At 61.2% G+C, this 121896-nt stretch overlaps 8 protein-coding genes and 4 non-coding genes across 13 annotated transcripts; 7 read left to right on the top strand and 5 right to left on the bottom strand.

Annotated features, from left to right (window-relative positions):
• Positions 1 to 9599: 9599 nt before the first annotated feature.
• On the bottom strand, positions 9600 to 13025 carry USH1G (USH1 protein network component sans). Its single transcript, XM_062175451.1, has 2 exons — positions 12862 to 13025; positions 9600 to 10821 (listed from the first exon to the last, which is right to left on the bottom strand). The coding sequence occupies exons 1-2, from the start codon at positions 13023 to 13025 to the stop codon at positions 9600 to 9602; spliced, it is 1386 nt and encodes a 461-aa protein (XP_062031435.1).
• A 1287-nt stretch (positions 13026 to 14312) lies between these two features.
• Positions 14313 to 21573, top strand: OTOP2 (otopetrin 2). Its single transcript, XM_062175348.1, has 7 exons — positions 14313 to 14625; positions 15114 to 15250; positions 16676 to 16734; positions 17024 to 17157; positions 17337 to 17356; positions 18530 to 19396; positions 21403 to 21573. Exons 1-7 carry the CDS (start codon positions 14313 to 14315, stop codon positions 21571 to 21573), a joined length of 1701 nt encoding a protein of 566 aa, XP_062031332.1.
• A 4456-nt stretch (positions 21574 to 26029) lies between these two features.
• OTOP3 (otopetrin 3) lies at positions 26030 to 32794 on the top strand. The gene is made up of 6 exons (XM_062216199.1): positions 26030 to 26402; positions 26503 to 26639; positions 27139 to 27197; positions 27460 to 27578; positions 30749 to 31563; positions 32595 to 32794. The coding sequence occupies exons 1-6, from the start codon at positions 26030 to 26032 to the stop codon at positions 32763 to 32765; spliced, it is 1674 nt and encodes a 557-aa protein (XP_062072183.1). The 3' UTR covers positions 32766 to 32794.
• A 1185-nt stretch (positions 32795 to 33979) lies between these two features.
• HID1 (HID1 domain containing) lies at positions 33980 to 50562 on the bottom strand. 2 transcript variants are annotated; one of them, XM_062174936.1, is made up of 19 exons: positions 50401 to 50562; positions 44482 to 44631; positions 43937 to 44107; positions 43456 to 43572; positions 42815 to 42921; positions 42515 to 42631; positions 41496 to 41718; positions 41305 to 41361; positions 40577 to 40717; positions 40195 to 40285; positions 39963 to 40114; positions 39799 to 39877; positions 38621 to 38785; positions 36622 to 36849; positions 36262 to 36368; positions 35793 to 35873; positions 35224 to 35315; positions 34956 to 35114; positions 33980 to 34740 (listed from the first exon to the last, which is right to left on the bottom strand). In XM_062174936.1, exons 1-19 carry the CDS (start codon positions 50464 to 50466, stop codon positions 34677 to 34679), a joined length of 2367 nt encoding a protein of 788 aa, XP_062030920.1. In that variant the 5' UTR covers positions 50467 to 50562; the 3' UTR covers positions 33980 to 34676. The 2 variants fall into 2 exon arrangements, with proteins under 2 accessions (XP_062030920.1, XP_062030921.1); XM_062174937.1 differs by having other exon boundaries at positions 43456 to 43569.
• A 9327-nt stretch (positions 50563 to 59889) lies between these two features.
• Positions 59890 to 59995, bottom strand: LOC133747372 (U6 spliceosomal RNA). Its single transcript, XR_009864328.1, has one exon. It is a non-coding gene; the product is annotated as a U6 spliceosomal RNA (small nuclear RNA).
• Positions 59996 to 64099: 4104 nt separating this feature from the next.
• On the top strand, positions 64100 to 73607 carry CDR2L (cerebellar degeneration related protein 2 like). The gene is given in 6 exon segments (XM_062174791.1): positions 64100 to 64216; positions 70275 to 70387; positions 70626 to 70774; positions 71615 to 71720; positions 71722 to 71780; positions 72635 to 73607. Coding segments are annotated over 6 exon segments (1383 nt in total). The 5' UTR covers positions 64100 to 64140; the 3' UTR covers positions 73515 to 73607.
• A 5576-nt stretch (positions 73608 to 79183) lies between these two features.
• On the top strand, positions 79184 to 85774 carry MRPL58 (mitochondrial ribosomal protein L58). Its single transcript, XM_062174955.1, has 6 exons — positions 79184 to 79390; positions 82709 to 82745; positions 84585 to 84644; positions 85046 to 85128; positions 85225 to 85394; positions 85602 to 85774. Exons 1-6 carry the CDS (start codon positions 79202 to 79204, stop codon positions 85684 to 85686), a joined length of 624 nt encoding a protein of 207 aa, XP_062030939.1. The 5' UTR covers positions 79184 to 79201; the 3' UTR covers positions 85687 to 85774.
• Positions 85775 to 88733: 2959 nt separating this feature from the next.
• TRNAR-CCU (transfer RNA arginine (anticodon CCU)) lies at positions 88734 to 88806 on the top strand. Its single transcript has one exon. It is a non-coding gene; the product is annotated as a tRNA-Arg (tRNA).
• A 283-nt stretch (positions 88807 to 89089) lies between these two features.
• On the bottom strand, positions 89090 to 89162 carry TRNAR-CCU (transfer RNA arginine (anticodon CCU)). Its single transcript has one exon. It is a non-coding gene; the product is annotated as a tRNA-Arg (tRNA).
• Positions 89163 to 89606: 444 nt separating this feature from the next.
• TRNAR-CCU (transfer RNA arginine (anticodon CCU)) lies at positions 89607 to 89679 on the top strand. The gene has a single exon. It is a non-coding gene; the product is annotated as a tRNA-Arg (tRNA).
• A 4840-nt stretch (positions 89680 to 94519) lies between these two features.
• Positions 94520 to 100528, bottom strand: ATP5PD (ATP synthase peripheral stalk subunit d). The gene is made up of 6 exons (XM_062174784.1): positions 100425 to 100528; positions 98198 to 98327; positions 97864 to 97960; positions 95518 to 95589; positions 94816 to 94878; positions 94520 to 94725 (listed from the first exon to the last, which is right to left on the bottom strand). Exons 2-6 carry the CDS (start codon positions 98317 to 98319, stop codon positions 94594 to 94596), a joined length of 486 nt encoding a protein of 161 aa, XP_062030768.1. The 5' UTR covers positions 98320 to 98327; positions 100425 to 100528; the 3' UTR covers positions 94520 to 94593.
• Positions 100529 to 100757: 229 nt separating this feature from the next.
• On the top strand, positions 100758 to 115697 carry KCTD2 (potassium channel tetramerization domain containing 2). Its single transcript, XM_062215991.1, has 6 exons — positions 100758 to 101096; positions 104549 to 104657; positions 106667 to 106758; positions 110565 to 110660; positions 112216 to 112341; positions 114781 to 115697. Exons 1-6 carry the CDS (start codon positions 100758 to 100760, stop codon positions 114808 to 114810), a joined length of 792 nt encoding a protein of 263 aa, XP_062071975.1. The 3' UTR covers positions 114811 to 115697.
• The last annotated feature ends 6199 nt before the right edge of the window (positions 115698 to 121896 follow it).

Raw genomic sequence — 121896 nt, 5'->3', positions numbered from 1 at the left:
CGCAGTGCGAGAACCGGCTGCCTGCAAGAGACACGCTGGGGTTTGCTGGAGAGACAGGTCTGGCCTGCTCACTGGACACCGCTGCTTCCCCGGGGTGCTCGGCACATAGTAGGTGCTCAGCAAACACTTATGGGCTACATGAAGAGGCCGCTGCACCGCAGGTTAGGAAAGCAGGCTCGAGAGACTGCACCCAGGAACTGAAGTTTTAAAAGCACAATCACGGCCGGCGCCGTGGCTTAACAGGCTAATCCTCCGCCTTGCGGCGCCGGCACACCGGGTTCTAGTCCCAGTCGGGGCACCGGATTCTGTCCCAGTTGCCCCTCTTCCAGGCCAGCTCTCTGCTGTGGCCAGGGAGTACAGTGGAGGATGGCCCAAGTGCTTGGGCCCTGCACCCCATGGGAGACCAGGAGAAGCACCTGGCTCCTGCCATTGGATCAGCGCGGTGCGCCGGCTGCAGCGCGCCTACTGTGGCGGCCATTGGAGGGTGAACCAATGGCAAAAGGAAGACCTTTGTCTCTGTCTCTCTCTCACTGTCCACTCTGCCTGTCAAAAAAAAAAAAAAAAAAAGAAGCACAATCGCAGGTGGAGAAGACATGAACCCAAACTGGAGACCGGCAAGGTCCCCCGTCGTCACCTGGGCCAGGGGGAGGGGCTTCCGGAACCACTCAGACACGATGGCCGATGGCCAGGTGGGGTGAGCTCGGGTCTCTGCTGGCCCTCCGGAGCTCCCCATCACGGGACAGAGATGACTCTGCCCTCCTGTGATTCGGATCTTCATTTGCTGGGGTTAATTACTGTTGTGGTTGGGGTGTGGTGAGAGGAAGTCCCGCCCTGGCCAAGGGGACCCCCAGCAGTGAGTGTGGAGACCCGGGGGCTGCTGCTGGGCTGGGAGGTGGCCCAGGGTGGGATCAGGTGGGCCTTTGTCCTGAAGGTTAATCACTCTGTGCGTTGAGATAGGAGGCTGGGTCTTTAACCCTTCCTTGCCCCCAGCCATCTGTGCCACCCCCAAAATCATCAGAGTCCCAGTGAGGCCTGGCTCTCTGAGCAACTGGCATTATTCACAGGGTGGGGCCAGACGAGCTGGGGGACAAGCGGCCTGGCCTGTGGCTCAGATCCAGTCCAGGGCAGAACTGGAACCCAAGCTCTCCCGGCTCCGGCCCAGCACCCACCTCACCCCGAGGACCCTGCCCCTGTCCTGCTGCAGCCACCCTCAGCCTCCAGCCGGGCTCCCCAGCCACCAGCTCTTCTGCAGGGACAAAGCCAGGTGCGTGATGGCCCAGAGAGCAGTCAGGGAGGGAGAGGAGTGAGGGGAGGGGCAGGCCTGGAGCTGGCAGGGACACTGCTGAAGGGCCAGGGGCTGTGGGCCTCTCTCCACCTCCCTTGTGAAAGGAAACCGAGACCCTGACACTGCCCCAAGTTATACAACAAGTTAGGTGCTTGAGAGCCCAGGCCGGGGCTGTGGGCAGTGCGGGTCCCCAGCTGTGGGCAGTGCAGGTCTCAGTGTGGGCAGTGCGGGTCCCCGGCTGTGGGCAGTGCAGGTCCCCACTGGTGGGCTGTGCAGGCGCCTGGCTGGTGCAGCTTCCAGGGGTCCCAGGCCCCTTCCCCTGCACCAGGGCAGCACGGAGTCCCTGTGTGAGTGGCTGAGGGCTGCAGACTGGCCTAGTGGGTCCCGTGCTGGAGCTGAGAGGGGACTAAGGGGGCGATGCCTGTGTAGCGTGCAGGCAACCATGAACTGCGGCTGGAACCAGGCCCTGGACCCAACGCGCTCCACTTCCGGTCCGTGCTGGGTGGCCTCGCTAAGCCATTGAACCCCTCGGAGGCTGGGTGTCAGACTGGAGCAGGGCGATGCTCCCATGGCCGGTCAGTGGCCGGAGCAGTGAGAGTTCTGTTCACTGCGGGGGCCGCCACGCGGCAGACCCCACTCTCCGTGCTGCCTAACTGCAGCCATAATCGGTACAAGCCGAACCCTACCTACAGCCTTCCAAGAGGCTCACGGGAAATGAGACTAAAAGATACGTTTGTTCGGGTACAAAGACAATGTCAAATGCACGTGTTCTTTTTTCATAATATTCATCTTCCATGAACTGTTCGGAGAAGGCTCGCGTGTTGGTGTTGGTAATGGAAGTAACAAATGGCTTCCATCTCCGGAAAGGAAAGGCCTTGGACATCTGCTCCCTGCTGCACTGCCCGCCTCGCCCACGCTGTGTGTGTGTGTGTGTGTGTGAGATGACGGAGCCTGGGGGCTCACAGCAGCGAGGCCCCTCCCAATGCTGCCCTATAATACTAAACAGGCTGGGGGGGGGGGGACAGGAGGGACAGGCCCGGCTCACCAGGCCCCTGCTACCCGCTCAGGAATGCCCATGGCCCCTGCCCCTCCCAGATCCTGCCCCCAGCTCCCTGGACGCTGGGGCTGAGCTAAGCATTTTACGTCCGTCCTCACTACTGGACTCTAACGGCGGTAGAGGGCATCGCTTCCCCACTTACGGATGGGCGCACGGAGGCTCGGGAAAGCCAGTCAGCCTCCCAGTGACTGGCAGAGCTGCGGGGCGGGCTTCGGCGCAACAGTCAAGACGCCGCTGGACAGCCACCTCGCACGTCAGCGTGCCTGGGGTCAAGTCTCGGCCCTGCTCCCGATTCCAGCTTCCTCTAACGCTCACCCTGGGAGGCCACGGGCTGTGATCAAGTAGTCGATTCCCTGATACCCCTGGGAGAGACCGGCCTGAGTCCCCGGCTCCTGGCTCTCGCAGGCATTTGGAAAATGAACCAGCGAATGAGATCTCTCTCTCTCTCTCTCTCTCTCTCTCTGCTTTTCAAATAAGTTCATACATTTTTTAAAAGATTTATTTATTTATTTGAAAGTCAGAGTTACACAGAGAGAGAGAGGGAGAGAGAGGTCTTCCATCCACTGGTTCACTCCCCAGTTGGCCACAATGGCCGCAGCTGCACGGATCCGAAGCCAGGAGCCAGCAGTGTCTTCCAGGTCTCCCACGCAGGTGCAGGGGCCCAAGGACTTGGGCCATCTTCCACTGCTTTCCTAGGTCATAGCAGAGAGCTGGATCAGAAGTGGAACAGCCAGCTCTCAAACCGGCACCCATATGGGATGCCAGCGCTTCTGGCCAGGGCTTTAACCCGCTGCGCCACGGCACTGGCCCCTAATTTTTAAAAAGATTTGTTTATGTCTTTGAAAGATAGAGTAACAGAGACAGAGAGAGGTGGGGAGAGAGACAGAGAGAGAACTCTTCCATCCACTAGTTCACTCCCCAAATGGCCACAAAAGCCAGGGCTGGACCAGGCTGAAGCTGGGAGCCAGGAGCTTTTTCCAGGTTCCCTACGTGGGTGCAGGGGCCCAAGCACTTGGGCCGTCTCTGCTGCTTTCCCAGGTGCACTAGCAGGGAGCAGGATCGGAAGTGGAGCGGCTGGGTCTCGAACCGGCACCCATATGGGATGCCGATGCTGCAGGCCATGACTGTGACCCACCGAACCGCAGTGCTGGCCTCCGCATGGGTTGTGAGAAGGCAGCTGGCAGAGCGTGGCAACAGTGGACCAGACTAGACAGGCAGCTGGTGCACACAGGGAAAGGATACTTGGTGGCTTTGGTTCTGTGGGGGGGAGAGAGCCCCCACAGGGCTGGGGCTGCAGAGGGGGGGACAGAGAGGGAGGGAGCCCACGCACCCCTCCCTTGCCCACCAGCTCGGCAGCGGAGCAACTGCCCCTGGAGTTTCCAGCGCCCAGCAGCCCCTGCGATGCTCGCTGGGAGCACGCACACCGGCGTGGGTGGGGGTGGCAGCAGGGCCCGTGGAGTCACAGCCCGGTGGGGTTTTCCAGCCTCACCACACTGGCACGCTCCTCGGCTCTTCCTCTAAAGACCGGCGTCAGCAGCTCTGAACGGAGCCTTGGCCTCCAAACCCCATCAGACCGCATCGTCATCGAGCAATAAAAACCCAGGGAGGGCAGCCCGCCCTCAGCCTTCGCAAGGGAACAGGCTGAGAGAGGCAGCCGGGGCCAGCTGCAGCTCTGGCGTCAGGCTCTGAGCGCCTAAGGCCGCCCAGCCCTGGCCATGACCTAGCGTCCCCAGGAGAGAGGCCCACAGCGTCCCCAGGCCTCAGTTTTCTCCTCCAACCAATGGGAATGCCAACCCGCTGTCATTCTCAAATGCAGCCGTCATGAGATGAACTGCAGTCACAGAGGTCAAGTGCTGGCAAACAGTCGGTGCTCAATGGATGCTCACTACCGTGACGGACCCAGCTGGGACCCAGCCTGTCCAGGATCGAGGTCTGGTTCCACCGCCTCCCGGCCGTGTGAGCTCAACACATTGTAGACACCTTTGTGCCGATTTCCTCATATGAAAAACAACAAGGCAAGGGCGCCTCCTGGGGACAGGCGCTGACACCACGGAAGCTTCCGGGCTGTAGGACAGTCGGAGGCCGGGATTGGCAGGGAGACTGTGCTGTGCCCCAGGCAAGCCGCGGGTGATGCCACTTAAGTCTCAATTCCCCTAGTGGGAAGATAGCTGGGCGCCCGTTCTGCAGAAGTCGGGTTTACGTGAATCAACCAAGGTCGTGGCTACGCAGTGGCAGCCCTGGGGTCCTCGCTGCCATCCCCAGGGGCTGCCGAGGCTCGAGGTGCAGAGTGAGAGCAGGAAGCCCTTGAAGGAGAGGCTGGGCCGCAGGGTTCAAGTTCAACCTGAAGCAGAGACAGAGATGGAGATGGGGAGGAAATTGGGGAGCCTGAGCCAGCGGGGGACGGAGGTGGAAAGAAAGCCGCCACGAGAGACTGGGGGCCTAGAGAGAGGAGGGGGCAGAGGTTAAACAGGGACCCCATATTGCAGGAAGACAGTGACAGGGACAGTGAGCGCGGAGAGACAGAAGCGGGGGCAGCACTCTCTCTGCCGGCGTCCTCTCCCATGCCCGGCGGCTTCTGCCCTCCCCAGTGCCTCACCCAGGGCCCCATGGCAGGTCCTGCCTCTCGGCCCAGCCCCTGGGGCAGGGGTGCCGGGGGCCAGGTGCTCCCTTCCCACCTCGTGCGGGGAGGCCTGCCCAGGACTCAAGATCAAAGATGTCCCCATCAGAGGCTCAGGGTCAGCACAGTGTCTCGTGGCCCCAGGGTGCTGCCGGGAAACCGGTTTAAGGCCTGGTAGCTCCGGAACCTCCCAGGGCGGTGACCTCACTGCTCACAGCCTGTCTTCCCACCTGCAAAATGGGCACAAGTGACAGCGTAGGGTTTGCTCTGCAGGCTGGTGGTTTTAGAGTGAGGGTTAAAGGCACAGAAGCACCTGACACCGTCTGAGCTCTTAACAAATGATGATAAAAACCCGAAACCTTGCCCTGAGCTCAGAGGTGAGCAGTCTGGGGAACACAGCATCACTCCCTCTCTACCCGTCTCTGTGAGGCCGGCATCACCTGCCTACCTCACAGGGGCAGCAGGAAGCCTCGACACACGCCGGACTTCAGAGAGTGGTGTAGTGGGGGCGACCCCCTCTGGGAAAGACGCCCAGCTCTCTGGGCACCCCAGAACAGCTTCCCCACCCCCAACACCTCCCTCTGCTTGTCTGATCATGTCTCAGGCCCTGGCAGGGCGAGCAACGCCCCCTGCTGGTCGGGTGAGGATGTGCCCAGTGCTGCTCCGCGGGGCTGTCTAGGACCCACCTGCTGGGCGGTTGGGCCATGGCAGACGCAAGGTAGCGTGGTCATTATTAACTGATCAGATGGGTGCTAAGTGCTCTATATGCCTTGTCTTTTCACCCTGCTAATAACCTAAAGGGCTAACACTGTTATTATAATACCTGTTCTGCATGTGAGGAAACAGAGAGGCCCAGTAGCTTACCCAAGGCCACACAGAAAGGGGCAAAGCCTGCAAAGCCTGTCCTGCTGCTTCGATCTGGCCATCCGAGTCCTGCCACCTCCCGGGCAAGAGGGATGTTTCTCAGAGAACGGGATGCAGCGTGAGCGGGGGGATGAGGGAGCCATGCCAGCTGGGACTGGTCCTACCTCCAGGATGGGAGGCAGCACACTGGGCAAGGCCTGGGCCACTTCTGGAGCGCAAGAGGGCTGGGCCACCTCCATCGATCCAGGCCTCTCATCGCCTTCGGACTCGCCTCTCAGCAGGCTGACCACAGCTCCCTACCCAGGGTCCTTGGGCCCGCTGGGGCTCAGTGGTCCATAGCTGCCCAGGTTAATGAGCCAAGTTGCTCGCGATTGTGTGTGTGTGTGCGTGTGCCCCACCTGCACTTTCTAGGGAAAATGTCCCCGTTGTTCCCAGATCCTAATCCCCAAAGACTGAAACCCATGGAATATTCTTCGCGTGTAGAACTCCCCGAACCCCCACCTAAATGCTTAGGGAAGTCGTCTCGTGTGAAATGCTTCCCTCTGCTTGTGTTTGAGGTGCCCTCAGCCTGCCGGGGGCTGCCCCTACTTCCACCGCCCAGGAACCCGCCTCCACCCCCCTCCCACCGCTGCCAATCAACTCTGCCCAGCCTCATCGCTTCCATGTCCTCCTTCGACCTGTCCTGGCGAGGGGCCCAGGGCTCTTCTGTGAGGTAGGTGCAGTGACCAGTGTGGCCAGCAGGGGTCGCACCTGTAGGGCATGGACCAGTAGAAGGAGTCTGCGCATGGCGGTGATCAGCGTGCCTGCGTTCTGGGTCTGGCCCTTCCCCTCTGCGGGCCTCAGTTTTCCCCCTCTGTAAAATGGCCTGGGCTGGTTACTGGCTACCTTCCCACACCGACATCTGGTGGATGCTGGGAGGAGGAAACTGTCTTCGACTCCCATGGTGCAGGATCCTGCGAGAATGGGACACGATGACCCTGGGGCCCTTCCTCCGATGTGACTGAGAAAGGAGGGCCACTGCCCCCTTGTTTAAGGAGGACCCGAAGCCACGGAGAAGGGGGGGCTCCAAGTCGGGTGCCCCAAGAGCTGCCTGGGGGCTGGGGAAAGAGGGGCCCCACTGGAGGCTTCCCTGGATGGGGGGGGCCCAGAGCCTGGGAATGGAGGGCCCAGTGAGCAGGCCAAGGCCTGGGGATGGGGCAGGGGAGCCTTACAGAGACCCGGGGGTGGGGCCCAAGGAGCCCCCGCCCCCGGAACAGCACCCAGTCCTCCCAGCCCCACCCTCTCTCCGCTCCCCGCCCCTCCCACCCCAGTGACTGAAGAAGGAGACACAGCCGTGACGATGGCATAGAACTTTCTACAAAAGTTATAATGAGCCTGAGGGAGGGGCGCGCACGGGGTGGGGGGGTGGCCCCGCCCCAGCACGGGCAGAACTGGCAGCACCTGGGGCCCTGAGAGAGAAGAGTCGGCACTTGGGGGTGGCCCCAGGCTTGGCCCTGGGGGAGGTGGCCGGGATGAGGCTCCACCTCCTCCCTCAGGGGCACCGGAGGCTCTGGGCTGTGCTCCCAGCTGGGGCCGCTTCCCAGGCTGTGGCCAAGGCCGGGGGTGGGCCGCAGGCAGGAGGGAGGGCATGTGCGCGCACACACGTGTGCGGGCTCCTGGGGGCACTCTCCGGGACATGCGGCTAGGGACATGCGCTCTGAGGACCCTCTGGGCTGGCCTCTCCCTGGTCTCATCACCAACACCACGCTGGGACCCAAGGTGAGCTCAGGCTGGCCCACAACCCAGGCAGAATCAGGCCACAGCCTGGGCCCTGCAACACCATGAGGGAAACCCCCAATGAGCGCCTCCCCCCAGGGTGCACTCACACTCACTGTCACACTCACTCTCACACAGCCCCGGGGGCCTGGGGACAAGTAGGCGAGCCCCACTTTTCCCTGTCCACACAGCAGGACCTGCCTGCAGGGCCCCGTGCCTGTCACGCCCAGCCTCTGCCTGTGGGGGGCCTGGGAGACCCTGGAGCAGTTGGCAGGTGCCCGCCAGGCCTGGGGGCCTTAATACTGCAGCCTGGTGTTCTGGACCTGTGTCCAGCACCCTGGCCCTCGGGTGCCCAAGGGAGGACAGGACAGAGAGGGCGGGGCCACCCTGACTCCACCCCAGGTCACCCGCACCCCACCCCAGCTCCCCAGCTCCCCAGCTCCTGGCCCTGGCCTTGTGCGGGGAGGGGTGGGGACCGAGAGTCGGGACGTTTGGCTGAAGAGTGCGCTGGGGACCCTCCCCTCTGGGCAAATGGGGAGGGGGAGGCGGCCCAGACTCTTCCTTTTACAAAATACAGGAAGCAAGCGAGGGGCTGGGGGGGAGGTGGGAGAGACAATGGTGCCTGGGACTCCCAGCCAGCTCTGACGTCAGCCAGCCCTGCCCGCCCTCCGGGGCTGGCCTTCCGCTCACGTGGTGGTGGTGGGGCAGCTCAGGGGTCTGGGGCGGCTGGGAGTGGGCAGGCCTCTCCTATGTGGTCCTTGCTCCAAGGGAAGGGGGCGCGGGGCTGGCGGCTGTGGGGGCCTCGTGCCCCACTGTGGCTTGTGGCAACTTGCGATTCATTTTGGTGCAGGGGGAGAGGGCTCCCAGGATCACCTGTGGAGGAAGAGAGAGAAACACAATCTTAGGGAGGCCTTCAGGGACCGCGTGTTCAACCAGGACCCCGCCGTGCTAACACAGCCCTCCCCTCTCCAGGCACGTGATGATGCTGGCCTGAGGGTGACCCCCCAGCCCCCAAACTCCAAACCAGACCATCTGCCCACACACGTCATCGGGTCAGCCACTCGGGGCGAAAGCCATGGGCACCCAAACGGGAGCAGTGGGTGTGTGGGGTGCCTGGGGGCAGGCACCAGCCAACATCCGCACGGGAATGGCAGCAGCCTTGGCCGAGGGCGACGGCTTTTCATTCTTTCTTCAAGAGGCAGAGGGGTAGAGCAAGAGAGGCAGCCAGACAAGGCGCTCATTCCCCCAACACCTGCAACGGGCCAGGGCCAGGGCTGGCGCCAGGAGCCGGAAACGCCATCCAGGTCTCCCACATGAATGACAGGAACTCAGCTACTTGGGCCTCCCAGGGTCGTAGCAGGAAGCTGGAGACGGGGACCACTCAGGAATCGGACCCGGGAGCTCCCGCGCGGGATGCAGGCATCTGGAACCCAGCAGCTCTGCCTCCAAGGCTGCTGTTGGCCCCACAGGGAGTATGTCCTGGTGTTCCCAGTTGCAGAATTTAGGGGCAACAAGAAAAGCAGGTGCCCCAAGAGGAGGCATGCTGGCTGCCACGCCCACATCCCACAGGAGTCACCCTGTCCCTAGGTGCTCCAGCCACACGGAGCAGGAATCAGGCCCGGCTCTGCGCTGAGCAGCGGTGGGCACTGGCGTGAGCTCTCCTAACCCTCCAAGCCCTCACTTGCTCATCCGTGGTGAAACGGGGGTGACGGAGGGCACCCCACGCTCGGGTGCAGGAAGATTACACCAGAGAGAGGACAGGGTCAAGGGCACAGCCCAGGCCCCGGCAGGTGGGAGGCCACACAAACACCCTCGCTGGCACCTGCAGAAGTGATATGCATTTCACCCTGGCTGTGATGACAGCCCTGAGTCACCATCCAGTGCAACTCATTTTGCTGAGTCGCTGGGGCCTCCTGGCATCGTGGGTGGCCTGGATTTTATAAAGAGTGCGGGGTTACGCCCGTTCCCACTCCTGAGAGCGCAGAGCCCCCCTCCCCACACCCCACGCCCAGGCTGCGCACTCACAGCTCCGTGTCCTCCAGGGCGGGCGGGCGCTCCAGCGCCTGCCTCCGCCTCCGCACGGCCCCCAGGATCTTCTTGCGGGGCCCCAGGGGCACGCTGATGCTGCGGAGGTCCAGGTCGGAGCACAGCATCAGCGCCTCCAAGTCGATCTTCTCCTGCCGCAAGAGGGCAGCAAAGTCCTGCAGGTGCAGCGCGGCCAGGAAGGTGTCCAGCGGGCTCGTCTCGGGCTCCAGGTCCTCGTCCAGCCCCAAGTCCAGCTCGTCCCAGGGCAGCTCCTCCCCGCAGCTGCGGTCCTGTAGGCTGTTGGCACTGCCCAGGCTGTCCTCGTCCAGGCTCGGGGAGCTCTGCAGCCGGCCCCGCAGGGTGCCGGCCCCGTCCAGCCCCGAGTCCTCGCGGCCCAGCCCGTGCAGCCCGCTGCTCAGGTAGTTCCTGCGGAAGACCATGGTGCCCAGACCGGGGCGGGTGAAGAGGGAGTCGTGGCCGGAGTCGGTGCTGACCTCCGAGTGGGCAGGCTCGGGCGCCAGCGTGGCACGGGAGACGCTGTCCTCGTCGGAGAGGAACATGTCCCGGAGCGGGGCGCGGCCCCACTCCTTGGGGTTGGCGTAGGTGCCCGGGCGCACGAACATCACGTCGCTGCCCAGCTGCAGGCCGGACAGCGAGCGCACGCTCTTGCGGCCGTCCTCGGAGACCTTGAAGGTGCCCTCGCCGCCCTTCTTGCGCCGCTCCAGCTTCTTCTGGATCTTGGTCTTGCCTCTGGCCGTGCCGTGCAGCGTGGCCTGCGAGTAGGGCAGGGGGCTGCCCAGCGCCAGGTGCTGCAGCCGGCGGCTCAGGGTGCTGGACGTGAGGCTGGAGAAGCTGAGTGCGTCCGAGCGCTCGGCCAGCTCGCGCCGGTAGCGCCGCTCCATGCGCTCGTGGTGTTTGCGCTGCAGCTTGGCGCACTCGCGGACGCGTCGCTCGGCCTCGCGGAAGGCCTTGTCCTTCAGCTTGCCCACCAGCTTGGGGCTGAGGCTGCTCTGCTTGGCCGCGATGGAGTCCAGGTAGCGCACGCACTCCATGTGGCCCTTCATGGCGGCCATGTCCAGCGGCGTGTGGTAGTCGTTGTCCAGGCACCAGATGTTGGCCCCGAAAGACACCAGGAAGGACAGGCAGTGCAGGTGCCCGTTGGAAGCTGCCAGGTGCAGGGGCGTGTTGCCCCAGATGTCACACTTGTCTGGGTCCCCCCTGCAGGGAGAGCAGGCCGTGGGGAGTCGGGGTGGGGGCAGGGCAGGGAGGGCGTGGGGGGGCAGGGCAGGGGGGCTCCCCGCCCGCACAGCCGCCCCATGGGCACACCAAGCCTGGAAGGGCCCCATGGGCCTGAGAGCTCCCCTTAGCACCAGGAACTCTGCAGGCCCAAATGCACCAGGAGGGAGAGCCCCGGAGCACGCCGGGGGCGGGGCAACAGGGAGGGCGGGGCGAGGGCGGGGCCTTCCCCAAGATAACTGAGGGCTGGGAATCTCAGGGGATAAATATTTGATGCTCAGAGAGAAAGGAGTGAATTATTCATGGGGCCGGGCGGGGAGCTGGCCCAGAGGGGTGGTGGGCCAGGGCGAGTCTGGGTCCCTAGGCAGGTGTGGTGGTGAGTTGTGACCACGGGTGGCGGCGTGACTGTGAGAGAGGGTGGCAGTGCGTGCTGGGCCGGAGCCCTGGGGGAGTGTGTTTGAGGGCAGGAGCTTGTGTGTCTCCGGCTTGGCCATGGCTGCAGGGAGCAGGGCCAGGCCTGGCAAGGCTGAGTGTGAGAGCAGGTGTCGGGGCTTGGCCTGGGCCAGGAGGGGACTGTGGGGGCAGCCAGGACACGAGCAGGGGAAGAGGGTGGCGGCTGGAGGCCTGGCTGCCCTCCCTTTCCCAGGCTGCAGGACCCTGGCTGACCAGGGGCCCCAACAGCCCCCTCCCCACCAGACCGTGCCCTCCCCCCATCCCCAGGGCAGTTCCCCCGGCTCCTCCAGAGCTCTGGCCTCCCTCAGGGCTGGCACAGCACCACTGCTCCATGCTAATGAGGCCATGAGGCCACCCCAGGCTGGGGGAAGAATCACTCCCTTGTCTCCTGGTCTCCGCGGCTCCGCACACACCCCCCGCTCAGCTTCCCCCGGTGGTCATCAGGCTGGGCAGGGGCTCTCGGCACCCAGCCCCCACCTCATCGAGCACAGCCTTGGCCCCTATAGGAGCTGAAGGCTTGGCTGCACCCAGGGGGCACCCTCTTCCCCTCCTGCCATGAGTCTCAGCAGGAGGGGGTAGGGAGACAGCACACCCCGTGCCCTCCCGGGTGGGGAGGGCCAGCCACTGTTGGCCTGGCGGACCAAGCTCAGCTGCCTGATCTTAGCAGTTGCTTCCCCAAGGAGCAGCCCAGAAGGAGGCCAAGGTGGCGGCGGGGGTGGGGGGTCTCCCCCACTTGCCACCTGGTGAGGCCACAGGCTGACGCCTGGCGCCAGGACCTGCCGAGTCCTCTGATTGCTCCTGGGCAGCCCTCCCAGCCACACTCCTGTCCAGGCCAAGCCTCTTTATGGGGATGGAGGCCCGGGGTAGGGGGTGGGGGAGCTGCAGACTGCCAGGAGCCCACTCAAACGGCCCTGGGATCTGCGTTGCCCAGCTGTTACCTCCAACCTCTTCCTGACCCCTGGACTCCATCCGTGCCCACCCCTACCCCCAGGACAGCTCCAGAGAGTGGGGAAGAAGCCCCTCTAGGCTGAGCCCAGCCAGCCGCCCCACTGCAGGGGGCAGGGTGCAGAGGGAGTTCGTGGGATGGCTGAACCAGTGACATTTGGCCCTGCGGCCAGTGCCCATAAATCCCAGGAATGAGTAGGGAGAGGGGACAGCTGTGTGAGACCCGGCCTGCAGGGGGGTATGGGAGCCGCTGGGACAGCTCTGTGGGTCTGTGGGCAGCCAAGACCCCTGCCCTCCTGGGCCCCCATCTGTGGGGTCTCTGAGAGGTCGCAGCCTTCTCTTCGGCTCTCCCTACACCCCTGACTCTCACTTCTAGGTGGCCCCCACCCGGGAGATGACCCTCCCTGCCCTTCACCCTGCGAAACCCCCCAACACGGGACCCCAAATCCCAGACCCGCCCCCCCCCAACGCCATGCCTGTTCACAAGCCTCAGGTGCCACACCTGTGTCTCCCTCCACATACTCCCCCCCCATGCCAGCCTCCAAGGTCCCACCGCAGGGTCTGCTCCTGGGGGAAGGGGGCAGCTCAGAGGGGGAGGGGCCGGTGTCCGGGCTCGGGACTCACCCGCGGCTCACGATGAGACGCAGCGACTCCAGGTTGCCGTGGTAGGCAGCCCAGAGGGTGGGGGTCATGCCGTCCTCGTCGGGGGCATTCAGCTCCTTCCGGGTGGCCTCCTTGAGGAGCTCCAGGTAGCCGTCCCGGGCCGCCCGGTGGTACTGGTCGTTCATGGCGCCCGACGTGGACGGGGCGGGCAGGGGGCCCGGGGCACGGGGAAATGCCCTCCGCAGGGGAGGGCGGCGGGGTTAGGGCTGCGGCATGGGGTTGGGGGAGGGGGCCGGGCCGGGGCCGGGGCGCCAGCCCCCGCTGCCGCAGGTGGAAGGTGCGGAGGGCCAGCGCCTCAGCTCCGGGGACATCTGAGCCGCTCACCCCGCGGGGGGAGGGGGCACCTCCCGCTGCCCAGGGAGCCGCCCCGGGCTTCCCCTGGGTCCTAAACACCCTGCTTCTCCGCACACAGACGTGGCCCACGAGAGGCCCTGGCCGCTCCCCAGAGTGCCCACCCCGGGGGACATCCCTCGAACAGACCCATCTTGGAGACAGTTCGGGTCCGCCCTCACGAAAGCCCCCACGCTGCGGCTCCCGGTTTCTCCGGCAAAGGAACGGGCCCGGGACTGGGGAGGGGTCTGAGGGCGGAGCGGAGGGGCAGTCTCCCGGGGGACGCCCGCAGGTGCGTGGAGACCGACGGCGAGACGGGCTGCGCGGCCGGCCAGCAGGGGGCGCAGGCGGGCCGGCGGCGGGCTCCGCGCGCCGCGTGGGAACTTGGTGCCCAGCTGGACTTGGCGGCTCCGCGTGGAGCCGGGCGTGGGGTGCGGGAGGGGCAGAGCGAGCCCGAACTTCGGGGGCCGGAGAAGCTGGGGTTCCGACCACCGGGCTGCACCGAGGAGCGCAGAGGAGCAGGCGCGCGGGGCTGGAGGGCGGCCGGGCGTCTCCAGCGCCGGCTCCCGGGGCTCTGGGCGCGGTGGGCGCCGGGGACAGGGTGTCCTCTGGGTGCCGCAGTGCAGGGCCGCGCCCAGGTGGCGGGGCGGGGTTGGGGGGTTAGCTCTTAGCGCCTTATCGGGCTCCCGCGCGCTCTTCCCTAAATTCAGCTCGGAGGAAAGATGGATCATGTGAGTGGAGCTGAGAGGTTTATGGAGCCGGGCTCCCGCGGCTGTAAATCACACTACCCGCCCGGGTATAAAGCGCCCGTGCAGCCCGGCGTGGGACAGAGGAGACGCTCGCCGCCCCCTGACCCCCAGCTCGGCGCCGGCTCTAGGCGCAGCCAGGTGGGTGCCCGGGCAGGGGGCGGGGGTCGTCGGACTCGGGCAGCGGGCACGGCGAAGGCTCCTCGCTCTCCTGCCCCGCGAGTCCTCCAGCACCCGCGGTCCCCCCATCTAGGGAGAGCCGTCGAGGCTGACCTGGGGTCCCGTTCTCTCCTCGCCCGCAGTGAGCCCTCCGAGCCTCCTCGGGTCGCCCCCGCCATGTCGGAGGAGCCGGCCTCGGGCCCCAAGGAGCGCCCGCCGGCGCTGCGCGCGGGCCCCCGCGAGGTGTGGAAGAAGGGCGGCCGCCTGCTGTCGGTGCTGCTGGCCGTCAACGTGCTGCTGCTGGCCTGCACGCTGGTCAGCGGCGGCGCCTTCAACAAGGTGGCCGTGTACGACACCGACGTGTTCGCGCTGCTCACCGCCATGATGCTGCTGGCCTCGCTCTGGATTCTCTTCTACCTCCTGCGCACCGCGCGCTGCCCCGACGCCGTCCCCTACCTGGACGCGCACGCCGGCCCCATCTGGCTCCGAGGTGCCCGCGGCGGTGCGGCAGACGCGGGGGCTGGGGCCCTGGGCGGGAGGGAGGGCAGAGGTGGTGAGCTCCCCAGTTCCCGTGGGGGGACGGTTGGAGACGAGCGAGGTAAAGGGGCCTGGAGGAGCGGTGGACCGCGCGGATTGGTGGTGATGATGGGGGGGCCTCTGTGCCCTGTCCAGATACTGGAGAAAGGGTCAGGCACGGAGAGTTGGAGGGAGATCAGGGAACCGATGAGAACGGTGCCAAAGTGCCCGTCCAGGGCCCTCCCCCTTCTCTATGGATCCCCAAGGAGAGGGGGCTCGGTGGGACCCACTCCTACGCTCAGCCACCCAGCCAGTCATCCCCTGGGCTTCCATCCACCTGCCCCCCCTCCACTCCATCCATCCCGCAGCCGGCCGGCCGGCCACCGTGCGATCCACCTGCATCCCCACCGGTCCTCAGCTCTACCCGCCCTCTCTCCTGTCTCTCTGACCCCTGATCCGCAGGCGGGCTGGTGCTGTTCGGGACCTGCACCCTCGTCATGGACGTCTTCAAGACCGGCTACTACTCCAGTTTCTTCGAGTGCCAGTCGGCCATCAAGATCCTGCACCCACTCATCCAGGCTGTGTTTGTCATCCTCCAGGTGGGTGGGAGGGCGACCCTGCGTGCAGGGTGACCGAGCCAGCACTGGCGAAGTGCCAGGAGACCTGAGCCCCACTCCCCCTTCCACCCTGAGCAGTTAACTAAGCCGGGGAGTGGGACTGTAGAAGTGGAAGCACTTCCTACTGAGGCGATATCCAAGTGTGAGCTTCTCCTCTGGGCCCCGCAACTTCCCTTCAACCTAAGCCCGCCAGTAGCTACCACCTGGGAGGTGTGAGTCGAAACAGCCGGCCTCTCTCCTGGAACCTGGCCTGCCCTCCTTGGATGCCCCCTGAGGGCACCTGTCTCAGCCCAGCGTCCTGCTGCGGGCATGCTGCCTTGGCTTCAGCCACGGCTCCCATGTTCTGCATGGCTTGTTTTTCTTCTTCTTATTTTTAAAATGTTACTGTTTATTAATGTGAAAGGGAGGCAGAGATCTTCCCTCCGCTGGTTCAGTCCCCAAATGCCTGCGACAGCCAGGGCTCAGCCAAGCTAAAGCCAGGAGCCCAGAACGCCATCTGGGTCTCCCACGCAGGTGGCAAGGGCACAACCACTAGAGCCATGACCTGCTCCCTCCCAGAATGTGCAGCAATAGGAAGGAGGAGCAGGACGCGACCCCAGGCGCTCCTGCAGGGCATGCAGGCCTCGGGGCATTCTGCCTGCTGCAGCCGTCCCTCGCCTCCCGTATTCTGTATCTTGACCGGAAGGAAGGGGTGCTGGCACTGTGGTCTTTCGCGTGGGTTCAGGCCCGTTTTCCTCGGCTGCCTCAATGGCACTTCGCAAGCTCTGCTGACTGAGCTGAGGTGGGACTGGTCTTGCCTGGGACCAGAAGGGACCCCAGCCTGGATCACGACCAGAGTGACCGCATGATGGGCGCCCCCCCCCCCCCCGCCCCGCTGCCTGGGGCTTCCACGGCTGCACACAGGTGCAGACTGGCTTCAGACTTTCACATTTTACGGGTTTGAAGCTACGAGCCTGCACACACCCCACAGCAGGGATTCTGGGCAGCCCCACGGGGGCCACGCCTGGCCGGGCAGCAAGGCAGCAGGACAGGCCCGGGATGCCGACTCTTTCTGCCCCGAACAAGCCCCAGCCTGAAGCTGGCCTTGCTCCCAGGAGCAAATAAGTAGGCAGCCAAGAAGTTTCTGGGCTTCATTCCCCTCACCCTCAAATCCCCCAAGACCGGGGAGATTCACAGGTGCAATTTTGCAAACCTTCAAAGAACAGAGAATCACTACTTTGTGCAACTGTGCTGGAGACTGGATGGAGAGGACACCTCTGGTCTCCTTTTGCAAAACTAAAATACACTTGGCGAGTGAGGGCACGCGCTCCTGGGGCAGAGAGAACGTGACCTGGGCACGGGTGCGGACGGGGACGCCGCAGCTCAGCCGACATGGAGTAATGACCCTCACTCTCTCTCCCGATGCAGACTTACTTCCTCTGGGTCTCCGCCAAGGACTGTGTCCATGTCCACCTGGACCTGACCCGGTGAGAGCCACAGCTCAGTGTCCACCTGCTGTGCCCCTGCCCGCCCCACTCGCTCTCCGGCTTGGGTGGGGTCCCAGCCACGACCCCCTCGCTTTGTCCCACTAGAGTGGGGCAGCCTGAGCCCTGGACACACTGTGGCCCTCTCCTGGGGGGGCATCCAAACTCAGCTTCCCTGTTCACACAGGGAGGGGCCCAGCTACTTTCTCCTTTCTCATCACCATCTCTCAGGAGAGCCAGGGGTCCCCACACAAGCCCAAGACTCACCAGCCCCGTGGGGCTCCCACCGCAGGTTCGGACTCATGTTCACGCTCACCACCAACCTGGCCATCTGGATGGCAGCCGTGGTGGATGAATCCGTGCACCAGGCCCACTCCTACGGCAGCTCTCACGGCAACACCAGCTACACCCGCCTCGCCCCTGACCGTGAGTTCTCCCCCACCGGGCCCTGGGCCGGGTGCTGTGTGGCTCCATAGAGTCGGCCTCCCACGCCAACCCAAGAACACGGGGGCAAAGGTGGAGCCTCATCCGGCTGTGCCTCTGAAGTCTGGGTGTAGGTGACAAGGGACAGGGAGGAGTCCCAGGGTCATCTTCTCATCCCTGAGGGCACAGCCATGGCCCCACTGTCCAGGTCTCCATCTCGCCTGCAGCGCCCTGGCCTCCAGGGATGACCCGGCTGGAGAAGGGGCAGGGAGGCAGAGTAGGTCTCAGGTGGAAGTGTGGGGTCAGGTGGGAGGGTCTGGGAGGGACAGCACAGCGACAGTCGCGACTCCCTGAGCTCTGTGTCGCTGCCAGGCCCCACAGCGCCCCCTGGGAGACGGGGACTGTTAGTGCATGCATTTTACACGCACAGAGAGCAGCTTGCCCCAGGTCACAGGGCCGGAGAGACGGAAGCGCCGTTGTTCAGTTTTGTCTTTGCTTTTAACCAACACGCTACTGTAGAGAAGAATGGGGTCTGTGGCTTTCAGGTCCTAGCTCTCTGGACTTTTCTGGAGCCTTCTACTAGCCAGGGCCAGACTGGATGACTGGGACACACACACACCCTAACCCTGAGCGTGGCAGCAGCCAGGGACAGAAAGCATGGGACAGCTCGACCCCAAATGACTGCTCCAGGGCCACCTTGCAAATAGAGGATGCCTGGGCCAGGAGTAACGGGGAGAGCATCAACTCCCAAGGGGAGCCCACCGGGGAGACACCCGCCTTGGGGTGGGGAGTCAGGTGGTTTGCTCCAGTTCTGCCATTGCGAGTCACTTCTCCCATCGCGCCCCCATTTCTACATCTGAAAAGCCAGCTAGGACAGGCCTGAGGGTCCAGAGAGATACTGGTCCAGCCCAAGAGGCCTCCAAAGCACACTGGAGCATCCAGTCAAGATCCCTTTCAGGGGGACGCAAACCCAAGTGACAGAGGTCTCGGGTCAGCCTAGCCGCAGCAGCTGGCTGTCCGGGCTGGGTCAGAAGTGGGGAGAGCTCTGAGGAGGCGCACACTGTAGGAGCTCCCAAGGGACCCCCTCCCTGCTCAGCGAGCCAGGTCTCGTCTGTCCCAGGGAGCTGCAGTTGCTATGGGCGGGGCGAGGGGGCATCTCAAGCTCAGAGGCTGTTTTAATTGAGCGGTGGTGTGTCCTGTGGTCTCTGGCACATAGTAGGTGCTCACTGAACATTTGTGGGAGGAACGCCTGTGCCAGGCATTTGGGATACAGTGCCGAGTGTGGCAGAGAGAGACTCTGCCTTCACAAAGGTCACGGCCAGGGGCGAGGCCGCTCCCGCAGCCGGCCCCGTGTCCCTCTCTCTCCACAGTGGAGCGGGTGGGAGACACAACCTGTTCCTGCAGCACGTCCGTCTGCCAGGTCTTTCAGCAGGGGTACTTTTACCTGTACCCCTTCAACATCGAGTACAGCCTCTTCGCCTCCACCATGCTCTACGTCATGTGGAAGAACGTCGGCAGGCTGCTGGCCGCCCCCCACGGCCACAGCCACGGCCACGGCCCCTCCCGCGTCAGTCTCTTCTGGGAAACCTTCTTCGCCGGCCCGATCCTGGGCCTGCTGCTCTTTGTGGTGGGGCTGGCCGTCTTCATCATCTATGAGGTCCAGGTGAGCGGGGAGGGGGGCCGCACCCAGCAGGCCCTGGTCACCTACTACAGCTTCAACATCGTCTGCCTGGGGCTCATGACCCTGGTCAGCCTGAGCGGCTCGGTCATCTACCGTTTCGACCGGCGCGCCATGGACCACCACAAGAACCCCACCCGCACGCTGGACGTAGCCCTGCTGATGGGGGCCGCCCTGGGCCAGTATGCTATCTCCTACTACTCGATTGTGGCCGTGGTGGTGGGCACCCCCCGGGACCTGTTGGCGGGGCTCAACCTGGCCCACGCCCTGCTCATGATCGCCCAGCACACCTTCCAGAACGTGTTCATCATCGAGAGCCTGCACCGGGGACCGCCCGGGGCCGAGCGCCCCCATACACCCCCCAAGGAGCCCTGCCAAGGCCTCACCTTTGCCAACCTGGACGCCCTGCACGCTTTGCCTGGCTGCCCACCCACCCCCAGCCTGGCCAACCCCAGCCCAGCGGGCCCTCCAGAAGCAGTGACCATGATCTTGGCCCCCAGGGGCCACTGGAGACGCCGATGCCTCAAAGACATTTCTCTGTTTCTCCTGCTATGCAATGTCATTGTGAGTAGCCCGTGGGGGGGGGGGTGGGCGTGGGGAAGAAGAGGAGGCTGGGGAAGCCTGCGTTTGCAGGTCCCTGCCTTGCTTAGCCATCTCTGTCTTACCCATTGGGCTCTCCAAGGAGCAGGTTCAGAGGGGGCCGGTGGGCTAGCAGCATCCCAGGGCACACAGAGGGAATGAAATCCCAGTCTTCCAGCTTCTACACAGCCGGTAGAGCTGGAGGGGTCCCAGGGCATGCTGGCATGGGGGCTGGGAGGAGGTGAGAGGGAGCTGAGAGCTGCTGGGGGGGCCCTCACCCCCAGGTGGGAGGTGTGACTGCTCCTGGGAACTTGTGACCTGCCTGCTCAGAATAATTGGAGCAGCGTCAGGAAGTAGCAGAGAGCGGCCTAAGTGTGAGGATCTGTTAGCAGAGAGCAGTGGTGGCCTGCTGGGGCGGGGGGTGGGGGGGCACAGAGGCTACAACAGCAGCCCCCTCCCCAGGGACTCCGCAGAGCCCACTGCTAGGAGCAAGGGAATTCGCCCAGTCACAATCGCACTCTGCCGGGAACACCCCTAAGGCAGAAAGCCCCCCCAGCAGAGAAACATTCCCAGTGTGGCTGCAACCCAACGTGGAGGCGCCCCAGTGTAGAAATGACCCCCAACAGGGAAACACGTGCCCAGGTGGGGAGGCAGGTTCTGCAGCCCAGGGTTCAATCAACCTGGGAAGGAAAAGATCCGGACAGAGATCTGTGCATCTCTACTGCACACAGACAGGCTCCGTGGCTCAGCAGTGTTCCCCGAACAGTCGGCACAGCTGTTGACATCGCGTGTCTGGCGTAGGCGGTGTCTGGAGGTGATTTATCGTCTCCTACGCCGTTGTGTATAAGGGACTCCAGCACCTGTGGATTCGGGCGCGTGCAGATACTGAGGGAAGGCTGGGCACCCCGAGGAGAAACACTGAGAACAGCCCTTTCGGACATCTCCAGAGAAGACAGGCTGAGGGTCCCCCAACACAGAGGAACAGCCCAGGGTACCCCCTCCCCTTCTCAATGCACCAATGGCCCCTGTGACCAACGGACAGGTCCTCCCATACAAGTGCTGTGACCCCGGGCAGGAGCCTCCCAGCAAAGTCCGTTTCTTTAATTAAAAAACAAAAGGTGGCTGGCGCCGTGGCTTAACAGGCTAATCCTCCGCCTTGCGGCGCCGGCACACCGGGTTCTAGTCCCGGTTGGGGCGCCAGATTCTGTCCCGGTTGCCCCTCTTCCAGGCCAGCTCTCTACTATGGCCCGGGAAGGCAGTGGAGGATGGTCCAAGTCCTTGGGCCCTGCACCCCATGGGAGACCAGGAGAGGCACCTGGCCTTACCAGAGATATTGAGGCTCAAAACCCCATGGTGGCTTGGGCCAGCTTTGGCGCCAGGCCCTACACAAGCCAGCTGGCCGGAGGCTGCTCCTATTCCAGGTACCTGAGCCCCATCACCTCCAACAGGGCAGAAGCAGGCTGCAGCCGGGGCTGTGTGCCCAGGGACACAGTGGCCTGGGGCCGGGGAAGGGGGAGTCCAGTCTAGAAGCCTTAACTCACCGCCTCCTAACCCCACAGCTGAATCTTGTGAGCGCACGGTTGGAGATAAAGCAGGATTTCAGCTTCAACCAGACGTGGGCAGGGGGCCTGCTGGTCCCACCGCCAGCACCCCTGGGCGCACAGCTCTTCAGCTGCCGGTCGGCCCTTCCCACCTCATTTTTCCACCATCTGTAGAAACTTCGATCCCACAAGTGGGTCAGCGAGAGGGCTGGTGGGAGAGGCGACCACAGGGGGGATCCCTAGCAAGCAGTGGGCAAGTTCAGCTGGGGAACACTGTGCCTCAGAGCGCAGGAACCTGTCCAAGACGCTGGAGGCCCCCACGTGGTGACTCCCAGCCCTGTCTGCCCACAGAACCGCGAGGCTGGGATTCCCACCTGCAAGGCCTGCGGAAGTGACCCCCGGGGCCATCCCCGGCCGGGTCTGACACCTTCCCCTTCCTTCTCCGCACAGCTGTGGATCATGCCGGCCTTTGGGGCGCGCCCTCACTTCAGCAACACGGTGGAAGTGGACTTCTACGGCTACTCGCTCTGGGCGGCCATCGTCAACATCTGCCTGCCTTTTGGCATCTTCTACCGCATGCACGCCGTCTCCAGCCTGCTGGAGGTCTACGTGCTGTCCTGAAGCCCTTGGCGGAGCTCGCCGGCTCCTGGGCCCACTCAGAGCCGCTCCAGGAGGGAACCCCAGGCTGGCAGTCCCGGAACCACAGCACCACCCAGCCCCTACTGGCCTCGCAGTGGAATTTGCACCAAAGTTATTTTTTTTTCCAGGATGAGTTTTTAAATCACAATCAAGCCTTGTCCAGATGCCCCAGCGTGGTGAGGTGACTCCTGCAGCTGTCCCGGGAGAGGCGAGGGCTGGGGGTGCCGGCTGGGGCTCTATCCCTCATCTGCGCTGTGACCTGGGCAGTACGCTGTGCCTGGAGCTGGGCACCAATAAACCTGCGATTCACCCCCTGACCCCCACGTCTCGTCTTCTGAGATGCCCACAGAAGAGGATCTTGGGGGTCAGAGCCAGGAGCACCCCCTGGAGATTTTCAGTGGTTGAGCCAAGTCCAAATTGTAGGCCAGAAAAAAAGTGGGTAACTCGGAGGCTGGGCGAGGCTGGGAGCTTCCAGACCGCCGCCTTCCCTTCCCCTTTATCTCCAGGTGACACACACGTGTACTCGTAATTTATTCCATGACACGAGAGAGGTGGGCGGGGCCGGCCTAGTCCATTGTCCACATTTCACAAAGAAGGAGGCAGGAACCCGGAGAGGCAGTGACCTGGGAAAGGTCACACAGCTACAGAGAGCCAGAGCCTTGCTTCCCGGGTGGCTACTTTCTTCCCCCTTCAAGTTACGGATTGCAGGAACCCAGGCCGAGGGCACGGACAGGCAGGGGGCAGCGCGAGCTGGACAGGACGTGGGGGACTCAGACCACCCACGCCTGGGCCTCCCCCAGGGCCCACAGGTGCAGAGAAGTGCTCACGAGGGCCGGCCCGGCGAAGGTTGCAGGGTGGGAAAGGAGGCAATCGGGATGAGGAGGAGCCGGTGGCAGCCGGAGTCCTGGCAGGGGAGGCGCTCGGCGGCCCCTGGGTTGGGAGCAGATGGCACTCTGGGGACAGCTGGTAGCAGTCGCACGGCGAGCAAAGGAAATCCTGCCTGGACCTTGTCCTCAAGATGGGCTGGGCGGGCCTCCAGGCCCCGGGGGCTGCCTCCTGCCTTGTCAGAGTGGGCGCTGGCCCTGTCTCTTCCTCCCCCAAGTCCATCTTTGCTGTAAGAGACAGCAAGGGGCCCTTTGAGGCTGTATCCCTGCGGGCTGCTAGGCAGGGGACAGGAAGAGGCGGCCCAGACCAGGCGCTCAGGCCGTCCATCCCCAGCCTGGCCTCCAGGGGACAGTGTGACCTGGGCCTAGCAGGCTCTGTACTGAGGGCCGAAGACATCGCACCCCGAGGGCCCGGGCGAAGCTGGGCGGGCTGGAGCACAGGGCCCGGCTGCCCCGCCTCCGGCCCCGCCCACCCGCCCGGCGACCTCGCCATTGGCCGCCCCGGCCCGAGCCCCCGACACAGTAATTAACGAGGGATTAATAAGATTCCCAAAGTCAACAGAAAAATCGATGGGCAGTGGAGCCCGAGCGGAGGCTGCGCAGTCGCACGGGGCCGTCGGTCGGTCCGGGCGCCCGAGCCTCCCCTGGACGCACGGTAGGCGCTGCGCCCGCAGCCTGGGGCAAGACGGTGGGGATGACTGTCCAGGCCTCAGGTAAGGTCCCTGGCGCCGAGGCTGGGGCGCCCGCGGGCTGCTGGCTCTGCCTTTCCGGGGAGCCCACCCCCGGTATTTAGACTCGGCCCCCAGCTCGGGACGGGAGCCGGAGTGACCCGGGCAGAGGGCCGGCTCCTTTCGACGCTGGGCGCGGGCCCTGTGCGCCCCTCACCCCAACCGGGCTCCTCACCCGCATCTCCCTTCCGCCCGCAGAGGTCAGCAGGGCGCGCCCCGTCCGGGCCGGCTCCACAAAGCCGAGAGGGAGCGCTGGGGCCAGGAAGGAGCCAAACCCCGACAGCTGCCTGAAGCTCCCCGCCCAGGCCCCCAGCCCCCCAGCTCCTCGGGGGCCTGGGCAGGAGATCCTGAGTCCGGGCTCAGCAGCCCACTGTGCCCCGACGGCTCCGCGGCAGCGCCCGCCTCTAGCCCGCAAACCAGTTTGGTGTCCGGGCCCTCCCTTGGCCCTGGCGTCTCGCTGAGGGGCGTGCTGGGGGCCGGCGGACTCCTCTGCGTCAGTTCCGGGGGACCCTCACCCTCATTCTCTTCCCGTGACCCCTACATGCACCCCCCCATCCTGTCCCGTGGGAACCGAATTTGACAGCTCTGCTGGGGGCTGCCGCAGGGTTGGAGCCCAGGGTGGGAGACGGGAATATTAAGGGTGAGAGGACTCTGGAGAGAGAGGACCAAGGACCGTGTACCTCTAGGCTGCACTCCCCAGGCCGGCAGGTGGAGCCAAAGGGGCCCCTGAAATCCCCCAGAAACCCCGACTCCACCAGTGTCTCCAGGCCCTCCAAAGAACTGGAAGAAAACACGTGATTAGCTAACAGTGCTTCCCGTGTGCTGGGCGTGTATTAAATCATTTAGTCTGACAAAGAGGCACTATGCATTCATTCCTTCTTCTATTCATTCAATAAATTAATAGTAGTGCCCGCTTATGCATCAGGAACTCCTGGTCCACAGCTCCAGATCCATTGTATGGATCAGAACACTGAGGCACCTAGAGTCTGAGTAGCTTGCCCGTGACCACAGAGGTAGAGAGCAGTGGGACCTGGGCACTCAGCCACTCACTAGGGCAGGGGCGGGTTCTGGGAAAAACAAGGTGGAGCCACCAGGGCTGGCAGAAGAGGAACAAGGAGGCGTCCCTGGGAGCCTTGGCCTTGTACAACCTGGGCGGGGGAGCCTGGGAGGAAAACAGAGGCGCTGGGGAAAGTCTTTTCAGCGGCACAGGGATGGAAAGGGTTAAACGGGAAGGGTCTCTGTCCACAGCCCTGGTGCTGAAACGGCCCCAGCACTGGCCAGAGTCGGCCGGCAGACCCTGGGTAAGTGTAAGTGCCACGTCCGTGGTAGCTTTGGTGGCCATCGGAGTTACGCAGGACTGGGTCTCTGCCCTGAAGGTGGTGCTGGCCTTGGCGAGCCAGCCACACCCACCACAAGCCACACAGCACACACCCACTCTGGGCGGAGGGGAGAGGCCAGGAAAGTGGCCACCAGCAGGCTGGGGCAGAGGGGGTAGAAAGGGTGGTGAAGACCCTGGCTGGGGGCGAGGCAGGAGGAACAGCCGGTTCCAGGAGGGCTGGCAGGACCCAGGAGCCCACAGGAGGAATGTGGAGCCTGCGGTTAGGCCTGGGGGATGGGAGGAGGAGACGGGTGCCTGGAGCTGAACAGGAAGGGGGTAGAACTTGGGCAAGGATGCCAGGGTGGGCTGGGAAAGGGGAGGACGCCATCCATTCTTGGAGAGAGACATGCGTTACGTTACTCCACCTGCCCCAGAGAACGTGCAAGGTAGAACCACTGTGCAGGTGCACATGGGCAAGTGGGGGGCCTGCAGAGGCGGGGTCTCAGGGTCCAGCGTGGCAGGGTCTTCTGGTGGCCACAGAGAGGGACAGTGCGAAGTCCCTGGAGCTGGGGGTCTAAAGGGAGAGACAGCAAAGCACGCTGGCAACTGGCTGGGGTGCAGGGAGAGGGCCCCTGGCTTGCTGCGGGGGCCTGGGGGAGAACACTTAGAGGAAGTGTGGTCTCTGTCGCATCCTGAAGAACAGCTGGAGTCGGCCAAGCGACGGGGCGGTGGGGCAGGCTTGGCGGAGCTAGAGCGGGATGGACACCCCATAGGGCGAGAGTGTGGCCTGAGCCACGTGGGGGAGGGACATTGCCAGTCAACCCCAGAACTTTTCCCCTAAACGTCAGTGTGGTTAAAAATTAAATATAATTACATAAGTAATATGTTATTTTTTTAACAAAAACTACATCATTGAAGGCAACACAAAGGGTACCGCTCCCAATGTCAGCACCTGCGGGGAGATCCCTCCTGGGAACCTGCTGGGGATCAGCTGGGCACTTTAGAAGCAGCTTTGTGTCCACGCGGATACACTGTAACAGATACACTGTAACAGAGTTGCTCCAGCTCTCAGCATCCTCACCCGGGAGCTCAGACTCAGCTTCCGGCTCCTTCTCCACACCTGTGTCCTCGCCCTGAAGTCAGCAGGGCGCGAGCCGCCCGGGGTGAGGACTGCCTGCTGCTAGGTACTCTGCCTGGCTCCCTTGAGACCTAATGTCCCAGCGTAGGATCAGGCACTGCGTCAGGAATTGGGGTGACCCCACTGAAGGGGGGGCCTCTAGCCAGAGGACATAATCTGTTATGTTTACGTGGAGAACAAAGGGTTTCAGTATCTCCCAGTCTGTGTGGGGCAGCTGCTGTCATTTCTAGCGTCCCAACCAGAGAGGTTGGGACACTTGCTCTGGACCACACAGCAGTTAGGAGCAGGAGTGGAATCGAACCCAGGTTAGCCTGGCAGCCAACCCAGCACCCTGTCTCCATCTCCAGTCCCTGCTGCGGAGGCTCTGCCCATGCCCCTTCCCGAAGCTCGGGAGCCTGGAGTGGACACGCGGGTTGAGCAGCCAGAGGCCCCAGACTCCACTCGGCGGAAGTCCTGGCTGGCGCTGTATCTGTCACTGCTACTGCGGCGGGACCGGCTGGCGCAGAAAGCCGGGCAGCTCTTCTCGGGGCTCCTGGCCCTCAACGTGGTGTTCCTGGGCGGGGCCTTCATCTGCAGCATGATCTTCAACAGCGTAGCCGTCACGCTGGGCGACGTGTGGATCCTGCTGGCGGCCCTCAAGGCCCTCTCCCTGCTCTGGCTGCTCTATTACGCGGTGGGCACCACCCGCCGGCCTCACGCCGTGCTCTACCGGGACCCTCACGCCGGCCCCATCTGGGTACGGGGTGAGTGTTGGGGGCTGGGGGCATGGAGAAGGGCTGGGGAGGAGGAGACGGGGCCGGGGAGGGCCGGGGAGGCACCAATGCCCCCGCCTGGCCCCGCCAGGCTCCCTGGTGCTGTTCGGCAGCTGTACCGTCTGCCTCAACGTCTTCCAAGTGGGCTACTACGTGAGCCACAGCCACTGCAAGTCCCAGCTGGAGGTCATCTTCCCCGTGATCGAGATCGTCTTCATGGGCGTGCAGGTGACCGCCTCCCCATGCCCCTGCCACCCACGCCTCGAGCAAGCCCCACCCCAGCCCCTGGGGACAGCAGCGGGAGGGAATCCACACTGCCCAGGGTATAGACGTGCCCCGGTGCCTATGCAAATATCCCGTTCCGCGTGCCCACACCCACATGGCCCCGGTGCCGGCAGCCACACTCCCATGTGTCTCTGCGGCGCAGACGTAAGAATAGCTACCATTACCGTGAGAGCCTTCAAAACGGTCATGAACAGTCATGAGGACACGATGCGTGGATTCTAAACAGCTCTTGCATCTACAAAGCAGCGGGCACTTAGACCCTGCCCAGAGCCCAGATACCTCGCTGCAGGCTGCACACGGCACAGCCGGGAGATGTGAGGGCCGAGGCCCCCACGCTGCCTTCCTCGCTGGCCTCCCATCGTAAATGCTCGCGGGCAGCCGGGCACGCATCCCACCCCCACCCAAGCCCCAACCCCAGGGCTCAAGGCACTGTCTCTTTCAGACCTGGGTGCTCTTGAAACATTGTAAGGACTGTGTTCAGGTCCAGACCAACTTCACCAGGTAAGACGCCCCCCCCCCCCCGAGCCCCCTCTGAGCCCTCCCAGGGCTCTCTGTCTCCCGTCTGTGGTCACGGAGGTCCTGGGGCTGTGAGTCAATCTGGGATGGGTCCCCCAGAGACCCCAGGGCTGCCTCTCCGGGAGTCCTAATGCCCAATCAGCCTTGGCCCTGGGAGTGAGTGGCCGCCCCCATGGCTGTCCACGGTGCCAACTGAGCAGCCGCAGAGCTGCGCCAGGTGTGTGAGCGGGTGTGGCCCTTCCCCCAGGTGTGGCCTGATGCTGACCCTGGCCACCAACCTGCTGCTGTGGATTCTGGCTGTGACCAACGACTCCATGCACCGCGAGATTGAGGCCGAGCTCAACACCCTCATGGAAGAGCACACAGGTACAGACGGGAGAGCAGACCTCCTCCCGAACACACACACTCAAACACACACTCATACACACACACATAGACACACACATACATACACACACAAGTATACACAGTCACACACATAGACACACTCACACACACTCATAGACACACATACGTATACACAGTCACACACATGTACACATACACACACATACACATACATACACACACAAGTATACACAGTCACACACATAGACACACTCACACACACTCATAGACACACATACGTATACACAGTCACACACATGTACACATACTCACACACACATACACATACATACACACAAAAGTATACACAGTCACACACATAGACACACTCACACACACACTCATACATACACATACACACACATATACACAGTCACACATGTACACACACTCACACACACATACATACACACTCATACACATATATGCACACATACATAGACACACACAAGTATACACAGTCACACACATAGACACACACTCATACACACACATAGACACACACATATGTATACACAGTCACACACATGTACACACACACTCACACACATACACACTCATACACACATACATATACACAGTCACACACATGTACACACACTCACACACACATACACACTCTCACACACACTCATACACACATATGTATACACAGTCACACACATGTACACACATACACACTCATACACATATATGCACACATACATAGACACACACATCCATGCACATACGTATACACACTCATATGTATACACGCTCACACACACACACATAGACACACCCACATACAGACTCACACCCACACACAAACGACACTCCCTCACACAGATGAGGCTCGGGGAGTTACAGAGTTGAGAGCAAACTCTGAGCCGGATTCTGGTTAAGCACTTGCAGTCGGTGGAGGCCCCCGTGCCGGGCCACCAGGTGCTGGCGCCCTGCACCAGTCCTGCCCAGCCAGCCCCGATGAGCCGGGCAGGGATGTACCTCGCCCGTGCTGTTTGTGATTCCCTTGCAAGAAGCTGAGAAACCTGCAGGGCTCACAGGAAAGTTTTCCCAGTGGGAGTTTCAGTGCCTAGACTGAGGGGGGCCAGGCTTCTGGTGAGAACAGGCTCCCCACATTGCCCATGCCCAGCCCCCCACACACACAGCCCACCCCTTGGAGGCCACAGCCCATAGGCGCAATGGGATTCCTGCTGCCCACACCCCTGCCCTGCCCTGACCCCGGGGGTGGCACCGACCTGACCTGCGTGTAGCCAGACCTTCCCGGCCCAGTCACGCACTCTCACACCCATGGCATAAATCATGGTGAGTGGCCGCTCTGGCGTTCTTCATGCTCTGCTGACATTTCTCAGAAAAGCTGTGCGGAGAGAATTTTTTTCGAGTGACATCATGGATTTTGTTTTAATTTGATAGGGAGAGAGGGAGAGGAAGAGAGAGAGGAGAGAGAGGAGAGAGAGAGAGAGGAGAGAGAGAGAGAGAGAGAGAGAGAGAGAGAGATCCTATTTATCCGCTGGTTCAAGCCAGGAGCTGGGAACGCAATCCCACGCGGGTAGCGGGAACCCAGCCACTTGAGCCCCACCCGCTGCCTCCCAGAGTTTGCACGAGCAGGAAGCTGCAGTCCGGAGCCAGAGCTGGGCATGGGCCCAGGCGTCTGATGTAGATGTGGGCTCCCTGCCCGTGTGTTAACCACTAGGCTGGACACCCGCCCCATCACGGAGAGGCTTAGAGAAACAGTCCAAGGACACAGCTGAAGAGCAGGTTATACCCGTGATCTAATTATGATAGTTGCTAACATTTGCCACATTTTCGTGGGTTTTTTTTCTGAAGACTTAAATTACAGAAATGAAGGCAATTCACATCAAAACACTTTGGTATGCATCTCTTTAAAAATAAGCCCATTGGGGCGGATATGGTGCTGCGGTGAGTTAAGCCGCCACTTGGAACTTCCACAACCCATAGCAGACAGAGCGGCTGGGTCAAGTCCACCAAGCTTCCGACCCAGGTTCCTGCCGATGCACCAGGGAGGCAATGCATGCCGGCTCAGCCTGGCCTACCCCTAGCTGCTCGGGAAGTGAACCAGCAGGTGGAAGATCTCTCTATTTCTCTCTCTCTCTCTCTCTCTCTCTCTCTCTGCCTGTGTCACTCTGCCTTTCAAATAAAAATAAATCATTTTCTTATGTTACCACGGTGTTACCATAATTGCTAATACAATCCCTTAACGTGACCCCGGCTTCTCTATCAGCCCGTGTCCCGCTCTGCCCAGCGTGCTGTAAAACAGCCATTCAGCCTGTTCAAACACACTATGCATTCGGTGGATCTCTTGTCTCTTCCTAATGACACTGCGACGTGTCAGTTGTCTCTCAGCAGTGGTTTCTGTCCCCCACACCCCCCTGTCCCCAGGAATTGGAAGTGCTGGATCCAGGTTAGATTTGTGGCACTGGCACTTCCCAGGTGACGCTGTGTGCTTTGAAGGCACCTGGTCGGAGGCGCTGCCATCTGATTGCTCCTACAGCTGCAGGTACAGCAGCCACGTCCCCCAGCGTCGTAACCCAGCTCTGCCCTGGTGCCAGCGGGCAGTTTGTGGAGGTGACATTTGGCACAAGGACGTCGTGTTTAAGGGCCTTATGTAAGCTGGGCACCCCAATTTTTTTAAAGACTTATTTATTTGAAAGGCAAACTTATTTTTTTAAAAACTTATTTATTTGAAAGGCAGAGTTGAGGGAGAGAGATTGATCTCCCATCCACTGGTTCACTGCCCAAATGGCCACAACAGCTAGGACTGGGCCAGGCCAAAGCCAGGAGCCAGGAGCTCCATCCGGGTCTCCCACATGGGTTGCAGGGGCCCAAGCACTTGGGCCATCCTCCACTGCTTTCCCAGGCCATTAGCAGGGAGCTGGATCAGAAGCGGAGCAGCTGGGATTGAATGGGCGCTCAGCATTGCAGGCGACAGCTTAATCCACTGAGCCACATCACCAGGCCCCCACGACTGAATGTTTGAGTCTCCGTATAGGGATGATTTTGTGTGATTCCCAGTCTCTATGGCTGGGCCTCAGTTTCTACAGCTGTAAAATGAGCAGCTGGCTGGGTGCTGCAGAGCAGGGCCCACCTGAGTGTCCGTCCCCTCCCCCACCCCGCCCTGCCCCTCCCAGGCAACGAGACGAGCGTCTGTCTCTGTGTGAATGCCACGGTGTGCGAGGTCTTCCGGAAGGGCTACCTGATGCTGTACCCCTTCGGCACCGAGTGCTGTCTGATCTGCTGTGCCGTGCTCTACGTCATATGGAAGAACGTAGGCCGCCGCCTGGCGCCCCACCCCGGCGCCCACCCCGGCTCCCCCTCCTTCCGCCTGCACGGGGCCATCTTCGGGCCGCTGCTGGGCCTGCTGGCCCTGGTGGCGGGAGTAAGCATCTTCGTGGTCTTCCAGATCGAGGCCAGCGGCCCTGCCATGGCCCGCCAGTACTTCACCCTCTATTACGCCTACTACGTGGCTGTGCTGCCCGCCATGAGCCTGGCGTGCCTGGCGGGCACAGCCATCCACGGGCTGGAGCAGCGGGAGCTGGACACGCTCAAGAACCCCACGCGCAGCCTGGACGTGGTGCTGCTGATGGGCGCCGCGCTGGGCCAGATGGGCATCTCCTACTTCTCCATCGTGGCCATCGTGGCCACGGACCCCCACCAGCTGCTCAACCGGCTCATCCTGGCCTACTCGCTGCTGCTCATCTTGCAGCACATCGCCCAGAACCTCTTCATCATCGAGGGCCTGCACCGGCGCCCCCTCTGGGAGGCGGCTCCCACGGGCCTGGCGGAGAAGCAGGGGGCAGAGCCTCCCCGGAGGGGCTCCCTGCTGTCGCTGAGCCAGGACCTGCACCGGGCCTCGCTGGCCTACATCCACTCCTACAGCCACCTCAACTGGAAGCGGCGGGCGCTCAAAGAGATCTCCCTCTTTCTCATCCTGTGCAATATCACGGTGAGTGACTGGGGGACGCGTGTGCGCTGGTGCTGGCCGGGGGCCTCCAGACCGCCTCGCGCAGGAAGGGCTGGATCAAGGTCACGTGCAGCTTTCTGGAGAGTGGGATGCTGCCTGAGGACAGGGAATGTCCCCCGCACCCCCACCCAGCTCCCTGCAGGCTGCCTGGCACGACTGTGCCAAGCACAGAGCCGAGGGGCCCCTTCCAGGCAAACCTAAGCCAGGGAACTGGTTAGAGAAGGACCACTGAGTTTATCCTCAATGGAATTCAGCCAAAGGAAGAGACAGCAGGAATCCCTAGTGGAAGATGCTGGCGATGACGGATGCTAAGACCTGGGACCACCTCTCCAGGCAGCATCGCCACCCCTGGAGCCATCAGAGGGACCCGGGGCAGTGGGCACTGTCACTGTCACTATTGGACAGCTGAGGCTTGGGCTGTGTGACCTGCACAATGTCCCCTAGCCTGTGAGTGGCATTGCCGGGACAACCGAGGGCTTATCGGACCCCAAATCCCCAGCCCGCTGCAAACGCGGCTGATGGATGTAAGTGCCCCGGTCTAGCCAGAAAACAAGTCGCGTTAGGAGCTCGGGGGAGGAAGCGTGGGCCCGAGGCGCCGAGGAAGGCTTCAGGGGCTTTGGTCTGGACCTCGAGGAAGGGGTAGACTTTGGAGAGGGGCTGGGAGCTGGGGCGGGGAGGTTGCAATGAGCAGAGAGGGGCAGCCCAGCTTGCCAGCCCACTGTGCACACGGGGACTTCCTGCAGGCACTGTGTGGGTGGCAGCCTGGGGTCTCAGGAGCCCATGCAGGTCAGGCTGGCTCCAGGCAAAGCCAGGAAGAGCCCTAGGTGTTCTGTGCTGTGGGGCCACATGGGGGTGGGGAGAGGAGCTTGCTCTGAAACCAGGTGGGTGGGTAATGATGGGTGGGGTCGGCGCCAGAGGAAGCACAGGTCCTGGCCACCTGAGCTGAGGGCCTGGCTCGGTGGGGGTTGGGGGTGGGCTCCTCCCCCACTCACTCTCCACCCCCCCCCCCACAGCTGTGGGTGATGCCGGCGTTTGGCGTCCACCCCGAGTTCGAGAACGGGCTGGAAAAAGATTTCTATGGCTACCGGACCTGGTTCACCATCGTCAACTTGGGCCTGCCCCTGGGGGTCTTCTACCGGATGCACTCTGTGGGGGGGCTGGTGGAGGTCTACCTGGGGGCCTGAGGCAGCAGAACCCCGAGGTGTCAAGGCCGGCAGGGGCTCGGTGTTGGGGGAAGGCAGCACAGGTGCTCCATTCCAACAGCTGCCGAGACCAGCCTGGGGCTCCCAGCGCCTCCTCCTGCTCCCCCGAGGGGCGGGCACTGCCTACAGCCCAGTCTGGGGACTGGACGCAGGATCTGACGCCCACGTGCCGGCCTGGCCCCTGCCTTAACCACCAGGGGAACACCCCAGGAGGCTAGCAGCGTCCCCGCCCCAGCTCCTCTCTTAGGGCACCAGAGCAAACGCCTGAGACTGGGGAGTTGGGAGAGGGGCGCCCCTCTCTGCCAGCAGGACTCAGGGGTGGGCCTCTGGCAGGCAGCTCCTCCCAGCTCAGTTCAGCAGGCAGCCCCGCCCCCCCACACCTGTCTCCTAACGACCTCATTAATTAGCTGCCAGGCAGGGTTCAACAGCTCTCCCCTGCTGCCATAAACCCTGTTTGTTTGATCAATTACATTCAGGCTTCCTGTTTGTTCCCAAGGACAGAACTGCCACTCTGGGCCTGGTGGGAAGGAGCAGTCCCCCTGGCAGGGCTGTGGGGCTGGGACAGCCTTGGTCCTCAGCCAGGAGGGGTCTGCCCCAGCCCTGTCCTTGCCCAATGCATGAGAGGAAGTGGGAGATCGGGGGCTTGGCTGTCCCCCACCCGACCCGTGCTGGCCCCCTCTCCCTAGGACAGAGCCCGGTGAGCATCTGCAGCTGGCTCCCCACGGGGCCTGGGGCCTCTGGCTGACCGGTCCCCAAGCTGGCCTGCTTCTCAGAGCCGCGGGGGGGAGCAGGAGGTGACACAAGGAGCCCATCCTTCTCCCTGAGCCCAGTGCAAACAGCCGGCTCTGGCCGCCCTGGCCCTACAGGTGAGGGCCTGCCCGCCCCCGGGCCCTCGCCCAGGAAGCGAGGCACTGGCAGGCACAGGGACACTCCCCAGGGTCCCCCACGCTGCTCGGTGGCTGCCCCAGGCAGCAGAGACGCTGGGGGCCATGCAGGGAGCTGAGGCCCCTCAGTCTCTCCTGAGTGGGCCTTTCTCGAAGTGCCCACAGCCCAGAGGCCCAAACCCTAGGTGAGGAGCCCCACCTGCCCTCCCACCCTAGAAAATACCCAATGCTGGCCCCGACCTCGCACTGGGGGCCCTGGGGGCCCTGGCTGTGGGGTGCTCTCCCCATGCAGCATGGAGACAGCGTGGAGAGGGAGGTTTTATTGTTAAAGGGACCGATTGTAAGGAGCAAAGATTGCACTGACACAGGGTGGAGGGGGCCCTAGAGGCCGGAGCCAGGGAGCACGGAGGGTGCCGGGCCCCCCAGCAAGGCAGGGAGCAGCCATGACCGACTGGACAGCTGCCCGCCGACCTGGTTCCCTGGATAAGAAGGAGCCAGGCTACACCCACGGACCCAGGAGAAAACAGGAGACCCTCCATGCCACCCTCCAAGCCCATCCATCACGCGGAGTCCCCCCCAGGTCCCTGGTGGGCAGTCCGGCCACACGGTTCTCCGCCTGCTGGGCACAGGCACACAGCAGGCCTGGCATGGGCAGCTTCAGACTGGGAAGTGCCCCTCACCTGCCCAGGCCCCGTCCTGCACAGCCCCACTAGGGCACAGTGGCTTCTGGGGTGGGTAGCACAGGGGCAGACAGAGGTCTTCAGAGGGGACCCCTGGGTGGGTCCTATAGCCCTGGAGATGGGAGCCTTGGGAGTCGATGTGGGGAAGGGGCCGGAGCTGGTCGCCACGGTCCCCAGCCCCCAGGGTGCCTCCGAGGCCAATTCAGCCCCTCTGCCCGCAGCCGCCCTGATGGTGGCCATCCAAACCCCAGAACGGCCCTCTCGGGGAGCATCGGGGACCAGGGCACCCACCCCGGCCACCCCCGGCCCAGCCCCTGCAGACTCTGTCCTCACACCCGCTGGATCTCAAACAGCTTCACGTCGGTGTCGTACCAGACGGGGGGGTCCACGTTCCTGCGGAGGGCGTGGGTGTCACCAGGTGCCGGGGCGTGGGGAGCAGCCAGCCAACCGCAAAGCCCACCCTCGACGGCCCAGACCCCGCTGATCGTCTCCACAGGAATCCCGGGGCCCCAGCCAGCGGGACGGGGCAAGCCCTCGAGTAGAGCCCAGCCCCCCCCCCCCCCACCGCTGCCACCGGGACGGCAGCCGGCCTGCACCACGGGGCCCACCTCAGGTAGATGACGCCCCACATGTAGGTGCGGAACCACATGGCGGTGCCCGAGTTGGCCTGGTACTTGCGGATGAGGATGGGGTGGGGCACGGGCAGCAGCCCCACCAGGGTGCCGTGTTGCAGGAACCGCAGGATCTCCGATTCGTCCGTCAGGCCCCTGCAGGTGAGAGGCACACTCCAGCATGCTCACCGGGGGAGCCCATGATCCCCTTCCGGGGCCACCCCCGGAAGGGGCCACCCCCGCCCGCGGCGGCCCTGCGGCTCACTTGTCTATGCAGATCTTCTCCACCTGGGGCACCAGCACCTGCAGCAGCCTCATGATGGTCTGCAGCGGCAGCTTGGACTTCCAGGACAGCACCTGCGGGCGCCAAGGCTGCTGGGGCCGCGGGAGTGGTCCCCCGGGAACTCAGGACAGGCCTCGGGCACCCCGAGGCCGCACGCTTGTCCAGGCCCTGGAGCTGGGGGCCGGGCGGCCAGCGGGCCCGTGCACAGTGACTGTTTGGAATGGGGAGGGCAGCTGCCCCGCCCAGGCTGCTGTCCCCGTCCAGCCTCCCTACAGCAGAGTCGGCCCAGGCAGTGCGCTGGGAGGGGGAGCCACTCAGCGGCTGATGGGTGCAGGAAGCCAGCACCGTGGGCCCCTGGGACTTAGTCCAGCCGGGGATCCCTGGCACACAGTGCGGAGGTCACGCGTGCAGCACCATGGATCGGGCCCAGGCCCTCTGATTTGGACACATTCCTATCCCCAGTTCTAGAGCCAGGGGGCCCTGACCCAGCCCCGCCTCCATGCCGTCTGCCCAGTCCCCGACCCCCGGCTCCTCCAGGGTGGGGTCCTCACCCACTCTGGCGTCGGGCTCCACTGATCACTGGCTGACGCGCTAGACGGTCGCCGCTGCTCCCTCCAGGCCTGGCCAGGCTCCTGGAACCCAGGGAGGGAGGAGAGGGGAAGGGGGTCAGGGTGGGGGTGGGTGGTGCGTGCTCTCCACTGACCTCCACTGCAGGGGTGAGGGGGCAAGAGCCCAGCCCAGCACACTTTGCCCCAGGCCCTGGGTCCAGCCCAGCCCAGCCCAGCCGGGTGACAGGTTTAGGGCCAGGGGCTGACAGGGCAGCCGGGTAAAGGCCGGCGCCAGATAAGGTTGATGACGGATGGAGAGGCTGAAGGCCAAGGTCTTGCCACGCTAATAAACAAGGGAGGTGCCCATGAGGGCCCCTCTGGGACAGCGGTCAGTGCGGCTGGGTGCCCTGGCCCAGCCCACGCTGCAGGGGCCAAGGAAGAAGGGGCTGCCCCGGGTGTCCCCGTCACCCACCCCCTCGCCGGGGCTGCCATCCATGGCGCTCGGCTGGGGCTCAGGCTCCAAGGACCGCAGCGTGCCGTCCTCCGACACTTGCGACTTCTCCGTCAGCTTGTCGATGCCTGGGGTGGGGGGAGGGGGCACAGGCTGAGTGAGGACCTCCGCCGCCTGCCCCTCTGACCTGGCTCCTTCCGCCATCGTCCCAGAAGCGTCCCCACCTCTCCCAAGCCCTTCCCAGTCAGTCCCTCCTTCCCACCCCTCCCCTCTTCCCAGCCAGGCTGTGCCCTTTGCCAGGGATGGGGGCTGCGCGGGCCCATGCCCGGCCCCCAGCTGTGCCACAGCCCACAGCCCCCTTCCCACCCGCCAGAGCCCAACCTGGGGTGGCCACCAGGCTGGCCTTGAGAGTGCCTGGCTCCGCGGGGGCCGCGGGCCGGGAGCCCTCCATGGAGGCGCCCTCCTGCGAGCCGGCACGGGACAAGGGCTCGGGCGGGCGCCGGCGCCGCTGCAGGGCCTTGTGGATGGCGGGCAGGTCGGTGGGCAGGTTGGCCAGCTGGTGGAAGACGCTGCGCTTGCGGATGATGGCGTAGACCAGGTTGGAGTTGCCTGCGGCGGGGAGCACGCCTGGCCTCAGAGGGCCTGCACCCTCACACGTGTGCACACACCTGCACACACGTGCACACACACACATGCATGTGCACTCACACACAATCTGGGCAGGCTTCCTGGAGGTCAGGAGTAGCAGCTGGGACAGGGAACCCAAGAGCGTGGGCCAGGGCAGGCTGGTGGCGGCTGTGTGTGCCAGCTGTGGCTATGGGACACCCTCCGGCTGGAGTTCCCCACACACCTCTCCCAGTTGCTAGGAGACCCTCACAACCCAGCTCCCCCAAGAGAACACCTGGCAAAGTGGGGCTGACCCAACATCACTGTCCACACACAGCCAAGGAGGAGGCCAGAGGACCACACAGCTTGTGTCTGTCCCCTGTCCTCCCCACCAGGCTCCACAGCTCCAGAGGAAGAGACAAAGCACTTCCGGGGCCTCCCATGCCCCCAGCACCTCTCTGGTCCTGCCTCAGACCACACTGTTCTGCTTTCAGAGGCCCCTACCCCAGGGCCTTTGCACATGCCGTCCCTCCCCTTTATAATGCTTCTTCATCCTACTCCATCCCTCAGATCAGGGCAAATTTTTATTTTTACTTTGGAACTTGCTAAGCATTAAGATACCAGGTACTGTGCTAAATGTTTCCGGGATATCTGGGTTCGGCCTATTAACTCCCTCTGAGGTTGAGACTCTCAGTCACACGGTCATGGCCGCCCTAGAGATGAGGAAGCTGGGGTGCAGAGAGGTTGAGCGCTGCGCCCACGGCACAGAGGACATGAGCAGCAAGGCCTGGCTCTGTACCCAGCACTTGGGCGTCTGTGACACCGCGCACCACCGCTGCTGTGACACCCAGCAGGCTCTGTCCGCCCCGGAGTCCCTGCTCATCGGGTTCAGGGTGACCGGCTTGAACGCCTCCCCCTCCCTGAGGTCCATGGTGCAGGAACCATGTTTGTCCCCTGCTGTATTCCCCGCATCCAAGTATACCACAGGTGCTCAATAAATGCACACTGAATGAATGAACTAGGGGGCAGATGGCTCAGAGGCCAGGTCCAATCGGTGTCCCGCTCAGGTGGGAGACCCCTGGTCCACACCTGAGGCCAGGTCCGGTCAGCACCCTGCTCAGGTGGGAGCCCCCTGGTCCACACCTGAGGCCAGGGTAGGGTCGGCACCCCACTCAGGTGGGAGCCCCCTGGTCCACACCCGAGGCCAGGTCCGGTCAGCACCCCACTCAGGTGGGAGCCCCCTGGTCCACACCCGAGGCCAGGTCCGGTCAGCACCCCGCTCAGGTGGGAGCCCCCTGGTCCACACCCGAGGCCAGGTCCGAGTCAGTGCCCCGCTCAGGTGGGAGCCCCCTGGTCCACACCCGAGGCCAGGTCCGAGTCAGTGCCCCGCTCAGGTGGGAGCCCCCTGGTCCACATCCGAGGCCAGGTCCGGGTCAGCGCCCCCCTCAGGTGGGAGCCCCCTGGTCCACATCCGAGGCCAGGTCCGGGTCAGCGCCCCCCTCAGGTGGGAGCCCCCTGGTCCACACCCAAGGCCAGGGCAGGGTCGGCGCCCCACTCAGGTGGGAGCCCCCTGGCCCACACCCGAGGCCAGGTCCGGTCAGCACCCTGCTCAGGTGGGAGCCCCCTGGTCCACACCCGAGGCCAGGTCCGGGTCAGTGCCCCACTCAGGTGGGAGCCCCCTGGTCCACATCCGAGGCCAGGGCAGGGTTGGTGTCCCACTCAGGTAGGAGTCCCCTGCCTGGTAGACTCCAGGCAGAGCCACACCGCGCCTCACCATCAAACTGGTACTGGATGATGTTGTTGAAGACCTCCAGCAGGAAGAAGACCAGGTGGTGGTTCTGGGCGGCGGAGAAGAGGAACCAGGTGGTGGAGAAGGCCTCCAGCAGGTGCAGCAGCTTGTTGGCAGTCACCATGGACAGGCTCTTGAGGTAGGGCGACACTGCAGAGGAGGGGCCAGCTCATGCCTGGTCCACCCCCCCCCCCCACCAGCCAGCACCTGCCTGCGGAGCCCCTGCGGAGCCTGGAAGGCCAAGTGCACACAGAGCCCTCGGAGGCAGCTGGGCGCCAGCCGTGTGGATGACTGCACTGTGGACCAAGCCGCGGGCCTCTCCTCTCTCTCTGGTCCCCCCAGCCCAGGAGGGAGAAAGGACGATTTCCACTCTACAGATGGGGAGCCGAGGCTCGGGAGAGGTTCTAAGCTTGGCCAAAGCTCCCGGGGCACAAAGTGATGGAGGCGACACAAACTCGGGCCCTTTAGGTCCTTCTAGAAGGTTCCCTGTCATTAGATGGGTTTATGCCTTCAGGGCGTGTGTGTGTGCATGCGCGTGGTTTTCTGCACAGCTGTGTGGGGTGGGGGGAGATGAAATGGCACACAGCTGGGCTTTCTTTCCACGTTGTCAGAGCCGGGAACACCGAGCAGGTGCCCAGTTGATATTTAAGAGAAAGCCAGTGAGTGAACAGGGCAGACGGGCGGCGTTCCAGGCCTCCCACCCAGACCACAGACAAGCCAGCAGTGTGGAAGCCAGGAGCCGTCTCGCTGGTCAGGTTTATATCGACCACCAGTTCAGATGACAGGATAGGAGGGTAAACTAGGCCGTGTTTGTCACCTTCCCATCATGATCGTTTTTAACCCGGCCACTGGCGGCGTGCGCCAAGGGGACCTCGAAAACGTTGGGGAAAAATGGGATCAAAAGATAGTATTTTGGTGGTGGTGCAGAAATTTGAAACCCGTGCGTAGCTTTTTCGTAATATGAGTTTCCCATGGACTTTTTAGATGGATTTCCCGTTTTGTCTTGCACCATAATCTGCTTATCTTTCAATTTCATTTGTTGAAGTGCCCCTCCCCTCCTGTTTCCAGGACATGGGCTTGAACCGGAGCCCCGGGCCGGGCTGCCTGTGGCCTGGCGCCCTCTGGTGGTGGGCACGGGGAAAGCCGGCGCCCGGGGCCCCTACCGTTGACCACGATGGTGAGCAGGCAGTCGAAGAGGGGCTGCAGCCGCTGGTGGCCGCTGGTGATGATCTTGTGGAACACCTGTGCGGGGAGGGAGAGGGCAGCCGTGGGGCCCCTGCGGCCCCCAGGCCCCCCACCGCCCGGGGCTGGCCCGGCGACTCCTCACCACGATGAGCAGGTCGGCGTGCGTGCCCGTGAAGACCGGGATGTCCATGGGCACGCGCCCCGAGTAGGGCTTGTTCAGCCGCACCCCGAAGTTCCGCTCCCCGCTCAGCAGCAGCAGGATGAAGACCCCGATGTGCATGAGGCCCACGCGAGCTGCGGCACAGCAGGGGTCACGGGGGAGCACAGGGAGGGGGCCGGGCAGAGCGCCCCCACCCCCCACGCCCGCGCCTTACACTGGTCCGCCCGGGCATCGTTGAGGAAGTAGAGGACGGGGGCCAGCACGTCCAGCACGTCGCTGCTCTTCAGGACGAAGAAGAGGAATTTCTGGGGGGTGGGGGGCGGGGGGACGGAGTCAGGGAGGGCAGCTGCCCCGCCCCCACCCACCCTGTCGGCATCATGGCTGCCTGGGGTGGTCCCTGCCACCGCCCCCAGCCTGGACCACCTGGACAGCCCCTGCCATCACCCCACCCCCAGCCTGGACCACCTGCCCCACCCCCCCACCCCCCCACCCCCGCCATCGCCCCGCCCCCAGCCTGGACCACCTGAGCGGTCCCTGTGATTGCCCAGCCCCCAGCCTGGACCACCTGGGCGGGCCCTGCCATCGCCCGCCCCCACCTTGTTGACGTCACAGAGCTTCCAGAAGAGGACCAGCAGCTCCTGGTGGAACTGGATCTTCTTGGTGGAGTTGGGCAGGTAGGTCTGCAGCAGGGGGTTGGACAGCAGCCGGGCTATGCCCCTGAGGATGAACTGCAAGTCCTGAGAGGGAGGGCAGAGCAGGGCACCTGTCCAGGCCGGCCCCACGAAGGTCTCCCCCGGCCCCCGCCGGCGCCAGGATGTCACATCGGCGCCAGGACGTCACATCGGCAGTGGCTGTGCCCGGGCAGTCTCGCCCTGGGACGCTGAGTCTGGAGGGCCTCCCCCTCCCCCTCCCCAGGGCCTCAGACCACACACTCCCCTGGGGCTGCCCCACCCTGAACCCTGCCCTGCCCACCTGGACTCCCGCCCTCCGCCTCCCCCACTCCCCATCACCTGTGAGGAGCAGCCTCCTGGGCTCCAAGCCCTGGTGTCCACTGAGCGCCCCTGGGCTGGGCCCTGCTCTGCTACCTGCACTGTCACTCCCCCCACCACCACCTCCAAGATGGATGGAAGAGGAGCTGCCTCCTCCCGGAAGCGCCCCAGGCTACCCCCTGAAACTGTCAGCACTTTGTCCATTTGAACCATATCTCCCAGTCCTGCCACGGCCACAGAGACCACAGCCCCTTCACGCAGGGGCCAGGGGTCCCCTCACCCCTACACCTGTCTCACTGGCATCCCCCATGGCCCTGTGGGGGTGCTGCGCTCACCTCCTCACGGTGGATGCGGGACAGGTAGTTCACAAACAGGTTCTCGGGCCCTGGGGGCTGCCAAGGGTGGAGGCTGCTGGTGAGCAAGTGCCCGCACCCCTCCCCCACCCCACCGTGGCTGCAGCCGCGCCCCTCCCAAGGGTAGAGGAGCCCCATGGGTGTCGCCGGCCGCCCCCTCTGCCCGTCCTTACGTCAGCGTCATCCATGGCGGTGCCCGTGGTGGTGCCGTCCACGGTGGGGCTGGCGCTCGTGGCGCTGTCATGGTCCAAGGTGACGATGAGCACCTGGGCGGCCTCCTCCACCAGGGGCTCCCGGTAGTCGGAGAAGAGCAGGTGGTTGTAGGGGATCCCGTAGCCCACAGGGTCATAGGCACACACGGTGTTGAGCAGGGAGGTGAAGAGGGGCAGGGCGTGTCTGCAGGGAGAGGAGCACCGGGCTGCAGAGATGGGATGCAGGCCCCGCCCATGCCACACAGGCCCTGCCCAGGCCCACAGCCCGGAGCTGGGGAGCAGAGCCATGAGCCTGCCCTTTCCTGAGCGGGGCAGACCCTGGCTCATCCACGCCTGTTTCCAGCTCGGATCTGGGCCAAGGGCAGAACGGATTCACGGACACAGGATGGTCCATTGTGCAGGGCTCTGCAGGAAACCAGGGCTGCGCACCGCAGGCTCCTGGGGCGGCCACTCTCCCGGGGCTGGAGACCCAGGAGTAGGCGGGCTCGGCCCTGGGGGCGGGGCCTGGGCTCAGCACCACTGCCGGCGCCCGCTGCTGCAGGACTCAGCTCAGGTTTGTGGGACACCGGGGTTCAGGCCGCTCATCGTACGGATGAGGAAAGAGGAACATGAATTCTACACTGATGGCGCGCTAAATGCTGATATTTGGGGTAGATGAAATATATTAGTAACATTAACTTTACCTGTTTCTTTCTCAGTTTTTTGAATGTGAAATTTCACATGTAGTCTGCAACATATTTCTATTAACGCAGCTCTAGAGGGAGGACCCAGGCATGGGTCACCCCGGGGGCCCCCAGGTTCTGGCCAGGGGACTCCAAGGAGAGACTGACAGCACAGGAATGAGGTGTGTCTGGCATGTTACAGGCCGTCACCACCAGGGGGCAGTACCTCCCCTCAGATGAGACTTGCAGGGTGGGCGCCGGGTCTCCGCTGAGTTGGGGGAACAGAAAGAATGCGAAGAAAAGACCGGGGCCTCTCACCTGTTCTCCGTGGAACAAAAGAACTGAACCCATGGGTTGGTGCTGCCGCTCTCCGGAGCTGGGGGCAGGTACATGGCCTCGGAGAAGCAAGTCAGCAACAGTTTCAGCAGCTCCATCCTTGGGGGGGAGGGGGTCTTAGGATCCCACCCCCCTCCGGGAGCGCCCTGCCCACCAGGCATCCCAGCCAGCCCCACGGGAAGCAGTGGTCACTGTTTATCCCGGAATGCTGAGGTTGGGTCTCTGAGCTGTGCAGGGGCCCGGCCTGGGGTCCAGCTCGGCGGGGGCCTGGGCCCAGCTCACCGGTTCATGTCGTGGATGTAGTTGGGCTGTGGGGAATGAGCGAAGCCCACGCCGGCCTCCCAGATGTATTCACAGCTGTCTAGAGAGTGGACATCCTCTGCCGAGTCCTGGGGGTGGGGACAGGGGAGCTGAGTGGCGTGGGATAGAGCCCCGCCAGTCCCGGGGGCAGGGACCCCCGCTTTCTGCAACACAGACCCCAAAACACCCCAGGTCCTGGATGCCCAGGGAGCCATGAATGTTCTCAGACTTCCCGAAGGTTCCTAGCTCTGCATCTCCCTCAACCCGGTTTCAGACGGGGAGGGAGGGGCGGCAGGGGGCCGGATGGGCGTGGTGGCATAGACCACTCAGGGTCCAGTCCCGGGCACCACAGGAAGTAGGAGGGCCGGGCCTCTGTCTCAGTCCCGCACCCCCACCTGCCGCGGGAGGCGAAAACAATGGGTGCCTGTGCCCAGGCACCGGAGGCCGCGGGCAGGGCCGGGCACCAGCTGGCCCCTCTCCAGCGGTGCCAGCCACCCCCCAACCCCGGGGCAGTGCGTGCCAGGCAGGCCAGCCCTCCCAGGCACCCCGGCCCCCGCCACACCCTGCCCGAGGGAATGTGGACCCGCCGGGCCCTGGGCGGGGGGGGGGGGGGGGGCTCTCACCACAGTGCTCCTGCGGTGGCTCTGCACCGTGAAGTCCGGGCAGAAGAGCAGGTCAGCGATGGCCAGGAGCAGGGACTCAGCCAGGGGCCTGGCGTTCTCATCATCCTCCTCACCCTGCTGGGGACACAGCTGCCGTCTCGGTGGCGGCCGGCCAAGGAGAGGTGGCCCCGGGACTGGGGGAGTGGGGAGGCAGTGGATTCCTGGTGGCCCCAACTCCCCAGGGCAGGTGGGGGGCATAGCTGGGAGTGGGGCCGGGACCAGCCAGGTCCCTCCCCACTGGGTCACACCCCCAGGTCCTTCCTGGGGATAAACCCAGGCAGTGGACCTGGGAGAGAGAGCACACCCCACCTCCCCCAGCTGATCAGAGACCCCCAGGGAGAGGAAGGGCTGAGCCCACCCACCCCACCCCTGCACTTCCAAATCCCAGAAGATGCCCCACCCACTCTGCCTCCCGCCAGACCCCCCCGGCCAGGCCACGGACCCCTCCGCGCCCCGCCCCGGGCACTGTGGACCAGAAGAAGCCCCTCCAGTCGGGGTCCTCGAAGACATAGGGCAGCACGCGGGTGAGCAGCCGGCTGCAATTGAGTACGATCTGTCTCTCCTTCTCTGAGTGGCAGCCGCTCTCGGCCCCCTGCACCAGCTTCTCCACGGCCTGTCGGGACGGCAGGGGCAAAGGGGTGTGCTGGATCGGGGGGGGGGGGCAGGGCGGGCACCCAGGCTGCAGGCAGAGGCCACACCCGGCAGAGAACCAAGACCAGGGCAAGCCAGCACCCAGCTCGGACCCTGCACCTGTGTGGGCCTCTGTCTTCCCATCTGAAAAATGGTGCTGAACTCAGCGAGTTGATCTACGGGCTGACCTGGAGGAGGCTCCAGAAAGGGCACTGGCCGGGGAGAGAACAGCTGGGGGTGGGGGTGCTGGGCGGAGCCTGGGGACCACTGTGGGGGGGTCCTGATGTTGGTCCTCTCCCACGGGGCTGAGCACTGTGGGGAGGTTGGGGCGGCAGCAAGGGTGCAGGCGGCCCTTACCTTGTAGCACAGAGTGGCCAGGTTGGAGGGCGACTCCTCCCGCACGGCACGGATCTCGGCCGCCGGCACCAGAGCAAACACATCCTGCACGGAGGTGGCCGTGTCTGCCCAGAACTGGTCCCAGAAGGCGTCATCGGTGGCTTCCACAGGCTGCGGGGGGACCCAGATCCAGAGTCATGTGATCCCTTGCCAGTGGCACCGCAGTTAACCCAACATGTGGTCCACAGAGACCCCAAGAGGGAAGCCAACGGCCCCTCCTCCACTCCAGCTCTGTGCAAGATGCTGCTGCCACGGGGTGGGGGTGTCCTCAGCCACCAGCAGCCTTGGCCAGCACTCAGGCAAGGGACATTCTGTGTGCGTCGTCGGGGCCGGTCCCCAGAGGGCCTGCGTGGTTCTGGCAAAGTCCCCGGCCTCTGGCACAGCTAGCGGTGGACACATCCCAGGACACGTCTCCAGGCCACACTGCGAGGTCAAGTGTCCAGGAACCCAGCCCAAGGCGGCACCCTGTCCCCAGCGGAAGATGACCACAGGGACGTGTGCTCCATTTCCAGTCTCCATTTCCAGCCTCGGTCCGCCCACCAGCCGCCCAGTCCGGTGGATTCTCCAGCACCCACGCGCTCCTCTCCCCACGGCCCTGCGCTGCAGTTCAAGGCTCCTGCCACTGCGCGGCGCCAACCCGGGCACCCGAGCACAGCATCAAAGGCACTGCCCTTCACGCAAAGGCCTGTAGGGGGCTCCCTACCTCCTGCTGGGTCAAGTCCAAACCTCAGGCCAACACACTTGAATCCAGCACGCCTTGCACATACACACCTGCGCTTTCTAGCTCCAGGGCGAGACCTGCTACCTCTTCTCTTTGCCCCTCCTCCCAGCCTAGCCCCCTTCCAATGACACATTTCAAGATCCCACAGGTGCTCAGAGGAAGCGTGTCTGAAATCACGCGTGCAGAGGGCCACGCGGTCCACCAAGGCACCGCGTGTGCATTGTAGAAGGACTTCCAGAACTCTCTCCTGAGGCGCGTACATGAGGCTCATTGCTGATCAAAACAGAAATCTGGGCAGGCGCCGTGGCTTAACAGGCTAATCCTCCGCCTTGCGGCGCCGGCACATCAGGCTCTAGTCCCGGTCAGGGCGCCAGATTCTGGCCCGGTTGCCCCTCTTCCAGGCCAGCTCTCTGCTGTGGCCCAGGAAGGCAGTGGAGGATGGCCCAAGTGCTTGGGCCCTGCACCCGCGTGGGAGATCAGGAGAAGCACCTGGCTCCTGGCTTCGGATCAGCACCATGTGTCGGCCGCAGCGGCCATTGGAGGGTGAACCAATGGCAAAAAGGAAGACCTTTCTCTCTGTCTTTCTCTCTCACTATCCACTCTGCCTGTCCAAAAAAAAAAAAAAAAAAAACAAAAAAAAACCAGAAATGTGGAATCAATTTGAGTTTCCAACAACTGGCGAAAGCTCATGCAATGGAATATTATGCAGCCGTCAAAACCAGGTTTCAAAGAATACTTACAAATGGAAAAGGCTCGTGGAGCAACCTTCTATGAAAAAAGAATAAGACAAAGCAGAAAAGCACCTATGGGATGAGCAGTTTTTGTTACAATTATAACTTAAAGTCCAGACGAAATGAACCAAATGTTAACAGCAACAATCTCTCTGGGTGATTTTTATATTTTTCTGTGGGCACATATTGCTACTTTTTTCCTTTTGATGTTCATCTGTTGAGGGGCCGAGGAATCCCAGGCACACATGCCCTCCCGCAGGCTGTCCCTGTGAGTCTCCTTTGAATGTCACCTCCTGCAAGGAGCCTTCCCGGATTGTCCCATTCAACACAGCCTTCTCCCTCCTCTGAACTCCTGGAGCTATGAAGCCTGAGGGTCCTGCTCCCCCACGTCTACACTTCAAAGGCATCACTCATATCCTCTGTCTGTCCATACACACGCTCTGTTTAAAGACAATTTTTAAAAAGATTATTTATTTGGGGAGTAGAGTTATAGAGAGCAGAGAGAGAAAGACTCTCCACCCGCTGGTTCACTCCCCAAATGGCTGCAATGACTGGAGCTGGGCCAATCCAAAGCAAGGAGCCAGGAGCTTCCTCTGGGTCCCCCATGCGGGTGCAGGCGCCCAAGCACCTGGACCATCCTCTACTGTTTCCCCAGGCCACAGTGGAGAGCTGGATCAGAAGTGGAGCAGCAGGGACTCGAACTGGTGCTCACATGGGATGCCACCACAGCACCAGCCGCTAAAAACAAGTCTCAAGAAATTCTATTAGGCCAGCGCCGTGGCTCAATAGGCTAATCCTCTGCCTTGCGGTGCTGGCACACAGGGTTCTAGTCCCGGCTGCCCCTCTTCCAGGCCAGCTCTCTGCTGTGGCCCGGGAGTGCAGTGGAGGATGGTCCAGGTCCTTGGGCCCTGCACCCCATGGGAGACCAGGAGAAGCACCTGGCTCCTGCCTTCGGATCAGTGCGATGCGCCGGCCGCAGCACGCCGGCCGTGGCGGCCATTGGAGGATGAACCAACGGCAAAGGAAGACCTTTCTCTCTCTCTCTCTCTCTATCTACTCTGCCTGTCAAAAAAAAAAAAAAAAAAGAAAGAAAGAAAGAAATTCTATTAGAGACAACACATAACAGGTTAGGCCACCACCTATGACACTGGCATCTCCTACCAGAGCACCAGTTTGAGGCCTGGGTACTCTGAGGCCCTGCTGCTCTGCTTCCCATCCAGTTCTCTGCTATGGCCTGGGAAAGCAGCAGAAGACAGGCCAAGTCCTTGGGTCCCTGCAGCCACATGGGAGACACAGATAGAATATTCCAGACTCCTGGCCTGGCCCAGCCCTGGCCATTGCTGCCATTTGGTGAATAAATTGGTGGATGAGAGATTTCATTCTCTCTCCATGTCTCCCTCTGTCACTCTGCCTTTCAAATAACTTTTATAGTAAAATAAAATTTTAACTTCTGTTATCTGAAGGTTCTTCCAAGTTTCCCAAAGCCCTGGACTGACAGGCTTGCTTCCACCTGGGAGCCTCAAGCCCCGCCCTCCCATCCCACAGGTGCAGGTGCACCTGCCCGGAGGCCCCCCTCCCTCCCCGCCCCGGCAGGTGAGGCGTATGGCAGAGCGTCAGCCAATGTTTGTTCTGCTGGAGCTGCCATCGGTCCTGGAGCCCACTTCAGCCTGACAACTGGGCAGGACTGTGCATGGCGGGGGCGGGGGGGACTCTGAAGTCAGGGCCAGGCATACCCCACCCCACCTGCAGGAGCTGCAGGTTAACTTGTGGCCTCAGGACAGGCCTGGCACGAGGGCTGCTCAATCGGAGAACTGGTAGAGCCAGTTCACTGGGGGAGAGAACAAAGGCCAAAGGAGGGGCCCTGGGCTGGGGGTGCTGGCCCTCGTGCCCTCTCCGGGACGGCCTGCCACGCACCAGTGCAGGGGTACAGCACCCCAAGCCCAGGTGGCCTGGGGCCAGGATGGGGGGGAGGGACATCCCAGGCAACTCTCAGAGCTCCACCCATCTGCTGCATCCCACCACCCTTTAAAGGGGCAGCAACTCGACTGAGCACCAGGTGGACATGACCTCTGACCTAGTTAGGCAAGCACCAGCTGAGATGAGGGGAGAGTTTTTGATAGGACTTGAGAGGCCCCGGGTGGGCCAGTGGGGAGCAGAGGAAGGGTCCCAGCCTCAGGCTGTGAGCTTCAGAGCAGAACGTTGGCCCCCTCTCTCGGCCGCGCTGGGGCTTGGTGACCATTCCTGACGATGCCAGGCTGGCCTGATGCTGCAGGCATTAGCCAGGGACCCCGGGGTCCCAAGCACACTCCGAAAACCCAAGCAAGTTTCTTGCAAAGAAGCAGTTTTGCTGGAGGTGGCTAAGAGCACGGGAACGGAGCTACCTGGGGGTGGGGGGGACCAAGTGTTGTTAACCTGGCTTGGCCAGGCCGCTGCTCAGGCTGGGCACCGGCTGTACACGTTGACAACTCTCTTCTGGAGCTGGGGCAACCAGGGAAAGGACAAGCGTTGCTCCAGCCTGTTCTGAAAGACTGTGTCAGCACCGTGTGCCAGACACACACATGTGCACACATGTGAACACGCACCCTCTGCCTGCAGCAGGGAATTTCCAAACAAATGGGATCGGGGGGAGGGCCCCACTCGGCCTGGGAGAGGGCCAGGAAACAGACAGACCCTCGCAGGAGGGTCAGGCCCGGCCCAGGGTTGGACGCGATGGGACAGGAAGAAAACAGGATACAGGGCAGGAAGGTAGGGAAGGCCGAGCGGCTGCGGCCAGGGCCTGGCCACTGTGACCACTGTGTGCTGCCCCGAGGGCCTGGAACCAGAGGTCGCCCTGGGGACCGCAGGCCTGGGTCCCCTGCGGACGCCAGGTGCCGAGGCCTGAGTTGGTCATCTGGACTCCGGTCCTCACACTTGAGGTCACTATCCAGGGTCCCAGACTTCAGCTACTAAGGGTCCCTCCCTCCGGCCCCCCACGCCCCGGGGCGCCTCCCACCTGCAGGATCCCAGTGTTCTCTGGAATGAGGCCCAGGCTGGTCTGCGGCCTCTTCACGGTCCCCAGCTGGGGGTGAAGCGCCTCCAGGGAACCTCCCAGGGGACTCGGTATATTTTTGGGGGGCCCTGTTGAGCAAGTAGGAACCCAGGCCACCGCAGATGCTTTGGGATGGGGGTGGGGGTGGAAGGGCTGGCAAAGGGCTCCGGCTGCTGGGTCCACAACGCCTTCTGAAACCACAAGGTGTTTCCTCCCCAGGTAGGTAAACACGGGAGCCTCCCTCCCTCCTTCCCTCTCTCCCTTCCTCCTCGGCCTGCCGCCCCACATTGAGGGACCGGCCCGGCGCCACCTTCTCTGCCACCCACAGCCCCCAATGCCCCATCCTAAGAAAGCCCAGCTCCAGCACCAGGCAGGAGCCGTGGGGCACCGGAGAGACACAGGCCCGGTCTCCATCACTGGAGCTCTGCTCTCCACCGCTGGGCACCTGACCTTCCCAGGGTGGGGACGAGGGCATACGGTGGGGTCTGGCCTCTGGGGCTGTGCCCAACTGGCTGGTGAGAGAGACCTGGGGGAGGGAGGTCCTCTGTGCGAGTAGGGACCCGGGAAGTCAGAGCTGTGCACCTGCGTGGCTGGAGCAGCCTGGCTCACGTTGCCAAGAGAGAAGGGATGGGCAGGGAGGTGGCCACGGTGGCACTTGGGGACTGCATGCAAGCACGGACCACGTAGAAGGTGCCCCAGGTCCCTCGTCAGCAGACCACAGACAACCCTGAGGGTCCCCATCTCCCAACCAGCAACCCTCACCATGCCCACACCAGGCCTCGGGGGGGGGGGAAGCCCCCCACCCTTGGGGCCACCAGCTTGGAAGATGGGCCCCCCAGGCCTGGGGACAAGTCCCGTCACCAGGCTGCCTCTCTGCGTCCTCAGGAAAACCTGGGCCTTCCATGGCCCCAGGCATCTGCGGCGAGGCCCAGCGAGGCCCCGCCGCCGCGCACCAGCTGTTTTCCCGGCCAGGCTTTGTTTGCATTGAGTCAGCCGGGGCTGTGCGTCGGGGACCGTGGGCACCTAGGGGCTGGAAGGGGAGCCTGGCGGCGGACAGGGGGATGGGGGCGGGGGAAGGCTGAGATGCAAGCCGGGGGGCGGGGCAGGGGGCGCTCAGCTGCGTTGCCGCCAGGAGGGGTAGGCACACGTCAGCCCAGAGTGGCAGCAGCGCCTGGGGGGAGAGGAGTGTTCCTGGGAGCGGAGGCTGGGGGATGGGGGGGCCAGGGCCAGGGATGGAGCCCCGAGGCGCAAGCCGAGGGATCCAGCTCCGGCGCTGGTCTCCACGTCACCCTCCCTGCCCGTGCTGGTCTCATCTCGGGGCGAGCCAAGTTCGCGAGGCCCCCCGCCCTGCCCAGCCCCCAGCCCGGCAGGTGGAATAGGAGGCTGGGGCCCCGGCGCACCTGCGTCTTGGTGGTGAGCTGGATCACTGCCTTCCGGAAGTTCAGCTTGGAGTCGGCAGACCCCATGTCGCCGGAGCCCGCACCGACCCGACCTCCGCCCGGACTCCAGCCCCAGCCCCGGCCCCGGCTCCGGCTCCAGCTCCGGCTCCGGCTCCGGCTCCGGCTCCGCGGCCCCCGCCGCTCTGGCAGGAGCCGAGCCGCGAACTCCGCCCGCCCGCCGGGCGTCGGCCCCGCCCCCGGAGGCCCCGCCCCGATTGCCCCGCCCCCGCGCGACTCCGCCCTCTGCACCTGCCGCTCCGGCTTCCAATGGCGCCCGAGGTCGTGAATGGAACCCACGCCGCCCCAGGCTGCGCGTCCTTCTCATCTCCAGGGTGTGCGTGCGCGCTTCCCTCTGCGCTGGAACGTTGTCCCCGCCCCACGTCTCCCATTGCCACCCGGTCCCCAGGTCCCCAAGTCCCCCCAGCGTCTCGTCCCAGGCCCCCTCCCCGCTCGGGGCCCACATTTGCCCAGCCGGCCCACTCCATCCGAGTCTCCTCCTTTTCAACCGCCCTCCCCATTCTTTCTTCCCAGGAGAATCCGCTCTCTGGGTTCCCCTTTTTCTGACCTGTCAAACCCACGTGTCCAGGCAGCTCCAGGCTCAGCCCTCGGTTCCGGGGAAAGGAGGCGCTGACTAATGTCCCCGCTCCTGGAAAGCGACTCCCAGGCTGCACGAGAGGAACGGTGTGAGCGAGGCCAGGGATGGGGGCGGGGGCCGGGGGCTGGAACAGGTGGCATAATCCCATAGCCTGCCCTTGAAGAGCGAATAGCCAGGAAAGAAGGAAAGGTGTAGGCTCGGAGCGTGCCTTTCCCAGAGGTAGACCGCTGAGAAGAGGAGGAGCATCCTCCGCTGGGGTGGGCTTTATCGCCCCCATGTTACCCTTGGAGAAGCTGAGGCGTGCTGCAGTTCACGGACTTGCCCAAAGCCACCCAGCTGCGAAGGAACAAACCCCAAGGAGCAAACCAAGTCAGGCTCCAACGCAGGTTGTGTTTTCTCCATGTCAGCTTGCATGCTATTTCTGGAAGCTTCTGGAGCTCCCAGACGCTTCAAAGGGAGGTGTCATTTAGCTTACAAGGAACTCTGCTGGGGAAAATGAGGGGTGCTCCAGTGAGGCAGCCACAGTGTGGCCTACAGGCAGGGCACAGCAGGTGTGGAGGCGGGGGGCGGGCATGGGAAAGGGGATGGGGGAGGGGGAGGTGTGGGGAGTCCACAGTTTCACCTGAGAAGAAGACACAAGTCTCAATCATAGAATAGCCCCCTCCTTTCTCCAGAGGTGGGCTGTTCCCACCATGGGCAAAATTCTTGGCAGGCCCCATGGCTTTTCTAATCTAGCCAAGATAATGAATGAATAGTGCCTTTATTTGGCATTTTAAAAAAAATCCAGTCTGTTCTACAAATCACTCAACCCCCATCCATGCCAGAGTGACACTGAAAACACTGAATTGTAATCATTAGAGACATGCAAGATGAAACCACAATAGCATAATACTATACAACCCAGAAGAATGACCACAAACCCAGGAAGACCCTGACACACAAAATGCTGATGAGAATGAGGAGCAGCTGGGGCTCTCCCACATTGCTGGTAGAAATGCATCTTTGGGGCCGGTGCCGTGGCTCACTAGGCTAATCCTCCGCCTGTGGTGCCAGCACCCCGGGTTCTAGTCCCAGTTGGGGCACCAGGTACTAGTCCCGGTTGCTCCTCTTCCAGTCCAGCTCTCTGCTGTGGCCCAGGAAGACAGTGGAGGATGGCCCAAGTGTTTGGGTCCCTGCACCCACATGGGATACTGGGAGGAAGCACCTGGCTCCTGGCTTCGGATCAGCACAGCACGGGCCGTGGTGGCCATTAGGGGAGTGAACCAATGGAAGGAAGACCTTTCTCTCTGTCTATTTCTCTCTCACTAACTCTGCCTGTCAAAAAAAATGCATCTTTGGAAAACAGTCTGACAGCACCTTAAAAAGTTAAATACATGGGGGCCAGCATTGTGGTGTAGCAGGTAAAGCCACTTCCTGTGACACCAGCATCCCATATAACATTAGTTCATGTCCCGGCTGCTCCACTTCCTATCCAACTCCTTGCTAATAGTCTGGGAAAAGCAGTGGAGGATGTCCCAAGTTCTTGGGCCCCTGTTACCCATATGGGAGACCAGGATGGAGTTCCTGGCTCCTGGTTTCAGTCTAGCCCAACCCCAGTTTTTGTAACCATTTGGGAAATGAACCAGCAGATAGGAAAACCTCTCTCTCTCTCTCTCTCTCTCTCTCTATCTCTATCTCTCTCTGTAACTGTCTTTCAACAACAACAAAAAATATCACACTATTCTATCTACGTTTATGCATTGTCAAAATGCTTTTAGCGAGCATTTATAAAAGAAGTTAAAAGACAGAGGTAGGTACAGAGAGAGAAAGACATCTTCCATCTGGTGGTTCACTTCCCAAATGGCCACAACAGCCACCGCTGGGCCAGGCTGAAGCCAGGAGCCAGGACCTCCATCCGGGTCTCCCACGTGGGTGGCAGGAACCCAAGCACTTGGGTCAGCTAACGCCAGGGGCATTGGCAGGAAACAGAACTGGAGGTGCAGAGCCTCCAGGATGCCAATGGGAGATGCAGGTGTCCCACCTCGAAGCCCAACCCACAGCACCACACACCAACCTCAGTAATAAACATTTTTAAGACACAATCGGTCTACAGAAAAATATTATTAGTAAATAAAACAGAGCTTTTGAACACTTAACAAAGACACGTATCCCTGGCCAGTTTGCAGACTGGAAGGTTCCTAGCTACGATTTCTCCCACAGAAACCAGTCACACCCTCCCTTTATGCACAGCGCACAAGGAAGACTCACGGGCCGTGCCTCCATGGTCATCCCTGGAGACTTCTTCCTGAATTCAACCATCAATCATCCAGCACACATTTCCTTAGCACCTGCTGAGGGAGGTTCAAGGCGCAAGGGATTCTGCTGCAAAGGCAAAACCGAGGCAGACACACCAGCAGCAGGGCTGGCGCTGTGGCATAGTGGGTAAAGCCGCCGCCCATGAGGCCAGTGTCCCGTATAGGTGCCAGTTCGAGTCCCAGCTGCTCCACTTCCCATGCAGCTCCCTGCTAATGGTCTGGGAAAGCAGTAGAAGATGGCCCAAGTGCTTAGGCCTGTGTACCCACGTGAGAGACCTGGAAGATGCTCCTGGATTCAGCCAGGCCATTGTGGCATTGGGGGGAGTGAACCAACAGATGGAAGCCCAATCTTTCTCGCTCACTCACTCTCACTCTCACTCTCACTCTCTCTCTCTCTAATTGACTTTCAAACAAATAATACAGGCAGCAGAGAGTTCTGGGGTCAGGAGTGAACATCTGTCCAGGGAAAAGACTCAAGAGAGCAGAGGAGGCAGGGCTGAGGCTTGGAGAATGGCTGAGAATAACACACACCCAAAGCAACTTGTCAAGGGGGGATTTACCGTGAGGTTATCTGGGGCTAGCAGCAGCTGGGAGTCCTGGCAAAGGGAGGAAAAGTGGCCAGAACCCAGAGAGAGAGAGTGCCCAGCTGCAGGAGGGGCTCTGGAGCTGCGGCCTCCCCAGGTCGGGAAGGGATGGGGCTGGGGAACAGAGACCCCGCCGCCACCCTTCTCCTGCCTCCACTTCCCGGTGCTGCATACACAGAAAGCAGAGAGCCAGGCAGCCTGCCAGGGCGTGGAGCAGAGCTGGGAAGACGCAAAGAGACCAGGAAGGGCATATGAAAATTTCCAACATCTGCTCCGGTAATTGGGTTCCTGCCACCACCCACGCGGGCAACCCGGACTGAGTTCCCGGCTCCTGGCCCAGCCCTGGCTGTTGTGGCCATTTGTGAAGTGAACCAGTAGATGGGAAGCCTTCTTTCGGGTGTCTGTCTGTCTGTCTCTCTCTGGCTTGCTGCTTCTCAAATAAATACAATTTTAAAAAGAAAATCCCCAGAATCCAGTTAGCAGAGAGAAGGAAGCCCCGAAAGCACAGAGCATTTGGCTCCTCCAGGGAGCAGAAACACCTAGCTGGAATGAAAGGAGATAAAGCCCTGGGAGCAGACCATAAAGGGCTGTTCGCATCCTGATAAGAAGCTCTCATCTGATTCTGCCAGCAATAAAGAGCCTTTGAAGCCACAGTGATGTCACCAGCTGCCATTAAGTCATCCTAGCTGCTGCAAGAGAGATAAAGACTTAGGAACCAGGGCAGCCGCTGGGAGGTGAGGCTGGGAGGCTCCATCCCTGGCAGCCACAGGTGGGATGGGAGGAAGGGTGCAGGTGCATTCTTTTTAAAAAAGATTTATTTTTATTTGAAAGTCAGAGTTACAGAGAGAGGGAAGAAAGGGAGAGAGGGAGAGAGGGAGAGAGGGAGAGGGAGAGAGAGAGAGGGGGAGAGAGAGAGAGAGAGAGAGAGATCATCCATCCGCTGGTTCACTCCCTCCAGATGGCTGCAGCAGCCAGTACTGGGCCAGGCTGAAGCCAGGAGGCAGGAGCTTCATCTGGGTCTCCCACGTGGGTAGCAGGGACCCAAGCACTTGGGCCATCTTCTGCTGCTTTCCCGGGACACTAGCAGGAAGCTGAATCGGAAGTGCAGCAGCTGGGACACGGACCAGCGTCCATGGGGGATGCCGGTGTTGAAGGGGCTGGCTTCACCTGCTGTGCCACAGCCCGACCCCTGCAGGGTGGATTCTTAAAAGTGGATGCCAATATGATGTGTGTGCCAGGTACTGCGGCTGTATAACAACCTCCCACGGTAACTGTTTTATTACATTCAGCCAAGCAAACAGGACCCAGCAGAGAAGACCAGAATGGCTGGGGCCGTGCTGAACTGGGAACAGCCAGGGTCAGGAACCACCTGGAGGCTTCTTCACGCCTGGTGCCTGGGTTGGATGGACCCAGAATCTGGGCTCAGCTGGCGCTCAAGACAGAAATGTGAACATGTGACCTTGCCCTGTGTCCTGGCCTCCTGCAGCTAGGGCCCTGGTCTCTAGGGACCAGACACCAAAGAATGCCCATGGAAAGGGGGTCTTCCAGAGAACCAGGGGTAAACTGCACAGCCGTGGAAGTACCTAGCCTGGGAAGTAACAGAGAAAGTCACTTCCATTGTGCTCTGTCCGTTATAATAGGCACAAGTTCAAGGGGGAAGGACCTAGACCTCACCTCTCCACAGAAGGCGGAACCAAGGACCTGGCTGTGAAACAGCCACGTTGTGGGCGATTCTGCTCTCCAGGCTCCCCCTCCCCCACACCTGACCCTCTCTCCTGCCCCTGCTCCCCAGGTCCGCTCCAGAGAGCTCAAGCCAAGAAGCCCAGCGTCACCCCCACGTCAGTCCAAAAGCAGGTCCCAGCTCACGCAGGGGACCTTTCTACCTTCTCCCACTGCCATCGGCCCCACCGTTGCCGGCCCCATCGCCTCCCACCTGCAGCAGCTGCCCCACTGTGAGTTGCTGCAAAGTCTGAGCCCCGCCCCCCGCCCCTTTGCTGGGGATCTCTGTAAGGGTGGTTCCTTCCGCCGCCGGAACACCCTTCCGTGTAGCTGTCCCCTTCTCTTCCGTGGGGCTTCTCCTGAAAGTCTCTCCTGAGTCTCCCATTCCCAGCCATCACAATTGCAGGACCGGGGTCTGCCTGGGTCCCGGCATCCTTAGCACCTAGCTCTGGGCCCTGTGCATAGCAGGTGCTTATGGGGGAGTTACATGAAGCTGACGTCCCGGGTTCTGGCTCAGATGACCAGAGGAGGGGCCACGTGCACTCCACCTTCGCCAATAGGAGTGACACATCCTGGCCAAGTTTCTCAGATTCTGCTTTTAGTTCTTTAGGGAGAGTTTCAGGAGGGGTAGACGGACTGGACCCAGGGCAAAGGGATAAAGAGGCTGGGGGCTGGCCGTGGGGAACCAGCCACTGGGGTTGGGACATTGGTTCTCAAACATCTGTCTGTTTCTCACTGAGAACTTGCCACGTGCCAGCCGGGGTTCCTGTCCTGGGAGGAGTCAGGTGGTGGGGCCAAGGGCTGCAATGGAGGTTTGGTGGGGACGGGGGAGCCCAGGCAGCCTGCAGCGCCCAGAGGTCCTGGGGTTTCTCCACTGATCTCTCTTCCTGCAGCCCAGTGGCTGAACCCTGAGCTGTGACTTGGGGCGTCCCTACACAGTCCTCCCCAGAGGGCCAGGAATAGAGCCTCGGGGTAGAAAGTGACCTGAAGGTGCTGGCCTAACCGGGAGCACGTGCCTGCATGAACTCTGGGAACGGAGGTGGGTGGCCACCTGCAGCTCTGCGCCCCAAGGGGACCCTGCTGACCACAGGCCTTAGGGTTTGAACTGCAAGGATTGTGATAGACACAGGGAGTCTCCTGCTGCCCCCCTCCCCCGCTAGGACTGCAGATCTGGGAGGGAGCTGGACACCAGCTGACCTCCGTGATGGGGCAAAGCCGTGGGTACCACGTGTGCGCAGCTCCTGGTCCACCGCGTCTGGGGACAGGGGACAGGGAGGGAGGTGTCCCCTGCCGGCCTGGGGGCCTGATTCTTTGACCCCAACGCGGGATGTAGTGTCCGAGGCCGCCCACAGCCCTCAGGGCCCGGAGGCGGGCTCCGGCGGGGAGCGGCGGGGACCTTCACGTCAGCGCCCGCCCCCGTTTGCCGTCATTTCCGGCCGGCAGCGCTGGGCTGGGTGCGGAGGTGGAAGGATGGAGCCGGGAGTGGGCAATGATGACTCCGCGGCCCGCCCCGCGGGGAGGGCGTTTCCACGGCGGCGCGGGGGTCCCCGGAGCCCGGCTGCACCTGCGGGATCTGGCTCGTGTCTGCAGAGCTCGGGAGGCTCCTGGCCGCCGACGTCAGACAGACCCGAGGGCGTGGTGAGGCGCCACGTTCTGATGACACCACCCCCCTCCGCAAAGCAGCACCAGAAATGGGCCCCCGGGCTGCGGGGGTTACCACGTCACGTGGTTTATGCACCCCCTTCCTGGGCAGTGAATGAAATGGCCCCAGGGCGCTGGGCTCCTGGATTGGGGAGGGTGAGGAGGTGGGAGGCACAGAGTGTGGCCCCACCCGCCGGAGGCAAATCAGGCAGAGGGCGGGGCACTGGCTCAGGTGCATCCCCGTCCACGCTGGCGGGGTCTGTCACCACCTGTAGCCCCACCCCCACCCCCTCGCCAGCCACCAGGGAGCCAGGCAGGTCCTCACACTGAGGATCCAAGTTCCTCCCACCACGTTTGGGTCCTATAGAGATGCCACTGCATCTCCTGTCCCCACTGGCTGGCTCGGGACGTGCCTCTGTGGCTGGGGCCCGGGAGGCTGGGTATGGCAGAGAGTGTTGGGTAGAGTCCAGGCATAGCCAGTGTGGCCCAGGCTGACAGCTGACGACAGCCCGGGCACTGCGTGTGTTTTAGGCTTGGGGTCATCTGAGTTGCTGCTGGAAGCAGCCTTAGCTCCAGGGGTGGGAGGGCTGCCTCCAGTTGCTCCAGCCAGACGCCCACCCTATTAGCATCCCCCCCACCCAGGCTGGGGAAACTGAGGCCGTCCCCCACCCCAGGCCTGACCCTCAGCCTCTGCTTGCCTCTGCAGATTTCCTTAGATCCTGGGGGGGGGGGGCAGCCCTGGCTCCTGTGGGTGCAGGGACTGAATCTGCAGCTGCGTGGTGGGCTTGGGGTCCTGACCCCATTTCTCTGTAACTCAGCTGCCTGCCACCCCCAACCACTGCTCCCTTAATCCTTCTCTCCCCATCTCGACAAACGGCATGGCGTCCCCCAGCGGCTAGAGCTAGAAGTGTAAGGTGGCACCTTGGTTTGTCCCTCAGGGCGTCTGCACCTCTTACCAGTTCTGTGCTCAAGGTATCTCCCATCTCTGTCCCCAGTTGCCCATCCCACCGGTGGCTCCTCCTAGACTATCGCAAAAGTCGCCAAACTCATCTTGTTGCTCCAGAATTACAGTTTATGAATGAAAACAGAAAACCTTTGATTGGCTCATGTTGTCCAACTTGGTGGGGGGGAGGGGGAGCTAGCCATGGCTGGCCCCCTCTCATCCTTTAGAGCAGCTTACATGCCAACTTCTGGGAGGCCTCTCCTGAATGCCACTCACCAGGATAGACACCCCCTTGGGACATCTGCGTCCCATATCAAAGTGCCTGGGTTCGAATCCCACTCCTGGTTTCCTGTTGATGTGCGTCCTGAGAGGCAGTGGTGATGGTTCAAGTAGCTTGGGTCCCAGGTACCCACATGGGAGACCCAGATGGAGTTCTGGGCTCCTGACTTTGGCTTGACTCAACCCTAGCCCTTGGGGGATGATTCAGCGATAGAAGTCTCTCTCTCTCTCTCTCTCTCTCTCTCTCTCTCTCTCTCTTCCCTCTCTCTGCTTTTCAATGAACACACCCACAGAAGTCTCTCTGGGCACCCTGTTTACTTCCTTCCCAGCATGCATTGTGGCTGTGATCAATCATTGTCTGTGTCCTCATTAGAAGGAAAGTAGCACGGGCGTAGGGGCCGCCAGTGTCTTCGCCACAGTGTGGTTTCTCCCTCTTCAGGAACTATTTTGCTGTCTGTCTTCAGTGGGGTACCCAGAGCCTGTGTGTCCAGGCAGGCGAATTTTCACAAAGGGAACGGGTCTCTGCGACCACCCCCAGAGCAGGAATGGAGCAGGCCCACGTAGGGTGCTGGTGTTTAGTGGGTACAGAGTTTTGGGGGAGTAGTTTAATTTTTGAAGGAAGAATTGGGGGTGAGCTTTGAAGGCACCAGAACCCTCAGTTGGGCAAGTCGCCTCACTTGTCGGACTTCCCGCTCGTGAACATTGTAAAAGGAAGCAAAACAAGCAATGCAGGGAGGGGGCAGGTGCTGCGGGGCAATGAACAGATGAAGCCACCACTTGGAAACCTGCACCCCCCAGCAGGTGTCAGAGTCCTGGGTACCCCGTGCTTCTGATCCAGCTTCCTGGTAACGCAGGCAGTGCATGATGGCTCAAGTGCTTGGGTCCCTGCCACTCACACAGGGGACTCGGATGGCGTCCCTGGCCCCTGGCTTCAGCTTAGCCCAGCCCTGGCTGTTGTGGGCGTTTAGGAAGTGAGCCAGCAGACAGGAGATTTCTCTCTCTCTTTCTCTGCCTTTCAAATAAATTAATTTTAAAAACTATGGAGGGCCAGCACCACGGCTCACTAGGCTAATCCTCCACCTGCGGTGCTGGCACACCAGGTTCTAGTCCCAGTCGGGGCACCGGATTCTGTCCCAGTTGCCCCTCTTCCAGGCCAGCTCTCTGCTGTGGCCCGGGAGTGCAGTGGAGGATGGCCCAAGTCCTTGGGCCCTGCAGCCACATGGGAGACCAAGAGAAGCACCTGGCTCCTGCCTTCGGATCAGCAAGGTGCACTGGCCGCAGCGGCCATTGGAGGGTGAACCAACAGAAAAGTAAGACCTTTCTCTCTGTCTCTCACTGTCCACTCTGCCTGTAAAAAAAAAAAAAAAAAAAAAAAAAAAAAAAAAAAAAAAAAAAAAAACTATGGAATGCTTAATGAATTTGCATGTCCTCCTTGCACAGGGGCTGTGTTCCTCTTCTCTCTGCCCTTCCAATGTTAGTTCAAGGGCACTTTGAGAAGTTCATGGACAATGTGCATTATGAAAAATGATGGGTGGATTTCAGATTATCAGCACTAAAATCAACTTATTCCTCGAGGACTTATTGGAGTCTCTTCACTGATGTGTTGCTGAAGCCACCAGAGAGAACTGCAATTTCACGAGATGAAAAGGCTACGGCGACGGCTGATGGTGGTATTGCACATCCCCATGCATGTGACTGAGCTGCACGCAGACAAGTGGCTAAGATGGCAAATTTTATGCTACATGTATTTTACTACAAAAATTAATTTTTCTTTAAAAAATTATAAAACCATCCCCAGACCCTTAGAATTCCCCATGTGTCCTCAAAGCCAAACACTATCTTGATTAGTTTTTTAAAAAAAGATTTATTGGGTCTGGTGCTGCGATCATAGTGGGTAAAGCTGCCACCTGTGGCGCTGGTGCCCCATACAGGTGCAGGTTCGAGTCCTGGCTGCTCCGCTTCCGATCCAGCTCTCTGCTGTGGCCTGGGAAAGCAGTGGAGGATGGCCTAAGTCCATGGGCCCCTGCACCCATGTGGGAGACCTGGAGGAGGCTCCTGGCTTTGGACCAGCCCAGCTCTGGACGTCGCAGCCATCTGGGCGAGTGGACCAGCAGATGGAGGATCTTGCTCTGTCTCTCCCTCTCTCTGAAACTGTGCCTAAAGATAGATTTATTTGTTTCTTTGTTTGTTTGTTTAAAAGGTAAGAGGTGCAGAGAGGGAGAGACATGGAAAGAGAAAGAGGTCTTCCATCTGCTGGTTCACTCCCCATATGGCTGAAACACTCTGGGCTGAGTTAGTCCAAAGCCAGGAGCCTGGAACTCCATGCAGGGGTCCAAGCACTTCGGCCAAATTTCACTGCTTTCCCAGGCGCGTTAGCAGGGCCCTAGATGGGAAGCAGACCAGCCGGTACTCTAACCAGCACCCATAGGGGATGCCCGTGTGGCGGCCTAACTCACTGTGCCACAGTCCAGCCCCCTGACTAGTTTTGCTAGCTTTGAACTTTATGTAAACAGAACCATAGAGTATTGGGATCAGCAGAACTGTGACCCCCAGAGACGCCCACAGCCTAATCCCCAAAGGCCTCCAAATGTCCTTATGACACAAAGACCTTTGTAGGTGCAATTAAACGGAAGACCTTGAGACAGAGACATCACCCTGGCTTCTTCGTGGGCCCAGCACGATCACAAAGGCCCTTACAGGGAGGCGGAAGGGGTCGGAGCGACAGGACGAGAGGAGGGCTCAACCCACCCCCCCACCCCTCACTCCCCCCCCCCCCCCGCTGCGGACTTGGCAGATGGAGGAAGGGACCACTAGCTGGGAACGTGGGCAGCCTCTAGAAGGCAGAGAATATTCCAGAAAACTTTCTCCCCAGGCGCCTCCAGAAGGGACACAGCCCTGCCACCGCACAGATCTTAGCCAGCAGAGTACGCATCAGACTTGGGACCTGTGGAACTGTAAGATAAACCTAGGCCGCTTCAAGCCTCTCCATGGTGGGTCATTTCTGACAGAAGCGACAGCAAACACGTACCACCAGTCTACACTCTCTGGCAGCTTTGGCTCACATCTTATTTGTACCTGTGTGGGCTGTTTTGAATAAGTGCCACTGTGAACATTTCTGTACCTGCTCAAGATTTATTTATTTTTTTGAAAGTCAGAGAAAGAGGAAGAGAGAGAGAGAGAGAGGAGAGAGAGAGAGAGAGAGAGAGAGAGAGAGAGAGAGAGAGAGAGAGAGGTCTTCCAACCACTGGTTCACTCCCCAGATGGCCGCAATGGGCAGCACTGGGCCATGCTGAAGCCAGGATCCAGGAGCTCCATCCAGGTCTCCCACGTGGGTAGCAGGGGCCCAAGCACTAGGGCCATATTTCACTGCTTTTCCCAGGCCTTAGCAGGAAGGTGGATCGGAAGTGGAGCAGTCGGGACGGGAACCAGTGCCCATATGGGGTGCAGGCATCACAGGCAGCGGCTTTACCTGCCACACCACAGCGCCAGCCCCTTGTACCTACGTTTGGTTCACACGTGTAGGTACCTCTGCTGCGTGTACATGGGCACAGGATGGCTGGGTTAGAGGATGTGCATAGACAGTGGGTGCTGCGATGCGTGCCTCAGGTGGGTGGACTCCCCCAGCTGCTGGGGGCTGCTGGCTGACGGTCCTCAGCTGCTAGGGGCTCTCTGAGAAATAGCTCAGCTGAGAAGAGGTCACAGGTGCTCCCAGAGCAGACAGCACCAGGTGACTGTTGCAGGCAGGGGATAAAAGGTCCCACGTCCACTGCCCCTTGGAGCAGCTTGGAAGGGCCACCCCAGACTCGGAGCTCTCTCGGGGTCAGGGGAGTGCACACCCCAATGCTGCTTTTCCCTCTGCCCAGCCCACTTCCTTCCCTGCCAGGGCTCCTAATCGACTTGCCCATGCTAACGCCCATCTGAGGATCTGCTACCCGGTGGTACAGCCTGCAGCAGCCATGCACGGCTTCTGGGGGTGTCGCAAAGTTTTCCCAGAGTGGCTGCCCCCAAGTCTACTCCCCCAGCAGTGCTGGAACACTAGGTGTTTTCTTTTCTTAAAACCCACTCCAGTGGGTGGGTAATAATACCTCATTGTAGTTTTTTTTTTTTTTTTTGACAGGCAGAGTGGACAGTGAGAGACAGAGACAGAGAGAAAGGTCTTCCTTTTGCCGTTGGTTCACCCTCCAATGGCCGCCGCGGTAGCGCGCTGCGGCCGGCGCACCGCGCTGTTCCGATGGCAGGAGCCAGGTGCTTCTCCTGGTCTCCCATGGGGTGCAGGGCCCAAGCACTTGGGTCATCCTCCACTGCACTCCCTGGCCACAGCAGAGAGCTGGCCTGGAAGAGGGGCAACCGGGACAGGATCGGTGCCCCGACCGGGACTAGAACCCGGTGTGCCGGCGCCGCAAGGCGGAGGATTAGCCTGTTGAGCCACGGCGCCGGCTCTCATTGTAGTTTAATTTGCATTTCCCTGAGGTCTCCTGCTTTTTGGGTCATTTGGGTAGCCTCTTCTGTCAAGCCTTTTACCCACTTTTCTACCGGGCTGTGTGCCTTTTTCCTAGGGATTTGCTAGTCTTTATATTTCGGATGCAAGTCCTTAGTTGGATATCTTGCAACACGCATTCAGAGTGGGGTCCACTCCGTGTCTCCACAGTACCAGCACAAGATGCATCCCCAGAACAACGAATTACCTTCTGAAAACTCCACCCGGAAAGAATGCTGGGACAGGCGCTCTTAACGGATATAGCAAGGCTCCCAAAGAGGAGCAGGAGACCCTTAAAGAGACAGCCCCAGAACGCAGGCCTCGCACCCTCACCCTTCTCCACTCCTGCTCGGTGGCTTCCCCAGCCACAGGCATTTATCTAAACACTTAAATTCTTAAATTAAAATTCATTCATTCGTTGAATGCCCCTGGAACATATCCATGGGCCCAGCCTGCTCGAGGCGCTGAGGACCGGGCTGTGAGCAAGGGAGAGGTCCTTGCTTCCAGGCGATCGCAAAGGAGCGATAACTACAGGGAAACAGAATAATCTCAAAACGAGAGACGTAAGCCGAGGTCGGACGCGGAGGGACGCAGGACCTGCGGGTTGACCCAGCAACTCCCGGGCCAGGGCTCCGGGGGGCGGATCCGGCCCCGCCTTAGTATTTGCATCCGCCTCCCGATTGGCTGCCGGTGGCTGGCCCCACCCCCCGGCGCGGGCAGCTCGGGAAGCGGCCGGCCGGCCCCGCCAAGATGCAGCGGCGGCTCCGGGTGTCGCCGGGCGGGCTAGGGGCATCGCGGGCCCGAGCCGGGCAGGGGGCGCCCACCGCGGCACCCGCGCGCTCCTAGCGCCCCAGATCTGCCGGCGGGCCCGGGCGCTCCCTGCCGCAGCCCTGCCCGCCGTCCCCACCCCTCCACCCTTTGTGCCGCCGCCGCCACCCCGCGCCCGGGCTCCGCTGGACCCCCGGCGGGTGCGGCACAGAGCGGCGCCAGGCCCCGCGAGGGCGCCCGGCCCTCGGCCGATGGCGAGGGAGCGCGGCGCGGCCCGGGGCGCCGCAGCCCGAGTCCGCGCCGCGGGAGGCCCGGGCCGACTCTACCGCATTGTCCCGGGCCCCGCGCCCCGGCCCTGAGCCGCGCCGCCGCAACGCCCGCCCACCCGCCGCCGCGGGGCCATGCGGAGAGCCGCGGGGATGGAGGACTTCTCCGCAGAGGAGGAGCCCTGGTACGACCCGCAGGACCTAGAGCAGGGTGAGCGCGGGGACCCCTGCCGCCGCTCCATTGTTGGGCGGGATCGCCCCGGGAAGGGCTGGGCCGGACCGGCGCGCCCGGCTCCGAGGAGGGTGCGTCGGGAGCAGGGGGCGGTGGAGACCCGCGCCGGACCGGGGCGGGGGTGGACCTGCCCAAGTTGGGGACGGACGTCGTGTGTCCCGAGGAGACAGAGTGCCCATCACCCAGCTCGCCCACCTCGCCTTGGGGGCGGCAGCCGGCCGAGTGCCCTGGTCTTGCGGGCCGAGCCCCGCTTGGAGGTCTTGGGCGGCCGGGAGGTGGCTCCTTCCTTGCGCTTCGCTGGGAGGGTGGGGTGTGTGTGGAGGGGGAAGTTGTCTCGCTCCACATCCAGGAGCACTCGTGCCTGCCAGGATTTCTGCGCTCTGAGACTCCCGGAAAGTTTCCCCAACTCCTTCCCGTCTGCGCAGGGAGCCGAGGAGAAGCAGAGAGCAGTCTCCAGGCTGCCCTCCCAGGGAGGGGTCCTCTGGCCCGGCCCGGCCCTGCCCTGCCCTGCTGCCCGGGAGTCCCCTCCCATGTGGCCCCGGTGGAGCCGTCAGGTTTGGGAATTGGAGATTAGAACCTCCGCCCCGCCCCCTCCCCATCGGAGGGCAGAGAGGACGACTGGAAGGGAGTTAGGAGCTACTGATGAGGTGGCCAAAGTGACATCACTGGGAGGAGGGGGTGGGGCTGTGGGACAGGAAGGAGGCTTGAGAGGGTCGGGCCCAGGCCTGCTGGGACTGGAGTCCCATCTCTGGGAGGCCGGAGCTGGAGGGGCAAGGAGACGCATCCTGGGAGAAGGGGCCTCCCCACCGTCCAAAGCAGGCCAGAGGGTGTGGGCCACAAGGCTGGGGCATGGTGTCGCCGCGCCCTGGCTCCCTCCCGTGGGGCCCAGCTGCGGCTTTGCCTGACCCTGCAGCCTTTGTCTTCTGGCCTGACCCACTTCTGTGCTCGTGTCCTTGTGCTGGGGACAGTGGGTTAACCAGTCTCCAGGGGCCAGCATGGCACTGGGGGTGCTGAGCCAAACCCTGTACTTTGCACCCCAGCCTCAGTGCCCGTGTCTGGAGAGAGATGCCCCACCCTGGCTGTGATGACCCCCTCCCCCATCCCAGACACCATCCCCAATTTTTCCCATCCACAGTCACCTCTGGGGCTCCATGGGAGGGCCAGGCCTGTCCTGGGACCTGGGATTAGTCACAGCTCTGACCCTCTGGGTGAACCTTGGCACATGGAGGAGGCTAGCGCGTAACTACATGTAGGTGGTACGGCATTAGGGGCAGCGGAAGCAGTGTGGAGGGCTTCCTGGAAGAGGTAGGCATAGCAGGAACAATCGGAAGCTAGCCCCATCTCATCTAATTCCCGCGCCTCTAACGAAGGAACTGGGGAGCAGGGTGGGTGTTGTGCAGCTTCCTGAGAGAGAGGTATCCCCGATCCCAGCGGGCCAGGAGGCCCAGCTCCGAGGCTGTGTTGGGGTCGTTCCTGCAGGCCCCTACTTCTCTGGCCCTGCTGGTCTGTAGCAGTCAGCCCAGCCCAGCAGCCCCAGTGGTAGATGGAACCCAGGAACGAGGAGGGAAACTGGAAATAAGACAGGTTCAGAAGAAAGCCAAAACTGGAGGGCTGCTTGCCGTGGGGCAGGTGCTCTGCTGAGCCCGGGGCCTGGGCTCACCCTCTGAGCACTTCACGCCCTGGAGACAGAAAGGGGCTCAGACTAACAGCGGGACCAGAGCGGGAGGGGTTGGCAGCCCCTCCGGGCCAGTGACAGTGGCACTTGGAAGGTTCATGCCAAGGGCTGGAGGGCAGAGAGCGGGTCCCCAGGCAGAGGCAGGCGGACAGGCAGGCATTCCGGGGGAGGGCTTGGAGCCGCATGGAAAGACGGGGAAGTAGGGGTAGAGGGCAACTTCTGAGGCGCCAGCCCCCTTCTCTCTGGGAACCACGCGTAGGCAGTGGGATGGACAGGGCGGAGCATGGGCCGAAGGCCAGCCGCAGTGAGGGTCAGGTGTCTGTTCATCCCAAAATTCTCTTCTACACAGCTGTTCCCTGGCTGCCCCCGAGTGGCCCAGGAAGTGACTTTCCCAGCTGGCTCCTGGTCTCCCGTCCTGGGCTGTGTCGCCCTGCACTGAGGGTGGGCGCTGACTTCAACTCCCAGCAGCGTGGCCATGGAGATCCCAGCTGACCTTGATGCCGCCCTGTCCCTGTGGGAGGAGGCGGATGGGACAGGCGAGGTCCCAGACTCTCACCGTGTTCCCTCTGCACAAGCACCTGCAAAAATAGAAAAGGCCATTAATTATTAAGCACGGGGCTCTCTTCCTGCCCCTCTCCCTCCCCCACCCAGGGCCAGGCATGGCAGGCCCTGTGGGCACCTCTTTCCAGGCCGAGAGCTGGCTGCTGAGTCACGGGTTTGCTGTCCTCGGCACCTGCCCTCTGCACCCTTGTCCAGGGTGACCTTGAGTCCCTCCCACCTTGGGGCAGACATGGAGGGAAAGATGGCCGATGGCCTTCCTCCACCCTGGGGCCCACGGGCAACTTGGCCTGGTTCTGTGGACCCGCTTTCTGGCGTACACCAACGGCCTCAGCCTGTGGGCAGTCGCAGGGACCACAGCCCGGATACTCCCTGAAGGAGGACTTGGATGTTGCCAAGGCTTTGGCACCATGGCCTTGAACTCTGGTTAAGTCGAGGGAGCTCTGTGCCAGCCACCCACGTGGCACGTGTGCCCTGATGCCCCCCACAGGAGGTGGAGTCCATCCAGGCTCCCAGGGTGGGGAGCGTCCAGGAGGTGGCCCTGGGTTCTTTGGCCTTGCACCTGAATTCTTGGGTTCTGCCTGGGGGTGAGCAGCACCGTGGCTGACACATTCAGGGGTCAGGAGGAAGTCCCTGTGGTGCGCTTGTCCTGAACAGGGGTGGACTTGCCAAGCTCTCAGGTAACTGCCAAGGCACCCAGTGTCACACACAGCTGCAGTGCCACAGCTGGTGTGTCACATTTACGCTTTTGCCCAAGCTACAGTTAATAAATTCCTACAGCCAGCATCCTCATTGCCCTGGTAGGTGTATGTTAGGTAGGTAGTTTATCTTGGCACCCTCTCGGGCGAGTTAATTGCCCAAGGCTGCAGGTTCTTGCCTGTGATCTCTCTCCTTTAGTTTGGGGTTCGTGTGATGGCCACAGTAGGGGTTGGGAAGGCGACTTCTGTCTTCCCAGCCTGGGTCGAAGCAGCCTTGCTCTGGGACAGCAGCTCTGCACCTCGGTCCACACCCCACCCCCACCCCCAGGTGACACCTGGGCACAGTGCCCTCCTCCCGGCTCTGGCTGCTTCAACACCTCTGGGCATGGGAGCAGAGCCAGGTTTGTTCCCTGGCAGGCAGCGTGGCCGTTTGCCCAGGCCTGGTGGCTGGTCTGACGCTCTCAGCTTTCACCAGGTCCGTCCTGCCCCCAGCGGGGCTGAGAGCGAGCCCAAGGTTCTGTTCCCGGCTGCCCACCGAGAGGCCCTCTCTGCAGAGCTGACCTGGAGAACGCGCCCAGCTCAGGGCGGCAGTGGGCTCGGCTGACACAGGTGTATCCAGGACACCGACCAGGAGGGCGTGGAGAGCCCACCCTTGCTCTAGGGGTGTTGGAGTATCCCTGGGTTTCAAAAGGGAACGCCTGAGAGAGCTTAAGGTCTGCCCCCACACATATCATCTGGCACCCGCAGGGTTGCCTGTGCTCACGCCGATCGGAATCTACACCATCAGCTGCTCTGGGGGGTCTGCGTCTAGGAGGTCTCCCAGGGAAACAAGCCATGACTCCCACAAGGGTTTTCTACAGCCTCATTTCATTTTAAAGATTTATTTATTTCTGAGGCCGGTGCTGTGGCGTAGAGGGTTAACGCCCTGGCCTGAAGTGCCGGCATCCCATATGGGCACCGGTTCGAGACCTGGCCACTCCACTTCCAATCCAGCTCTCTGCTATGGCCTGGGATAGCAGTAGAAGATGGCCCAAGTCCTTGGGCCTCTGCACCCACGTGGGAGACCCGGATGGAGCTCCTGGCTCCTGGCTTCTGATCGGCACAGCTCCAGCCATTGCAACCATCTGGGGAGTGAACCAGTGCATGGAAGACCTCTCTCTCCCTCTCTCTGCCTCTCTTCTCTCTGTATAACTCTGACCTTCAAATAAATAAATCAGTCTTTTAAAAAAAAAGATATATTTATTTATTTAAAGAGTTACAGAGAGGGAGAGAGAGAGAGATCTTCCACCTGCTGGTTCACTCCCCAAATGGCCCCAACAGCCAGGGCTGGGCCAGACCAAAGCCAGGAGCCAGGAGCTTCTTCTGGGTCTCCCACGTGGCTGCAGGGGCCCAAGCACTTGGGCCTACGGTTTCATTTTAATAGAGGAAAAGTTGGAGATGCCTTCTAAAGGCCCCAGTAAGCACAGTTTGGGGCAGGCGCGCAGAGACCTGGGCTCAGTGGGATGTCCTGCAGCCGCCACAGATGTCCCTCAGGTCCCTGTGACACAGAAAGCCACCCGGGCCACATTTGTTGTGGGCAGACAGTGAGGGCAGAAGAGCATGAAGCTGTTCACAGAAAATGTGGCCTTTCACTCAGGCACAGAGCTGTTTGGGAGGATGGCCACCAGGATGCCAAGAGTGCCTTTCTCTGGGTGGTCTCTCCTCTCTTCTTTTTTCCGCCTGATTCTCCCACGACCCCCCCCCCCCCCGCCCCCGCCCGCCCCGGCCAACACACACACACAGTGTAGTTTCCATAACACAGTGACAGTTTGCTTTAAAAACCATTTCAGGGGCTGGCGCTGAGGTACAGCAGGTAAGGCCACCACCTGCAGTGCCGCCATCCCATATGGGCACCGGTTCGAGTCCCAGCTGCTCCACTTCCGATCCAGCTCTCCGCTATGGCCTGGGAAAGCAGTAGAAGGTGGCCCAAGGACCCTGCACCCACATGGGAGACCTAGAGGAAGCTCCTGGCTCCTGGCTTCAGATTGGCTCAGCTCCGGCTGTTGTGGCCATCTGGGGAGTGAACCAGCGGATGGAAGACCTCTCTCTCTGTCTCTGTCTCTCTCTGAAACCCTGCCTTTCAAATAAATTAAAAAAAAAAAAAAAAGCCATTTCAGGCCACATTCATTTGTCTGTAGAATTCCCAGACAGAGATCTAAGATTGCATAGAGGGCATATTTTCAAGTCATTCCCCCTTTTTTAAAAAAGATTATTTATTTATTTGAAAGGCAGAGTAACACAGAGAGAACTTCCATCTGCCGGTTCACCTCCCTAATGGCCGAAATGGCCGGGGCTGGATCAGGTTAAAGCCAGGAGCCTGGAACTCCATCTGGGTCTCCCACATGGGTGGCAGGGGCCCAGGTACGTGGGCCATCTTCTGTTGCTTTCCCAGGCGCATTACCAGGGAGCTGGCTGGAAGTGGCACAGCTGGGACTCATGGGAGGTTGGCGTTGCAGGCGGTGGCTTAACCCATTATGCCACAACAGCAGACCCCAGGTAGGTTTTATTGTCACCATGTTTTTTGGTTTTTTTTTGTTTTTAAGATTTAATTATGTATTTGAAAGGCAGAGTGACAGAGAGAGAGGGAGAGAGGGAGAGAGAGATGTTCCATATACTGGTTCACTCCCCAAATGGCCACAACAGCCAGGACGGGGTGAGGCTGAAGCCAGGAGTCAGGGTGGCAGGAACTCTAGGACTTGGGCCGTCCTCCACTGCTTTCCCAGCTGCATTAGGGAACAGAATGGGAAGTGGAACAGCCGGGACTCGAACCGGCGCCCATCTGGGATGCCGGCCTCACAGCCGGTGGTTGCCTTGTGCTACAACGCCGGCCCCGAGAGACAGCACGGATTTGCAGGAGGAGAGCGAGCAACCCTGGGAGCCCCTGGGGACAGGACGTGCAGGGCGGAAGCACAGCCATCCCAGGGCTGAGCTCCTGGCTCCCATTCGCTGCCGGGCCCGGAGCTCCCGGAGAGCGGCCCCTGGGTGTCTGAGGTCCCTGACGCCCAGAACAGGATGAGCGCTCGGAACGCTCACGGGAACTTTCTGGTTTGTCCGCCTCTTGCTGCAGACTTGCACCTGGCCGCGGAGCTGGGGAAGACCCTGCTGGAGAGGAACAAGGAGCTGGAGGAGTCCCTGCAGCACATGTACTCCACCAACGAGGAGCAAGTGCAGGAGATCGAGGTGAGGCGCCTGCCTTGGCCCCAGCATGCCTTTGTGCCACCTAGCAAAAGGCCCCTCGCGGCAGACAACTGTGGTCCAACAGCCTTGTGCAGTCCACCCCTTGCGCAACTGCCCCATCTTTTCCCCCTACCCATGGACAGGAATACCTCAAAGCACGCCTGTCCTCGGGAGTGGTGGGAGGGACACAGACCCCTGCCCCACTCCAGAGGGTACTGAGACCCCACCCCCACTCCTCTAGTACCTGACTAAGCAGCTGGACACGCTGAGACACGTGAATGAGCAGCACGCCAAAGTGTACGAGCAGCTGGACCTCACCGCCCGAGACCTGGAGCTGACCAACCAGAAGCTGGTGCTGGAGAGCAAGGCTGCCCAGCAGAAGATCCATGGGTGAGCGCCGGGGCCGGGCGCGGTGACTCGTGTGCTGCTCCGGGTACCCGAGGGGGCAGGACTTTGCCCCTGCTGATTTTACATGGCCCAGTACCCTGCCCACAACCCTCATTCTGGTTTGCTTGTTTGTTCTTAGATTTATTTATTTACTTGAAAGGCAGAGAGAGAGAGAGAGAGAGAGAGAGAGAGAGAGAGATCTTCCATCCACTGGTTCACTTTTCAAATGGCCACAACAGCCAGGGCTGGGCCAGGCTGAAGCCAGGAGCCTAGAACTCCATTCAGGTCTCCCACGTGGGTGGTTGCAACCCAAGCACTTGGGTCGTCTTCTGCTGCCATCCCCTGCACGTTAGCAGGGAGCTGGATCGGAAGCAGAGCAGCCTGGGACTCAAACTGGCATCCATCTGGGATGCTGGCATCACAGGCAGTGGCTTAACCCACTGTGTCACGGCGCCCACAACCCTTGTTTAGGCACCAGCGTACCAGGCTCAGCTTAGGTGCTGGGGACATAAGGAGGGGGCACAGGACACTGTCTGCTCCCGGGAGCCGCAGCCTGGGAGCCAGTGCGCAGGTTTTACTGCAGGATATCGGGGTTGACAAGGGAGAGAGAAGTGCCCGAGGGGCTTAGGTGGCACCTGCTCAGCCAGCAGGTGTGGGAGAAGGTAGGTCCTCAGGCACACAGAGAGGGCCCGCGCGACCTCAGCTCCAGGCAGCTCGGCCTGGGTTGCCTGTGTGTCCCCTACCTCACATCCTCCCACCCGCAGGGAGCCAGAGCTCCAGGGAGGAGGGCTGGCCCCGCCCCCTGAGAACCCCTCCCGTGAGTGTCCCCCACTCCAACCCCAGGCTGACGGAGACCATTGAGCGCCTGCAGGCCCAGGTAGAGGAGCTGCAGGCCCAGGTGGAGCAGCTGCGGGACCTGGAGCAGCTGCGAGTGCGCAGGGAGAAGCGGGGAGCGCAGACGCACCATCCACACCTTCCCCTGTCTCAAGGAGCTGTGCACCAGTGCCCGGTAGGTGAGGGCTGCAGCCCGGGGAAGAAGGAGAGGGTGGGCGGCGGGCTGCAGGTGGGGCGGAGAGCAGGTGCATCGTGCAGGCTGGGGGAGGGGCTGTTGCTAGTGCTGGTTGTAGCCCTGGTGTTTGCCGAGCACTGTGTATGCCCCACTGTGCCCATGTCCTGCAGAGAGGTGCATTTTATTCTGCCCACGCCTCCGGTGAAAATGCAGATGCTGCAAGGCTGTGCCTTATCCCAGGTCACCTGTCTATTTATGTTTTGAAAGATTTGTTTATTTGAAAGGCAGAGTGACAGTCAACGAGAGAGAGAGAGAGAGAGAGCAGATTTTCCATCTGCTGTTTCATTCTTCCAAATACCCACAATAACCAAATCTGGGCCAAGCTAAAACCAGGAGCCAGGAACTCCATCCGGGTCTCCCACATGGGTGGTTTGGAACCCAAGCACTTGGGTCGTCTTCTGCTGCCTCCCAGGCACATGAGCAGGGAGCTGGATTGGAAATGCAGAGTGGCTAGGACTTGAAGCAGCGCTCCCATAAGGGGTGCCAGTGTCCCAGGCAGCTGCTTCATCTACCTGGCCACTACACCTGCCCAAGCTCACCTGCTTAGGAAGAGGCACAGCCAGGTTTCTGATCCCGCAGAGCCTCCCATTGCTGAGCGAGGAGCAAGGGCAGAGCCCTGGCCAAGGTGGCCTGTGGTCCTCAACAGCCTCCCAGGCCCTGAGCAGTGGGAGGAGCAGAGAGGCCTGGGTTAACCGGCCCAGCAGACAAGAGAGGAAGATGTGTAAGTGCGCACGGCTGGGCGGCAGCCTTGGCCGTGACTGCTGCCCTCTGCCCACCTGCCCCGACACTCCCAGGTGCGAGGACGCCTTCCGCCTGCACAGTTCCTCCCTGGAGCTGGGCCCGCGGCCGCTGGAGCAGGAGAACGAGAGGCTGCAGACCCTGGTGGGGGTGCTGCGGTCCCAGGTGAGCCAGGAGCGGCAGCGCAAGGAGCGCGCGGAGCGCGAGTACACGGCCGTGCTGCAGGAGTACTCGGACCTGGAGCGGCAGCTGTGCGACATGGAGGGCTGCCGCCTGCGCGTGCAGGAGCTGGAGGCCGAGCTGCTGGAGCTGCAGCAGATGAAGCAGGCCAAGACCTACCTGCTGGCCCGGGAGGACCACCTGGCCGAGGCCTTGCTCGCGCCCCTCACCCACGCCCCCGAGACCGACGACCCTCAGCCGGGCAGCGAGGACGACTCCGGCACCCAGGACGGCGTCTCGTCTCCCGACCACGCCGTGCGCAAGAGCTGCAGCGACACGGCGCTCAACGCCATCGTGGCCAAAGACCCAGCCGGCCGGCACGCGGGCCACCTGACGCTGCACGCCAACAGCGTGCGCAAGCGCGGGATGTCCATCCTGCGGGAGGTGGACGAGCAGTACCACGCGCTGCTCGACAAGTACGAGGAGCTGCTGAGCAAATGCCGGCAGCACGGGGCCGGCGTGCGGCACGCCGGCGTGCAGACCTCGCGGCCCATCTCCCGGGACAGCTCGTGGAGGGACCTGCGCGGGGGCGAGGAGGGCCCGGGGGAGGCCAAGGCCGGGGAGAAGAGCCTGAGCCAGCACGTGGAGGCCGTGGACAAGCGGCTGGAGCAGAGCCAGCCCGAGTACAAGGCGCTCTTCAAGGAGATCTTCTCCAGGATCCAGAAGACCAAGGCCGACATCAACGCCACCAAACTCAAGACTCACAGCGGCAAGTGACCCCCTCCGGCCCACAGCCTCCCTGGGGGGTGGGGGGCGGGCCACGGGGTCCCTCCCGCCTGCACCGTGCAGCGTCAGGCTAGTGAGAGAGCCCGGTAGCAGCAATATAGCAGAGCAGGTGGCTGCTCCGGGAGGCCATGCGGCATGGGGTCCCCCCGGAAGTGGAGGCGGCCAGCCTGTCCTGCCTTCGAATCAAAGCCAAACGTCCCAGCTCCCCCGGGGACTCCGAGGCTTCCCATGCCCTGGCTTACTCACCCTGGGCCTCGCCCTCAGATGGGTGGCCAGGCTTCTAAAGCCATTCTGTAGCGGTTGGCTCTTTTTTTTTTTTTTTAATTTCAATTTTTCTGAGAGATTTGCAATGCAAGGTCTCCTCGACCCCTTGCTACTGGAAACACTTGAAAGGGGGGCCTCGGAGCCGGCTGTGGCAGGCTCTGGGGTCTCCTGGACCACCCACTGCTTCTCACCAGGCACTACTCGCTGTCATTCCCCTAGCGCTAGCTGCCCACCCCCAGGGTCCTGAGCAGGTGGCAGATGGCCCCTGCTCCAACCTTGGTGCGTTCCCTGCGCTCACCACAGATCTGTAGCCAATCACAGGAGGCCAAGAGGGAGCCTCAGGCCAGCCTCCTCGCAGACCAGCCCCGGAAATGCCTTCTGGGCTCTAAGCCTTTGTAGGGGCCAGGTGTGGGGAGCCTGCCCTCTGCCTCTGCCGCCCCTCTCCGTGCCCGCCCCTGACTCAGGGACCATGACATCTCGTGCACTCCATGCTCCCCACAGGCCCAGCCTGGTGCCGGTCACAGCCCCCAGGACGTCCTCCTGGGCAGGTGCCACCAACCAGAGGGCCCAGTGTCCATGCTCACCCCCCTTCCCTGGGGACTACCTGGGACTCACCCTGCGCTGAACGGTACTGAAACGGGACGAGGACAAGAACCATGTTCTCTCCTTCCCTCTTGTCCTTTGTGGGGGAGGGGGCTTGAGCACCCAGGAGGGTTGAGGCTTCACGGACTCAAGCTTCAGCTAAGAGGAGCCCCGCACAGCCCGGGGCTTCTGGTTCTGTCTGCCGCCTCCCCTGGAACCCCGGGAGTCAGAGGAGCGGAGCCGTCCGGTGGCAGGTGGTGGCCCCGGCTTCTGTGCTGGGAGCCCAGTGGGAACCTTGATGCCTTATTTATTTCTAAGGGGTAAAGGGGTTTTCTCAACAAGCACGCCCAACCTCCCTGGAGACCACCCTGCCCTCCAGGCGGCACTGTGACGCGAGCTGGCGGCCGGGTCCCTGGGCTTGTGCGAGTCGGACCTTCTGTCATTTGGGGCTGGGCAGCTCCCGGCCCTCGCTGTGTCTCTGTCGGGGAGGGGATGGTGGAGAGCTCCGGCCTGTTTGCTCCCCAGCTCTGTAGCAGCCACTGAGTAGCATCACTTCTGAAGCATACACGAGAGATATATTTACAAATGCTTTATTCTCTTCTTTAATAAAAAATGCGTCAGTATTCTAAAAGCAGAAATGGCCTCCGAGCATCTCACATGCCTGTCTCCCTGCCCACATACTGTGGTGTGGGGGGGGGGGGGCCTGAGTCCACCCCTGCGGCCCCCTACCTCCTCTGAGGCTGCTCAGGGCCTGAGTGTTGAGGATCCCCCTCCTCGCCTCCTTGTGAGTGGCACCAGGCGGCTCCAAGTGACAGGTGCAGGGACGCTACATTGAGTGTGTGCCAGCTGCCGCAGCCACGACACAGCGGTGAGCACAGCAGACAGGACCTCATCCTCGAGGAGTCAGGTTGAGAAGATCCACGCAAAAGCAACCACGTGGAAAACCAACAACCGAAGGTGGTGCAATGGACAGGGCTGCAAGAGGGCCGGGCACGTGGGCTCGCTGGGCGAGGCAAGCATCCAGAATCACCTTACATAACGTGACGTGGAGAGATGCCCAGTATTGTCAGTCGGGGAAGAAAATGTCTGGATAGCCCCTTCCAAGGTGGGGAGGGAGGGGGCAATGAGGGGAAGGTGAACCCCTGGCTGAAGGCAGTTGGGCGGCATCCACAGGTGTAGGGATCCAGCTGTGACTTGAAGGGAGCAGCCCCTCACCCCGCCTGGGCCCCCTCAACCTGTGAGAAGCAACTGCAGGGCACATTTTAAAGATTTATTTATGAGAGGCAGAGAGAGGTATCCAACCGCTGGGACCCAGATGACCACAATGGCCAGAGCTACACCGATCCAAAGCCAGGAGCTTCTTCCAGGTCTCCCATGCGGGTGCAGGGGCCCAAGGACTTGGGCCATCTTCCACTGCTTTCCCAGGCCACAGCAGAGAGCTGGATCGGAAGTGGAGCAGCCGGGACTTGAACTGGTGCCCATATGGGATGCTGGCACTGCAAGCGGTGTCTTTACCTGCTATGCCACAGCGCCAGCCCCTGCAGGACGCATTTTGACAGCATTGGTTGTGGGGTTAGAAGCCCTCCTGGGTGGCTACCCAGAGGTGGAATGGTAGCAAGAGAAGTCACTGACCCAGCCCAGCTCCTGAGGCCCCCAGGGAACTGGAAAGTCCGGGAGGCAGACCAGCCCTTGGCAAGCCGTCCACTGGGGCCACAGGACAACCCCAAGAACAAGAGGGCCAGCTCCTGGTGTTGGAGACCCCACACCTCTCTTCCATATCCTTCAAGACTCTCACACCTCACCCCTTCCCAGGGCTGTGACCCAGGTCCCCCAAAGTTCAGTCCTCCCTGGAGGGGCTCACCCAGCCTCGCTCTGGCACCACAGCCGGTCAACCTCTGGGCTGTTCTCAGCGAAACAAGAGCGTGTGCGCCAAGTCGGCTTCCATGCTCCCCCTGCCCGCTCCCAACCCGGCAGTGGCCACTTGGAGTGTGAGAACCCTCCCCAGCTCAGACATCAGAGCCCCAGGCACGCGGCCACAGGTGTGGGTCAAGGGGCACCCTTGCAAGATCTGCCCTCTCCATGCTATCAACGCCCCCACCCTCCTTCCAGGGCTCCTGCGTGGGGTCCCCTGCGGTGCTGGATTTTCTGGTCCCTCCCCCAGCTCGGAGCCGACCAACAGCACAGGTGTCGTCCGCAGTGCCAGAAGAAAACACTCCAGAATCTTTGGGGCTCCGTTTCTTGCTGCCTCCTCCACTCTCCTGTTTGCAGACAGGAAACACAAACGCAGTGCTGTGGCCCTCCACCACCTGGATGTGCAAGAAAAGCTTCCCAAGTCCTCCCTCGGAGCTGGGTTCGGGGTCCAGCTCGGAGCCTGCTGGGGGAAAGTGGGCCTCCCGCCAACGCCCCTTCCCTGGGTTCCCAAAGAGCTGGGAGCAGCCTCCTGGGGGTGTGGTGTGGGGAGCCCAGCGCTGGGTCCCCAGCTAGCGGCTTGCACCTCACCTGGACAGCGAGGGTCCTGCGCTGCTGTCACCTGTATCCAGAGGGCTGGAGAGCACACGTGGCTCACATGCAGGCACAGCCAAGAAGGAAGCTGTGGCCTGTCCCCAGCCACCTGCCCACCCTCTGCTGTTTCCAGCTGCCCCTTCCTCCAGCCCCAGCACACTCTGTCCCCCTGCTGGCCTCCCCTGCGCTCAGGCCTCCCTGGATTGGCTGCCTCCCAGACTCCACAGTGCCAGAGTCACCGTGGTGAGGACGATCAGCCAGCAGACTCCACCCACCTTGCAGACCCTGGGCTGAGCTCCCCAGGGCGGCTCTGTCTTCAGGGACTGGGCAGACAAGGGTGGAGAAAGCAGCTGGCATGGTGCCCGGCCCCGAGTCCGCACACAGCAGAACTGAGCCAGGGCCCAGGCTCCTTGCAGAGACCTGACGAGCGTTTTCTCTGCAGCCTGGGAGGGGACTGGGTGCCGGGCGCCAGCGCCATGCTAGCCGCGGCACCTGAGCTTCACTCCCTCTGCAACTTTCTGAGACGGCTTTGAAACATTTTACCTACTGGTGTGGGCGGTATACAGGTTAAGCAAGCAGATCCAGGTCACAGGGGAAGATTCTAACTCAGACCTGCCCAACGCCAGCATATGTCACTGCGTGTTTCCTGTCCCCACGAAGCTGTGAGTCTGCTGGGGGCCATTGAGAAGACAAAGGGGAGCTCTGGGCGGGTCTACCCTGGGGAGCTGGGCCCCAGCTCACTGGCCGTAGCGGGGGACCGGCATCCGCAAGCTCCTTGGTGCCAGGACTGCCTTGGCGTGATTATCTTCCTTCCCCCCACCTCCCCTCGCCCCCACGGATGTTGCCCTCCTGAAGGCTTGGGAGCAGCAGGATGGAGAAGGCTGATTCCAGCGCAAACCTTTCTATACACGGCAGCAAGCAGCCCCTCTCAGCTCGCCCCCCCACCCCGGAAGCCCCCATTCTGGACGGTTCTCAGCAGCAGCAGGTGACAGGAGCCGCCTCCCAGGAGTCTGTCTCCTCCTCTCCTCAGCCCCCCCCCCCTTCTCCCCAAATCCAGGCCACCAGATGGCCGAGCAGGCTGTGTTTATCTGGGGCCTTGGAAACCTGCGGCTTCCTTTCCCTGTCCTCTGGGTGAGCGCAGGCCTGGAGCTGCTTCCAACTTCGTTTTCTCTAATCTCGCAGCCCTCGGGCTTTTCTGCCCAGAACGGCTTACTGCAGTCCCCATGGAGACGCCCCTGTTCCCGCTGAGGTCTGGGGACTAAAGGCAGACGGGGAGGCACCCAGGATCTCCTTCCAGCCCAGAGGACAATGTCAGTCGCACCCCCTCCCCAGTCGGGTCTTACAAAGCCGGCGCCTGGGAAGCCGCTAATTCCAAGATTTCACCGTCTCACTGGTGCCAGGATGGTCCAGGCCCGACCTGCCGCCCAGCTGTCTCCATCAGCCCACATCCCCAGGACGTCTAGCTTTTTCCTAAAAATCGACCTGGTCACTAAGGAGGGGCAGCCCCTCGGGTGAGGGACGTGGTTCCTGCCGCTCTCCCAGCTCGGTTTTCCGCGGCAAAGCGACCGCACCCAGGCTGGGCTGTGTCCGGCCCCTCCTCACCTCTCCAGTCTCCCCCACCCACACAGCTGCTCCCTAAAGCTGGGGGCGGCGAGGGGGTCCCGCATGGTGGACCCTGGGGTCTGTGCCCCTCCCCTCCTGCCTGGCAGGCGTCACCCCACCCACACGCGCTAGGGGGATTTGCTTTGGGGGAGCACACGGCCTGAAGCTCCCAAAACTCAGCTGCACCAGAGCTTCGCTTCTCCCTCTTCCCAAAAAAATCACTCCTACAGACGCCAATTTATGCATATTTTTATGAAACGCCCCAAGCCTGCCATCTTCTAGCGCCTGGGATACAAGCCCCAAGCAGAGGCCTCCCTGGAGCGTCCACTGTGGCAATTGCATCAGAAGAAGAAGAAAACGGGCGAAGCGGAGCAGGGTCCAGGGTGGGCGCGGGGTGGGGGAGGCAGGAGCCGGCCCGTGGGCACAAGGGCCGCTGAGCTGCGTCTGCGCGTTGAGCGGTCCCGGCGGAGGGAACCGACTCCAAAAAGAAGAGATGTTTCTGGAGGGCTTAGGGTTGCTTTCACGTCGGTCCGCTGCCTGGCCAGTGTCCCCCTCAAGCCGACCAGGCCTCCCGCAGGCCGCTGCCTGGGTAGCATCGCCGCGAGCCCAGCTCGCCGCGTCCCTGCGCGGGGCCCCAGCAACAGGGCGGAACCAAAGTCGCGCGGGCACTGCGAGCTTGCGGACCGCGAGCGAAGAGCGCCGCCCGGAAGTGGCCCGGAGACCAGAACATGGCGGCCGCCCTGTGCCTTCGCTCGGGCCTGAGCCGAGCTGGAGCCTGGCTGCTGTTGTCGCCGCCCGGGCGCTGCCCGCGCCGGGCTCTGCACAAGCAGGCGGACGGCACGGAGTTTAAGAGCATCTACAGCCTCGAGAAGCTTTACCCCGAATCCCAGGGCAGGGACACCGCCTGGCGGATCCCGGTGAGCCGGAAGGGCAGGGCGCAAGGGGCGTTTCCGGCCGCTGCTAGGTGACGACCGGAAGCGGGGCCATGGGCTGGGCGAAGGGGCTGCGTGGAGGCGGCCGCCGCGCGGGGAACGTGGCGGTCGTCGTGGGAGAGGGCTGGGCGGTGGTGCCTGGCGTGGCTGGAGACTTGCGGGCGCCCGGAGAGGCCTCTGGACGGGCTGGTGGCCTTGGCGCGCTCGCGTCCTGGCCCTCCCAAGGGGGTCAGCGCCGGCCAGAGGCTGCCAGGGCGTGGGCTACCTTTCGGAAGGTCGCGTTTTCCCGGCGCCCCTGAGACAACAGGGGAATCCTGCAGGATGCGTGCACTGCGCTCTCTTGCGTGCAGGTGCAGTTGCGCCCAAATGGAGTAGGCGTTCCTTCTTCCATCATCCCACAAACCGACACCAGGGGCTGCGGTAGCCAGCAAAGCAAAACTTCTCGTGCAAGGAGTCAGGCCATACCTCAAATAAGTAGGGAACACGGAATGGTGAGATGGTAGTTCGGAGAGAACAGGTCCCGCTAGACGTAGGGAGTGGGTTTGCAGTGTTAAGTAGGGCGGTCTAGGGCAGCCCCTGGCATTGAGTGATGACCTGGAAGAAGCCAACCCAAGGCCTCCGGGAACGGGGAGAGGCCACAGTCCCAGGCAGAGGGAACGCCGGTGCAGCAGGCTTGAGGCGGAGGAGGGTGGGTGGGGCAGGCCTGTTTGCAAGGCCGCCTGGCCTCCAGCATTCCCGCTGAGGGATGGGGACTCGTTGGAGGGATTGGGGCACAGAGCAGGATGGTGCACCTTGGCTGGATAAGGGCCAGCCCTCGCACAGTGCCTTGCGGAGAGCGGGTGGCTGAGCAGTCAGACTGGAGGCAGGAGAGAGGACGGGCAGGGTGGAGCAGGCAGAGTCACAGGAAGTGGTCAGATCCTGGATACATTCTGAAGGGGAAGCCTACAGGATTTGCTCATGGATTGGATACAAAAGTGAGAATAAGAGGAATTGAAGCCTGGGGCCTTGAGCAGTGGAAAGGAGTTAGCATTAACTGAGATGAGAAAGGGGCGCTACTCGTCGTTCATTCAATAACACCTTACCGCGAACCCACTGTGTCGGGCGGTGTTTCGTGCATAGCAGGTGCAGCCGTGAGCAGCCAGCCAGACTCCTGCTTCGTGGGAGGAGCCTCAGGGCGTGAGTGGAGGACTTGGGGCTCCTTCAGATCCTTAGGGAGGGAGGAGCCCTGGGTGGGAGGCGCGCCCCGGCATCCCAGAGCAGGCCTGGGGCACCCGCTGTGTCCACAGGGCTGGAGTCGAGGAAGGAGGCTTAGCCAGCGGAGATGAGAGAAGAGGTTCTCGTCTCTGCACAAGAAGGAGCTCAGACCTGAGACAGTGGTGGTAAGCAGGGTGGCAGAGAACGACACCTGACAAACCAGGCAGGCGTCTCAAGAAAGGGCGGAGCACGCAGTCCGTATTCAGACCCCGGCTTGTGAAGGAATGGGGTCCAGGTCTTTCCACCATTTCTCCTTCGCCCTTCCCTCTTCTCCTGGACACAGGGCTTGCTGGGTCTGAGAAAGGTAAAATTCCTTTTTTTTTTTTTTTTTAAGATTTATTTATTTATTATTTGAAAGGCAGAGTTATAGAGAGGCAGAGAGAGAGGCATCTTCCATCCACTGGTTCACTTCCCAAATGGGCGCAATGGCTGGAGCTGTACTGATCCAAAGCCAGGAGCCAGGAGCTTCTTCTGGGTCTCCCATGTGGGTTCAGGGGCCCAATCTCTTGGGCCATCTTCCACTGCTTTCCCAGACCATAGCAGAGAGCTGGATTGGAAGAGGAGCAGCCGGGACTAGAACCGGCACCCAAATGGGATGCTGGCACTGCAGACGGTGGCTGTACCCATTGTGCCACAGTGCCAGCCCTGGGTAAAATTCCTCTTAAGGATATCCCAGTGATATCAGATTGGGCAGCCCCTTGGTGCTCGGCAGAGAGGATTCTGGGGTGCTTTGGTTGGGGGAAGGCTGGGACCACCTATAAAGTGACTGGGGTACGGGTACGGGCAGGGCTTTGTAGTAGAAGATACCAGGCCGCTCTGTGCCTTTCCGTGGAAGCTCTGTTTTCCTTGCACCCCTCTCAGGCGCAGGGGCTCGTGTCCTTCCTACCTAACGGTTCGAGTTTGAGCCGGCGCAGCTGGTGTTCTGCCGCTGACGGTATTTTCTTCAGGGGACAGCAGGGGAGGAGAGGAGGGATTTCAGAGACAGGGCAGTGTTCAGAGTGGCCGGGTGCTAGCAATGGAGAAAGGAGGAGGCACGGAACAGCTGGGAGCCTGGCCCAGCAGGAAGGGAAGGGGGGCGGGGTGAGGATTCCACCCCAGTTTCTTTTTTTTTTTTTTTGACAGGCAGAGTGGATAGTGAGAGAGAGACAGAGAGAAAGGTCTTCCTTTTTGCCGTTGGTTCACCCTCCAATGGCTGCCGCGGCCGGCGTATCTCGCTGATCTGAAGCCAGGAGCCAGGAACCAGGCGCTTCTCCTGGTCTCCCATGCGGGTGCAGGGCCCAAGGACTTGGGCCATCCTCCACTGCCTTCCCGGGCCATAGCAGAGAGCTGGCCTGGAAGAGGGGCAACCCGGATAGAATCCGGCGCCCCAACCGGGACTAGAACCTGGTGTGCCGGCGCTGCAAGGCAGAGGATTAGCCTGTTAAGCCACGGCGCCGGCCTCCACCCCAGTTTCTGAAACACAGAAGGGTGCAGGCAGCCAGAGACGTGCGGATTTGGAGCCCTTGGCCTGGAGGCCGGACAAGCCTCGGTGGGGGTGGAGTTTGCTCTGCACACCCAGGAGCTGAAGCTGAAGGGCCCTGCTATAGGAGGAGGCGTGGACAGGAGCCCCATCCCTGTTGGAGGCAGGCCCACCCGCCCCTGCCAGCCGAGCCCCCCATGGCCGCAGGGGCAGCAGGCGCCCACTGTGGGCTTCTCACTCCAGCCCAGTAGATGGCATTGCTTTCAGAGTCTCCCTGATGAGCGCGCACCGTGGCTTCCCCTCAGCCACGGGTTGGCCCTCCGGTCCCCTCAGCCACGGGTCAGCCCTCCGGTGGCGCCCAGGGGCCAGGAAGGTTGGAGACGTCGGTTCCTTCTTCCCAGAGGAGCGTTGCTGAGGTGGTCCCGGTGGGGGCGCCTCTCCTGCATCCCGATGGGCTGGCCTTGCCGGGACCTGGAACAGCCCGGCATCACCTTCGTGTGGACACCTGACAGCATCTCCTTGTTGCCCGGCGCCAGCCAGGGTCGCCCAGCAGGTGAGGCTTCTGTGACGCTGTGTGCGTTATGTTGCAGGAGGACGCAAAGCAAGCCGGCGGGGACATCCCTCTAGGTAAGTGATTGTGTTTCATTAACAATCAGCCGGGAGGGTGTTGGGCACAGACGCTGCTCGCGATGCCCACGTCCCCTGTGAGAGTGCCGGGTGCGAGTCTCAGCTCAGGCCCCTGCAAATGCAGACCCCGTGAGGCAGCGGGTGACGGCTTGGTCTCCCCTGTGGGAGACCTGGATTGAGTTCCGGGCTCCTGGCTTCGGCCTCACCCAGCCCCAGCTGTTGTGGGACTTAGGGCAGTGAGTGCGAGACAGCTCACTCGCTGTTTCTTTCTCTGCCTTCCAAATAGGGAAAATGAAGATTTTTTTTTTTCAATTAAAAAGCAGTCATTTGCCCTTCCACATCTCTGCAGCCCAGATAAAGAAAACCATCTCTGGCCGTGCAGAAGTGGAGTCCTTGTGGGTTTATTTCGCCTGGCGAACAAATGAGGGTGCAGCCACTCCTGGGTGCTCTGCAGGGCGCCACACGCCCTGTCACGTGCCGGTGACACGGAACAGTCTAGACACAGCTGGGTGGACGGTGTGGGAAACAAGGCTCCGTTTGCCTTTCACAGTACAAACCTGGGTGACCGCCCTCGTCCGCACGTCTACAAGGGTGGACAGGAGACGCCATGACTGCCTCGGAGGGTGGAGAGAGAAGGCGGACGTGCTGGCTGGGGACAGGGCTGGGGGACTGCCATTAGCCTGACTTTATTCCCCACATGCTCACAACAGCTGGGGCTGGGCCAGGCCGAAACCAGGAGAACTCCGCCCAGGTCTCCCACGTGGGTGCAGGGGCCCAAACACCTGGGCCGTCTGCTGCTGCTTTCCCAGGAACATTTGCCAAGAGCCGGACTGGAGGCAGGACAGCCGGGGCTCCGTCGGGGCGCCGATGTTGCCCGTGGACCACCGCTCTGGCCGCCGATGGCATCACTTTAGGAATCAGCACCTGCCCGGCGCCTGCGAGGCCCAGCGGCCGTGGCCGAGAGAGAAGCCCTGAGCTCCTCAGATTCAGAGTGTCGGGTCCCCTAGAGCGCGCCAGGAAGGGCAGCCAGGGGCGCGCGCTCCCTGTGGCCCTCGCGCAGGGTGAAACTGAGCCCAGCTGACAGCAGCACAGGGGAAGACACCCCAGGGCCTCGGCCGCCCTGTAGCTCGAGGCTGCGCCCTGAGGGTGTGCGGAGGGGAGGAGGACGCCTCGCATCTCAGCAGAACCGGCAGCCAGGAGGGTCACCAGGCCTCCTGTTCTGTGGAGGCCTCAGCCGGTGCCATCAGCCTGGCCCACGTGGCCCGTGTGGCTCCAGGCACCACGTGGAGTGTTCCCGTGTGGGGCCGGGTGCACTTGCTACGCCGTCAGAGGATGGGTTTACCTGGGTTTTTCCAGGGGAGGAAGCTACTGCGCCACAGTGCTAACAGGGGTCCCCACCGCCTGGCGAGGCTGCTCTTCGCCGCCCCGGGGCCGAGGCAGCAGGTGAGGGGGGGAGGTCGGCATGGGCGTGCCCGCTCGGCGCTGACAGCCTACGCGGAGTCCACGTGCACCACGTCCCCGGTCTGTGTGAAGGCCGCTTGAACAGGAGCCCTTGCCTGAAAACAGATGACCCGGGGCTTGGCCAGGCGTCGGTGGGCTGTGCTGGCTGAGGCAGACGGCCAGGTCCTACCCGGACCTGCTGTGCTGTCTGTGTCCCGGGCAGCCGCTCGCCCGTGACTGCACCCTGGCTCCGACTGCTCCGCCCGCCGCAGCCACCAGCCTGCTGGTGCCGTTGGAAGGGGCATGAGCGACGGGGACAGCCAGGCCCACGGCGAGTGAGCGGTTGCATGTGTGGCCACGGGACAGGTGGTTCTATGTGCGCACCTGCTTGTTTTCCAGACCGCCTGACCATCTCGTACTGTCGGAGCAGCGGGCCTGGGGGCCAGAACGTGAACAAAGGTACCGGCGCCCCCTGTTCTTCAAGCCGAGCTCCCAGAGGGCTTGAGGGGCCCTGTGCTCACACCCCCGGGGATAAAGGGATTTCTCAGCAGAAGCTGAAACACTGCCGGCTCACAATAATCCTCCTTCTTCCCTGGACTCGGGCTCTCCGCTGGGGGCGGTTAGGACCAGGACCGGCTTGTGAGGCGAAACAAAGAGAACCAGTGAGGGGTGGGGGAGGGGCGGCCCCCACGAGCGAAGCCCTGGGCCCTGAATGGCCAGACGTCCATTGTGGTCCAGAGGCGCCTCTGGGTCTTTGCGGGCTCCGTGCCCGTCCAACCGGGACGTGGGCTGAGGTGGACGGGGTCGGGTGCGTGGCCCCCTTTGTACCGGGACCCATGCTGCCGCCTTCGCACCCACAGTGAACTCCAAGGCTGAAGTGAGGTTCCATTTGGCCACTGCCGACTGGATCGCAGAGCCCGTGCGGGGGAGGATCGCCGTCACGGTAACCGCCGCCCCCTCCCCGCACGCCCTCCACGGCTTTCCAGCCCCCACTCCCCCCCACTCCGTAGGATCCTGCTTCTTCCTCTCTTCTCTGCAGCATAAGAATAAGATCAACAGGTGCGGAGAGCTGATTGTCACCTCGGAAAGCAGCCGGTATCAGTTCCGGAATCTGGCGGATTGCCTGCAGAAAATCCGAGAGCTGATCGCCGAGGCCAGCCAGACGCCCAAGGAGCCGTCCAAGGAGGACGCCCAGCTCTGGAGAGCCAGGTGCCGGGAACGCCCCTCTGCCGGCGGCTGATTCATGGGGGGGGGACCACCCAGGTCACAGGAGCAGTGTAGAGCGAGGCCTCCCAGCCGGCAGGCGGGCGGGGAGAGGGCTCCGGCCCATGGCAGCACCCACGGGCTTCCAGCCTGTCACCACCTCGCAAAGCAGGGTTGGGCCTTTGAGCCTCATTGTGATCCTTTTGTCTTCAGGATAGAAAACAGGAACCGGGCGAGGCTGCGGCAGAAGAGAGCGCATTCGGCCCTCAAGGCCAGCAGGAGGGTGGACGTGGACTGAACCCGGGCAGCCGGCCCCGGGAGAGGAGACGTTTGTCCGTTTCTGCTGCCGTGCGAGCTACAGCGCTGGTGCCATCGCGAGAATGCTCGCTGGACCGTGGGCACGGGCACGGGCGCGGAGGTCGACGTGGGCTGTCAGCGTGTCGTCCAGCCTTGCGTGTCAGCTGCAGTAAAATAAATTTCCGACCAGCAGTGCCCCTCTCGGTCACCCCAGAACAGACTCCCTGCCCTTCCCTGCGCCGGGAGCCGCCTCGCTGCCTCAGTGCGGAGTCGGGCAGGGGAGCCAGGAGCGGGTTGTGGCCTCTGCCCTGGGAGGGGAGGGGGTGACAGGGAAGGGGGGTGGCGAGCCTGGAGGGAGAGGCCCGCGGCAGAGAGCTCCGTTTGAAGCTGGAGTGGGGAGGAGTCGGGTGCCGGGGTGGGGCTGCGCCGGCAGTGGGCTCCTGGGCAGGAGGGCCGAGCCAGGACAGGGGAGAGCCCCCCGGCTGCCGCAGCCACAGCAGACCCTGGCGCATAGGGATTTCTTAGAATGTTCCGTGGCGTTTTGATCTCGTCCCCTCGACAAACACTGTTGCGCGTTGTCCTGTCCCGCGAGCCGTGCTAGGGCAGGCGGCTTACGTGAGTGAGCGCCTTGGCCTTCGTGGGAGTCCTTTGTGACTTCTGCAAAGGGGCTGGAGGACAGGACCCTGGCCTGAAGGCACTCAGCTGACCGGAGCCCAGGCGCCCGCCCAGGACTGCGGCGTCCTTTCGTTTACTCGGTCAGCAAACATGCGCCGGGAGCCGAGCACTGGGCCAGAAACCAGCCGGCAGCAGAGCCTTTTCCCGAGAATTGATACTTGCTCAGGCGACAGTAAAAGCCAAGGAGAAAAATGACCCCGGGTTCTAGTAACAAAACAGGCTCAGTGGGTTGTGGGAGGCACAGGAGTGACGGCCTCGCCAGGGGTCCCATGGAGGACAGGCGTTGGCCACCCTGGGGTGCTGGACCCCTGGAGAGGCTGTTGGGAAGATGGGTCTGCCCAGGACAGGGCAAGGAGAGCCGGCAGGGCGGTGGGCATAGGCCAGCCAGCTGTGCCCCCTGTGTAGTCTGCAACCCATGCTGGACACTGGGCAGTGGCCGTCAGGGGTGGGGAGAGGAAGTGTCAGAGCCCAGGGGGCCTGAGAAATGGAACCTGAGCAGTGCCCTGGGCCGCCACGGAGGGGCGCAGGTGAGTGAGGCCAGGCAGAACCTGGGGGTGCCTGCACGGATGGCAGCGGAGTCGGTGTCCCTGTGGGTGACCCGGGGCACAGCGCTGGGCCCAGAGGCCCCGTGAAGCCACACGGAAACGCTTTGAAGAAATGCAGAGGCGAAGAGAAACCGAAGGGGGCGGGGGCGGGGGCAGAGCTGGATATTTAAAGAAAATGCTGAGTGCAGCACAAGGCACACAGGCGACCCCCAAAGAGGGTTGAGCGAAAGCGGCCGCCCCACAAGGCTACAGTTCCTACGTGACGCCGAAGCAAAGACAAGTTCGTAGTGGGAGGGGAGGGGGGGTTCTGCACCAGGAGCTGGCTCCTGCCGCGGGGTGGGGGTGGGGGGGCTGTATCCTGACCCAAGTGGCCGTGCACCTGCTGGCACCCGAGGCCTGTCGGCACTTGGCCTGCCTGCTCACTCAGCAGACTAGCGCACGCGCTGGAAGGATGGGAAAAATGCGTTCGGGACAGAGAAACAATGTCCCTAAGGCCCTGTGGCCGGCATCACTGGGGGGGACAGGTGAGGTCTCCATGCAGGCACAGGCTGGGTTTTTAACCTGTTTTACATGGGGGGGGGGGGGCGCCTCATGGCACAGCCGGTTAAAACTGCCACATGCAACACCAGCTCCCACGCGAGCCTCCACTGGAGTCCCCATGCTCCGCTTCTGATCCAGCTCCCTGCTAACGCACCTGGGAGAGCGGTGGGAGGGGGCCCGAGTGCTCGGACCCTCATCCACATGGGAGACCCCGCTGGGGAGTTCCAGGCTCCTGGCTCCAGCATGGCCCAGAGTGAATAAGCAGGTGGAAGACTCTCTCCCTCTCTCCCTCCCTCCCTCTCCCTCTCTCCCTCCCTCCCTCTCCCTCTCTCCCCCTCCCTCCCTCTCTCTCTCCCCCCATTTCAATTTGTTTGAAAGGCAGAGTTACAAACAGGGAGAGTGGGATAGACAGAGAGGTTTTCCATCCATTGGTTCACTTCCCAAATGGCAGCAACGACCAAGGCCGGGCCAGGCCAAAGCCAGGAGCCAGGAGCTCCATCTGGGTCTGCCACGTGGGTGCAGGGGCCGGAGGACCTGGCCCATCTTCTGCTGCTTTCCCAGGGGCTTCAGCAGGGAGTGGGATCGGAAGTGGAGCAGCTGGGACTCGAATCAATTTTTAAAAAATCTTAGTTTTCTTTCAGGTCGATTTATTACAATTCATCACCCCAGCGTTTAACGTCGTAAACGTCTTCCTCACTGTGTTCTGACCACGTCAAAGGCGAGAAGCGCTAGGGTGAATTTCCACGCGGCTGCTGCCTTTCCTATTTATGGCTGTAGCATGGGACACGTGGCCTCTGTCCTTTCTGCCTGGACACCGGACGGGGAGGCTTCTCCTGTGCAGACGGACCGGGCGCGGAGGGGACGGACCACGGACTCCACGGCCGGGCCGGGGCTCCGTGGGCGTGGGCGGGGCCCCGCGGGTGCGGAGGGGCTGGGAAGCTCTTCTCTCAGGGAGGAGGGTGGGTGGGGTCTCCCGGACTCGGGGGCGAGGACCGGGGAGCGGACCGGAGCGCTCGCCTGGGCTCGGTCCGGCTCCAGCACCGCGGCTTGTCCGTTCTCGTACATTCCGTCCCGAAACCCTGGGTCTCCATCAGCTCTCTGGATGCAGGTGGGGAGGGAAAGCCCTCCGACTCCGCGGGGTGCCGGCGACCCCCGCGTGGGGTGCCCGGGCTCCACGGTGCGTGTCCGTGCAGTGCGCTCGCCCCCGGCCCGCGCGCCTTCGGGGCCGGCTTAGCAGGTGCTCGGACGGCCCATTAGGGCCGAGCAGGCAGACAGCCACGTGCCGCAGGCCCCAGTGGCCTAATGGATAAGGCACTGGCCTCCTAAGCCAGGGATTGTGGGTTCGAGTCCCACCTGGGGTAGGGCCTCTGTTTTTTTGGACTCCCCTTACCCAGGGATTCTAGGAATGACTCAGGCTTCCGGTTCGACTCGCTTGCACGGGACTCACCGGGTCTCTGCCCCCGGCGCCAGCTTTCGTTCGAGTAAATTTCCCGTATGGTTCTCATCGGGAATGGGAGGGAGGGCTAAGGGGCAGGTACGGCCAGAACCGCACGACTCCGGGCGCGTGGCGGCTCCGCAGCCAGAGTGGGTGACCGCTGAGGCCGCGGCCCCTGGCAAGAAAATGTGGCCCCGGGCCGCGCTCACCACCCCAGGTGGGACTCGAACCCACAATCCCTGGCTTAGGAGGCCAGTGCCTTATCCATTAGGCCACTGGGGCGCGACAAAACGGCTGCTGCGCGCAGGCTGTGATGGCCTGGCCGGAGCCCGTGCCGCCGGGACGGCCGCGCGCCCCCCCGGGTCCCCGGGAGGAGCGGACTCCGGGGCGGTCAGCTCGCGCCCCAGAAGCCAAGCCGACGGCGGGACTCGAACCTGCGGCTTCCGATCCGCAGTCGGACGCGGATCGCGGCGCGCAGCGGCCCGCAGGGAGTGGCCCGGCGCCGCGGGGCAGCGGGCAAGCCCACGCGTGTACATGGTCCTTCGTGGAGAGCGCGTGGGTCCCCCGTGGTCGGCCGGCACGTTCCGGTTCTCGTCAGCCAGCCGGCGCCGGAGCCCGGCCTCAGAGCCCGGAAGGCGGGCTCCCCGGAGGCGTCCCGGTGACGTCATCACGCAGCCCGCGGCGTCACAGCTCAAGAGGCATGTAATCAGGCGCCGGTTGCGCGAAGCCCCAGTGGCCTAATGGATAAGGCACTGGCCTCCTAAGCCAGGGATTGTGGGTTCGAGTCCCATCTGGGGTGGAGTGGACTCAGGCGAGTTTGTCTTGCACTTTTGTGTTTGTTTATGAAACCAGCGCAGTCTTCCATCTTACATAGCGCTTAGCTACGTTTCCCCGCGTTCCTCGGTCGCGGTTAATGTTCCTTTTCTTCTGGACGGAGCCTGGCCCCACGTGGGCAGTCTTGTTGGGACTGTGGCCTGCAGACGCGCGCCCCGTGGACGAGCGGACGCCACGCGCGCGCTATGCGTGGGTGCGTCGCAGCAAGGCTCGGGCGAGTGCGGCGGGGCTCTGTCCACGCAGCGCAGGCGCCCGTGATGGGAGAGACAGCCAGGACCCGCGTGGGCCGGGGGTTTCGTGGAGGCCGGCGGGGGCGCGAGGGCTCCAGCACCGCAGCATTGCCCCTGCGGCCGAGGCTGCCCGCTGCCCACGCGCGGCCGGCCGCCAGGGGCCGGGGGTGGGGGGGGAGCCCTGGCGTTGCCTTTTAACATTCGCCGTGGACTCAGCCCCGCGAGGATGCGTGGGCCGGTTACAGGCGGTCCCTCTCCGGCCACGCGCGTTTGCGCACGCGGCCGCGTCCTCGCTCGGTACAACGTTTTATTGGTGAATGCCCTTCTCTGGCCGGGGCGGTGTCCGAACTCCTGGGCACTGCAGCCTGAGCGCTCAGAGCGGCGCGCACCTCATCCCATTGTCTTAAATTCCTTTTTCCTTGCATTTGAAAGGCAGGGAGAGGCCTTCCATCCACCAGCTTACTCCCCAGCCCCCACAGCAGTCAGGGCCGGCCAGGCCAGCGCCAGGAGCCCCTCCAGCAGTCCCTCCAGGTCCCCCTCGCAGGTGGCCGGGCCGGAGCGCTGGACCCTGGCTTGCTTCCTCCCAGGGTGTCCAGCAAACGGCGTCCGAGGCAGAGCCGCTGGGACTCGACCCAGCCCGCCAACGACGTTCTAGAATCTGGTGGGGCCGATCTCCCCGCAGGACCCAGGGCTGCAAACGCCCGGCGGTCTGAGTGGCATCGGAGATGCAGCCATCAGTTTACTGCGACCATAGTGGGGTTGGGGGGGCAGTGCGAAGGGGGCCGCAGGCTGGGGAGGGGCTGCGTCGCATCTGTGGGCAGTGGGAAGCTAGCGCGGTTTTAAGCAGAGCAGGAAATAACCACGTCTCTCTTCTCCAAGTCCCTTTAGCCGCAGTGTGGACAATGGCGTGGTGGTGGGGGAGTGGACAAGGGCAGACGGCGCGGTTAGAGGAGAAGGGGCTTGAACAGAGGCCCCAGCAGCGGCACCCAGAAAGGAGCTGGTGCGGCTGACGCAGAGACCGAGCCCCGGGATCGTGGCCTGGGCACCTCACCCCGCACTGGCAGGGCAGGAGTTTAAAGCTGGTTATCTCAGCTCGGGTATGCCTGCCGGTCACCACGTATCCGGTTTATCTTCCCTGAAACCTACCCATTTTTCATTCCTGGGTCCAGATTCTACTTTGGTGTCATGCTTAGAAAAACCCTTCTAGGCCGGCGCCGTGGCTTAACAGGCTAATCCTCCGCCGGCACACTGGGTTCTAGTCCCGGTTGGGGTGCCGGATTCTATCCTGGTTGCCCCTCTTCCAGGCCAGCTCCCTGCTATGGCCCGGGAGTGCAGTGGAGGATGGCCCAAGTCCAGGGAGACCAGGAGAAGCACCTGGCTCCTGGCTTCGGATCAGCAAGATGCGCAGGCCACAGCGGCCATTGGAGGGTGAACCAACGGCAAAAAGGAAGACCTTTCTCTCTGTCTCTCTCTGTTTCACTATCCACTTTGTCAAAAAAAAAAAAAAAAAAGGAAAAGAAAAACCCTTCAACCTAGGGATATACATTCATCTGCCTTGAACCCACAGCTCACCTGTAAAACGCCTTATTTTTTTTAATGACTCTCAAATCTGTAAGTTATTTTTAGTGAAAAGTAAGGATGTTCTTACTGTTTTGTGAAGATTGAAATCCTTAGGCCAGTGCCTGCGTGCAGGGACCCCGAGCTGCCTGGGACCCACGGGACCCACCCCCAGGCCCAACGTGCCTGGGATTTTCTGGGTCAGGTGCCCCCCGCAGGCTCAGACAACCTTCTGTAGGTAACCGGTGCAGAGCCAGGCCCACAAGGCCGTGGGGACCCCGACCTCCATATGGAAATGCTACCCTCTCTCCCTTCGCCTTCCTGCTCCCACCACCGATGGCTGAAGAGCAGGTCCCTTTCCTGCACAATGTCTCCTGTTCTAGATTTCTCTATTCCTCATGGGGTCACTGAACTTGCTCCTCTACCTCTAGGCTGGAGGCCAAATCCGGGCCCAAGCCCTTTGCAGTGGCCGGTCAGGAGGCACACGTGTGTGCCACTGGGACGCGATAGCCTGATCCCCCCACTGCCAAGCTCCCCCCTCGGCCTCCCCTGCTGGTTTGACTCACTGGTAACATACGCCCAAGCTATTTTATTAGGAATCACAAAAAATTCTATTTGAAAGATCAAACAGAAATCTCCCATCCTCCGGTTCACTAACCAAACGCTCACAACAGCTGGGGCTGGGATTGGCCAAAGCCAGGAGCCTGGAACCCAAGTCCCCGAGCCGTCACCTGCTGCCTTCCGGAGCGTGCGTAAGCAGCAAGCCGGGCTCAGAGGTGGAGCTGGACCGTGAGCCAGGCCCTGCACACGGGGGATGCAGGCACCCGAGGGGGCACCTTGACTGCTGTGCCAATGTCCACCCAAGTCGTGTTTTCCGAAGGTTTTAGTTTCTTTTCACGCTAATTGGGATATTTTATAAAGAACTTTCCCTCGTGAATTTGGAATGTTTATCCTGAAACACAGTAAAGACAGGGCAGGGGCCAGCCTTGTGGTGACGGGTCAGCGGCCACCTGCCACGCCAGCATCCCACACGCGCTCCAGCTTGAGTCCGGCTACTTCACTTCCAGTGCCGTTCCCTACTGGTGCGCCTGGGAAGGCAGCAGAAAGTGGCCCAAGGACTCAGGCCCCTGCTCCCCCTGCCCCCCGTGGGAGGACTGCATGGAGTCCCTGGTGCTGGCATGGCCCAGCCCCAGCCCCAGCCCCAGCCATTGTGGCCACGTCGGGAGGGGAAACAGTGGATGGAAGATTCTCTTCCCCTCTAACTCTGCCTTTCAAATAAACAAGTAATAATCTTAGAATTTTAAAAAATGTTTATTTATTTGAAAGGCAGAGGCAGAGAGAGAGAAGAAAAGAGAATCTTTCACCCACTGGCTCACTCCCCAAATGGCTGCAATGGCTGGAGGTGGGCTGATGCGGAGCCAGGAGCCAGCTCTTCTTCTCAGTCTCCCACGTGGGTGCAGGGCCCAAGCATTTGGGACATCCTCTGTTGCTTTCCCAGGCCATAGCAGAGAGCTGGATTGGAAGTGGAGCAGCAGGGTCTTGAACCAGCGCCCAGGTGGGATGCAGACAGAGGCTTCACCTTCCACGCCACAGTGCCAGCCCCTAGGGTGTTTTGAGTTTTGAGCAATAAGCTGTACCCTTGACACATGCATCGTATCTGAGGATGGGCAGCTCGGATTTGGATGCTGGGTTCACCCAGCTTGAAGTTGTCTCATCACTGTGTTTGCTTCTCTATGCTGTTTGTTTCCAGTTATCCTATCCTGTAACTTTGGCCATACCGAATGATCTTTTTTTCTCCCTAATGACTTGCAGAGCAGAATTCTGCAAAGTGACCGCTTTTCTCTTTAGCATAAACTGCATGCATGGTGCCGAAACGTCCAACCACCCCAGAGGGTGCGAAAGTGACCCCCGTACGCCAGCGACTGAGGGCGTCTTCTCCGGCTGGAGTTCTCTGGGGCGCCCCACAGAAGCTTCCGGAGGCCCGGCCGCTGCTGGGTGCCTCCCTCGAACGGCATCCTGCGAGCAAACAGGTGGGTCTCTCTCCAGTTCTCCCCACCTTCTCTCACTGCTGGGAGTCCCATCAGGCAGCGGACGGCTGGGTGCCGGCTCAGCGACTCAGCGGTCGGGGGCGGCCGGGAGGAGGGCTCCGACTTCTGCTTTCCCAGTAAAGGCCTCAGGCATACCCAGCGAACACCTCCAGCAGCTCTCTGCCGCGACCAAAGAGGCAGCACACGGCTGCCTCGGGAGGGGTGGTGGGTGCTCCCTGTTTTGAGTGTGCAGTGAACACTTAAAATGTACCTCCAGGCGGCAGAGACCCCGAGCCTCTGTTACCTTCCACCGCCAACCCCGCCCTCGCTGCACACCTGGAGTGCCGGCGCCAGGCTCCCCTTGGCTTCAAGAGGCGTCAGCCGTCACGGCGCTGCCCGGGGCCTCTGCAGGGCACCAGCTCTCCAGCTTTTCGCTCGTACACGCTGCCCTCCTCTGGGTGGGCTTTCCTGAGACCCCAGGCCTTATCAAGTGAGGGGCTTCGCTTCCGTCACTCTCACGTCTGGGAATCAGCTGTGAGAGGTGGCCCACTGGAGTCCCTTCAAGGGCAACTCTCCCCCACCTCGCCTCCAACACCCGCACTTCCCGACATGGCTCAGGGTTGTCGCTAACTGCAGTGATGGGTTGGTGGGAACTGGAAGATGGACTGATGGCGGTACGCCTTTTCTGCACTCCTCCCGCTCCACCCGCAGTGTGGACCGGCTGTCTGTGACCACCACTGGGCAGGCCGAAGGCAGCACTGCCCAAGAACCAGTGGGTTTGAGCACAGGGGAAGCTCAAGGAGAGCTGCAGAGGCCCCGTCTGCCGCAGCCCAGGGCCGCACTGCGCGGAGGTCAGCCCAGAACCGAGCCAGGCCCATGCACGGCGGATCGCGGACGCAGCCCCAGCCTCACCCCCATTCTCACAAAGCGCCCACTGCTGGCGGCAACACCCTGGGCGTGAGGCTTGAGCCCCTCAACCAGAGAGACGAGATGCACAGAACTGTGTACATTTTATTTTAACGTCCAGGGTTTGGAACATGAGGGCCAGGGCTTCCTCGCGCGGTTTTATAAGTTCTCGATGGGCTGGTGAGGCCAATAGGGATACTTCTTCTTGTCCAGTTTGGTTTCTGGGAAGGCTTCGTTCAGGTCCTCAATGGTCATCTGGTCAAAGGGAATTATGTTCCTCATCTTCTCCAGCTGCACAGGGAAGAGGGAGAGAGACCGCTCACCACCTGCCGCCAGGTCAGAGACACCGGACGCCCCAGGCAAAGCCGCGGTCCCTCTTACCTGCTTCTCATATTCCTCAATCCTGGCCTTGGAGAGAGACACGAACTCTGCACAGCTTTTCACCTTCGAGAGGACGGAGAAACCTGCTGTGAAACAGCCTGACCCGGCTCCGAGGTCCAGCGCCGGTGGCTCTCGCCCCCACTGCTCTGACCACAGCTCCCCTAACGCCCACAAGGCATCCTGTGCAGGAACACCTGCTTACAAGGGCAGGGCCAGGCTCTCCAGCGAGGTCCTAGTCCGGGCAACCTACGGAACGCCTGTGTCACGGGGCCCGGTCACCGGCCATCCAGCCACACGCTCCCTGGTCCAGCCATCTGGTGCCTCCGAGCTAAGTTAGCACCTGACTACTATTGAATTTCTCTACCCGATTCCAACTCTCTTTTCAAACAGCTCTGCTGAGGTACAGTGGCCACACCCTAGGAAGCGTGTATTCAAGGCGTGCCACTCAACACAGGGAGCACCCACCACCCCCCCGAGGCAGCCGCGTGCTGTCCCTCCAGGTGAGCTTTCTCTGGGGCTTTATAAAGGTGGACTTATGGGCCTGCACTTGATTTTCTTGCCCACTTCTTTCACTTGGCGCTCAGTGTGTTCTGACATCCACCTGTCCCTTTATGGCTGTGGTGTCGCCATATCCAGTTTAATTACTTCCACCTGACCCCAGCCGCACAGCTGCACAGAGCGATCAGAATCCGCGCTACTCACATCTTCTTTTTCTTCAGCATCCACCAGGGCCGTGTATTTGTCCTCGGGCACAGGGACCTTCAGGGCGTTGAACTGCAAACACAGGGAGCGTGAGCTGTCACCATATATGCTGGAGGACGACGAAAGGGCTCAGCGCGGCTGCATCCCTGAGATCAGTCTCCACCCCACGAGGAAGCCAGGCTGCCCCCCGACAGTCGTGGTGGGAAGACGTGAACGGAGCGGGGCTCAGCGGCCTGCTCAGCCCTGGGTGATTTGTGATTAGAGAGAGGGTCTGCAGCCCATCTGAACAGGACAGGGGGCCTGGCGATCAGGAAGCCTCCTAGCACCCTGCACTTGTTAAAAACTCATTTTCTTATTTATTTGAAAAGCAGAGAGACAGACACAGACAGAGAGGTCTGTGAACACCGATCTGATCCTCCAGTGCTTGCCTCAGCTAGGGCTGGGTCCGGCCAAAGCCAGGAACTCAATCTGGTCTCCACGCGGGCGGCGGGGACCCCAGTACTGAAGCCATCAGCTGCCTCCCAGGGTGTGCACCAGCAGGAAGGTGAGACTGGAAGTGGAGCTGGGACTCAAACCCAGGCCTCCAGTGGGGAACACAGGCTTCTTAGCCACCGTGCCAAATGCCCACCCCAGCAACCTTTTACATTTTTTTTAAAAAGATTTATTTGAAAGGCAGAGTTGGGGGCCGGCGCTGTGGCTCACTTGGTTAATCCTCCGCCTGCGGTGCCGGCATCCCATATGGGCACCAGGTTCTAGTCCCGGTTGCTCCTCTTCCAGGCCAACTCTCTGCTATGGCCCGGGAAGGCAGTGGAGGATGGCCCAAGTCCTTAGGCCCTGCACCCGCATGGGAGACCAGGAGGAAGCACCTGGCTCCTGGCTTTGGATTGGCGCAGTGCGCCGGCTGTGGCAACCATTTGGGGGGTGAACCAACGGAAGGAAGACCTTTCTCTCTGTCTCTCTCTCACTAATTCTACCTGTCAAATAGAGTAAAAAAAAAAGAAAAAAAAAAAAAAAGAAAAGAAAAGAAAAAAGAAAGGCAGAGTTACAGAGAGGCAGAGGGAGGGAGGGAGGTGTTTTCCATCTGCTGGTTCGCCACCCAAACGGCCACAATGGCTGATGCTGGGCCGATCTGAAGCCAGGAGACTATTCCAGGTCTCCCACATGGGTGCAGGGGCCCAAGCACTTGGGCCGTCTTCCACTGCCTTCCCAGGCCACAGCAGAGAGCTGGATCAGAAGTGGGGCAGCTGGGACTCAAACCCCACCCACATGGGATGCTGGCCCCGCCCTTTTGCATTCTAATGAAAATCTGATTTCTCTTTTACAGGCAACTTCACAGACTGACTGCAGCGCTAGCGCTGCCTGACAGACCGAGATGGTCGCCTTGGTAGACGGCTCTCTGGTACAGCCCCCGCACTTAGGGCGGGGCCTGGCACAGAGAAGGCCCTCCACACACATCTTCAAATGAATAAGCAAATCAACACTGGATACTGAGACCAATGATGTGTAACAGGGATGGGCGCTGGGGCTGCTGCTAGGAACGCCTGTGTTCCACCCTGGAGTGCCAATCCAAGTCCCAGCCCCTCCACTCCTGATCCAGCTTCCTTCTAATGCACTTGGGAGGCAGGAGATGAGGGCACACGAACTCGGGTCCCTGCCAGCCACATGGGGGACCTGCATGGAGGCTTCTCTGGCTTTGGCTTGGCCAAGCCCAGCTGCTGTGGGGATTTCGGCACTGAACCAGTAGCCAAGAGCTCTCTCTTTATCTCTCTTTTTTTAAAAAAGTCCAAGTACCTGGGGCCTGTGCTGTGGCGTAGCAGGTAAAGCCGCCACCTGCAGTGCCGGCATCCCATATGGGCGCCAGTTCGGGCCCTGGCTGCTCCACTTCCCATCCAGCTCCTTTTGCTATAGCCTGGGAAAGCAGTGGAAGATGGCCCCTGCCCCCATGTGGGAGACCTGGAAGAAGCTCCTGGCTTCAGACTGGTGCAGCTCCAGCTGTTGCAGACAATTGGGGAGTGAGCCAGCAGATGGAAGACCTCCTTCTCTCTGTGTAACTCTTTCAAATAAATAAATCTTAAAAATAAATAAATAAAAAGCCTAAGTACCAAATGAGGCATTACAGCTGTAAGGGACAGTGAACAGCAGAAACAACTCGACGGTCCCCCGCGCCAAGGCTGTGCCGGGCCTTTCCACCGCAGGCCCGGCACGTTTCTAAGCATCACGCTGTTTCCAAAGCCTCCTCTGGGCACTGAGCCCCACCATCACCCTCCCTGCCTGTCATCTCGCACCTCCTGCTCCCCACCCACAAACCACTTCACCAGATCAGCGCTCTGCTTGTCTACAACTCACCTTCTTCTCAAAGTCATCCACCAAGCCGGCCTTGGCCACATTGGCCTTGTAGTAGGCCCAGTCGATAGCTGGGGGGTTCTCGGGGAGAGTGGCCAACCTGTTCACAGCAGAAAGCCAAAGTTACGTCTGTTCCCCGAGCAGCAGAAAACCCACAGGCAGGACCCTGTTCCTGACAGCGCCAGCCTCAGCAGGGTCATCGCAAAAATGCAAAAGGGCTGTTTTTATTTGGGAAACGCATGGGTTTCTTCTTCGTCAGGAAGGTATCAGAATTTCAATGTAATCCCAAATCACTGAGCTGTGGCCAAGTACAGGGCTCCCTTAGGAATGTACTGACCTGGAGCTGAGGGTCTCGTTCCAGGACTTCAGGGAGTTGGCAATGGCCTTCTGGTTTCGGGGTATGATCTCTCCAAAAGCTACCCAGTCTATGGCTTTTAGAGCAAGTTTGCGCCCCGCCATCTTGGATCCTGGAAAATAAAACAGTCTGATCACAACAGCGTCTCGGAGAGAATCCTGGGAGGGAGGACACCACAACGATGGGAGAGAATCCAGGGAGGGAGGGCACCGCAGCGACGTGCAAGTCCTCAAAGAAACAGATCTGCATCCCGTGAGTGCTCGGCGGGCATTAATCAGAGAGAGATCAGCTTCCCAAAGCCAGGGGCTCCGACCCGGCACACGCACACACATTCTCTCCCGCGCGCCTGTCCCTTCCCCAGCCCCAACTCCCACTTCTGCTTAAAAGCCCGGCTCTCTATTTCTTGCCTCCAGGCATCTGGAAATACTGCTGCCATCAAAGTTCACACACTGCATAACAAACAGTTCGTGGCCTGGTCGGCTAAGCCTCTGTCTGCACTGCCGGCTTCCCATATGGGCACCGGGTCAAGTCCCGGCCGCTCCACTTCCGATCCAGCTCCCTGCTAATGCACCTGGGAAAGTGGTGCATCCGTGTGGCAGAACCGGAAGAAGCTCCAGGCTCCTGGTTTAGGCCTGGCCCAGCCTCAGCCATTGCATCCATTGAGGAGTAAACCAAAGGATGGAAGATCTTTCTCTGTCTCCCCCCCTCTCTGGAATTCTACTTTTAATTAGATATTTTTCTTTGACAGGCAAAGTTAGACAGTGAGAGAGACAGCGAAAAAGGTCTTCCTTCCATTGGTTAGGATAGGAATTGGATGGGAAGTAGAGCAGCCAGGACTAGAACTGGTGCCCGTATGGGATGCCAGAGCTGCAGGATGGGACTTTAACCTGCTGCACCACAGCACTGGCCCCTAGATAAATGATTTTTTCTTAAAAAGAGTCTAGGGGCCGGCCCTGTGGCACAGTTGGTTGATCCTCCACCTGCAGTGCCAGCATCCCTTATGGGCACCAGTTCTAGTCCCGGCTGCTCTACTTCCTATCCAACTCTCTGCTATGGCCTGAGAAAGCAGTAGAAGATGGCCCAAGCCCTTGGGCCCCTGCACCGGTGTGGGAGACGGGAGGAAGCTTCTGGCTCCTGGCTTCGGATCGGCGCAGCTCCAGCCATTGTTCCCATCTGGAGAGTCAACCAACGGACGGAAGACCTTTCTGTCTGTCTCTCCCTCTCACTGTCTCTAACTCTGCCTCTCAATTAGATAAATAAAAAAAAAGTTTAAAGCGTTTAAATCTACTTCCACTCAGATTGTGTTTAATGGTTCTCCAGCGCACAGAACCTGACCGTAAGTTTCAACAAGGACTAAACAGAGCTGACTGTGGGCTGGAACTTCCCGACCCGTGAGCCGGGGACAATCAGCCCTGCTCACCTCTGGCTGTCAGAGGAATCGAACGAAATCGCGCCGGTCAGCTGGCTCTGCAGGCTCACACAAACGTAAGGGGCTCTCCAGCCCCCACCCCTCCTCCCCCCAGTACACCTGCAGCACCAGCAGGGCTACGCACTCGCAGTATGTATGTGAAGGTGGGAGGAAATGTTGAGTGAGTGACCTTTAAAATAAACACACACACACACACACACACACACGGAATCAGTCGAACTCGACCAGGGTCCGCTCAGAAGACCGAAAGGCCAAAAAGCACTTCACAAGCTATGGAGCGGATTACAAAGGAGGTGGGGAATCTTCCTGGAGGTCTTACATGAAAAGCTGTCGAACACCTGCCACCTCCGGTCTTTCCTACGGAGCGGAGAGGAGGGTGACGGCCGCAGGGGCTGCCTTTAAACCCAGCGCCCTCAGAGACGCCGGGCGCGCCCGCATGGCGCAGGAGCCACAGCTACAGAGGCCGCCGTCCTCCCGTTCGACGCTCAGCCCCCAGCGCCTGGGACAGGGGCTCGGGGACAAGCCCCCTCCCGGGACGCCCCTCGGCAGGCGAACACGGTGCCCGCGGGACAGCCGAGGGAAGACAGCCCGGCCTCCGCGACCTCGCGCGAGGGAAAGGTGAAGAGGGGAGCGCGCAGCCAAGAACAGCAGCCACACCCGGGGCGCTCTGCAAGCCGCTCAGTCGAGAGCACGGCGTTCGCGGCCGGATGCGCGGCTTGGACGTGACCAAGCAGAGGGACGCGCCCGAACGCAGGCCCTGCACCCCCGGACCCCACTCACCTTCACCGACCCCGGCGACTCCCAGTCCGCGCAGCAAGAAACGGAAGTGGGACACCGGAAGGCCTCCCCTCAGCCAATGGCGAAGCCACAGGGGCGGGCCTTGAGGCGTGTGTCAGCCAGTAGAATTGGCGGCTTTATCCAGGAAGTCCCGCCCCTCGCGGCCGGCGCAGCGCCTGCGCTTCACGGGCTCCCGGGCGCTGGTTGGGGGCGCTCCCGTCCCCTCTCCCCCTGCCCCACCCCCGCCGATGGGCCGGCCCGGCTCTCCCTGCCGAGAAATGGGCCGGCCCGGCGGCGCGCGGGCAGCCGCGGCGGCGGCGGCGGCGGCGGCCCAAGATGGCGGAGCTGCAGCTGGACCCGGCGATGGCGGGGCTGGGAGGGGGTGGCGGGAGCGGGGTGGGCGATGGGGCTGGGCCGGGCCGCGGGCCCCCCAGCCCTCGCCCTGCCGGCCTCACGCCCCGCGGGCACGCCCGCTCGCCCGCCGCCGTCGCGCAGCCGCTGGAGCCGGGTCCCGGACCCCCCGAGCGGGCGGGGGGCGGCGGCGCGGCCCGCTGGGTGCGGCTGAATGTAGGCGGCACCTACTTCGTGACCACCAGACAGACCCTAGGCCGGGAGCCCAAGTCGTTCCTCTGCCGCCTCTGCTGCCAGGAGGACCCGGAGCTGGACTCGGACAAGGTGCGCCCCGCCCTCGGGCGCGCCCCCGGGCCTTCGGACCCCCTCTTCCTCCCAGGCTCGTCGGCCGAGTCTTGGGACACGCCCCCGACAGGCCAGGACCCCATCCCCCCGCGGCCCCCAAGGCCTCCCCGGAACCTCAGAAGGGTCCCCAGGCACACCCCGGCGCTGTCGGACCCCGCCCTTGGCTCGCTACACGGCGTGCACCTGCGCCTACTCCACACCCCTTCCCCACCTTTCTGCCCGCCTCGCCCCAGCCGGTCCCTCGGCCCCGCGCTGCCGGTGCCAGGTGCACTCTGAACCGGGTCAGGGCGAGCCGAGGCGTCGATGTAGCTCAGACTTCCCGCGGAAGCCCTTTGCCAAGTTGAATGAAGGCTTGGGTCTGATGGTGTGGGACGTGCTCCTTGTACCGCACGGCTTTGCTGTGGCCCTGGTCCCAGAACTGGAAACTGGTATCAGTCACTATGCTAGGTGCAACCCCCAAATCCAGTGCACTCCTTGGGAAGAGGCTGCCATTTGGCGGTATTGGGGCGAACCTAGGCTGACGGGTTAAGATGAGGAGTGCTGTTGGCCAGGGTGCATGACTGTTAACCAGAGGGTTGAGAGGTGACACTGAACCCGCCACCGGGTTAACTGTAGTTTGCATTTGTTTTCAGCTTGACCATGGCTCCCTCCACCCCGCTGGACCCCTGTGGCACGCGGGGGCTTCCTTTGCTGCCTTGGTCTCTTCCTCCCTCTCCCCTAATCTTGGATGGACGGAAGCCCCATCTTTCCCTAGCTTGGAAGAAAGGAGATCCCAGAGCCCTTGCTCATGTAGGAATTATATCTGCCGTCATCTCGCAGCAGAAGCCTCTTACTGTAAAGATGAGTAGGGCTGGAGCCGCGCAGAGCCAAGTCCCGGCTGTACCAAGCCTCCTCTGGGCGCAGAGCTGCCGTGTGTGTGTGTGTGTGTGTGTGTGTGGCAGCCGGCAGAGCGGGCTCCCGCTGACAGTGGTCCTGTGTGTGTGTGTGTGTGTGTGTCAGCAGCCGGCAGAGCGGGCTCCCGCTGACAGTGATCCTGTGTGTGTGTGTGTGTGTGTGTGGCAGCCGGCAGAGCGGGCTCCCGCTGACAGTGGTCCTGTGTGTGTGTGTGTGTGTGTGTGTGGCAGCCGGCAGAGCGGGCTCCCGCTGACAGTGGTCCTGTGTGTGTGTCTGTGTGTGTGTGTGGCAGCCGGCAGAGCGGGCTCCCGCTGACAGTGGTCCTGTGTGTGTGTGTGTGTGTATGTGTGGCAGCCGGCAGAGCGGGCTCCCGCTGACAGTGGTCCTGTGTGTGTGTGTGTGTGTGTGTGAGCAGCCGGCAGAGCGGGCTCCCGCTGACAGTGGTCCTGTGTGTGTGTGTGTGTGTGTGTGTCAGCAGCCGGCAGAGCGGGCTCCCGCTGACAGTGGTCCTGTGTGTGTGTGTGTGTGTGTGTGTGAGCAGCCGGCAGAGCGGGCTCCCGCTGACAGTGGTCCTGTGTGTGTGTGTGTGTGTGTGTGTGGCAGCCGGCAGAGCGGGCTCCCGCTGACAGTGGTCCTGTGTGTGTGTCTGTGTGTGTGTGTGGCAGCCGGCAGAGCGGGCTCCCGCTGACAGTGGTCCTGTGTGTGTGTGTGTGTGTATGTGTGGCAGCCGGCAGAGCGGGCTCCCGCTGACAGTGGTCCTGTGTGTGTGTGTGTGTGTGTGTGTGTGAGCAGCCGGCAGAGCGGGCTCCCGCTGACAGTGGTCCTGTGTGTGTGTGTGTGTGTGTGTGTCAGCAGCCGGCAGAGCGGGCTCCCGCTGACAGTGGTCCTGTGTGTGTGTGTGTGTGTGTGTGTGAGCAGCCGGCAGAGCGGGCTCTCGCTGACAGTGGTCCTGTGTGTGTGTGTGTGTGTGTGTGTGTGGCAGCCGGCAGAGCGGGCTCCCGCTGACAGTGGTCCTGTGTGTGTGTGTGTGTGTGTGTGTGGCAGCAGCCGGCAGAGCGGGCTCCCGCTGACAGTGGTCCTGTGTGTGTGTGTGTGTGTGTGTGGCAGCCGGCAGAGCGGGCTCCCGCTGACAGTGGTCCTGTGTGTGTGTGTGTGTGTGTGTGTGTGGCAGCAGCCGGCAGAGCGGGCTCCCGCTGACAGTGGTCCTGTGTGTGTGTGTGTGTGTGTGAGCAGCCGGCAGAGCGGGCTCCCGCTGACAGTGGTCCTGTGTGTGTGTGTGTGGCAGCCGGCAGAGCGGGCTCCCGCTGACAGTGGTCCTGTGTGTGTGTGTGTGTGTGTGTGGCAGCCGGCAGAGCGGGCTCCCGCTGACAGTGGTCCTGTGTGTGTGTGTGTGTGTGTGTGTGTGGCAGCCGGCAGAGCGGGCTCCCGCTGACAGTGATCCTGTGTGTGTGTGTGTGTGTGTGTGAGCAGCCGGCAGAGCGGGCTCCCGCTGACAGTGGTCCTGTGTCTGTGTGTGTGTGTGTGTGGCAGCCGGCAGAGCGGGCTCCCGCTGACAGTGGTCCTGTGTGTGTGTGTGTGTGTGTGTCAGCAGCCGGCAGAGCGGGCTCCCGCTGACAGTGATCCTGTGTGTGTGTGTGTGTCTGTGTGTGTGGCAGCCGGCAGAGCGGGCTCCCGCTGACAGTGGTCCTGTGTGTGTGTCTGTGTGTGTGTGGCAGCCGGCAGAGCGGGCTCCCGCTGACAGTGGTCCTGTGTGTGTGTGTGTGTGTGTGTGGCAGCCGGCAGAGCGGGCTCCCGCTGACAGTGATCCTGTGTGTGTGTGTGTGTCTGTGTGTGTGGCAGCCGGCAGAGCGGGCTCCCGCTGACAGTGGTCCTGTGTGTGTGTCTGTGTGTGTGTGGCAGCCGGCAGAGCGGGCTCCCGCTGACAGTGGTCCTGTGTGTGTGTGTGTGTGTGTGTGGCAGCCGGCAGAGCGGGCTCCCGCTGACAGTGGTCCTGTGTGTGTGTGTGTGTGTATGTGTGGCAGCCGGCAGAGCGGGCTCCCGCTGACAGTGGTTGTGTGTGTGTGTGTGTGTGTGTGTGGCAGCCGGCAGAGCGGGCTCCCGCTGACAGTGGTCCTGTGTGTGTGTGTGTGTGTGTGTGTGGCAGCCGGCAGAGCGGGCTCCCGCTGACAGTGGTCCTGAGCTGAAGCGCGTTGCTGGCTAAACAGAGGTTTTCTTAGGGAGCCGGAATGCCCATCCCGAGCCCAGGTTTAAACCACACGGCGATACCGTTTGCTCCTTCCCTTTCTGAATCACGCTGGTACTTGTCCAGGCAAAGGTTTTTGAAGTTCAGGCCAGTGAGTGCGCACCTGTAACCCGCTGTCTGGAACGGTCGCAAGCTCCGGGACACCTAGTCAGTCCTCTCGCTTGCCGACAGTTTGCGCTGAGCAAAGATCCAGGCGAAACCTGCCCTCCTGAAAACGTTGTTGGCTGCGGGGGAAACCCTCTCAGTGTAGCACCGCTCCTGCAGCCCCCAGTGATGCGTTGTGTTTGGTTGGCAGGACGAGACGGGGGCCTACCTGATTGACAGAGACCCCACGTACTTTGGTCCTATCCTCAACTACCTCCGCCACGGGAAGCTCATCATCACCAAGGAGCTGGCAGAAGAAGGTAAGAGCACGTTTGCGGGAGCATTTCAGAATCCAGCTGTTCCACACACTCAGAGAGCGGGGTTTTCTTTGGGATTTGCGTGGAGCTGCGTGGTGGGGGCAGCCGGTTTGTGAACAGGAGCCGGAGTCTTGGCTGAGAGAGCCCGCCAGCCTCCGTGCAGCCTTTTTTCCCACTCCTGGATGTCCACGGCCTGGAGCAGTGCGTCTCTTGACACCGAGTTATTTATATTTTCAATTTTACTTTGAACTCGCAGCTATAAAAAAATAATAAAAGCTTGGCCTCATTTCTTTAAGACTCTGGTCTCATGCCTCCCCGTATTTCTGCAGCTGACCTAATTCATTCTCGGGCTCGTTGCAGGCATATCATTGGTTGCCTCATCCTTTTACCCCGTGGGGTGCTTGGACAGGAAGTGGGTCCAGGTGGTGTGGTCCTGCTGAGGGCATTCAACTGATCCCGGGCACCCTGGTCTGGGAACGTTAGCTCTGAGTTAGAAAACTTGTAGTAGTTGTGCTAGTTAATGAATAGTGACTGCAAAGCAACTCGTTCAGCCAGTAAAAGGAAGAATTACCCTCTGTTTTTAAAATGCCCTTTTCGGGGCCAGTGCTGTGGCGTAGCGGGTTAAGTCATGGCCTGCAGTGCCAGCATCCCATAAGGATGGATGCCGGTTTGAGTCCCAGCTGCTCCACTTCGATCCAACTCCCTGCTAATGTCCCTGGAAAAGCAGCAGGTGGCCCAAGTCCTTGGGCCCCTGCCCCCCTTGTGGGAGACCCAGAAGAAGCTCCTGGCTCCTGGCTTCAGACTGGCCTAGCCCTGGCTGTTGCAACCACTTGGGAGGTATATCAGCAGATGGAAGATCTCTCTATATATATAACTCTGCCTTTCAAATAAATAAATCTTTAAGAATAAGTAAATAAATAATGAAATGTGCTCCTTTCTTTATTTTTTAAATTAACCTGTGTGAGAGGCAGAGACAGACAACTTGCATCTGCTGGTCCACTCGCCAGACACCCTCAACAGTTAGGTCTGGCCAGGCTGGAGCCCGGAGCTGGGAACTCAGTGCAGGTCTCGTGGGTGACAGGAACCCAAGGTCTACAATGGCAGGAGGCTACGGTCAGGAGTCGGAGGTGGACACCGAATCCAGGGACCCCAGTGTGGGATGCAGGTGTCTTAGCCTCTTAATTGCTAGGCCAAACACCCACCCCCAAGATGTCATTTCAAGCACATACAGTGCCATCGGGAGGAGCACAGTAACTCCAGCTTCAGCAGTGCCCGACTCGTGGGTCTTCCTAGTGCCTTTAATTAAAAAAAAAAAGTTATTTTGAAATAATTTCAAACTTAAGAGAGCAAGAATAATACCAAAAGCTCCCTCTATCCAGATTCACTCATTTTTTACTTTTTAAAATTTATTTGTGTTCTCTGTCTCTCTCTCCCTCTCCCTCCCCCTCCCCCTTCTGTTTATCTCTCCTCCCTCTGCCCACCGCGGTCTCTGCTGTGGAACTGTCTGAGACTGTGCGACAGGCCGCATCTCTCAATGTTCCGTGTACAAGGGCGGCTCACACAGCCACAGTACAGTTACCAAACTCAGGAAGTTCAATACTGGGAACTGCTTTTATCTGCAGCTAGGTTCGTTTTCATCAGCCGTCCTAGGAACGGCCTCCGGGCACCCTTCTCTCCTGCTGCGGGGTCACACGTGCCATAGTTGTCCTGTCGGAGTCTCTGACTTTGTGTGGCAGAGGGGCCTTGCAGTATTTGCCTTTAATATTGTTCAGACCGTAAGCACCCTGTGAATTCGACACAGTCAGTTCTCTTTAGGGCCAACTGGATAAAAAGTGCGAGTTCAAGCCAGGCGCAGCATGGCCGGTTCCAGGCCCTGAGTGACGTGGGGACGCTGTCCATCAGCGCACGTGTGGGGCCAGGCAGGGAGCAGCAGGGCCCGGGTTTGTGTTTGCAGGGCGCAGCCTCTCCTTGTGTCCCGCACACCTCTGACTATGGTCTGGTCCTCGCTGCAGGCGTGCTGGAAGAGGCGGAATTCTACAACATCGCGTCCCTGGTGCGCCTGGTTAAGGAGAGGATACGGGACAACGAGAACAGAACCTCACAAGTAAGCTGTGGCGGACGTCTCCGCGGCTCCCCCGTGTGTGCGTCTGGCAGGGCCAGATCCAAGGATGCCTTGCCCTTTAGAGCCCACGTCTGCATGGAGCACGGTCTGTCTGCCGTGCAGATGGCGCCGCCCCAGCCGGGGTTGTTCCGAGCAAGGAGATGGGGAAGAAGAAACAGCCGAGCGGAGCAGCCCGTGTTCATTTAGGATGAGGAGCAGGGGAGTGCGGCCCCAGGCCTGCCCTCTCTGGCAGAACCTCCCCCTCCGTCCACAGCCCGCAGGAGGCCTGCTTCTCCATGCTGGCCCCTCTTCGTAGGGACAGCCTTCACGGGGGGGGGGGGGGGGGGGGGACCCTGCCCCTCCGCCGCTTGCGGGCCGCCTGAAACCGGTCTCCTGGGTAGGCTGGAAACGCTGCTTGTGACTCATGCTCCCGGGAAAATAATCCCAAGCCTCCATTGTGGTGTCCGGGTTTTTATGTGGATTCAGAAAAAGACAAATGAAGCAGAATGTGCCCCCTGGTTCGAGCGAAGGAAAGAGAACAGGGCTGACTGTGGCTGCTTCACACCGCGGCATTTGTCGGATGTTTGGCCGCAGTCGCTCCTGTCAGGCCCCCGAGGGCCTGTGAGCGATAGGAGGGTAGCATGAAGTCAGGCAGGAAGAACAGACCCCTTCCATCCATCCAGGCTCTGTTGTGAGGAGGTGCAGTGGGCGGGGCAGAGCCGTGCTCTGCCGTGGCCGTCTGTCCTCGCCAGTTGCGGGGGGTGGCTGTTTAAGTATGAGCTGTGACAGCAGAGACTTTTCCTGCCATTCAGGTCGGCCATACATTTCCTTTTAAACGTAACACCAGTGCCTTGCTCTCCTGTGTGCGACTTCACAGAGCCAAGCTTTCTCTGGGAAATAGCAGGTGCCTCACTGACACCTGTGACAAAAATGAACTCTTACCCCCTTGTCTGCAGCGGTTTGCGGAGGGGAGAGAAGGCGTGTCCTGGCCTGTGGGCTGTAGGCGCCTTCCCCGTGTGCAGGGCTGGTTTGCCATTGGCTTGCAGGTTGCCGTAGGAAATGTGAGGTGGGGGCCCTTACCTATCTGCCATCTCTAATCCATGGCCTCGTGCACTGTTGCAGATACTTACAGCTGAGATAGTTTGGAAATCCAGCTTTTTCCCCAGTTCTCCACACCTTGAAATGCCTTGGTTGCTTAGTAAAAGTCTTGATGGTAGCCTGGATGACGTGGTTTCAGCCGTTGGAATCACAGTGCCTGAACACCTTTGCCATTAGCCAATTCCCGGAGTGCCTGGGAGCGTTCTGTCTGGCGGTTAATTAGTCCTCCGGAGTCTGAAGGCCTGTGGATTCCTACCCAGCTTGAAGTTTTTTGTTCTAGAAATGTCAAGACCTTTCTGATGCTAATTGATCTTTCAGCCTGTCCTTTTACTCAGTGACACCCTGAGAAACTCATTATTGCTGTTCACCCACACCCTCTTTGGCCCTTGGGACACACGGCCCCACGGGGGTCTGCACACCTCCCGTCCTTGGGAGGTGGGCTTCCCACCGCCCTCTGACGCCCATGAGCCCTCGTCTCTTGTAGTGGCTCCACCGTTCTGACTGCTTTGCTGTCTAACACCGTGATCGGTGACTGGCCGTGGTGCATGTGGGAGCCCCAGTGGTTACCTGGGAGAGAAAAAAGAGGCAAACGATGACATCTTCAGTGCCTGAGACCTTGACAGCCGTGGCCAAGAGTGCGCGGCTTTCTGACGCTATAGATTTTGTAACAGAAGCCTCTGGCTGTTCCCAGAGTGTATGGTTAAAAAAACCAGTGGACTCTCCTGGGGTTTGTCCTATATTCTACATGAAAGGAACTGTTTCTAATCTTAGTGCCCTGGCGGATGATGGTTACTACCTGTTTTAGGAGGAGAAAGCGTAGAAGAAAATGCAGGGTTGGCAGGCAGCCCTGGACTCAACCCCCAGCTCTACCCGCTGTCCACTTGAGGACTGCACAGCTCAGGCAGGGTGCCCCCAGCAAGCCCCGGCGTCCTCAGCCGTGGAAGGAGCGGACACCTGCCCCAGGACTGCTCTGACGCGGCTCTGGGCTTGTCCACTCGCACGCAGCCGTGAGGACGCCTGTTTGTCCCGCGCTTCCCCGGAGCCTGATGCTCCTGATAAGTGAAGCTCACTCATCTTTTTGGAAAAGTACTAAGTTTTCATCACTCTAAAGGAAGAGTTCATACGCTCCTCTTGGCTGAGCGTCCTGGTAGTGAGCCTCCGTTGCCATCTGTGCCGCCTGCCCTCCGCAGCTGTGCAGGTTCGGGGCCCCGAGTGTCCCAGGCTGCACCCTCCTCTGTGCCTTTACCCGTCCCGACAGCCGCCGCTTCCGTGCCTGAGTGTGCCTGCCGTGGCACACCTGGCACAGAGCACAGGGCCTGTCCGTTCCTGCAGCTCGGTTGTTGGCCTCTGGCTCTAGTTCACCTCCTGGAGCGGAGGTGGGGAACCTTTTTTCTGCCAAGGCCGTTTGGATATTTATAACATCATTCCCAGGCCATGCAAAAGTATCAGCTTAAAAATTAGCCTGCTGGAGACTAACCGAATCTCCAGTCCCACCCACGATCGCCCTGGCAGGGCCAGACCGGGTGACTTCATGGGCCTTACGTGGCCAGACGTTCCCCACCCCTGTGTCAGAGGGCTGACCCTTGCCCACAAATGACTTTTCTCTTCATTTAATTCGGTCCTGAACCGACTGTCCTCAGTGTCTGTGGGTTCAGTGCCACAGACTGCTCTCATTCTGACACTGCCAGTCACGAGTCCTGGGTCCTCGGGCTACCTGCACTTCTGTCTGGTTTGGCTGCAAATTCAGGGGTTCCCACAGCCCCCTGACGTCAGATTCAGTCACGTGTTAGAACAGCTCACAGAACTCAGAAACATGCTGTGTTTACTAGCACGGTTCATCCTGCAGGGCACAGTTGAACAACCAGGTGAAGACACACACCAGGCAAAATCCCACAGGGTCCCAAGTGCAGGCACCTGTGTCCCCACCCCCCACCCTGGTGCTCACAGCTCTCTGAGCCCCGTTGTTGACAGGATGTTCCGTAGATTGCATTGACTGTATCACTGGGCCTTACCTCTTCCCGTAAGGTCAGGTTTGGGGCTGAAGGTTCTAACTCCCCAGCCACCAGCTTGGTCCCTTGGCAAGCACCCGCCATCCTGAACCCTCCTAGGGCTCCGCTTCTACTTGCAAGAGCCGTCTCATTAGCGTCCGGAAGACTGTCCCCTGGAGGCAGGCAGGAACAAGTCTGTCTCTGCTATCCCACACTTCCGTAGCAGGAAGGCTACCGTTCCACACAGAGACCCGAGCAGGGAGCACCTGCAATAACGTCACATGTTGTTCCTGTCTGCATTTGTATCACTCTGAATAGGCCCAAGCAGCTGTACATCCGATATAAATGACTTCAGGGGAAAACGTGGCTTTGTTTTGCAAAGTAATCTGACTGTCTTTCCTGCGTGGGGAGACGGGTGAGATCCAAGTTTGTCAGCGTGGTTGCTCACCTAATCCCCCTCTCCAGAGAATTCTTTTGCCCACTGATTCGTGTCCGTGGACGCTTTTTTCTTTCTTTCCTTAGATCAGTTTATTGAAAAACCCCAGTGCTGTTTGTCAGAGCGGGTGATGGTGGCTGCCAGGGAGGAGTTCCCAGGCTTGCTGTCTTGCAGTGTTTGTCGCTTTGAAGAGCCCCCCCCACCCCGCCCCAGCACTCCCCCCCCCCCAGGCAGCTGCAAACCGCTGTGTCCTGACGCTGCTCCTCACTGTCGCCTGTGTGTCGCAGGGCCCCGTGAAGCACGTGTACAGAGTCCTGCAGTGCCAAGAGGAGGAGCTCACCCAGATGGTCTCCACTATGTCTGATGGCTGGAAATTCGAGCAGGTATCCTACCCTGCCCTTCCGCCAGTCGCCTCCGCAGCCCATAGGGCCAGGTGTGGTCCCAGCGCGAAGCATGGCGCCACGTGGTGCTTGCCTGGTAGTGCATGATGGAGTGGGGGAGCGTGGGAGGTCTCCCAGCTGCCCAGGGTGGCCTCTCCCCGGTCCTCACGAGCACCAAGACGTTGCGCTTGACTGTGCTGGGACACCAGCAAGCTTGTTTAGGCAGGAAGGTGCCTCCCTTTGGCTCTCCTTCCGTCTGAGGGATTCCTTCCAGAAGACTGGGGTTCAGCAACAAGCCTTCCCTGCCATCTCCCGAGACGGGGCTTGTACGCGGCGCGTCTGTGTACCCGCCGTGCAAGCTTGGCGAGCAGGCGCCAGCCGGGCAGCCAGGCGCCGTGAGAAGCTGGCCTGGTCCTCTGGCTCCTTCCGCTTTGTGCTAAAACAGAGCGACCGCGAGTCAGCTCTGCGGCTCCTCTCCGTCAGAGGGCAGAGCGTGCCGCAGACACAGGGAGGCTGGGCGCACAGCTGTGCCGTCCTCAGAGCCAGGGCGGCCATATTCTGCCGTGGGCCTCTGCAGAGCGCGCAGCCTGTGCGGCGGGCTCCTTCTCGTGGGTGGGAGTCACAAGTCTCCAGAGCTTGCTGCGCTCCGCTCTGGAAGTAGTTTCCTGATACCAAGTCTTCAGCAAGGGCTACCAAAAAGAGAACAAAAGTATTATTTGTGAAACTAGTGAGTAATTTTTTTTTAATTTAATTTGAGAGACACAGCTGCCATCTGCTAGTTCATTCCCCAAATGCCCACACTGGCTGGGGCAGGACCAGCCAAAGCCGGGAGTAGAGCCCCACCCCTGCAGCCTCTGAGCCAGGCGGCAGAAGGCCGTCCCATAACGAACACTTCCTCGGGTCATTTTTTTCGTCTTAGTGTCCCGAGGGAGGATGAGTATGTTCTCACTGTCTGTGTGCGCGCAGGGAGGCTGCGATGTCCCCGCCCAGGCCTTCAGCACCAGGCCTGCTCTGGTCGGAGGATGCCCTCAGCCTGTGGCTGCTGCTCCCCAGGGCACATGTGTTTCCCAGTTGGAATTAAATGTTGAGTTCAGTTCTCCAAAAGGGTTAAAGTGCCAGCGGCACGGAGCTGTGGTCCCTCTTCACCGACTTACCGGGTGCTTCCCAGGTCCTTCTGAGGGCCACTCTGCTGTCCAGGACTTGCGCTCATGAACCAGCTCTGGCTTTGGCTGCAGCACCTGTCCCTTTCCCTTGCCAGCAGCGCCAGGTCTTTGTCTTGGTGTTGGAGAGAGGGGGCGGGATCATGTTGATCCCACCACCGCCGAGGGGATGATTTCTGGGTGTGGGAAGGTGATGGCAGAACTCACTCTGTGCTCCCTGGGGAGGCGTCCTGCCCAGGCCCCATCAACCCCTGCGCCAGTGCCCTCCAGGGCCTTGATAGTTCCAGAGAGCTCTTCACCCTTCGAGAAGTGAAGCTGCAGGGCTGCGTCAGGAGGAGGGTGTGACGTGTGGCCCTGCGGGATCGCAAGGTCACTGTGTTCTCCAAATCGTTTCCCAGCTCATCAGCATTGGGTCTTCCTACAACTACGGGAATGAAGACCAGGCCGAGTTCCTCTGTGTCGTCTCCAGAGAGCTAAATAATTCTACCAACGGCATCGTCATCGAGCCCAGCGAGAAGGCGAAGGTGAGACCGGCCTGAGCGCGCGGCCCCGCCGCCCCGCAGCCCTGCTGGCCCGCGGCTCCCCGTGCTCCCCTCCTTCCTCTCCCCTTCGTGGTTCTCTCGAGCGTCGTGGCAGCCAGGATTCAGAGTAGGCAGGGGTTGGCACTCGGGAGACAGGAGCCAGGGAGGGGACTTCCACGTCAGCGAGGAGAAGCTGTCGCGCTGCTTACTGCACGGGGAGAATGCTGAGCGCAAAATCGAAAGAATTTTGCCTCTGTTCTTTGAAACTGCTGTTCTTGTTTTTTTGTTGGTTGCTTTTTGCTGTCTCAAGAAAAGAAAATGATTTCTGACTATTGTGACTGCCCCTTCCTAAGTTTATTTTTTAAAAAATTTGATTTTTTTTTTTGACAGGCAGAGTGGACAGTGAGAGAGAGAGAGAGAGAGAGAAAGGTCTTCCTTTGCCGTTGGTTCACCCTCCAATGGCCGCCGCGGCCAGTGCACCGCGCTGATCCGATGGCAGGAGCCAGGTGCTTATCCTGGTTTCCCATGGGGTGCAGGGCCCAAGCACTTGGGCCATCCTCCACTGCACTCCCGGGCCATAGCAGAGAGCTGGCCTGGAAGAGGGGTAACCAGGACAGAATCCAGCGCCCCGACCGGGACTAGAACCCGGTATGGCGGCGCCGCAAGGCGGAGGATTAGCCTATTGAGCTGCGGCGCCGGCCGATTGATTTATTTGAAAGTCGGGGGTCAGTGCTGTGGCACAGTACGCTAATCCTCCGCCCGCGGCGCCGGCATCCCATATGGGCGCCGGTTCTAGTTCCGGCTGCTCCACTTCCGGTCCAGCTCTCTGCTGTGGCCCGGGAGGCAGTGGAGGATGGCCCAAGCGCTTGGGCCCATGCACTTACGTGGGAAACCGGGAAGAAGAACCTGGCTCCTGGCTTCAGATCGGCGCAGCTCCAGCCATTGTGGCCATTTGAGGCGTGAACCAACAGGTGGAAGACCTTTCCCTCTCTCTCTCTCTCTCTCCCCCCCCCTCACTATCTGTAACTCTACCTCTCAAATAAATAAATAAAATCTTTTAAAAATAAATAAATATTAAAAAAAAAAAAATGGCCAGCGCCGCAGCTCACTTGGCTAATCCTCCACCTGCGGCGCCGGCACCCTGGGTTCTAGTCCCTGTCAGGGCACTGGATTCTGTCCCGGTTGCCCCTCTTCCAGTTCAGCTCTCTGCTGTGGCCCAGGAAGTCAGTGGAGGATGGCCCAGGTGCTTGGGCCCTGTACCCGCATGAGAGACCAGGAGAAGCACCTGGCTCCTGGCTTTGGATCGGCACAGTTCCAGCCATAGCAGCCATTTGAGGGGTGAACCAACGGAAAAGGAAGACCTTTGTCTCTGTCTCTCTCTCTCACTGTCTAACTCTGCCTGTCAAAAAAAAAAAGAAAAAAAAGAAAGAAAAGAAAAAAGTCAGAGTTACACAGAGAGAGGAGAGACAGATGGAGCTGGTGCTGTAGTGCAGTGGGTTAAAGCCCTGACCTAAAGCACCAGCGTCCCATGTGGGCCGGTTCACTGGGGAGTGAACCAGCTGATGGAAGACCTCTCTCTCTCTTCCTCTCCTCTTTTTTTTTCAAAGATTTATTTTATTTATTTGAAAGAGTTACAGAGAGAGGCAGAGACAGAGAGAGAGAGAGGTCTTCAATCCGCTGGTTTACTTCCAAATGGCTGCAACGGCCCGAGCTGTGCTGATCCGAAGCCAGGAACCTTTTTCAGCTCTGCCACGCGGGTGCAGGGGCCCAAGGACTTGGGCCATCTTCTACTGCTTTCCGAGGCCATAGCAGAGAACTGGATGGGAAGTGGAGCAGCCGAGTCTCGAACCAGCACCTATGTGGGATGCCAGCACTTCAGGCCAGGGCGTTAACCTGCTGTGCCACAGTGCCACTCCCCCACCACCACTCCAAGTTTCTAGCAGTTTGTTTTCCACACAGCAGGAGAGTCTGCTGCAGAAGAGCTGCCCAGGGCTGAGGCTCCACCCCCCTGCCTGGGCTTGCCAGAGCGCTGTGTTGCTCACCAGTGCCACTGGAAATCAGCTGGGGCTCCCTTTTCTTTGATTTTTTTTTAAATCATCTGCTTGAAAGGCAGAGCAGTGAAGAAAGGGGGGATTCCATCCACTGATTCATCCCCAAACGCCCACAACAGCTGGGGCTCGGCCAGGCCAAAGCCAGGAGCCCAACATCCCATCCAGGTTCCCATGTGAGTGACAGGGACCAGGCAGTGAAGCCATCATCGGCTGCTTCCTGGGATGTAGAACCAGGAAGCTGGATCAGAAGAGGGGCAGCTGAGACTCAGACCGGACACTCGGGTGTGGGATGCGCGGGGCCCCCTGCCCCGCCGCGCCCACCAGCCGGGGGCTCCGTTTCCCCGGCAGTCCGCTCAGCAGCCTGTGCCTTCTCCCCCACCTCCCACCTCAGATTCTCCAGGAGAGAGGATCGCGAATGTAAGCCGACAATCTGAAACCCGAGTCCTGAACGTGAGAGCGATGCAGCCAAGCACTTGTGTGAGGTCAAGTCCCGCTCCTGTACAGGGGCGGAGCTGCGCCAAGGCGGAGCTGAGCCTGGCCCCCAGCGCCCAGCTGGGCGAAAGCGATGGAGCCCACCCCCCCCGCAGGACTCTGGAGACGACGCGACTCCTGGCTGCGGAGCAACTGTGCAGAAGCCTGCTTTGTTTTCGGGGCCAGTGTTAGGACAGGTCTTGTGACGGCAGCGGGGCTGCATTCCCAGACAGAGCCTCTTGGGGATCTGCCTGGCTCCTTGGAAGTGGGCTGGAGAAGGGATTGCCGCCGTGCCGTGCCGTGCCGTGCCGTGTCTCCCCCGTGGGCCACGTTGGGCGGAGCAGCTGCTTTGGACACTCCCCCCGTGCACCCTCGGAGTCGTGCAGCAGGCGCAGAGGTTGGAGGGTCTTGGATAAAGGGTAGAGTTGCCACAGTGACCCCACGTTGCCATGAACAGCGCCCTCTGGGGAAAGCAAGCCGGGGCCGGGGGGGGGGCGATGTCCTGCACCCGGGGCTGGACATGGGTGATGACTGCGCCCGATGGAGGGTGACGGCTCCGCCTCCTTTGTCTCGGCAGCAGAGGCCCTCCGGACCCTTGCTTTCCCCCGCGGAGGGCGCTGGAGGCCAGCAGACGGGCGCCCCCACAGCCGTGCCTGCTCCTGCAGCCTTTTCCTGCCCGCTGGCCCTGGCTTCCTTCCTGGCTTTTCTAACAGCACCAAAGAGAAAGGACTTGTGGGCCTGTGGCTGGGGTGGGGAAGGCCGTTTGTTTGAAAGTCGCCAAATGTGTAATGTCGTTGTACCTAAAAGTGTTGTTTTTCTGTGATTTTCTCTTGAAAATGCCTTGCCTGGACATGTGATGCCTGTGTGTCTCCTTGATTTCCAGCCGTGGCCATCCTACCCCACAGCGGTGTCAGAGACCCCGCCCTGTCCCCAGCCACCCATGGCCGCTTGCTGGGCAGTCTGGGAGCGCCCCCGCCCCCCCCCCCCACTTCCTCCTTCTAGGGCGTGCCATGGTGTTGAGGGTTCACTTCCTGCCCGGCTGTGACCCCAGGGTCTGTACTGTCTGGGGAGGGGGCTGTCCCACCCCCGCCAGCCTCTCAGCATCCTTAAAGCTGGCTTCTCCGGGGCACGACTCCCCCCGTGCCGGTGACCTGGGAGCCACCGTGGACAGCGCCAGACGCCTGAGCGCATGACCGGATGGTGCCCAGGCGGCGTCACTTTTCTCTGAGGTTCTCCCTTGTTTCCTGATTTCTGTCTCCCGTGGAGTAGCGCGAAGAACCTGCTCCTAGTGCATATGTGTCCACACGCCTGGGTTAGCACACGCGTGGGTGCCCCATGTCTGGGCGTTTCCTGGGTGACATGTCAGATGAACTTCACCTATGGGAAGGGCAGTGGCCCCTTGCAGAGGGTACCAGGCTGTCCACGCTGTCACGTCAGTCAAGGGGCAGTGGAGGCAGCGGGAGAGGGGCTCGGGCGCCAGGGGACCCTGTGCCTGGCCCTGCCACGCAGGCCGCTTGTCTGGGTAGGAGCGCTGTGGGCTGGGGCCGGGGCTGGGTGGGAGCTGAGTCTGGCCCCGACTCCCACTTCATCCCCAAGGCGAGGCGGGGAAGAGGAGGAGGTGGGAGGCAGACACCAGACCTGTTACCATCATCTCTCTTAAGGGGTCCACAGCGGACCCTATGAAAGGTGACAGGAGCTCTCAGGGCAGCCGCTGACCACACCTCCTCTACACACCCAGTGCCTCGGTCACCCGAGCTGCTGGGCCTGCTTGAGGCCCCTCCCCGGGAGGGTCAGGCCGAGGACCGCGGAGCCAGCTCTGCTGCCCAGCACCATTGAGTGGGGGGTCTCTGCCTTCTGTCCTGACCCAGGCCTCAAGTCCTGCTGCTCCCGTCTCCTCAGAGGCTGGGCTTTGCCTTGGAGGTGGGGTGGGCCCGGCCCCCCGGGGCAACTTGCCTTCTGTGTGGCTGGACCTGTGAGCAGTGAGGACCCAGCGGTCCAGGTGTGGACACCCTCGCCCGCCCGCCTGGCCTGCGCCCTTGGCCGTCCCCTCGGGGTACCCTCTGTATGCGGACGTGGACAGAGTCTGAAGTGCTGTGAACTTTGGTCAGTAAAGACCCGAGCAATGAGGACCCAGCGGTCCAGGTGTGGACACCCTCACCCGCCCGCCTGGCCTGCACCCTTGGCTGTCCCCTCGGGGTACCCTCTGTATGCGGACGTGGACAGAGGCTGAAGTGCTGTGACCTTGTTTGGTCAGTAAAGACCCGAAGCAGACTCCGCACTCGAGGCCCGTGCAGTGTGGTGTCCTCTGCCGCCAGCTCCCTGGTGGCCACCATGGCTGCTTCCCAGGCCGCTCTCCCGACACGCTGACCCTCCCACTGCCGTTCTGGGGGCCTCTCCCGCTGCTGAACTGTCCAGACCGGGGGCCGGACGTGGGGGAGTGATCGGGCTTCCATTTACTGAACCTGACAAGACCAGGAGACAGCAGAGAACAGAAGGTGGGGACAGATGTCTGCTCACCAGAGAGCTGGAAGGAGACCAGGGAGGGAGGCTGAGCCGGTTAAGGGGAAAAAGCCTTCCTGGGAGAGACTAAGTGCCTGGATGCCCACTCCGCAAGAAGGCGGACAGGTAAGAAAGGTGCGGTGAGTCCAGCGGCCAACAAGCACGTGTCCATCACTTCCGCATCAGAAGGGGTGGTAGCACCTTTCCACTGGGCACTTAGGGCCGGGGACGGGATGTGCGCAGGCCAATCAGAGAGAAGCGTGCGCCTGCGCATCAGCCGGCCGGTGGGAAGACCGGCGGTGGAGAAGGGAAGAGGGAAGCCTGGCGTTGCGGCAATGGAGGCTTTGCAGGCGGGCCCTCGGGGAGGGGCGCTGGCAGCGGGTGCTGGTGCCCTGGAGAGGGGCGCAGTGAGCCTGCCTCTCGGAGGGGAGGCGAACGGCAGCGAGCCCAGCTGCTCCTGGGAGCGGGGAGCGCTGCCGTGGCCGGATGGCGCAGCTTAGTTTTACCAGTAGCAGGAGGGAGCAGTGGCTGCCGCCGCCTCCCACCTTGCTGTCTCCCCCAGTGCCAGGCACGAGCGAGCTGGTAGAGGACGAGGCTGGGAGCAGGTTTTCAAGGGTGGTTTGGGGCTGTGAGCAGCACAGCCCACCTCTGGGTGTCTCAGCTCATACAGTGCAGCCGTGCTCCTTGGAACAAGGCGCCGTGTGCAGATGATCCCTTGAGGCGTACGCACAGTGCCGACACAGTGCACCTGTGCCTGTCCTGGGGCTATGCCACCTGCTCCTCGCTTGGTTATGAGCTCAGGCCATGCAGCCGCTCGGCGCTCCAGGCCGGGGTTCCACCTCTCAGCAGCCGTGGGAGCATGGTTGTCTGCAGAGTGGGCACGAGTCCACCACCAGCCTGGGGTTCTGTGTGATGGGGGCCTGCCGGAGGCTCCGACGCAGCATTAGCGTTTGCAACAGAACATTTGTGCCATGTAGGTGGCTTGGCTGCAGGGTCCCGGGCTGGTGCAGAGCTAAAGGTCTGCACACAAGGTTTGCACCCCTAAAGCCTTCTCCCAGGTGAACTCCTACTCCATTAAACCAGCTTTTAATTCTCAATCGATTTTCTACACAGTGCAATTAAGTTGCTTCTCAGAGAGAGAGAGAGAGACAGAGAGAAAGGTCTTCCTTTGCCGTTGGTTCACCCTCCAATGGCCGCCACGGCCGGCATGCTGCGCTGATCCGAAGGCAGGAGCCAGGTGCTTCTCCTGGTCTCCCATGGGGTGCAGGGGCCCAAGGACTTGGGCCATCTTCTACTGCTTTCCTAGACCATAACAGAGCTGGGTCGGAAGTGGAGCAGCCCCGCCTGGAACCATGATGTTGGCACTGCAGGTGGTGGCTTTTACGTGCTATGCTACCGTACCAGCCCCGAAATAAATAAATCTTTAGAAAAGATGATTATCAATGTGATATGCTAATGTGTGAAAAAATACGTATTACAACTTTGGGTAGTCGTATTTTTGAGATTTATTTTTTGTTAATTTGGAAGGCACAGTTACAGGGAGGAGGAGAGAGAGAGCGAGCGAGAGCAAGCTTCCATCCCCTGTCTTTTTTTTTTTTTTTTTTAAAATGGCATAGTGGACAGTGAGAGAGAGAGAGAGAGAGAGAGGAGAAAGACAGAGAGAAAGGTCTTCCTTTGCCGTTGGTTCACCTTCCAATGGCTGCCGCGGCCGGCGCACCACGCTGATCCAAAGCCAGGAGCCAGGTGCTTCTCCTGGTCTCCCATGGGGTGCAGGGCCCAAGCACTTGGGCCATCCTCCACTGCACTCCCGGGCCACAGCAGAGAGCTGGCCTGGAAGAGGGGCAACCGGGACAGAATCCGGCACCCCAACCGGGACTAGAACCCGGTATGTCGGTGCCACTAGGTGGAGGATTAGCCTGTTGAGCCGCGGTGCCGGCCAAGTTGCTTCTAAGATTTCTATTTTTATTTCCCTTTTAAAACAAAAATAATTCATTATGACCATTGTTTTCCATGAGATTTGACAGTGAAATTTTAACTCAGTTTAACCAATCCTAGCTTTTGCCCCATGAGCCACCTTTTACCTCCTCCATGTTTATTTTCTCGGACTCGATTTTTAAAAATCATAATCTAAGTCTTAAATATCTCGGTTAGTGTATTTTAGCTGATGTCAGTTTTCTGCTAATTATTTTTTAAAGATTTATTTATTTATTTGAAAAGCAGAGTTACATAGAGAGAAGGAGAGAGGGCTTCCATCCACTGGTTCACTCCCAAATTAGCCACAACAGCCAAAGCTGCACCTATCCGAAGCCAGGAGCCAGGAGCTTCCTCCAGGCGTCCCACACGGGTACAGGGACCCAAGCATTTGTGCCATCTTCTACTGCTTTCCCAGGCCACAGCAGAGAGCGGGATCGGAAGTGGAGCAGCCAGGACTCAAACCAGCACCCATATGGGATGCCGGCACTGCAGGCAGCGGCTTTACCCACTACGCCATGGCACCAGCTCCTCTGCTAATTATTTCTAACTGTTACAAGATGGACAGAAGATAACTGTATTTCTTAGCTTTGCCGTAAGGAAACGTAGGTTCCCTCACATATTCTTGGGCTGCTCTTTGTCCAAGGCTGGGCTGCTGCTTCTGCTCATATTTCACCCCAATAACTTTGCACACAGTGTGCTGGCTCCACAGTTGGCAAGTCAAAGCCAAACTTCTCAAAACACACCCTGTTCTTCTCGATCAGCATGTAGCCAACAAGCACACATTTGACAACGAGGCCTTTGAAAGACGCCACAGAGTCCTTGAACCAGACCCTGCAGGTGCAGAGCAATGTGACTGCCAGGTGTGGGATGTCTAGACAGCGTGCCGCCTTCCTAGCGTGGCTCAGGTCCCAGGGCCCGGGCAAACGTCCATTTGCTATCGGGCTGTGCAGCCACCACATGCCCAGATGGACAAGGCCCTGAACACCCAAAGCTGAGTCCCAGACACCCACAGGAGACCAAAGAGGGAGGGTGCTGTAGGCAGGGGCCAGCCATGAAGCTGCTCCAACAGCCAGGGGTTCGGGGGCAGACCCTGGGTGAGTTAGAAGGGGTGGAGGGGCAATGGCAGAGCCGGAACCCAGCCCTGCTCTGACACTAAAGGCCAACTCCAGGATGCGACAAGGGGTCTGGGGAGTCAAAGGAGTCCGGAATGATGGGCAGGAGTGGGCAGGGAAAGCAATGGAGCCGGGTTGGCGTGAGAACATGAGCTCAGTTCCAGCCAGGCTGAGCAGGCCCGGCCAGTGGTGAAGGTGTGCAGGAGCACGAGGCTGGCTCCCAAGGGTGATTGGGTCATGAACCACATGGCCGTGGGCTGTGCTGGGCCCTCAGGGGCGCCCACCCCTGCTCTCCTAACCTCCATAGGCACCTGGGATCGAATGCCATCGGGGTCCTGAGCCACACCTGTGTGAGCGACTTTGTTCCCTGGCCTTCCCCGCAGCCTCGGGAGTTATCTTGCCCCCTGTTGGTGAGATGGGGGAGCAGCACAGCGGCGTCAGGTGGTTTGCCCGAGCTTGGGGGAACCGTGCCGGCAAAGCCCAAGGGCCCGGCTCTGAGACGGACACAGTCGTCAGGCCTCTGCAGCTGCCACGCCAGAATTCTCAGGAGTCACGGGTGAAATTCAGTGTAGGGGGACACAGCTCTGCCCCCCAAGATTGTGTTATGAGCATTCCCGCACATACAGAAAAGTTGAAAATAATAATACAACGAATGCTTGCGCACCTTCTGCTGGGATTCAGCCGTCGCTAACATTTCGTTGTGTTTGCTTTCTCGTAAGTTTGTACAGTGTTTATAATAAGATCATAGGTCCACAAGGAGAAACTACAGGCATATGATGACAAGAGGCAATTGGATTAAAAACTAGCGTGAGGGGCAGGTGTGTGGCGCAGCAGCTGGGATCCCTGTATCCCATGTTGAAGTGCCGAGTTGGGATCTTGGCTCCACTTCCAATCCAGCCTCCTGTGAGTGACACCCTGGAAGGCAGCAGGTAATGTCGCAAGTTCTTGGGTCCCTGCCACCCACTTGGAAGATCTGGATTGAGCCTCCAGCTATTGATGTTGACCTTGCTCCATCCTAGCTGTGTGGGCATTTGGGGAGTGAGCCAGTAGATGACCTCCCTCTCTCTCTCTGCCTTTCAAATAAATAAATCCTTAATAAAACGCAAACATCAGGATCGTAATGGTGAGACACAATTATAGAGCCTACGGTCTTTATGCCAAGTGGCCCCTCTAGGTAATACCCAATGGGAACGAGCCAGGGGCTTGGGCAGATCCTCCTGTACTGGTGTTGTGGCGTTAGTCACCGTGGCCAAGTGGTGGACCACGGTAAGTGTCCATCAGGAGGCGAGTGGATAAGCGAAATGTGGTATCTCCAGCCCGTGGCATATGATTCAGCCAGGAAAAGGAATGAAGTTCTGACACATGCGACAAAATGGGTGTGTCTTGAACGTATTAATATATTGCATTCGTATGAAATATCTAAAACAGGCAAACTTACAGATACCAAAGGT

Source organism: Lepus europaeus, chromosome 18, assembly GCF_033115175.1.
Source record: "Lepus europaeus isolate LE1 chromosome 18, mLepTim1.pri, whole genome shotgun sequence".
NCBI classification, from domain to species: domain Eukaryota; kingdom Metazoa; phylum Chordata; class Mammalia; order Lagomorpha; family Leporidae; genus Lepus; species Lepus europaeus.
This window is presented reverse-complemented; position numbering and strand designations above follow the sequence as displayed.

Excerpts from the sequence above, each read along its gene's own strand:
- OTOP2 (XM_062175348.1), top strand. The coding sequence starts at position 14,313 with ATGTCGGAGGAGCCGGCCTCGGGCCCCAAGGAGCGCCCGCCGGCGCTG. Across the intron at positions 16,735-17,023 it reads GTCCACCTGGACCTGACCCG|GTTCGGACTCATGTTCACGC; the intron begins GTGAGAGCCACA and ends CTCCCACCGCAG. Across the intron at positions 17,158-17,336 it reads CACCCGCCTCGCCCCTGACC|GGCACAGCCATGGCCCCACT; the intron begins GTGAGTTCTCCC and ends CTCATCCCTGAG.
- ATP5PD (XM_062174784.1), bottom strand. The coding sequence starts at position 98,319 with ATGGCGGGGCGCAAACTTGCTCTAAAAGCCATAGACTGGGTAGCTTTT. Across the intron at positions 97,961-98,197 it reads AACGAGACCCTCAGCTCCAG|GTTGGCCACTCTCCCCGAGA; the intron begins GTCAGTACATTC and ends TGCTGTGAACAG. Across the intron at positions 95,590-97,863 it reads TGGATGACTTTGAGAAGAAG|TTCAACGCCCTGAAGGTCCC; the intron begins GTGAGTTGTAGA and ends CTGTGTTTGCAG.
- HID1 (XM_062174936.1), bottom strand. The coding sequence starts at position 50,466 with ATGGGGTCTGCCGACTCCAAGCTGAACTTCCGGAAGGCAGTGATCCAG. Across the intron at positions 38,786-39,798 it reads GCTCACCATCGTGGTCAACG|TGTCGCCCTACCTCAAGAGC; the intron begins GTAGGGGCCCCG and ends CCTCCTCTGCAG. Across the intron at positions 36,850-38,620 it reads CATCCAGTACCAGTTTGATG|GCAACTCCAACCTGGTCTAC; the intron begins GTGAGGCGCGGT and ends TCCCCGCCGCAG.
- USH1G (XM_062175451.1), bottom strand. The coding sequence starts at position 13,025 with ATGAACGACCAGTACCACCGGGCGGCCCGGGACGGCTACCTGGAGCTC. Across the intron at positions 10,822-12,861 it reads CGTCTCATCGTGAGCCGCGG|GGGGGACCCAGACAAGTGTG; the intron begins GTGAGTCCCGAG and ends CTCTCCCTGCAG.
- OTOP3 (XM_062216199.1), top strand. The coding sequence starts at position 26,030 with ATGCCCCTTCCCGAAGCTCGGGAGCCTGGAGTGGACACGCGGGTTGAG. Across the intron at positions 26,403-26,502 it reads CGGCCCCATCTGGGTACGGG|GCTCCCTGGTGCTGTTCGGC; the intron begins GTGAGTGTTGGG and ends TGGCCCCGCCAG. Across the intron at positions 27,579-30,748 it reads CCTCATGGAAGAGCACACAG|GCAACGAGACGAGCGTCTGT; the intron begins GTACAGACGGGA and ends TGCCCCTCCCAG.
- MRPL58 (XM_062174955.1), top strand. The coding sequence starts at position 79,202 with ATGGCGGCCGCCCTGTGCCTTCGCTCGGGCCTGAGCCGAGCTGGAGCC. Across the intron at positions 82,746-84,584 it reads CGGCGGGGACATCCCTCTAG|ACCGCCTGACCATCTCGTAC; the intron begins GTAAGTGATTGT and ends CTTGTTTTCCAG. Across the intron at positions 85,395-85,601 it reads GCCCAGCTCTGGAGAGCCAG|GATAGAAAACAGGAACCGGG; the intron begins GTGCCGGGAACG and ends TTTTGTCTTCAG.
- KCTD2 (XM_062215991.1), top strand. The coding sequence starts at position 100,758 with ATGGCGGAGCTGCAGCTGGACCCGGCGATGGCGGGGCTGGGAGGGGGT. Across the intron at positions 106,759-110,564 it reads ACGAGAACAGAACCTCACAA|GGCCCCGTGAAGCACGTGTA; the intron begins GTAAGCTGTGGC and ends TGTGTGTCGCAG. Across the intron at positions 112,342-114,780 it reads AGCCCAGCGAGAAGGCGAAG|ATTCTCCAGGAGAGAGGATC; the intron begins GTGAGACCGGCC and ends CTCCCACCTCAG.